Here is a 144,128-nt window from a genome sequence, read left to right as displayed (position 1 = left end):
AGGCAGGGATGCCCCCTTTCTCCTTTATTATTTGCCCTTGCAATTGAACCCCTGGCAATAAAGACCAGATCAATGACCGAGATACAAGGATTTCGGAGACAGTTGCAGGAGGATAAAATATCGTTGTTTGCAGATGACGTCCTTTTTTTTTAGGTGATGTCCAGTCCTCACTGAAAACTGTAATACAAATGGTCGGAGAGTTTGAACGGGCTTCTGGACCTGTGTAGACATCCCTAAATTAAAAATAGTGGGAAAATTAAAGTATCTGGGCGTCTGGATTGACAGAGACCTAAACCAATACCTCAGGGATAATATAAGTCCATTGTTGCTTAAATGGAAGCAAAAAGGAGATACTTGGAGCCGCCTCCCTCTGTCAGTAACTGGGCGCTGTAACCTAATAAAGACGATTTGGTTACCTCAGATTTTATATTTCTTCCACAACTCCCCAGTTTGGATAGACCATAAATGGTTTAAACAAATATAATCTTTGTTTAGAGACCTGATATGGAAGAAGGGTCAGCCTAGGATCAGTTTACAAACCATGCAGTTACCATTAAAAGAGGGGGGAGTGGCGGTTCCACATCCTAGGACATATTTTCTTGCATCCCAGCTCCAACACTTGGGGGGTTGTGGAGATTATGAGGGTGGGAATCCCAATAGGAGTTTAATGTTGATGAGGTCAACGCATAACTCTCTACTTGAGGTTCTGGAGGCAGAGTCATTCTTCCATAAGTGCCCGACGTTTAAATTGATTAAAAAAGTCTGGCAGACAGCGAAGTTTTATCAGAATATGTTCCTTTATGGAACAATAATAAACTGCCAGAACTAAGTAATATAGAGAAATCAGCAGAATGGGAACGGCAGGGCATTAGACGCTTACGACAGATATATGACGGCAGTACCTTGAAAGCTTTTTCAGATTTAAAACAAGAATTCAACATATCAAATAGTACCTTTTATAAGTACTTACAACTTAGTCACGCGATCCAAACCCAGTTCAGGTCACAAATAATCGAAAGGACTCAACTTTCGATTTTGACCAGTATAATTAATTCAGATGTATCTAAAGGCCTAATCTCTAAAATATATACTAGTTTGGAAGCTAGAACAATAAGCAGAATAGGACTTTCTAAGAGTAGAGCTAAATGGGAAAGAGACATAGGGGCAATAACAACAGAGGATTGGGGAGAAATCCTGCAAAGAGGAAGGTTGGTCTCAATCTCTCCCTCACAGAAGGTGTCGCACCTATTTCTGCTCCATAGGGTATACTACACTCCAGCAAAAATGTTTCGTTTTGGATGGAAACAAGATGATCATTGCCCTAGATGCGGAGCATCAGGGGATTTTATCCACATGCTTTGGAAATGCCCAAAGCTATTTAAGTATTGGATTGAAGTAGTAGACAGTATAAATAAAATCTTTAACACTACCCTGGAACCAACGGCTAAGATCTGCTTACTGGGAAGTGTGGAGAGGGGCAGAGCCCCGATAGAAACTCTGGAGCCAGTTTTGAGATGCCTTTTCCAGGCAAGAAAAATTATTACACAGAAATGGCAGGCACATACCCCCCCCCCCCCCCCCCCCCCGCTGCTGCAGAGTTGGGTTGATACAGTCAATTTAGTAGTGGGAAATGAGAGAGTTTGCGCTAAAGTTATAGCATCTACAAAATAGGGGATAGACTTATAGCATTTTTATTATTATGTTTTTTACTAGTAATGGTGGAGATCTCAATTTTTTTTATCGTGACTTCGACATTATGGCGGACACATTGGACGATTCTGACACATTTTATTTTCAATGTTTTTATTAATTTTATGCAAATCGAAAGAAAAACATGACACGTCAGCCTTACATCATCAAGCAGTAATACAGTAGATGATTGATAATAAACAAAGACCAGCCAACAAGAGGCATATGGTGTCGAAAAATACAGGCAATATACAATTTAAAACAAACAAGGGTAACGGAACATTACCTGTATTAAACTTTGGCTAGGATCTGGGTAGGCACATCAGGAAACCAAATTGCCCCAAAAAGAAAAACTTTGAGGAAATCAACCAGGCATGGATCCCAGCTATCCAGGTAAGTTGGCCCGTTAGAGATCACTTGAATAACTAATCGTCACTGCTCATTAGTGTTATTGGGGGTGCATCTAACACCTACACCCTATTGCGGGCGGTCTTGGGAAGAGTGACAGAAGGTCCCCCACCACCCCGAAAAGGGCACTTGCTGTGGTAGGGGACCCCCCCACCCAGCCCAGACCTAGATAGTCCGTCGGAGTCTGGACAAACTAAAGAAAAATTGAAATCAAACCTTTAATATAAAAATAGCACGGAAGACTGAGTTCCTTAGGAAAACCCAGGAAGCCAAAGCTGCGCCGTGCTCAATATGTGCACAGCACCTATGACCAAACTAGACTATAGTTACCGTTACACCCTGTTCCGGCCATGAAAATTGTAAGGCCGTGCAAACTATAAGGTGGGTATCGAAAACAGTTAGATGTGCAGGTATCATGGAGAATACGGGAATAGTCAACTCCAAGCAGAATCTAAATCAGTCAGATAAAGAGGTGTAAGAGAGGGGGAAGGGGAGGAAGGCGAAGGGGAATCAGGGGGGGAGGGGGGTCTACCAGGGTGTTGGAGTGAAAGAACAAATCAAGTTTATAATCCCGGCAAGAGGGGGATTTTGTGGAATGTGGCCCAGGGTTCCCAGACTTTCTCAAAGAAGGAGGCTCTGTCCTGCATGCGACTGACCAACTTCTCTTGCGCCATAATCCAGGAGATCTTTCGTTTGACTGCCCTGAATGGAACCGAACGTTGTTTCCAGTGTGCAGCTATGGTGATTTTGGTGCCTAGAAGGATAAAAAATATGAGTGCCTGAGATGGTTTATTGGCTTTTTCCACTTTGAGGTTAAGCAATGCCACTTCCGGACTTTGGGGAACCGGAATTGATACCAGCTTGCGAATGAGAGCAAATACCCTGTTCCAAAGGCCCCTAATATGTGGGCAATTCCACCATGTGTGGAGTAATGAGCCTATATGACCGCAGCCACGGAAACAAAGAGGGGACGCCTCCGGAAAGATCTGGGCCAGTCGAGCGGGAACCCTGTACCACCTAGTGATAAGTTTGAGGCTAGCTTCAATCAGGGATACGTTGAGGATCCCAGTAAAGGATCTCTGGAAACAGGTGAACCAGAGGTCACTATCCCATGAAATATTAAGATCATTTTCCCAGGCTATCGCATAGGTAGGTTTGGACACTGCAGAAGCTGGAGACGTATAAATCGTAGAGATCCCTCCCCTCTGACTCGCGATGTCTGAACATGTCCGATGTTTGGACTCATATGTCGTGACAGTAGGAGGCTCTGGTCTATTGGGCCATCTGGAGTGCAGGAAATGGGCTAGTTGGGAGAATCTAAAGTGTTCAGTGTGGGGCATCTCAAGTTTCTTCAAGCAGAACGAAAGCGAAACCGGGCCTGAAGCGTTAAAAAAGTTGCCAATCCTAAGTAGTCCTTTGTTGAGCCACCAACTAAAGGCCAGAATATTCGTGCCTGGAGTGAAGTCTGGGTTATGGAAAACATGCGTTAACGGTCGTAGTTCCGAGATCAATGCAGGATTTTTGTGCAGCCAATCACATAGGGCAAGCGAATGGGAGAGGGTGGGAGACATGATAGGGGTCTGCTTCTAGGAGGAGCCCAGATGAGGTAGTCGATGGTGTAACGGGGGGCAGCCTGTCTTTCAATAGTGACCCAATCAGGTTTGGGACCCCTGGAATAAACCATAGAAATCTGGGTTAATTGTGCCGCTTGGTAATACCACCAAATGTTGGGTAACGCTAAACCTCCCTGTTTTTTGAGTCTATATAATAATTGTTTTGATCCTCTACAACCCTTGGAACCCCAGATGAATTGAAGGATTTTTGATTGAAGTGGTTGGAGTTGAGCTTTTTTTACGGGGATTGGAAGGGATCTAAACAAGTACAAGATACGGGGCAGGAGCGTCATCTTGATCGCAAAGATGCAACCTAGCCATGAGAGACCAAGATGGGACCAGGTTAGTAAATCCGCATAAAATTTTGTAAGGGCGGAGGGATAATTAGCCGAGTAGAGAGTGTTCACATTAGGCGTTAGGTAGACGCCCAGATAAGGCAACGAAGCGGGCACCATGTAAAAGGGAAGTGATTTTGTAGTGTATTTACCATAGTCAGGGGAACTGAGACATTTAGTGCTAGGGATTTCGAGGCATTCATTTTTAAGCCTGAGGCCGCGTACACACGGGCGGACTGTTCGCCCAACCTTGTCCGCTGAACAGTGTTTGGGCGGACAGTCCGCTCGTGTGTGGGCTTTCAGCGGACAGTTTCAGCGGACAGTTGGACGGACAAAGTCTTTCGGAAATTCCGAAAAACTGTCCGCTGAAACTGTGTTTGAGCGAACAGTCCGCCCGTGTGTGGGCCTGTCCGCTGTACTTTCGAAATGAGCGGACTGTTCCCGCTCGGAAAGTCCGCCCATTTCGAGCGCGTGTACAGGTAGGCGGGGCCCGCGAAGGAGACGTCGCGGGCTCCGCCGCCTGGAATGGGCTTAAAGGGGAACCCCAACGCCGAAAAAAATCGGCGTGGGGGTTCCCCCAAAGTCCACACCAGACCCTTGTCCGAGCACGCTACCCGGCCGGCCAGGAAAGGGGGGCGAGCGAGCGCGCCCCCCCTCCTGAGCCGTACCAGGCCGCGTGCCCTCAACATGGGGGGGTGCCTTGGGGAAGGGGGGGCCGCGCGGCCCCCCCACCCCAAAGCACCTTGTCCCCATGTTGATGAGGACAAGGGCCTCTTCCCGACAACCCTGGCCGTTGGTTGTCGGGGTCTGCGGGCGGGGGGCTTATCGGAATCCGGGAGCCCCCTTTAAGAAGGGGGCCCCCGGATACCGGCCCCCCACCCTATGTGAATGAGTATGGGGTACAATGTACCCCTACCCATTCACCTGTGAAATAAAGTACAAAAAAAAACACAACACAGGGAAAAAATATTTTATTGCACAGCTCCGGGGGGTCTTCCGTCTTCGGGGGTCTTCTCGCCGGACTCCTCCGCTATCTGTGTGTAGCTCTTTTACTAGCGGAGGAGTCCGGCTTTCTTCCTCCCCGCCGCCGGCCTCTTCTCCCGACTTCGGGGGTCTTGTCCCCCTCTTCGGTTCTTCTGCCGGGCCACCGCGCCTTCTTGTAGCTCTTTTACAGGCGGTGGCCCGGTCTTCTGTCGCCGCTGCCTTCCGTTCTTCTGTCGCCGCCTTCGGTTCTTCTGCCGGGCCACCGCGCCTTCTTGTAGCTCTTTTACAGGCGGTGGCCCGGTCTTCTGTCGCCGCTGTCGTCGCCGCCGCCGCCGCCGCCTTCCGTTCTTGTTCTTCTTCTTGTTCTTCTTCTTCTTCTTCTCCTGGAGATGTTGACTCGACGAGCTCTCCGGCCGGAATGCCAGAGCCGCGCTGTGCGGTCACTTATATAGTGACAATGGGGCGGTGTCACATGGTATATGTCACATGGGTTGGTCACATGGTGACCCCGCCCCCTTACGATGTCATAGTCCCCATGTGACATCAACCCATGTGACCAACCCATGTGACATATACCATGTGACACCGCCCCATTGTCACTATATAAGTGACCGCACAGCGCGGCCCTGGCATTCCGGCCGGAGAGCTCGTCGAGTCAACATCTCCAGGAGAAGAAGAAGAAGAACAAGAAGAAGAACAAGAACGGAAGGCGGCGGCGGCGGCGGCGGCGGCGGCGGCGACGACAGCGGCGACAGAAGACCGGGCCACCGCCTGTAAAAGAGCTACAAGAAGGCGCGGTGGCCCGGCAGAAGAACCGAAGGCGGCGACAGAAGAACGGAAGGCAGCGGCGACAGAAGACCGGGCCACCGCCTGTAAAAGAGCTACAAGAAGGCGCGGTGGCCCGGCAGAAGAACCGAAGAGGGGGACAAGACCCCCGAAGTCGGGAGAAGAGGCCGGCGGCGGGGAGGAAGAAAGCCGGACTCCTCCGCTAGTAAAAGAGCTACACACAGATAGCGGAGGAGTCCGGCGAGAAGACCCCCGAAGACGGAAGACCCCCCGGAGCTGTGCAATAAAATATTTTTTCCCTGTGTTGTGTTTTTTTTTGTACTTTATTTCACAGGTGAATGGGTAGGGGTACATTGTACCCCATACTCATTCACATAGGGTGGGGGGCCGGTATCCGGGGGCCCCCTTCTTAAAGGGGGCTCCCGGATTCCGATAAGCCCCCCGCCCGCAGACCCCGACAACCAACGGCCAGGGTTGTCGGGAAGAGGCCCTTGTCCTCATCAACATGGGGACAAGGTGCTTTGGGGTGGGGGGGCCGCGCGGCCCCCCCTTCCCCAAGGCACCCCCCCATGTTGAGGGCACGTGGCCTGGTACGGCTCAGGAGGGGGGGCGCGCTCGCTCGCCCCCCTTTCCTGGCCGGCCGGGTAGCGTGCTCGGACAAGGGTCTGGTGTGGACTTTGGGGGAACCCCCACGCCGATTTTTTTCGGCGTTGGGGTTCCCCTTTAAGCCCATTCCAGGCGGCGGAGCCTGCGACGTCTCCTTCGCGGGCCCCGCCTACCTGTACACGCGCTCGAAATGGGCGGATTTGCCTCCTCCTTACGTGGGCGAGTCCGTTCATTTCAAAAGTTGAGCGAACTGTTTGGCAAACAGTTTGCTGAAACAGTCCGCTCGTGTGTGGGCAAGTCCGCTCATGCAAATTTTGAGCGGACTGTTTGCCGAAACTGTTTGACGAACAAGGTTTGGCAAACAGTCCGCGCGTGTGTACGCGGCCTGAGGCTAATCCGAACGCGTCCAAGAGGGCAAATATATTAGGAGTGGAGATGAGTGGGGAAGTTATAAAGAGGAGAAGATCATCCGCGAATAGAGCACATCTATGTTCTTGTTGACCACATCGCACTCCTCTAATGTCTGGGTGGGCTCTGATGGCAATAGCTAGGGTCTCTATTGCTATGGCGAACAGCAGGGGTGAAAGTGGACACCCCTGTCTGGTGCCTTTTTCGATGCTAAATGTCTCTGAATAACAACCTTGTAAGCGGACTTGGGCACTTGGGGTAGAATACAAAGCTCGGAGGGTCCCCAAAAAGAGAGGACCGAAGCCCCATCTCTCCAGGACTTGAAACAGAAAAGGCCACGTCAGCGTATCAAAAGCCTTTTGCAAGTCAATAGACAGCAAAAAGCCTTCCTGTGAGGGACCGCCATCCCAGCGAGAGTTAAGAATAGAGCTGATGTCCACTGCTCGCCGAATTTGGTCCGGTCCTTGTCTCCCCGGGATAAAGCCCACCTGATCCTTGTGAATATATCGTGAAATAAATGTTGAGATCCTATTAGAAAGCACCTTAGTTAAGATTTTTAGGTCGTTGTTGATAAGTGAAATCGGACGATAGTTTTGTACCAAGGATGCGTCTTTGCCAGGTTTGGGGATGACAGAAACATAGACTAAGTTCAGGGCTTTATCCAGGGGAGAGCCGGACCGGATGGAGTTGAAGAAATCAACCATAAAGGGGGCAAGGATCGGGGCGAATTTCTTATAATATCCCACAGAGAACCCATCAGGCCCCGGGGCGGAATTGTTTTTGAGTCGTTTGATCACCTCCAGGACTTCAGGCACCGAAATTGGTTCCTCTAGTAGGTTAGAATGGTCTGGGGACAACTTTGGGAGGGAGATAGTGTCCAAGAATTGAGCCACTGAGGTCCGTGGAATATCCTTATCATCCTTATACAGGGAGGTGTAAAATTTGTGGAAGGAAGACATAATGCGGAGGGGATTCTGTGTTAGGACTCCATCCTGATCTCTAATTTTTGGGAACGCATAAGAACGTAGCCTCGGGGATAATTTGGCTGCGAGTTTAGCTCCTATCTTGTCTTTCTGATAGTAAAACCGTGCCCCTGACCATCGCAAATGTTTCTCTGCTTCAGTAGTAAGAGCCAAATTGAGGGCAGTCCTGGCTGTGTGCATGGCTTCCATGGATTCTCTAGTGGGATTACGTTTATGAGCTTTACTTAGTAAACGGAATTCCTTGGATAGAGAGTCTATGTGAGCCTTCCTCCCTCTTTTTAGTTGAGAGGCAATTTGGATGATTTTCCCCCTGATCACAGCTTTATGAGCAGCCCAGATAACTTCCGGGGCAGTATGGGGATCTTTGTTAAGGGAGAAGTATTCCTTAATGGCAGTGGAGATTTCCGCACTATGCGCAGGGTCACTAAGGAGACCCTCATTAAGTCGCCAAGTGAATCTAGTGCAGGGGTTGTGCGTGGACTGAATGCGAAGGAGCACAAGCGAATGGTCAGATAGTGACGTGTCCCTGATTTCTGATTTTATGGCCAATGGAATAGTGTGTGATTGCACAAAGATGTGATCAATCCTGGCATGTACCTGATGGGGGGCTGAGTAATGTGTAAAGTCTTTACATGTGGGTTTTTTTTCCCTCCAGATGTCCACTAAACCTCTCGAGTGTAGAGTAGCCGCAATCTTAGTGCTCTGTTTAGGAGGTTTTCGGTTTCGCGCTGACCCTTTTCCTGCTTTATCCAGGGAATGGTCAAATGGGAGGTTGGTATCTCCCCCCATTATTACCTTACCCTCCAATAGAGGGTCCAACGTGGACATCATGGAGTGAAAGAAAGCTGATTGTCCCTTGTTAGGGGCATAGTATGACACAAATGAATAGATAATTCCTTCCAGGGATCCCTTAACCAAAATAAACCTGCCTTCCTTGTCTCTAAATATTTCTGTGGAGGTAAATCTAAGGTTCTTAGATATGCATATTGCTACCCCTTTTGTTTTGTTTTTGGCATTAGACAGGAAGAACTGGGGGAATCGACTATGTAGGAAGGAGGGATTATAAGTGGATTTAAAGTGAGTTTCCTGCATGAAAATGACATCTATCTTTTGGGCTTGGTAAAAGTGAAATAGTTTTCTCCATTTGATGGGAGAGTTCATCCCCTGCACATTATTTGTAGCTATACAAAAGGAAGGGGGGGGGGGGGGGGGGGGTTGTGGTCAGGCATAGCGAGTCAGAGGGGTTAGCAAATACATTATAGAGGGATTTCTTACCATACCCCTGCGGCGAGAGGGATCATCCCAGGCTAGAAAAGCCACAGGCAAAGGCAGTGATGCTGTCAGCGGAGCGATGCCCTGGTAGACCCGGGAAAGGAGGGGAGGGAAAGAGGGGAGAGGGAGGAGTTGACTGATCCTGCGGAGATAAAACAAAAGAAATCGTAACCACCTGTGAACTATGGTTAACTTTGAGTGAACACAAACAAATAAAACACATATAACACATGAAATTAAATGCAGGGGAGGAGGACACACGTCAGTCCCCTGCATATAGGGCCCAAGAAGCCAAGTCTCGGGAAAAATTCCCAACAAAGGGGAAAGTGTGGGAGTCTCTGAGTGAGAGGAATGAACAGCCCGTCACTCGGAGACTGGTGGGGGCGCAGTGCAAACCACCCCAACCGGACCCCACCCGAGGCCCAATGCCCATGCAAAAGAAATGGGGGGCATCTAGAGCCCGCACAATGAAAAAGATGAAAAAAAAAGCATACAACATAAAACAGGAAAGGTAAAACAATCAAAAATGGGAGAGCCTTAAGCTTATGAAGGCTATCAATAGCCATGTGGAGAAGAGCCGCCGCTCATAGTGGCAAAGCCCAGCTAGGGTTATAATGTAGAAGGAGAAAAACCAAAAACAAAAAAATATATAAAATAAAAAGTCAAAAGTCATGCAGGAAGTCCGTGGTAGTGCGGATCGCACCCGTCTGAGAGGGGATATACCCTCACAACTTAAAAAAAGGGGGGAAAATTGAAAATGTGCAAATTGAGCGCTGTTACCAAGGAGTGTAAATTAAAGAGTTAGTGTCAGGGAAAATCAACACAGAAGACTTATCCATATTTTTTCTCTCAGGTTGGGCGTCCATCTTTGGACCGTTTAGCCTTCTGCTTCTGCCAGAGGGGCTTGACGGGGCTTGCTGGGGGTGGTCTCTTCGAAGAGCTTGACGACTTGGGATCCGTGGGGCCAGCAGGAGAATGGGAGATGAGGCCCAATTGAAGGAGTAGGCGCTCGCCATCGGTGAAGTTGGAAAAACCATACGGTTTGTTTGAATACGTGAAGTGTAGTCTGAACGGGAATGCCCAACGATAAGCTATAGAGTTTTGCGTTAGAACTTGTAAAAGTGGTTTTAAGGATCTCCGCAGTTGGATCGTGTATGGGGATAGATCCGAAAAGATTTGGACTGGATGACCTTGAAAGGATAGATTTTCAGTCTCCCTGGCCTTTCGCATAACCTATTACTTAGTTTTAAAGAAGTGGGGTTTGACCACAATGTCTCTAGGTAAGCCATCTTGGCGAGGGGGTTGAAGTGCTCGGTGAGCGCGATCTAGCTCTAGACGATGGTCTGGTAGATCTGGTAGTAGTGACGAAATGAAAGCTCGTACCACCGTATCTGTTTCTTTAAAAGATTCAGGTAGGCCTCGGAGCCTGAAATTATACAGTCGATTCCTGTTTTCGAGGTCATCTAGTTTAGAATAAGCAGTGTCCAGCTGCTCCTGTAAGTCAGAAATCCTATCAGTATTCTGTATGGTTCTGGCAACAGTCTGATCAGTTTTTATTTCAATTGCTTCAATCCTGGCCCCAAGTTGCTGTAGGTCAGCCTGAATAATTGAGGTAATATGGGAAGCATTCTGAGCAAGGCCTCTGGAAAGCATTTGGGAGAATGTCTCAAGCAGGGAAGGGAGATCAGTGGGATTAGTGTGGGTAGATGGGGCAGCCCCACACGCCGCTGGAGAGGAGAGATAGTCCTCCATAGGAGTGAGAGGGGATCCCCCATGAAATCTCCCCAGCAATGATTCCGTAGATGCTGGGGATGACAGGGACATCTGCGGGTAACTCACAGTTTGTAGAGGAGGATCCTTTGAGTGTGGGTCAGACGGGATCCGATCCGTGATGGATGGCATCGGATGTAGATTCAGGCCTTGTGCGGTGGAAGCAGCGTCCGCCATCATGGCGGTGGATGCGGCCTGGATCTCCGGAGTTAACTGCCGGGATAAGCTGTGTCTCGCCGTGATGATCGTTCGCAGAGCGGGTGGCACTGGTCTGCTGAGATGTGAGGGCGAGTTTGCGGTGAGGAGCTCTTCTCCGTACGGCTCAACGGCGGGGAATCACGGTCGGAGTGGACGGAGCTCTCAGGACCTGCGACCGTCCATCGAGCTGCCGCGCATGCGCCTGATTCTGACACATTTTTGGGACCACTGGCATTCATACAGCGATCAGTGCTATAAAAATGCATTATATAAAAATATAAAAAAGTCCTTACATCAAAGAATAAAACTATGTAGGTAAAGATAAGATAAGGTAATCTATTCCATTTCCTTAAAGTACCTTTTATTATTGTTTTCACGTCAGGAAATAGAAAAAACATGAGTTTGTTTCCTTTCCTTTACAGTTTTATCACAGTTCCCGCACAGACTTCAGACCTTTGGAAACCTATACTTAAAAACATGACGTGGTCCTGGTTTACAGCAGGAATATAATGCGTGTCAGACTGTACTATGACAGAAATCAGTATTGCTTCCCAAAGCTCTGAGGTCCACAGACTACATTTAAGTAAATTACAATTATAGAAGACCTTCTATACTTTCATCCTCTTTACAAAGCTAATTTATGAAATAAACACCTTTTCTGTCCCACACGGCTTTTTGGCCGACTTCTTTTACATGTAAAGAGCTCACACTCCTACAGTCACCTGCCCTATATAGAAGTTTACTCCTTCCTTTGCGTATCATTCACCAAGTCTAGAGAAAGACAAACAATGAGTGGAAACCATTACTAGGAACACTTGGGGGTTTAATTACTAAAGACAATCAGGCTGTTCACTTTGCAAGAGAAGTTATACTTTGCGAGGGGATTTGCTCCTTCAGGGAATCTGGTGATTTTTCAATTTACAAACAATACCCAATCACGTACAAGGAAAATAACAAAACACATTTTTTTCTTGCACGTGATTGAATGATGGAAGTCAACTGAGTTTCACGGCAGTCACCAAGCTCTGGGGAAAATCCCCTTACAAAACAGCCTATTTGCCTTAAATTATTTGGCATCCAGTTTGGATCACCTCTAGTGGCCAGGAGCGCCACTCATGATTAAGCGATGAAGCATGGGAAAGTATTTTCCTGTTTTATGGCATTCATGATGTCCTAAGTGGGCTGGATAAACAACACAGTGCCAGGAGTTGGTGAACCAATACTGGAGAATCTTTTAGCTAACTGCCACCAATGTATCCAATGTTTTTACGTGTTACAGCTGATGGTCACAGACCGTTGTTGGGCTGAGAATTACTAAAATACAGCACTGGATGGACACCAAACCTGATTTAAGCCAGCCAAGCCTGCAGTCTCATGCTTGTGATAGCTTGTGTAATACCTGATCAAGCTATTAGTTTGTCTGCCCTGTTCTATTAGATTGGATTACCTTGTTGACGACCTCATAATGTACAGGTCCTTCTCAAAAAATTAGCATATTGTGATAAAGTTGATTATTTTCTGTAATGTACTGATAAACCTTAGACTTTCATATATTTTAGATTCATTACACACAACTGAAGTAGTTCAAGCCTTTTCTTGTTTTAATATTGATGATTTTGGCATACAGCTCATGAAAACCCCAAATTCCTATCTAAAAAAATTAGCATATCATGAAAAGGTTCTCTAAACAAGCTATTAACCTAATCATCTGAATCAACTAATTAACTCTAAACACCTGCAAAAGATTCCTGAGGCTTTTAAAAACTCCCAGCCTGGTTCATTACTCAAAACCGCAATCATGGGTAAGACTGCCGACCTGACTGCTGTCCAGAAGGCCATCATTGACACCCTCAAGAAAGAGGGTAAGACACAGAAAGAAATTTCTGAACGAATAGGCTGTTTCCAGAGTGCTGTATCAAGGCACCTCAGTGGGAAGTCTGTGGGAAGGAAAAAGTGTGGCAGAAAACGCTGCACAACGAGAAGAGGTGACCGGACCCTGAAGAAGATTGTGGAGAAGGACCGATTCCAGACCTTGGAGGACCTGCGGAAGCAGTGGACTGAGTCTGGAGTAGAAACATCCAGAGCCACCGTGAACAGGCGTGTGCAGGAAATGGGCTACAGGTGCCGCATTCCCCAGGTCAAGCCACTTTTGAACCAGAAACAGCGGCAGAAGCGCCTGACCTGGGCTACAGAGAAGCAGCACTGGACTGTTGCTCAGTGGTCCAAAGTACTTTTTTCGGATGAAAGCAAATTTTGCATGTCATTCGGAAATCAAGGTGCCAGAGTCTGGAGGAAGACTGGGGAGAGGGAAATGCCAAAATGCCTGAGGTCCAGTGTCAAGTACCCACAGTCAGTGATGGTCTGGGGTGCCATGTCAGCTGCTGGTGTTGGTCCTCTGTGTTTTATCAAGGGCAGGGTCAATGCAGCTAGCTATCAGGAGATTTTGGAGCACTTCATGCTTCCATCTGCTGAAAAGCTTTATGGAGATGAAGATTTCATTTTTCAGCACGACCTGGCACCTGCTCACAGTGCCAAAACCACTGGTAAATGGTTTACTGACCATGGTATTACTGTGCTCAATTGGCCTGCCAACTCTCCTGACCTGAACCCCATAGAGAATCTGTGGGATATTGGGAAGAGAAAGTTGAGAGACGCAAGACCCAACACTCTGGATGAGCTTAAGGCCGCTATCGAAGCATCCTGGGCCTCCATAACACCTCAGCAGTGCCACAGGCTGGTTGCCTCCATGCCACGCCGCATTGAAGCAGTCATTTCTGCAAAAGGATTCCCGACCAAGTATTGAGTGCATAACTGAACATAATTATTTGAAGGTTGACTTTTTTTTGTATTAAAAACACTTTTCTTTTATTGGTCGGATGAAATATGCTAATTTTTTGAGATAGGATTTTTGGGTTTTCAGGAGCTGTATGCCAAAATCATCAATATTAAAACAAGAAAAGGCTTGAACTACTTCAGTTGTGTGTAATGAATCTAAAATATATGAAAGTCTAATGTTTATCCGTACATTACAGAAAATAATGAACTTTATCACAATATGCTAATTTTTTGAGAAGGACCTGTATATTGACTATTCTCTAAACTCTGTACAAAGAAAAAGCAGATCTGGCGCTATACCTTTAAGAATAGAAAAAGTTGATACAGAGTAGAGAAAAGAGAAAAATGTACTTCTGTTGGTTCACCTATAGTCACATCATATGAAAAATATACTTCTATTAGTGAAAAAATGTAATTAAATAAATAAATATATGTGAAGTGTAAATAAATACATCTTTCATAGAGACATGTTAGTAAAATTCTAGTAAAAATTGCGTACGTGAAAAATTATATACCAATACAAGAAAAATGACCAGGAACGAATAATAATAAAAATAAAAAATGTGTGTGTGTATCTGTGTGTATACAGACCCAATATAGAATCCTTACGCAAAAGTGCTTACGAGAGATTAATTCGTGACAATACAATCAAATATATGAAAAAGTGCAGATTGTGAAAACATCCCATAGGCAATCATTAAGTCCTCAGATATACAGGTGCAAGGAAACACTGAAAGTTTACACAAAGTCCCAAAAGATTATACAGATGATTTGTGCAGGAGATGTGAGGTTAAATAAAGATCTTCCCAGTGTACGTGACAAAAATTGGTAATGCCCTCACCAGATACCCTCCCCCTGCAGGAGTGGTATAGCCTCCACAGTGTGAGCCCCTGTGCCACTATGTGGATCTCTGGGGGGTTCGTTTGTCATCTGCTGGGGGTACTTAGTTTTAGTTCAGGTTCACAATGTGATGATATTCCCGTCACTCGTTCCAGTTTAGTTTCTTGCAGCCTGCGGAGCTTCAGCGTCTTCAGACGTCAAACAGAAGAGGGAGCAAGTTTCGGATACATGCATCAGTCATTAGATTGTAAGCTCACGTGGCTACAGGATGGAAGCAATCCTTTGCCAAAGAGAGAGGTTGAGAGGTTTATGATGCCGGGAGGCTGGGGCAGGGCTTAAGACCATGTGGCTGCCGTGATCAGCTGTCAATGTGACCTGAAAAATCCTGATCGCAAGGACCGACTGGGAGATTTTGGTCAGGCAATGGTAACTGTGCTGGCTGCGTGCAGCACGCACGCTCTGGGCACAGGTGTTTGGGCAGCAATTCACGCAGATATGCTGCCCCTCAGTGCTAAGCACCAGGCTCCTAGAGGCTGCGTATTTGCTTACGGCCGACGCCAAGGGGTTAATGTATATTCCAACAATGATTTATTACATGTAATTGTGGACCAGTGCAACATTTATGCTTGACGATGTAGAGCCAACAACCCAAATTCAAGTTATGCCAATCCCTATGAATGGAAACTGTTAACAGTGGAGGAATTCAAAATCTTTTTGGGCCTCATATTTATTATGGGACTTACAAAGAAAATGAGTTACACTCTTACTGGTCTACCCATCCCATTCATTGTATGCCCATTCATGTGTTATCCGTTATATGCCAAGAACACATTATTTTATAATCATGCGGTTCCTCCATTTTCAGTGATAACACCCAGTGCCCTCCCCGAAATGACCCTACATATGATAAACTTTCTAAAATGTGGCCACTACCTAATTTTTTCTCTGAGAAATTTTCCCAGTTGTTAATCCTGGACAAAAACATCTGTGTGGATGAGTCGCTTGTCCACTTCACTGGCAGACTGGGCATCAGAGCAGTTCATCCCCAGTAAAAGGACCGGATATGGCATGACACTGTTGTGTGACAGGGCCACGGGGTACACATTTACTTTCCGCATGTACGAAAGAAAGCACACCCAGCTGCATCAACTTGACCGCTCAGACTATATTGAAACAAGTGGAAAATACATTTGGTACCTTGTATTCCTACTCTTTGAAAAGTGTTATCATCTATATGTTGATAACTATTATAGCAGCATGCCACAAGTACAAGAAAGTCTCCATTAATCAGTTCAATTTGGCAATTGATGATTCTTATGTTATCTATCGTAAATCCACTGAAAGACCCAAACCCTTTCTCAGATATCAGGAGGAAATCCCCACTGCCCCTGTGTACCAGGAAGGCCCCCCACCAGAAAGCATTCATTTAGATGCAGTGAGCGGATTCTCATGCCTCTGCATTCTCCTGAACTGACCCTGGCCTGTTATTTAACCATACCTCTGCCTGCTGCCCAAACTGATCATGATTCTGCCTGCCACCTGAACAGATCCAGGCCTGTTTATCGATGATGCTTTTGCCTGCCACCTAAACTGACCATGCCCTTTGCCTGACACCTGAATGGACCCTGGCCTGTTAATTGACCATGTTTTTGCCTGCCGCCTATATTGTTTATCAACTGCATTTTTGCCTTACAACTGAACTGACCTTGGACTGTTAACTGATTCAGCCCCGGAAGATGTTTTGCAATTCGGCACTATGTCCCTTTAACTGACAATTGCGCAGCCGTGCGACATTGTACCCAAACAAAATTGACTTCCTTTGTTTCCTATAAATAGAGCTTTCTTTTGTTGGTATTTGATCATCTCTGCAGTTTTTATTTTTTGCACTATAAACAAAAAAAGAATGACAATTTTGAAAAAAACACAATATTTTGTACTTTTTGCTATAATAAATATCCCCATTTTTTCAAAAAAAAGCAATTTTTTTTCTCAGTTTAGGCCAATATGTATTCTTCTTTATATTTTCGGTAATAAAAATCACAATAAGTGTATGTTTATTGGTTTGCGCTAAAGTTATAGCATCTACAAAATAGGGGATAGATTTATAGCATTTTTATTATTATTATTTTTTTACTAGTAATGGTGGTGATCTCAATTTTTTTTTATCATGACTGCGTCATTATGGCAGACACATTGGACGATTCTGATACATTTTTGGGACCATTGGCATTTATACAGCGATCAGTGCTATAAAAATGCATTTATTACTGTAGAAATTTCAGTGGCAGTGAAGAGGTTAGCTGTGTTCCTTAGAGTGTGTTCTCACTGGGGGGTGGGGGACAGGACTGACAAGGGGAAGAGAGAGATCGCTGTTCCTACGTAGTAGGAGCACACGATCTGTCTCCTCTCCCCTGAGAGAAACAGGGATTGCTAGGAGAAAGGATGGAACTTGCTAGGGGATGAGACAGATCGAGGTTCATTCTTTGTATGAACACACGATCAGTCTCTTCTCCCCTCAGAGATTTACATACAGAGATCCCAGTTCTCGCCATGTCACACGTGATTGCGGGAGTCCGGCAGTCATCGCAACCGCCAGGCACTCGTATTGGATCTGGGGGCGAGCTGCGACCCCACGCCCCTAGTGGCCAAAAAAGGAAGTAACATAACATAACAGCAATTCGCGCAGCCAAGCCATGTTGCCGCAGTACTAATGCAGAGGCTGGTCGGAAAGTGGTTAATTCATCATGTTTTTGCCTGCCACTTGACTGATCTTTTTGCCCTGATACAGTAGTAGTCAAGATAACATGGAGGTCTCACGTATGTGAGGGGCCCCAGAGTCGATTTTCTGAGTGGAGAAAACTATGTTTTTCATATTCTCCAAGTTTTAGGTTCTGGAGACTGGAGGCTTTGAAGAGATTTGGGTGGAAAGAAGCCTCTACCCCTGTGGGCAGGTCTTAGCTGACTGAGGCCCTAACCCTGGTCTGTTAATTGATCATGCCTCTGCCTGCCCCCTGAACTTACCACACCTCTGCCTACTACCTGTACTGACTCTGGCCTGTTTATGGACCATTTTCCTGCCTACTGCCATAATCAATACTTTGGCTGTACTGTACTGAACATGTCACTGCCTGCTGCCTGGAAAATTCCTTTGGCTGTTGCTGACCACATCTCTGTCTGCTGCCTGGACTAATGCTTTGGTTGTGCTGACAATATCCCTGCCTGCTGCCTGTTCTAACCCTGGACTGTTTATGGACAGTACAGGCGGTCCCCGGGTAACAAAGTTAGGGTCTGTACATTTGTTCTTAAGTTGAATCTGCTTTTAAGTCAGAACAGGTACATTTAAAAACAAACATTTTTTTTAATGTTGTTTGCATAGGATAGGGAAGGGTTAACTCCCTTGCAGCATTTATTTTGCTGCCTGTGCCTCTGTTCAGAAGATTTCAACTCACTTTCTGTCCCAATGGCAGTTGGATTTTGAAAATTCGGGGTTGTTGTGGAAACAAGGATTGGTGATAAAGCATCAGTGGAGGTACTTTTTTTCCCCATAATAACTCTTACAGGAGTGAATTTCCCTTCCTAGGGGTAGATTTCCATTCACTTCCTGTTGTCTCCCCCCGTTTGTAAGTAGGAGCCTTTTGTAAGTTTGTAACTAGGAGTCTGCCTGTATTCCTGCCCGATGCCTGGACAATTCCTTTTGCTTACCTGACCACATCCCTACCTGTTGCCTGGACCAATGCGCACCTCTGTGAACAACTGCTCTACTAAACCCACAGGTAATCTTTTGCTTACCCTCTGCTAAGCACAATGTGTTTTGTAGTGTAATGTAATTCTTCCTACGCCCATGCTATTTGTTAGAAATTTCTTATAAATTTACAAAAAAAAAAATATATATATATATATATATATATATATATATATATATATATATATGATTTCATTTTCTTTACGCATGTTAAAAAAACTTGTGGAAAAAAAATGACATGTTCAAAAGACTCATAATGTCTCATAGAAAATACATTGGGGTGTTTGCTTTCCAAAATGTGGTCATGTTTTTGGGTAATTCCATTGTCCTGGTGCTTCAGGGCCTTCAAAAATGTGATAGGTAATCAAGATAATAAATCTGTAATTTTAGCCCTTAGAACGCCTGAAGTTCCTCTTTGCATGATGTGGCCAGAATGTGAAAAAGTCTCACACATGTGGTATCTCCTTACTCAGGAGGAGTAGCAGAATGTTATTTTGGGTATAATTGCAAGTATGCCTATGCTCCATGTGAGAAATACCTTGTTAATATTACAGTTTTGGAGGAACAAAAAGTATTTAATTTCTTCATTTTCCAATGAATTGTGGGGAAAAATCTTTAAAAAACTCACCATGACCAATACCTTGGATTACTTTCTAAAAAGGGGTAATTTGTATTGTCCTGGCATATTAGCAAGGATCTCCAGACTCACAATGATAGGAACTGAAGTCACTGTATGATGTCAGAAACAGCAAGCGATGACTATGTCGTCACTTCCACTTCCGGCTTTTTGTTTACTGGCTGCATAGAATGATCTGTGTCTCATCAGCTGCATTGGACCCCTTAAGGAGAGATGTGGGGGGGGGGGTGTCTAATAGACCTTCAATCGCTCCCTAAAAATTACCTGTCATTGCTATTTCTGTCAAAAGGGATGTTTATATTCCTTTTGACAGAAATAAAAGTGATTAGAAATGTAAAAAAAATATATATTTTAAGTGCCGGCAAGCATATGTAAACAGTGATTGCAACACACATGTGAGGTATCAGGGCGAAAGAGCGAGAGCAATAATTCCAGCACCAGATCTCCCCTGTAAATCTAAACTGGTTGCCTACAAAGGCTTTTAAAGTGTTATCTATTGATAATTTCAAGTACTGTTGTTTGTCGCCATTTCATGAGCTCATGAAATTTTAAAGCACAACATGTTAGGTTTAGGTATCCTTTTACTCAACGTAACATCATCTTTCAGTTTATAAAAAAACAATTGGGCTAACTTTACAGTTTTTTTTTTTTTTTTTGGTTCATTAAAGTGTATTTTTTCCAAAACAAATTGTGTTTGAAAAAAACTCTGCTCAAAAAACGTGTGACATAAAAAATTGCAACATGCACCATTTTATTCACTAGGGCCTTTGCTTGAAAAAAATATATAGATGTTTGTATTAGAGAAGTGTCAGAATTGGCTCGGTATTGAGGAGGTTATCTGCCTCCAAAAAATTATAAACATTTCACTTGGGTACAGTGTAGCAAAGTTCTGGCAGGGATTCTGCAAGCACCATTGGAAGTTCTGGCAGGGATTCTGGATGCTTTGATGGAGATACTTTAACATGCATGATAGAAGTATCAAAGTTTTATTTGATGTACTGTATGGGTCCCAAAAGGGACAATTTTATTATTAATATATGTATAAAAACTTGTGCATTACAGAGCCAAAAATGTTTGTGTTTATTGTGCATGGAGGAAACTGTTACTTAAATAGGATTCTAAGCTACAATGAATGCAAATAATAGAGCAACTTGCATAGCCATAAATAACCTTATTTATGAGGCTTTGTAGATAATACATATGAATTTTGAGCATCACTTCCCTGTATAAAGGGTTTATGATTCATGATATGTGCATTGAACTTTTTGACACTATAATTTAGAATAGGGATGGACCAAACACCCCCCTGTTCAGTTTGCAGCAGAACTCCCGAACAGGGGCAGTTTTCTAACTCGAACACCGAACCCCATTGAAGTCTATGGGAGCCAAACAGGAAAATCTAAAGTTCCCATTTTCCCAAGTAATTGGCGATAAAAGGGGGTATTATATAATTTGTATGGAATGATAAACGTCCCAGGCTGGCGCGTGATATTTTACACAGAGGCAAACTGGAAGGAGGAATGGGACTACCAGATGTAGCATTATATTACAGGGCGATGTCCTTGGTGCAGATCCTGAACTAAATAAAGTATGGGTTTTATTGGAACAGATAAGTGGAGATACCATCAATTGGTGTGTTTTTTCAATAAGGTGAAACCTCTGATGAGACCGTCAAATTCTCTTACTGTATTTGAATCTATGTGTGTAAAGATATCTATTGTCAGACACCTGTTATCACAGATGTATAGATTAGTTCTTGTGACACAAAACAAAACAGTTCCATATTTTATCAGAGAATGGGAAGGAGAATTAGGACAAAGTTTTAATCTAGCACGAATCAAGAAGCTTATTGAGTTGACGCACTCTACATCTATAAGTTCACGCGTCCAAGAGATGTTGTATAAATTCTTGACTAGGTGGTATCAGACCCCAGTTAGGCTGACACAGACATTCAACAACATTCAACATTCAATCAGTCAATGATCTGTTTTCTAGCATGAAAGTGTATGCTGTCTGAGTGGTGTTTTGACTTTTTTTAAATCGTAGACAACATTGTCTTTATTTTATTGAAAGGTTTACTTATTTTGTTTTCTTTGAGTGTTTTTGATATGAATTGTTGTTCATCCATAAACATAATATATATTTTTTCATTTATGACTATGTACTCCTTCATTGCTAGATCCCTGTGTCTCATCTAAGTGGCACTTTGGATCACATCAGCGATCTTTGTGTTTTTTCATTTAAAAAGCCTAGATGTTTATGTAGCGGATGACATTTTGGACAAAATGTCACTCATGTGTAAATTTAGTTTTTGCCTCAGAACCATAGGGGTTCTGAGGGTTAATTAGGTAGGTTGACCTTGGCATAAGTTTGGCTGGGCTGTGTTGGAAGTTCTGCTTGGTCATGTGTACAGTGAAGTCAGAACCAGGCCTGGTTGGACGTTTTGGGTATGAGCCTTCTCAGAACCAATCAGTGGGTGTTCCGAGCCTCGCTGATGAGTCTGGGAAGGGGTACTTAAGATGTGGAGGTCACGTGTTAGAGAGAGAGTTTGTGAGGCCCGTGTGGTCTGTTCTGGTTCCAGGACCGGGGTAGCCCCGCGAGGGGTCCTGGTCACGGGGTGTTCGGCATCCCGCAACATGCTTCTGTTGAATACCCGCCTGGTCTGGTGTAAGGATCCTTCTGTTCCTGAGTCTCGGAACTGGCTGGTCTGTGGCGCAGTAACTGAGGGAGGATTCAAGGTGTCCGGGTGTGCTCTCGGCTTGGTGGGGCACCACAGCTCATGAAAGTGACCGGGGGAAGACTCTTTGGAGGAGGGCCGACAATTGGCATCCTGAGAAGTGCGTGGTTACTGAGTTTGGAAGGATATTGAGGAATCCACATTTTTTCCAATACTGTCAAGGAGACAGAGAACATTACAGGTACTGAAGAAAAAGGTTCCTGTCCATTTCCAGTTATAGCTTTTACACGGATGATGTATCCATATACCTATGTAGACTGTCCACCGTACATTTACTGCAACCCTCTCCCACTGTGACCTCACAAATGTGCTTCTGGAAGAAGGGTAACACATTCCCATAGACACACTCCCAAACCTTGTGGACAGCCTTCCCAGAAGAGTTGAAGCTGTTATAGCTGCAAAGGGTGGACCAACGCAATATTGAACCCTACGGACTAAGACTGGAATGCCATTTAAGTCCATGTGCGTGCAAAGGCAGATGCTCCAATACTTTTGACAATATAGTGTATGTATATACTGTAGACTTGTGCTGAGCCAGAAATGTTTTGTGTTTATTATGCATGGAGGAAACAATTTTACCTTAAATAAGATTCTAAGCTACATCCAATGCAAATAATAGAGCTACTGTACGAGCATAATCGTGAATAACCTTATTTATGAGGCTTTGTAGATAATTCATATGAATTTTGAAAAACACTTCCCTATACAAAGGGTTTAGGATTCATGATATGTGCATTGAACTTTTTTGACACTATAGTTTATAAATTGAACAGAAACAAAGGGTACTTATAGTATATCCTTGTACGTTGCCCTCTGTTTAAATAGGAATCTACAGGACTATTTTCAAGACTATACTGTATACAGGAAACACATTGCTACAGAAAGTTAAACAAATCTCAAACATTTTTTAAATATTAAAGTAGTTAAAAGGTTATTAAGAAAAGAAAAAGGTCCCATAACGGATGAATATGGCAAGCTGGTCATAAATGACAGAGAAAAAAGCAGATGTGTTAAATAATTTTTTCTCTTCAGTTTTTGCAGTTGAAAAAAATGGGTTTGATAGTCAGTAGACATAGAACACCTCCCTGTCCTAAAAATAGTGGCGTGGGGTCCCCCCAAAATTGGTAGGAGACCCTTATCGGTGCATGCAGCCTGGCAGATTAGGAAAGGGGGAGCAAGCAAGTGTCCCCCCTTCTGAACCACATCAGGCCACATGCCCTCAACATCGGTGGGTGGGTGCTCTGACCCCCCCCCAATTCAGCTTGTTCCCATGTTGATGTGGAGAAGGGCCTCATCCCCATAACCCTGGGTTGTGGGGGTTTGCGGGTAGGGGGATTATCAAAATCTTAAAGCCCTCTTTAACAACCAGATTCCACCCCCTTATGTGAATGAGTATGGTGTACATAGTGCCCCTATCCCTTCACTAAAAAAGCGTCAAACAGTAATAAAAGCAAGAGACAAGTTTTTGACAAATCCTTTATTAAAAAATACCTTGATGTAAATCCATTGATGTAAATCTATCATCAATCACACCGCCCGCCTTTGGGTCTGGTATGGATTTTAAGGGTAACCCCACGCCAAAATTGAAAAGAAAAATGGTGTGGGGTCCCCCTCAAAATCTATACCAGACTCTTATCCGAGCATGCAGCCTAACAGGTCAGGAAAGGGAGGACAAATGCCCCCCTCCTGAACAATACTAGGCCACGTGCCATCAACATGGGGGGCCCACCCTCCACAACCCAAAGCACCTTGCTCTCATGGTGATGGAGACAAGGGCCTCTTCCCGACAACCCTGGGCTGTGGTTGTCGGGGTCTGTGGGCAGAGGGCTCGATGTAAATCCATCGTCAATCATGACACTCCCCACACCTGAAAAATAGAGAAAAAAAATGAATGCTTTGCCTCCTGGGAGGCCTCCTGCCATCTACCCGCTCTGTGCTTTGACAGTTCTTAAATAGGCAAGGGGCAGGGCCACCCGGCTACGTCACCCGGTGGCACCATCCCTTTGGAAGTCACATGACGCCATGTGACATCAGAAGGTGGCGGTGCCACTGGGAGATGCACCTGGGTGGCCCCGTCTCTTTCCTGTATAAGAATTGTCAAAGCGCAGAGCGGGCAGATGGTGTGTAGCCGCCAAGAAGGTGAAGCTTTTTTATTTTTTTTCTATTTTTCGGGTCTGGCGGGCGTCATGATTGATGATGGATATACATCGAGGGACACTATATTTTTTTTAAATAAATGACTTGTCAAAAACAGTTTCTTGTGGTTTTTACTTTTTGATACTTTTTTGGGGAATGAGTAGGGATACTCATTCACATGGGGGGGCAGTATACAGGGGCCTCTTGTTAAAGGGGGCTTCCAGATTCCGATAAGCCCCCTGCCTGCAGACCCCGACAATCACAGCCCAGGGTTGTTGGGAAGAGGCCCTTGTCCAAATGTTTAGCCTCCCTGCCCCAAATCACCCACCCCCCATGTTGATGGCATGTGGCCTGGTATGTTCCTGCCCTGCCAGGCTGCATGCTCAGATAACGGTCTGGTATAGATTTTTGGGGGGGACCCTATGCCATTTTTTTTATTTTGGCATGGGGTTCCCCTTAAAATCCATACCAGACCTGAAGAGCCTGGTATGGACTCTTTAAAAAAATTTCTATTGACAGGAAATGCCGGCATTCTTTATCTTTACATTCTTCTTTCAGTGGGAAGCCAGCTGACAGATGATGGTGGTTGTAAACGACGTGGGTGGTCGGCTTTTCCTTCACACAAAATTCAAAATGGTCAATCGTTTTTCAGCTGTTACGAGTTATAATTGTTCTGAAAAGTTGGAATTTATTAGAACATTAATAAGTTAAATAAATTTTAATGAAAACGGAATAAAGTTTTCCGAAAACTAAACTAAACTAATTCTGAAACCAAACCAAACTAATTCCATAATGGAATTTAATTAGTAACATAACAAATCTATCTGAAACTAAACACACTTTTCCGTTCTGCACATAGAAAATCCTTAAGAGTACTGGCCCTCTTGAAAATGCACTAGGTCTATGAGGAAGTGATGGACCCAGTCAGGGCCACCATCAGGGGGGTACAGCCCACACACTTGTAAGGGGCCCGAGAGTATAGAAGGACCCAACTGTTTGGCGGGGATGAGAGAAGGCAGGGAGGGGTGCATGAAAGCTCTGTGGCTGTGCTGGCTTTCAGAAATTGTGTGAGTCAGCAGCTGCAGTGTCACTGACATCAGGCTCTTTGCTGCCACCTCTGGTAAATGCCAGCATGCACACTCCTCGTGTTTTTTACACAAGAGCTGGGACCAGGAACAGCACCTTCCAAGTAAGGACTAGTGCACAACTGAAGAGGAACGGGGGTGAGGTGGTGTACATGTGTGTGTCTGTGTACGTGTGTGTGTGTGTACCTGTATGCATGTGGGTGTCTGTGTACATATGCATGTGCCTATGTGCATGTGTGTGTCTGTGTATATGTGAGTGTGTGTATGTGTGTGTCTGTGTACATATGTGTATTTGTGTGTATGTGTGTGTCTGTGTACATATGTGTGTGATTGTGTACATATGTGTATATGTGTGTGCCTGTGTTTGTCTGTGTACACATGTGTGTGTGCCTATGTGCATGTGTACATGTGTGTGTTTGTGTACATATGTGTGTGTGTGTGTGTGCATGTGTGTGTCTGTGTACATATGTGTGTGTGCCTATGTGAATGTGTTTTTTCTAACACCCTAGAGCAGTGATGGCGAACCTTGGCACTCCAGATGTTTTGGAACTACATTTCTCATGATGCTCAGCCACTCTGCAGTGTAGTTGAGCATCATGGGAAATGTAGTTCCAAAACATCTGGGGTGCCAAGGTTCGCCATCACTGCCCTAGAGAATAAAATGGCAGCCGTTGCAATACTTTCTGTCACACCGTATTTGTGCAGTGGTTTTACAGATACACTTTTTAGATATAAAAATTATTATTATGTGAAGAAAAAAAAGAAGAAGAGAAAAGGAAAGAAAAAGAACATTTATATATATATATATATATATATATATATATATATATATATATATATATATATATATTCCCCCTCCCCCTTACCCCCTATTCCACTTACCCTTCAAAAAATTTAAAAGGGAGGGAGTAAATAAAAATATATAAAAAATAAAAATAAGGGGAGGGGGGAGGGAGAGGCAATGAGCAATAATATTCCTAATTACCACCCATATAGTTAACCAGACTTCGCTTAAATTCTAGCCAACTCTTGTAAATGAATTACTTCCTCCATACATCTAATATTATCAATCTCCCTAAACCACTCCTTTATCGTCTGGGAATTTTTTAACTTCCGGGATTAGTACTTTTGCTGCGTTCAGCAAGAATGGTATGATTGCTTAACGATATTTCTTCCTTGTTATCACAGTTATATGAAACAGGCATTGCAAAGGCTCAAATTCATTTGTCATTCCCGCTAATCTTCTTAATCCACTCTACAGTATGGTTGAATTAGGGAACATGTGTGGTTTAAACACTGTTTTCATATGTGGGTACTACTCACTTATCATCCCTTGTAATAGAAAAAAAGCATGAAAGGGCCTCTTAAATATGAGATCTAAGGCCAAAAAGACCTCAGATCTCATATTTACACTAAAATGCAATAAAAACAAAAAAAATTGTCATTTAAAAAAATGCTAAAATAAAGTCCCTTTAGGAGCTATGGGCGGAAGTGACGTTTTGACGTCGCTTCCACCCTGCAATGGTATGGAGATGGGTGGGGACCATCTTCCCCTCACTCGTCTCCATGTCAGGCTAGGGAAAGAATCCGATCGCCTCCGCCGCTGCTGACAGCAGAGGGTACCGGAGCAGCAGAGGGTACCGGAGCAGTCGCCGCCGCTGATAAAAGTGATCTTGCGGCAAATCGGCTGCAGAGACCAATTTTATCTTGAAGCGGACCACCTGCTAAAGAAGAGGATACTGGGGTTATGGCACCCAACTGCTGCCATAACAACGATATTCCTCTTCAAAGTACTGACATATAACGACGGTGGGCGGTCCAGAAGTCGTTTTAATGATGATGAAATATGGTTCTTTGAATTCCTGGTTGCTAAGAAAAGAACAAAAGTAGCCAATCAGCTATATGGGGTGGATCTTCTGAATTGGAAGAGGGTGAACCCGAACAGAGCAGTAAAAACTTGCCCCAACTATTCCATATTTTCAATGGCGTCCTGAGCAAGGATGAAAAAAGAACACTGGCCTAGGCCGACAGCTGCCCTTTATGGGCTAAGAAAATGTTGGTCCTGGAGGGGTCAGAGAGAGTGGAGTTGACCAATAGTAGGCTGACATGGAGAGGTCCAGGAAAAGGAAATTACTTACACATACTTCAAGATGTATTAATAAAACAATGGAGGAATGCATGTCCAAGAGAGAGACCCCAGATAGGAAACAAGGGAGACAAGCCCAATAAGGGGTAATCCCCAGAGTGAGCTGATCTAACTTGGCCAGTAATAAAAATGAAGTGCTAATGAACTATGGGCCACAGCTAAAGCAGGGGGAAGCACCAATCAATGGAGCCTACCTTCATTATCACTTGCCATCACTCCAGATGCCATGCCAACATGCAGCCAAACAATCCAGGCTGCCATCCGTCCACTGCCGCTGTGCGTGTTAGCACTACAGAATAACTCTCTCTACTCTTTTTCATAACACACCAGAGAAGGGGTGTTTTGTAGTTCAACTGCTTGAACATGCTTGCACTGGGCAAGGTTGAAAACATTACATGAGTTTACACTGTAGCATGCACAGAACTCAAGAGAGTACTTGATTTCTGGCAGGATCACATTTTTTTTTTTCATCAGAGAGCAAAACCATTTCAATGATGGGTTTAATAGTTAAAACAGAAAGTTAAATATAAATTTTTCCATCTAAGGTCCAATCAGGGGAGTCTCCATTCTAAGCGATATCACATATAATTGTTTTTAGACTTTTTGTCTAGGAAAGCTGTGCTTGAATGGTGCACACATTATCAGAATTAAGAAGCCAGGTTTTTACTGATGTCTCCCTAGTATACAGAAAACTAGAAAAAATACTATACACATTGTACTGTAGCCGTTGAGGAAGTAGGTCCCACTTTTATTTTATATATTGCTCATAGTAGAAAATAGAACTGATTTGCAGACTGGTATTTGATCTGGCCATTACTGATGAGTAGAAGAAAGGAATTTACTCTGCATACTAGCCACTGGCAGTAATTGCAAGAGTTACAGTAATAGCTAATTTTGTCCAGGGGAGAGGAGAAACAGTTTTACTTACCTAATCCTTCGCTCTCCCCACACCCCCCACCCCCCCAGTAGACAACACTCCCCCACGATCCGTGGGTGGACTGCCTCTTGGTGTCCTCATGTCCAGAGCAGGGCTATGGACCCAGATGTGGTCTTAAAGAAGTCAGGGCCCTAAAACACAAGAGTGTGGGGGTCCAGGAGCTGTAGGGACAGGTCTAGCTGCTAGGAGGAGTGGAGGATCAGGTAAGTATATTTTCTTATAGTTCCCCTTGATATAACAAGCAATTAACCCTTGCGGTGCAGGCACAGCCCCACTGCAAGGAATACCTTTTTATTTCCTAGGTGTAATCCTGGACTCTGAACTATCCTTTTGGATCTACATCTATTCACTGTCCAAAGCATGCCACCTCAACCTCCACAACCTCTCCAAGATATGCCCCTTCCTAACCAATAACACCACAAAGCTTCTAATCCATTCCCTGGTCATTTCCTACCTCGACTACTGCAACTCCCTCCTCATTGACTTACCTTTATATAGGCTATACCCCCTTCAATCCATTATAAATGCTGCTGCCATCCACCTTACAAGCCACTTTGTGTCTGCTACCCCTCTCTGCCAATCCCTATCATAATAATAATAATTTGGGCTTGAAAGGGAACTATGTGCCCCCTTTGTTCATTTTTATTTAAGTTTAATCTTACCTTTTTTTCCTGAGTTCACATAGAGTACTCGCCTATCCAGAATATCAAACATTGTCTTGGTGTGATCCATCTCTTGGCTGCCACATCCCAGGTCCAGAATCGCCATCTTTTTCTCTGAAATCATCTGGGCCTGACTGTTTTATAAGGGTTCCAGAAGCCGGCTCCTTAATGACATGCACAAGGTTTGCCCTCCTCCAGAAACAGCGAATGGTAGCTGATGCCTTCTGAGATATGTGGCATTCAGATTCCAGGAGGCATCAAGTGATGGCACATCATTTTCACCTAGGCGAGAATGTAGGTGGGACAGGCTGGATTAGGTGAAGAAAAAAATAAAAATAAATACATACATTTTACCCTTTGGAGAAAAGGGTGCAATAAGGAAACTTTTTTTTTTCTTTCAATATTTTATTAAGTTTTCAGTATAAAAAAAGTAACAGTAAGGTAACACTAAAAGTAACAAAAAGGTCATGTCATCCATAGTCATCTATTAGTCATGGTAAGAAGAGAGTGTAAATGTAGCCTGATTGCTCTCTCAGGAAAGGGGGGAAGGAGGGGAATGGAAGGTAGGTAAGAACAATCCTTCTAAAATATCCTTTTGCTAGGTCATATATATATGCATCAAATTTAAAATATCCTACAAGAAAGATGAGGAAAGGAAAAAAGGAGATAGGGAGATAGAAAAGGGAAAGGAGGTCAGTGTTTTGATCCAAATAGTGGAAAACGTATATGTGGGTGAATATTAATCAAGGAAGCTAAAGCTTTAATATATAAATCATCAGGTAAAAAAAATATTAACCATAAAAAATAAAACTGATCACAAACTATTATTGATTTCTTTTAGGGCTATTTCTTATTGGCACTCTCCAACAGTGGATTTGCCTGCTCAGCGCGGGATCTCTCCGCTCCGCTGATCCCGGCAGATGACAGGTCCATGTCTGCTCCTCTGATGCAGACATGGATTCAGTCCACTTTTCTCTATGGACAGTTGGACTGCCTGTCATCCTTTCTGATCCGCTAGACAGATGGGGAACAGATCCCCCATCCATCTGTTTTTGGTAGATAGGATTCGATCAGATGTTGGTGAATGTTAAAGGATACAAGTCCGTTGACATCAGCCACTCCATAGAGGCAATTGATGGTCCAATTGGGTGCACCTATAAAAATGATTGGGTCCGTCCATGTGAAAGGGGCCTTAAGGAGTATGCATAAGCAAGACTTTTTTTCAGCTATTGGAAAGTATGGAAAGGTTTAAAATCTCTGTCAGTGTTTGTATTTTTGTCTTTGTCCAAGTTGGGGAGATTCACCTTCTTTCTACTTGTCCTGATGACCTTTTTCTCTGGAATACATTTGGAGAAATTTAAAATTGTACACAAAACAAGGGGTGGGGAGACAACTTGCAATGGAAACTTCAGTTTCAGTGACCTCTTTCTAAGAGAGCATTTTCTTTTACTTCCAGTTGTGTCTCCATGAAAGGAAATTAAGAAAAATCTCCTCAAGAGATACAGTTAGTAACAAATACTTTGAAAAGGAGTTTTAACCTTTCCAATTGTTATCCAAAATTAGAAAAGTGTTGGCTTGACATTCACATTAAAGATAATGTCACGTTTTAAGCTCCCAGGATAATAGAAGGTTGTCTATCTACAAATTCATGCCCAGAGATAGGTATTCATAAATGACCCATGAACTAGAATGCCTATATAAACCTTTAATAAATGCATAAAGTTGACCATCACCTTCTACTTATCTTTGTGTCTTCCTTAGCATGTTCCAAAAATACACCACTCTACCACTGTAATGCCCATCACTGTCTTCTTGACAGTTTCAGATTTGTTTGCATTCCATCAACCTTTTTATCTCCCAAGCAAGCAGGGGATTTCACACCTTTGTGATACATTTATCAAGTGAAAAACACTGTCTCAAGATACTATTCAGACAATATCCAACCAACCTCATAAAGTATATTAGCCACTACGTTGACGTACAGGAGCAAAGTCTATACCATGTAGAGGTATTTACTCCAAAACATCTGATGTAAAACGCAGTTAACATTTACCAAGGTAATATACTCATAGGGTCAATAGATAGCTCCATAATAACATTAAAGATAAGAACCCAATGAAAGGCAAAAAGCCATATGGACTGATTTGACTTATGACTTATCAGGGAAAAAAAATTACATTTTCATACATTGAGTATTATTAGTGTAGCGCCAGCTTCTGAAGAACATGTGCTATGTTTTTTGAAAGTTAAGGTTACACCTAAACTACAGTTTGGTTCAGGTACAATTGTTCTAAATTTGGACCTCAGCATCAGTCTGACTGGACTATAGGATGTTCAGCCTGGCCACAGGGGGCACTGTCTCTTCTGGCAGGCTCGGAACCACAGTCTAGTTGAGTGCTTTAAATTGACTCTCTTTCGGAGCCCGCCTAGTTTGCTGTGCTCTCTGTGAGAGGGTACTTAAGATGCGGATGTCACGTGGTTTGGGGTTTCCGGTCCAGAAGGATGTTCTGACTCCATGGTCCTGGTCCTCCTGACCAGCCCCCAGGAAGGCTATGGCCTGGGGTGCGGATCCACCCAACTTCTAGGGGCTGGCTAGCCTGAGGCAAGGAAACGAAAGCAAGATTCTGAGGTGGTCCGGTGCCATGTCCAGTAGTTGGAGAGGCCCAGTAACTTCATAGCTATCCAGGGGAGGACTCTTCAGAAGAAGACCACGTACGGGTTGGTTTCTTAACAAGAGCCTGAAAGGGCTGAAGTGCCTAAGTGAATCCTGTCTCGTGGGTATCGCCAAGCTGGCTGAAAGATCCAGGTATCACACAAGTGTTCCATAAGTGTTAGTTTCCTGAAGTCTACAACACCGTCTGTGGCAGAGACTTGTTCCTGTATGTTCTACAACAACGTCTGTAGCAGACTTGTTCCTGAGTAACGCACCTTGTTGGCTGCTAGGCCTTGTGAGAGAGGGACTATCCAACTTGAGTGAACATCCAGTTGTGAATGGCTATTCTCTGGATTAAGTCAAAGTAAGCAAGTCCTTCATTATTTGATTTTGACACTTAGCCCTTGTACACACGGTCGGAGAATCCGTCGGAATGTGTCCTATCGGACCGTGTTGTCGGATAATCCGACTGTGTGTGGTATGCATCGGACTGATTCCGTTGGAATATCCGTCGGACCAAATTTTCCAACATGTTGGAAATATTTTCCGACCAACTGGTCCGATAGGACATACTCCGATCATGTGTAGAGAATTTCGATCGGACAAAGTGCCATGCGTGCTCAGATCAAATTCCTACATCAAAGCTATTGGCTACTAGCCTGAACGTAGTCCCATCGTAACTAAATTACGTCATCACGTTCTGAAAGATCAGATTGTTTGACAACTTTGTCCGACCATGTGTATGCAACAGTTTCGGACAAGATCCGACGGACAAAATCCAACGGATTTGGTTGTTGAAATGTCCGACCGTGTGTACAGGGGCTAAGAGCACCTGAACTTCCTTCCTAACCCTTTGATCCTATTTTGAGAGACTGTTCGTTGTCTATGTTTGCAAATAAAAATCCCTTTATGCGGATCTGTCGTCAGTCTCTGAGTTTACTGGGCCATCTACCATGGGAACCCCTAGACACAGATCGAGGAGGAGAAGGTAACGGTAAGCCCAATCAAACCAGCAGCTCCTTCGGGGGTCAGTGCTACATTAGCTACATTAAACACTATAAAACATAGGGGGAAAAAAGGAGGGGGGGGGCGACAATACAGCTGTGAATTAGAGTACACTAAAGATATACAGTTGAAAAAGGGATGAATCTCAAATGTAAGTGTAATGATCATGGAGAAGAAAAGGGTCGGGGTTAGCACTGACACTCGAGGTAATGAGTCGCTTTGTCGTAAAGTCGTTGGAGACCTCAGAGATAGGAAAAAGACTCCTCAAAGTCATTGAGTTCCTTAATGGGCATGGTGGAGAGCATGTAGGCCTCCCATCTCCTATGAAAGTTTGCCCTTTGCAGAGGAAAGAGTAAAGTTGGTGCCTACTTTCTCTCTGTGTAGTAGTAATTTAATTGAAGTTCCCTTTTAATCAAAGAGCAGGTGAAGGTAGTCCAGTTTGTGAAAATGGTTCTCTGGGCAACTAAGAGGGATATCAGAATCCAGGATTTGTGCTTAGAGTTGGTAGTTTTTGGAGATCCTGAGAAGAGTTTTTAATTCCATTGTCCAAAGACTAGCAGGAAAGAATCCTTTGGGAGTTGCACCTAGATGATTCCACTGTTAAAGGATAGTGCCTGGTCCCGGAAGGTTGAAATGGTTTTGCATGACCACAAGTAGTGTGAGAGGGATGGCCTTGACTGAGAGCAGAGAGGACATAAAGCAGATTGAGGATTGGCCGCATTTGTTATAAATGGAATGTAAGCACGATGTAGAATTTTCATCTGTGTTTCTCTCCATTGCTTGTTAGGGATCAGGCATTATATATGGTTATAGCCTTAAAGAATTTTGTCCAGGATCTCCAGATCAGAGAAGTCTTTGCCCCAATTAGCCATTGAGGATGATGCAAGTGGGGAGACAAATTTGTGAATTAAGGGTTTGGAAATGTCCGAAATGGAGTACGTTCCTATTTTGAGTAGATGGTCCGGGATTTAAGGTTGGAATCTCCTGTCACTGTTTCTACATTAAGAGTGCACAAAACTGATACATTGACTGTAGTAGAGGGCATGATCTCTTGTAAGGAAGAGTTTTTCAGCCACTTCCGAAAAAGCATGTGGTAAGCCAGTGCTCATGTCATACAGAGAAGAAAATTTAGTAAGGCTTTGTTGATGCCATAGGAAGAAGGTCTTATGTTCCATTCCCGGTGAAAACATGGAATTACCATGAATTGGAAGATGTTTGGGAGAAAGATTTAGCTTTTTTCGGATTTCCCTCCATACTATCACAGTGTCCTGCAACAGAAGGTTGTGTTGAAGATCTGGTCAGACAGATTTCCACTTTGCATGTAGAAGGGCCTCCAGAGAATAAGGGTGTATCATGTCTGGTTCAACGTGGTAATTGAATTGGCGTATCACATGCTTTCAGTAACCTTTCTAAACCTATATGAAGCAGGCATGCTAAAGTGTAGATTCTAATATTAGGGGGACTTATGCCCCTTTTGCTTCTAGGAAGACAGAGTTTGGAAAGTGCGATACGTGGGCACTTTTTGCGCCAAAAGAATTGGGATACAGCATGGTTCAAATGTTTAATGTCTTTGTGTTTTAGGAGACTTGACATGGTCTGTAGGGGATATAGCAACCTAGTAAAGCAGACCATTTTAAGTAAGTGGCATCTCCCCAGAGGCGACAGAAGGTAAATCCATCCAATTTTCAAGCTACTGTATAATTCTCTTACTTAAACGAGGGTAGTTCAAAGTGTAAAGGAAAGATGGAATCTTGCCTATTTTGATACCTAAATAAGTTATGTGGAGTTAGGCTACTTTAAATGGAAAGCAGTATGCCCAAACAGGGTTTGGTGATGTACTCAGGGGGAGGATTTCACTCTGAGTATAATTAATGTGGAGGCCTGAACACAGTCTGAACCTGTCAAAAATGTCCTTGATCAAGGTCATATCTGAAAGGGGGTCTGCTGTAAAGGTGAGGACATCATCATCAAAGAGCGCTGTGCATAGTTCCAGGTCTCCTATGTGTATTCCGTGTAGGGGAGCCTTATTGGTTAGGAATTTGGATAAGGGTTCCAAGGCTAGGTTGAATAATATTGGTGAGAGAGGGCACCCCTGCCTGGTGCCTTTGTAGAGTCTAAATTCTCAGTGATCGCCTCCACCAGTCTGGCCGTCAAAGAAGTATACATTGATTCTATTAAGTGACTGAAGGGGACCGTAGAAGCTCATTTAAGCCAGGACAAGTGATAGCCAATCAAAGCTGATATTATTGAAGGCTTTTTTCGCATCCAGAGTGATGATGGCAAAGTCCCCTCCGGGGTTGGTTTTAGCATGTTCCGAAACCATCATTACCTTGTGAATGTTTAGGGTGGCGGTTCTTCCCTTGACAAATCCAGATTGGGCAGGGTGGATTAGAGAAGTGATGATGCTGGCTAGCCAGGTCGCAACTATTTTGGAGAGGATCTTGACATCTAGGTTTAGAAGGGAAATAGACCTATAGGAACCAGGTTCTAGGGGCTCTTTCCCTTTTTGGAGAGAAGTTTGCTAATGGCTTGATGTTCTGTAGGCCAATAGGTGCCACCTTGCAAGATTCCCTGATACACTTTAGGAAGGGGGGATGTGACTATGTGTGAGAAACCATGAATCAGACCAAGACAGAAAAACTGTTAAATCACAATTGTTTAATAATAAAGGTAAATAGAACAAACATAGTCAAAACATAGCCAAAATTCAGTAACCAGAATGGATAGTCAGACAAGCTAGAAAGTCAGGAAGCCAGGAATCAGCATAGTGGAACAGCAAGCCAAAAGGAACGTAAGCCAAGCAAGTTTTTAACAGGAACATAGGAGGGCATCTCTAGAGATGTGACCAAGGTGAAGGCAGAGATAATCTGGGCTGGATGGCTTAAGTAAACAGGACTGACAAGCAGGATATCATCAACAGGTGAGTCACTGTGGAGAGATAGGACCTGGCAATTAGCCGACAGCTTACCGGCCAGGTTAGAGAAGGAAGGGCTGAGCCCAGCCCTATGTCTTGAAAAATTCACCCGTGAAACCCATCTGGGCCTGGGACTTTGTTTGGAGCTAGATGCCGCATCATCGTATTGAGTTCCAAACAGTGAGATGGGGGCATTTAGATTCTTAAGGTGGGAGGGGGAGATAGGATGGTCAGGAGATGAATCTTATCAAGAATAGAAAACCATTTTAAAAGGTTGATCTCAGACTACAGTTAATATTTTTGGGGGCAAAAATGAAACCAATTTGTCTAGTGTAGAGGGGGTACCTCCACAACTTAGGTAATTAGTTTAAAAAAAATGAAAAAAGAAACAGGAAAGGGGCAAGTGGTTTAATGGAAGACCAAACCATGGTATTCATATGCCAAATTAACTTTATTAGTACAAAAAATAGAAAGATAGAAAAATTACCCTCTGAGCACCATTAGTGTTTAAAAATAGATTAAAGAGACAACGTCATCACTCTAAAATATTGGACAACCAAGACATGGTTGTAAGCATGTAGAATAACCGCATTATACATGAATCACATATATTTCCATATATCTGAGCCACAATGGTCTATAGGTGGATTTTATCCTGAACACCGAGCCATACTTGTCCCTTTCAAGGCTGGTTGTATGCTAAATGTGTCAATGATTTCCACAGTTGGTGACCAAACAAGGACTAATTGTCCATGGCTTCCTGATATCTGAGGAAATAGTGCACCGCTGATTTTAAACAGTAGCATAAACTATAGCTAAATGTCAATTGGTTATACATGAATTATTGCAATGAAGTCCTTGGTTATTGTGCAAATAGCTCGGAAACTGTATTGCATGAAATATTTTCCTGCCAGAATCTGCTTCTTTCTTTTGAAGTACTTCAGATATGAACCTCAAACCTCTTCCTGTCCATCTTGCCATCATCCCGGTCATTGTCCTGTTGGAAGGTGAACCTACGCCCCAGTCTCAAGTCTTTTTCAGACTCTAACAGGTTTTCTTCTAAGATTGCCCTGCATTTGGCTCTATCCATATTCCCATCAACTCTGACCAGCTTCCCTGTCCCTACTGAAGAAAAGTATTCCCAAAACATGATGTTGCCAGCCATGTTTCACAGTGGGGTTGGTGTGTTCTGGGTGATGTGCAGTGTTCGTTCTCTACCACACATAACGTTTTGCTTTTATGCCAAAAATGTTGTGGTCTTATTTGACCAGAGCACCTTCTTTCACATGTTTGCTGTGTCCCCCACGTGTCTTCTCGCAAACTGCAAACAGGACTTCTTATGGCTTTCTTACAACAATGGCTTTCTTCTTGCCACTCTTGCCACTCTTCCATAAAGGCTTTCACAGAACAGCTGTATTTATACCGAGATTCAATTACACACAGGTAGACTCTATTTACTAATTACTTCTGAAGGCAATTGGTTGCACTAGATTTTAGTTGGGGGGATCAGAGTAAAGGGGGCTGAATACAAATGCATGCCACACTTTTCACATAATTATTTGTAAAACAATTTGAAAACCTTTTATCATTTTCCTTCCACTTCACACTTTGTGTTGGTCTATCACATAAAATCCCAATAAAAATACATACGTTTTTTTCTTGTAACATGACAAAATGTGGAAAATTTCAAGGGGTATGAATATCTTTTCCTGTCGCATCATGGCAGCATACACTTTGGGTTGTGACTCCCCAGCCAGGTTCGAGCCTCTCCAGGGTGGAAGTCCTTGCCTGTACAGCCTCTAAATGAGCTAGGTTGAAGGAACCCCGCTCTGGTGATTTCAGGGGAATGTCAGCGGCTACAATATAAGCCTTAAACAGGCTTAGGTGTTTTCCAGTGGCATCCAACCTTTGTTTTTCATCCACTGGCATCTCTGAGCCTTGTAGTGCCATGGTGGGGCTCTCTGATGTGCTCCAAGCGTCTCAGCGCCTTCCGTGCATGTGCAGTACATGGTCTCAGGGCATTATCCTCATTTTTCCAGGCTCCAAAATGGCACCGGACATCATGCTGCGCTACGGCGCATGCGCAAGCGGGACGTCATCACAGTGGCAATGGCGCCAGTTTTTCTGTCTAATTATATTTCAAGATTCCTATGTGATGCAGTTATTCTGAAATTATATTTGTGTTCAGTTTAAAGGGGTCCATCATAATCACCAAAGGTTTTTCAGGAAGCAAAACTTAGGAAAAAAATGTGTTGACAAGTATAATAAAATATAATGAGGAATAATTAATTTTTTCAGAGAAGTGGGTTGATAAGCTGCACATTTTTGAAGTATAGGCTGCATAGTTTATTCCCACTTTGTACTTTCATTCATAGCTATTCATACAATGCTTCATCGCAACATAACTACAAAATGAAAAACCTTGGATTAGTTATAAAAAAACTAATTATAGATAGGTGACTGATGAATATGATTCATAAATCTCCTATTATATAGTTATATTGTAAAAATAGATTATAGGATTACTAGTTTTCCATTCTCACATCTCACAAGCCACAATCCTCATACATCATAAATCTCTAGAATCTGACCTGTGTATAGATGAGAGACAAAAAAAATACAGAAATCTAAGTTGCTGATCAATATTTTTATTCATGTAAAATGTTAATTTTAAGGTGAGAATTGCATCCCGGGAGCTAGAATTGATTTTACTCATGTGTGTGCATACATGCAAATAAGCACAAAATAAATGTAAGAAATGTCAGGTCAGGAATACAATTTTTTTGATTTAGTACTAGTGATGGACGAACTTCCGACGGGACGTTTCGCGAACGCGAAATGCGAACGGACCCAAACGTTCGCGAAACCGACCGTTCGCCGCGGGCCCCATTGACTTCAATGGGAGGCGAACTTTGCAAACCTTCATGTCGAATTTGCGGCCACGTGGTAATTATTAGGGGGTAAAACGTAGTCCCACCATCTGGACAATGACATAATACATGTATGAGGTGAATTTGGGATCGATAACTACAAGCATTTTTATTTTATTTGGGAAATTGTTCTAACAATTCAGGACTATGGAGCTAATGAAGGCAATGGAGGAGAGGGAAGGTCAGGGACCAGGGTAGGCAAAGAAGAGGGTGCAGGAGATGATCACCAGCAGCGTGACATACCGGAATGACACATGCACCGTGATAGAGGCATCTGACAGCAGCACCGTAATACAGAGCACTGACAGCAGCACCGTGACATACAGCGCTGACAGCAGCACCGTGACATACAGCGCTGACAGCAGCACCGTGACATACAGCGCTGACAGCAGCACCGTGACATACAGCGCTGACAGCAGCACCGTGACATACAGCGCTGACAGCAGCACCGTGACATACAGCGCTGACAGCAGCACCGTGACATACAGCGCTGACAGCAGCACCGTGACATACAGCGCTGACAGCAGCACCGTGACATACAGCGCTGACAGCAGCACCGTGACATACAGCGCTGACAGCAGCACCGTGACATACAGCGCTGACAGCAGCACCGTGACATACAGCGCTGACAGCAGCACCGTGACATACAGCACTGACAGCAGCACCGTAAGCAGCCCCAGGAGGAAGTCAGCACAGCACAGGGATGGTGTGATCCCCTCATAATAAGAACCCCCAGGAGGAAGTCAGCACAGCACAGGGATAGTGTGATCCCTTCATAATAAGAACCCCCAGGAGGAAGTCAGCACAGCACAGGGATATCATAAGCAGCCCCAGTAGAAATATGACACCGCTCAACCTCTTCAAAGAGGAGGGTAGGGGCATATAGTACGGTGTGCTTTTTTGGGTCAAGGAAGTGAGCCAAATGAATTAAGAAGGTCTGTGTGCTTGATTAAAAAAATAGTTTATAGACATATACATGGTCTACTGGTCACATGTGTTGAATTCCTCCGAGATCCATGCCTCATTCATTTTTAGAAATGTGAGGTAGTTAACACTGTGGTGAGCTAGGCGAGTACGCTTATCGGTCACAATCCCCCCTGCTGCGCTGAACGTCCTTTCGGACAGGACACTGGATGAGGGGCAAGCCAACAGTTCGATTGCAAATTGGGCAAGCTCTGGCCAGAGGTCAAGCCTGCCCACCCAGTAGTCTAGGGGTTCATCACTCCTCAGAGCGTCCACATCGGCCGTTAACCCAATGTAGTCGGACACCTGACGGTCTAGGCGTTCCCTGATGCTGGATCCGGATGACACCTGTCGATGGGTCGGCTGAAAGAATGACCTCATATCCGAAGTCACCAACACATCTTCAAACCGGCCTCTTCTTGCAGGCGCTGTTGGATTGGTACCCGCAAATCCTTCTCTGGGAGTGGGAATTGCTCCTCTGCCAGCGCACGCAAAAGCAGAATGCAGCATTTCTCGAAGCAAGGCCTGGAAGTGCTGCATTCTGACAGCCCTCTGCGACGGCGGTAACATTTCCGCCATTTTGTGTTTGTACCGGGGGTCTAAGTACGTTGCCACCCAGTACTGGTCCTTGACCCTCATGCTTTTTATACGGGGGTCCCTATTAAAACACTGGAGCATGAAGGCCCCCATTTGCACTAAAGTGGAAGCGGTGTGGTGGCCTGGCTCCTGCTCATCATCCAGGATAATGTCGTCCTCTTCATTCTCCTCTCCCCATCCTCGCACAACAGGGATCCCAGAAAGGTTTAAAGCATGCTCTTCTTGCTCCTGCTCATCCGCCCCGGCACCATCCTCCTCTGACTCCTCATCAGACTCCTGTTGTTGACTTGTCTCAGATAGAGTAGCCCCCCCTGGGAATTCATCCAGCATTGCGACTTCCTCATCTTCCCGCTCCTGCTCCTCCACAGCCTGATCAATGACACGACGCAATGCACGCTCCAGAAAGAAGGCATAAGGTACCATGTCACTGATGGCGCCATGGCTGCGACTGACCAGTTTGGTGATCTCCTCAAATGGCCGCAGAAGTCTGCATGTGTCGCGCATGAGCAGCCACTGGCGCGGTGAAAAAAAACCCAGCTCCCCAGAACCGTTTCTTTCGCAGAGTTCATACAGGTAGACGTTAACTGCACGTTTCTGCTGGAGCAGCCTATCAAGCATATAGAAGGTTGAGTTCCATCGCGTCGGGCAATCGCAAATAAGACGTCTGACCGGCAGATGGTGTCGCCGCTGAATGTCAGCAAGGCGAGCCATGGCCGTGTAAGATCTTCTGAAATGGGCCGAGATTTTCCTTGCCTGCCGCAAGATGTCCTGGACCCCAGGGTATTTGACAAGGAATCGCTGCACGACCAAGTTTAAGACGTGTGCCATGCACGGCACGTGCGTGATTTTGCCCTGTTTCAATGCGCTAAGCAGATTGGCACCGTTGTCACACACCACTTTACCAACTGTCAAATTGAGCGGTGTTAGCCACTCATCTGCCTGTGAACGCAAAGCTGAAAGGAGTGCCGGGCCAGTGTGGCTCTTTGCTTCCAGGCACAACAGACGCAGCACGGCATGGCAACGTCTCACCTGGCATGTGGAATAGGTTCTGGGGAGCTTGGGCGGTGCAGTGGAAGAGACGCTAGCAGCGGAAAAGGAGGAGGCAGCTGAGGAGGAGAGGGAGGAGGATGGAGTAGGAGGAGGAGAAGAAGAGTCAGGCCTGCATGCAATCCGTGGCGGTAAAACCAAATCTACACGGGTGCCACGGGTTACATGCTTGACGGCCGTCAGAAGGTTCACCCAGTGGGCAGTAAAACTGATATACCTTCCCTGCCCGTGTTTGCTAGACCACGTGTCTGTGGTCAGATGTATCTTGGCACCGACACTGTGTGCCAGAGATACATTCACTTGCCGCTGAACATGGCCATATAGCTCTGGGATGCCCTTCTCTGAGAAATACTTCCTTCCTGGGACCTTCCATTGTGGTGTTCCAATGGCCACAAATTTGCGAAAGGCCTCCGAGTCCACCAGTTTATATGGCAGTAGTTGGCGGGCTATGAGTTCTGACAAGCCAGCCGCCAACCGTTGGGCAAGAGGGTTATCCGGCATCATCATTTTTTTACGCTCAAACATTAGGCCCACGGAAGCCTGCCTTTTTGCAGAAAAATGTGAGCTTGGCGTGATGGAAGGTGGAGTGGAGGACAATTGTGAGGAGAGAGGAGAAGGAGAAGTAGAAGACGAGGCTGGACGGTGAGAGCCTGCAGTGTGGCTTTGTGTGTTCCGTTGCTCCCACTGGGCTCGGTGATGGCTGCTCATGTGCCTTCTTAAGGCGGTCGTCCCTAGGTGAGTATTGGGCTTACCGCGACTAACGCGTTGACTGCAAAGATTGCAGATGGCAACGCTATTGTCAGCAGCGGACACGTTAAAAAAAGCCCACACTGCGGAGCCATGTGCCGGTGTCCTGGGAGCGCCAGATGTGACCGTACATGGTCGATGACTCGCTCCTGATACATTTGCAGTCTGCTTTGTCCCTGCTGTGCAATGTAAGTCATTGCTGCTTCTCCTCCCTATCTGCTGGTCCATATCTCCCTCTGAACTCCCCTCCTCTTCCTCTCTTGTGGGCACCCACGTGACATCACTAGACACGTCATCATCAACGTCACCTTCCCCACCGCTATAAGTAGAGATCTCGGAGTAGGCAGCAACACCGGGGACCAACCTCCTCCTTGGGCTGATCTGGGTACTGGCGTCAGACTGCTGAGTAGCGCTTGTTGCTACCTCCTCTTCCTGATCCAATACCAAGAGTGGCTGCGCATCAGAAATGTCCTCTTGATATGGATCGGAAAATAATTCCAGTGACTCAAGCGGAAGGTATGTGGTGGTGGTGGTGGTGGTCGTGTTGTTGGTGGTAGTGTCTTTGGGGGTGCACATAGCAGAGAGTGAAGAAGAGGGTGCAGATCGAGAGGATGAGGAGGGTGCAGAAGAGTAAGGCTGAGCGAGCCACTCAACCAAGTCTGGTGCATCCTTTAAAGTAATTGAACGCACCTTCTGCAACTTCCCACTTTGGCTCAAGCCTGTTGCTCCTGCCCTACCCCTACCACCCCTGCGGAAGGGCCTGCCTCTTCCTCTGCATGTCATTTTTTAAATGACCCTGTGACAAAACTCTTAGTCCCTATACCGCTGAAGGACTGCTGCAGTATAGGTGAGCGGTCAGCAGTGGTGCACGTCAACCCTATCTATTGTGGACCGATAGCGGTCCTTACAGAACAGCAGACTGTACCGCACTCAAGCCTATGTACCGTAGCACCCTATACCAAGTTACCAGTCCTTATAAGAACTTTTGTGGAACAAGCAGGTTGTGTATTAGTGTTTAGCAGACTGTACGTCAGTCCCTATACCGCTGAAGGACTGCTGCAGTATAGGTGAGCGGTCAGCAGTGGTGCACGTCAACCCTATCTATTGTGGACCGATAGCGGTCCTTACAGAACAGCAGACTGTACCGCACTCAAGCCTATGTACCGTAGCACCCTATACCAAGTTACCAGTCCTTATAAGAACTTTTGTGGAACAAGCAGGTTGTGTGTTAGTGATTAGCAGACTGTACGTCAGTCCCTATACCGCTGAAGGACTGCTGCAGTATAGGTGAGCGGTCAGCAGTGGTGCACGTCAACCCTATCTATTGTGGACCGATAGCGGTCCTTACAGAACAGCAGACTGTACCGCACTCAAGCCTATGTACCGTAGCACCCTATACCAAGTTACCAGTCCTTATAAGAACTTTTGTGGAACAAGCAGGTTGTGTATTAGTGTTTAGCAGACTGTACGTCAGTCCCTATACCGCTGAAGGACTGCTGCAGTATAGGTGAGCGGTCAGCAGTGGTGCACGTCAACCCTATCTATTGTGGACCGATAGCGGTCCTTACAGAACAGCAGACTGTACCGCACTCAAGCCTATGTACCGTAGCACCCTATACCAAGTTACCAGTCCTTATAAGAACTTTTGTGGACCAAGCAGGTTGTGTATTAGTTTTTAGCAGACTGTACGTCAGTCCCTATACCGCTGAAGGACTGCTGCAGTATAGGTGAGCGGTCAGCAGTGGTGCACGTCAACCCTATCTATTGTGGACCGATAGCGGTCCTTACAGAACAGCAGACTGTACCGCACTCAAGCCTATGTACCGTAGCACCCTATACCAAGTTACCAGTCCTTATAAGAACTTTTGTGGAACAAGCAGGTTGTGTATTAGTGTTTAGCAGACTGTACGTCAGTCCCTATACCGCTGAAGGACTGCTGCAGTATAGGTGAGCGGTCAGCAGTGGTGCACGTCAACCCTATCTATTGTGGACCGATAGCGGTCCTTACAGAACAGCAGACTGTACCGCACTCAAGCCTATGTACCGTAGCACCCTATACCAAGTTACCAGTCCTTATAAGAACTTTTGTGGAACAAGCAGGTTGTGTGTTAGTGATTAGCAGACTGTACGTCAGTCCCTATACCGCTGAAGGACTGCTGCAGTATAGGTGAGCGGTCAGCAGTGGTGCACGTCAACCCTATCTATTGTGGACCGATAGCGGTCCTTACAGAACAGCAGACTGTACCGCACTCAAGCCTATGTACCGTAGCACCCTATACCAAGTTACCAGTCCTTATAAGAACTTTTGTGGAACAAGCAGGTTGTGTATTAGTGTTTAGCAGACTGTACGTCAGTCCCTATACCGCTGAAGGACTGCTGCAGTATAGGTGAGCGGTCAGCAGTGGTGCACGTCAACCCTATCTATTGTGGACCGATAGCGGTCCTTACAGAACAGCAGACTGTACCGCACTCAAGCCTATGTACCGTAGCACCCTATACCAAGTTACCAGTCCTTATAAGAACTTTTGTGGACCAAGCAGGTTGTGTATTAGTTTTTAGCAGACTGTACGTCAGTCCCTATACCGCTGAAGGACTGCTGCAGTATAGGGCAGCGGTCAGCAGTGGTGCACGTCAACCCTATCTATTGTGGACCGATAGCGGTCCTTACAGAACAGCAGACTGTACCGCACTCAAGCCTATGTACCGTAGCACCCTATACCAAGTTACCAGTCCTTATAAGAACTTTTGTGGAACAAGCAGGTTGTGTGTTAGTGATTAGCAGACTGTACGTCAGTCCCTATACCGCTGAAGGACTGCTGCAGTATAGGGCAGCGGTCAGCAGTGGTGCACGTCAACCCTATCTATTGTGGACCGATAGCGGTCCTTACAGAACAGCAGACTGTACCGCACTCAAGCCTATGTACCGTAGCACCCTATACCAAGTTACCAGTCCTTATAAGAACTTTTGTGGAACAAGTGAGTTGTGAATGTTTAGCAGACTGCAGCAGAAGGGCAGCAGTCAAGTATAATATCCTTTCTATATTTGGAAGAAAGAATATTATACATGTACAAGCCTATTACTGTACCACTGATACCAGTCCTGAAAAGAACCTTTGTGGAACTAATAATAACAGCAAGTCTTTAAAATTACCCTCACTGCCTGACAACACTGCTTCCTTCCTGTCCCTATACAAATTGGCAAAAAAAGAGAACGATTAGTGGTTACTGGAACAGCTCTTTTGTGGACCTTGATAGTAACAGCTAATGATGATGATGATGATGATGATGATGAAAGACTAATCTGGCTGTCCCTGTAGCATACACCGTCCTTTCCCTTTCTCTAAACTAACAAAAGACACTCAGGCTGCTGCAAGAATCAGCAGCACAGCAAACCTATCAACACCTAACACCTATACCAGTCCTGAAAAGAACTTTTGTGTACCAAATAGCTAGTGGTTTATCTCTCCCTACTCCACACAGGAACCTGTCCCTATCTTAACAGAAGAAAGAATGTAAAATGGCCACCGGATCGGGTGTATTTATAGGTTAGGGGGAATGTACAAGTGTCCATGTGCTGTCATGTCTCAATTGGCTGTCCTGTATCACATGATAAACGTGTCACCAAAGGTTAAAGTTCTTGTATACATTAAACACGTAAGTCCGCCGCGGCGAACGACGGAAAAAGGCGTTCGAACGTGCGGACCGCGAATGTCGGAAATTCGCCGCGAAACGACCGCCGGGCGAACCGTTCGGCCATCACTATTTAGTACCAAGCACATTTTTTTCTTTTTTTATAAGTAAATGTTTACTTCCACTTTAAAGGATTATTCCCAAGGCGACTCTCACTTTGACCCATAGCTATTCATACAAAGCTCCTCACAATATTTCTAAATAGCAAACACTGCATAGCAGTTATACAACAGTGTAATACATTATAGGTAGGTGATTGCTGAATATGATATATTAACCTCCAATTGTAAAGTGTCTGTTATTTCTAAATATAGAAAATAGGATTGCTGGCAGCCAATTGTTTTTCACTCTCATGATCCTCCTACCATTCTCAGTTGATATTAGATGCTTAAGTCCCATACATTTACATTGGTTATTGAGAATGATCACTTCTCAAAGGGAAACTAGAGTTTCTACCAGCTGGCTAGAAAGAATAATATGAAATATTCATAAGCAATATTTCATTTACCTGATTATAAATATGATTGGCTACTGATTGTTCAAGACTAAAAATAACTTAAAATTATGAAAATATATAACAACATTATAAATTCCCTTCACAATGGCCTAGTTATGAAGTCCTATATTGTTTTTAAAAAGAGATATCAAATCAACCTACTTTTACCTCTATGAGTTTGTCATGGACTGGATTCAGCAAACACTTACTCACACATAACTAAACCAAAGAGCAAAAATGCAGCCTACAGACCTTAGATGTGGTGGGTGCATTTGTTTTGTTTTGTTTTTTTTGAGCTAAGACCACTTTTTCCAATACCAGTTGATCTTGTCAGAAATGTGATGTCCTTCTCACTTCCTGTGAGCTTTACCCAAGAATATCCTCCCTGCAACCATCTTCTGTAAACTACCAATTTCCCTGCCCACCATGTAATGGAGGTGGAGATACAGACGTTTTTATGGTCCATTACAGGAGAACAGCCTAGGTCAGTGATTCTCAACCAGGGTTCTTTGGAACCCTAGGGTTCCTCCAGAGGTTGCTAGGGGTTCCTTCAGCATTGGGCAATTTATGCCTCTCAGGTATGTTCCCACTCACACCATTAGTCTTTTTAGCTATCTGTAAGGAGGTAATTCTTCCCAATGACCACACGTGTAAGGACCATTCTTCCCACTGACCATCACACTAATATAGCATTTTAGCAGTGGTTCCCTGAGACCAGAGAACTATTTCAAGGGTTCCTCTGTGTTGAAAAGGTTGAGAAAGGCTGGCCTAGGTTGACAACTATGGCTTCCTCCACATATACATTGGAGGGATGACATAGATACCCAGAGGCAGGAAGTGTGTTATTTATTTACAGGACAATGTATATAAGAAGCAACCTGCATCCCAGCAACAGGGTCATGAACGCTGTAATGCTGTACATTGCTCAAATGATACATGCATACAGAGAATGTTTATGCAGGATTTTGCTGCCAACTTCTGACAGCAAGATCCTTCATACTAGTTGCCATATTTTCATACAGCTTTGTGCATGAGCCTTCAAAGCCTCGGTCACCCATGTAACTTCTCTAGGTGCAACCTTGCAGCCACACAATCTCCTGGGGAGGGTAGAGTGCTGAGTTGCAGTCACCCACAAAATTAAAAGGACTTGTGTGCAGCTGCCCAATCAGGATACTGGCAAAACTTGGACCTAGGATTGGAGACTTCATCCCTACGAAGCTTCCAGGCTCCAGGACTTATTCCGAAGTTGCTTTCCCTAAAATACCCTTTTGAACCAGTAGGGAGTCTAGTCCCACTGCACTGTCTATCTGCATTCACCCTAAACTGTGGGACATATTTCCCCAAACTACCCTCTTGAAACTATGGAGGTTCTAGCCTTGCTACCATATTTATCTCTGCTTTCACTTTGAAGCATTTACCCACCTCATTTTTCAGAATTAGCAGCAATCATGTTGATGGTCACTAGGTCTACTGTTTATTTCATTCACAGCATGAAAATCATGAAATCATGAAAAATCATCAGAGCCTTGCACTTTTTATAATTGTTAAAAATGTCAACACTACAGTCAGAACCTTTTTTTTGTGTTTGGCAGGGCAGTGTTTGCATAAGAACATTTGAGTGGTCGTTTCCCACTCCAACCTTACTGTAGCCCAACTTCACTTCCACATGACATTCTGCCAGCAAATGTCCCAATCTTCACTTTCCTTTATTAAATAAATCATAATTTTTTTCATTGTCAACAAAGTTGCTGATTCATGTGAATGTGCCAATCAGATGCCTGTCTTACCTTAGAGAGGCAGGGGGAAGGAAGAGCCGGGTCTGCTCTGAGTGATTCTCCTGGCAATGCACACAATGAGAGACTTTCTCCTCCCGGCAGAACAGGAACAAGAAGTATGTCCTGAGATACGATTGGCCTAAGACTCCCTGGCCAATCGGGCTTCCTGATTGGCCCAGAGGAGAATGAGGAAGACAATAGCGAATGTTAGATCGCTATTGTCACACAAGTGGGTGGGCTTGGGGTGCAGTGCTCTGCGCCCCAAGCCCATCCTTTTTTAAAGCCAATTAGAGCCTCAGGCTCTAATCATATGCTTCAAAATGAAAAAAAAAAAAACATTGGAATCCATGTGTCCGGCGCACTGCATGTAGATTAGGGGGCCAGACGTATCATTTGTATCACTTGTATTTTTGAGTGCAGCTGTTGCACATAAACTCCTCACATTTTTTTATTTATTTATTTGCTGAGTTTACACGGGTTTAATTTTTTTGATTTAGTACCAAGCGCAGTTTTTTTTTTTCAAAGTAAATGTTTACTTCCACTTTAAAGGATTATTCCCAAGGCGACTCTCACTTTGCACTTTGACCCATAGCTATTCATACAAAGCTCCCTCACAATATTGCTAAATAGCAAACACTGCATAGCAGTTATACAACAGTGCAATAAATTATAGGTAGGTGATTGATGAATGTGATATATTAACCTCCAATTATAAAGTGTCCGTTGTTTCTAAATATAGAAGATAGGATTGTTTTTCACTCTCACGATCCTCCCACCTTTCTCAGTTGAAATCAGACGCTAAAGTCCCATACATTTACATTGGCTATTGAGAATGATCAATTCTCAAAGGGAAACTAGAGTTTCTACCAGCTGGCTAGAAAGAATAATATGAAATATGCTGTACGTTGCTCAAATGATACATGCATACAGAGAATGTTTTATGCAGGATTTTGCTGCCAACTTCTGCCAGCAAGATCCTTCATACTAGTTGCCATATTTTCATACAGTTGTGTGCATGAGCCTTCAAAGTCTCGGTCACCCATGTACCTTCTCTAGGTACAACCTTGCAGCCACACAATCTCCTGGGGAGGGTAGAGTGCTGAGTTGCAGTCACCCACAAAACTAAAAGGACTTGTGTGCAGCTGCCCAATCAGGATACTGGCAAAACTTGGACCTAGGATTGGAGACTTCATCCCTACGAAGCTTCCAGGCTCCAGGACTTATTCCTGCATGTAGATTAGGGGGCCGGACGCATGGATAGGGGGGACCTGCACCCTGCATTACGGGCCGCAACTGCGTATACTCATCACTTCCACCAATACCAATTTGTTTTCCAACATATTGTTTGAAAATATCATTTTCAACCCATTGCTCGAGCTATGGATAAGATATTTGCTGTGTGATTATTCTTAGATGGCCCTTCCATCTTGTGAGGGATATCACCTGAAGCAGCAAGCATGTCCTTGTCTATAAGTGGTTCACAAGACCCTAGATCTTGTAAAGAAATATTCTCCACCCCACTGTACCGAGACCTCTTTTAGTCCTGGTAATAAACTTTGTGCCGAACTATCCCATTTTAATTGTTCTGTGCTCCAGGCAAATGTACCCCGCAGCACCCATTTATCTGTCCAAGGATACACAGACGAACAGAGTGGCTGAACTGTAGACACATTACACACTTCATATTTAAAGTTGAAGTTTAGATATGGCTTGTTTTGCATAGTTACAGCTTGGGCCAATGTAAGTATGTACAGTATGTGCCATATTTGTGGGATCTCCATGGAAGTTGGAAATCACTGTAGTAGGCATAGCTACTATAGCGCTCTCTACAGCTGAGATGATACTGCATTGTGAACACAGGAGATTGCACCCTTGGCATTGGCACCATTCAGATAACTCTTTGAGGTTTCTTATTAAGTGCAAAACATTTCCCTGATTGGACAATGAGAAGATTGTGATATCAGTACCCGCCTCTCAATCTCATCCAATCAGAGAATGCTTTGCATTTATTGAGAAAATGCAAAACATTCTCTGACGTGCAGCCGCTTGGCTTGGAACCTGGAAGCTAGCAGCTAAACTTCAGCTTTAAAAATACCAGTTTGCAATACTTGTTAAACACTGCAGGTTTCAATATCAAAATGTAATTTCTGTGACCCTATCATTCTTCAGTAAGCAGAGGAACATTTTCAAATATGTCAGCCTGCCTTAACATTCTTGCTCTCAATTTTGGCTTACTGCTTCAATAGATTTTTATTACACCTTGCAAACATATGTTTGCGCGTGGAGGGGGAAGGGGGGGGGGGGGACATAGTTGTCCTGGCAAACAACTGGCTCTGGCACACCAAACCCCTTGGAGATTTCCAGTGACACGTCTGCTGCCTTTTTGCTAGTGGATACAACACATTTTTTTGGGTGGTCAACCCTACCACATTTAAAGCCCATCTACAGGAGACCTAAAAACTCTCTCTTGGAGTGGGCTAGACCAACATTTTGAGAGTTAACTGCTAGTTTCTGTCTAGGGGACTCAAAAGCCGCGGTCAACGGTGATATGCCACGGCGGCTCCCGTGTGCACGCACGAGAGTGACGTTATCGCGGCTTCGCCGAATGAGAGCAGCGGAGTGGCGAGACCCACCGAGAAGATGGATGCGCCGGACTACAGGGGACAGCGGTGACTTCGCTGGCTCCTGTGTCAGGTAAGTGACACATAATGGACTACTATGCAATGCATAGTAGTCCATTATGCTTTACCTTTGCAGGGAATGAAAGAGGAAGTAAACCCATCAGGGTTTACTTCCTCTTTAATCCTTGTAGTGCTGGTGCAACCCGACTGCAAGGGATCATTTTTTTTTTTCAAGTCTACCTCAAAATTCACATAGATAGTGACTCTCCAAAATGGGGTCATTCCCACTTCACAGCAAACAGTGTGACAGTCAGTGGAGTTCATTTACTAAACCTGGAAAGTGCAAAATCTGGTGCAGCTCTGTATGGTAGCCAAGCATTTTCATTTTAAACTTGAAACCAGTCACTGTAGACAACATCCATGGCTCACACCATTTTCACTGTTGGGCTGCCGCTTGCTGTCTCCTGGCACTCAGGGTGGGCTTCCCAGTTGCAGTAGCTGAGGTCACTGCTGCCAACAGACCCTTACTCTGGTTGTTCAACATCTATCTGCCATAAGCACATACCTCCTGGCTTTCACTTTGCATCAGTGCTAATCTGGCCTTCAGGCCTAGGCCCTTTTCTCTATCCTCCAGAAAGAATTCAAACTCTTGTGCACCTGTTCACCATCTCTAGCTGCTCCCTTGCAACCACACAGACTTTTAAAGTAGCAGCCATTCATACAACTAGAAATACTTGTACACAGCTGGCCAGCCAATGGGAGCTGGCTACCGGCAAACTTTGGACTCAAGAATGGAGACTCCATCCCTCCCAAGTCTCTACAAAGCTTCCGAGCTCCCATTCCAGGCTTTTCTAATTCCAGAAGACGGTTTCTTCTGTACGAAAAACACACCCTGGAAACCCCTCAGCCTGTATGGATGGGAATATGTATATACCGTATCTCAAAAAAGTGAGTACACCCCTCACATTTTTGTAAATATTTTATTATATCTTTTCATGTGACAACACTTTAGAAATTACACTTAGCTGAAATGTAAAGTAGTGAGTGTACAGCTTGTATAACAGTGTAAAATTGCTGCCCCCTCAAAATAACTCAACACACAGCCATTGATGTCTAAACCGCTGGCAACAAGTGAGTAGGCCCCTAAGTGCAAATGTCTAAATTGGCCCAAAAGTGTCAATATTTTGTGTGGCCACCATTATTTTCCAGCACTGCCTTAACCCTCTTGGGCATGGAATTCACCAAAGCTTCACAGGTTGCCACTGGAGTCCTCTTCCACTCCTCCATGATGATATCACGGAGCTGGTGGATGTTAGAGACCTTGCGCTCCTCAACCTTCCTTTTGAGGATGCCCCAGAGATGCTCAATAGGGTTTGGGTCTGGAGACATGCTTGGCCAGTCCATCCCCTTTACCCTCAGTTTCTTTATCAAGGCAGTGGTTGTCTTGGAGGTGTGCCTAGGGTTGTTATCATGTTGGAATACTGCCCTGTGGCCCAGTGTCTGAAGGGAGGGGATCATGCTCTGCTTCAGTATGTTACAGTACATGTTGGCATTCAAGGTTCCTTCAATGAACTATAGCTCTTCATCACTCATGCAGCCCCAGACCATGACACTCCCACCACCATGCTTGACTTTAGGCAAAACACACTCGTCTTTGTACTCCTGACTTGGTTGCCACCACAAACGCTTGACACCATCCGAACCAAATACATTTATCTTGGTCTCATCAGACCACAGGACACGGTTCCAGTAATCCATGTTCTAGTCTACTTGTCTTCAGAAAACTGTTTGAGGGCTTTCTTGTGCATCATCTTTAGAAGAGACTTCCTTCTGGGATGACAGCCATGCAGACCAATTTGATGCAGTGTGCGGTGTATGGTCTGAGCACTGACAGGCTGACCGACCCCCCCCCCCCCCCCCCCTTCAACCTCTGCAGCAATGCTGGCAGGACTAATACATCTATTTCCCAAAGACAGCCTCTGTATATGACGCTGAATACGTGCACACAACTTCTTTGGTCAACCATGGTGAGGATTGTTCTGAGTGGAACCTGTCCTATTAAACCGCTGTATGGTCTTGGCTACCATGTTGCAGCTCAGTTATAGGGTCTTGGCAATCTTCTTATAGCCTAGGACATCTTTATGTAGAGCAACAATTCTATTTTTCTGATCCTCAGAGAATTCTTTGTCATTAAGTGCCATGTTGAACTTCCAGTGACCAGTATAAGAGCGTGAGAGCGATAACAACAAATTTAACACAACTGCTCCCTAATCACACCTGAGACCTTGTAATACTAACAAGTCATATGAATCTCGGGAGGGAAAATCGCTAATTGGGTCCAATTTGGACATTTTCACTTGCCAGCGGTTTAGACATTAATGGCTATGTATTGAGTTATTTTGAGGGGACAGCAGATTTACACTGTTATACAAGCTGTACACTCACTACTTTACATTGTAGCAAAGTGTCATTTCTTCAGTGTTGTCACATGAAAAATATAATAAAATATTTACAAAAATGTGAGGAGTGTACTCACTTTTCTGAGATACTGTATATATGTGTTATATACTATAGTTCTGATCATAATAAAAGTCATATACATATCCTTTAAAATAGTTAAAATATATTGGAAAGAAATTCAGGATACCCCAAAATTGGAATGTTTATCTGTATATCAAACAAATAACAATTTTTAACTAGAATTTTGTGATAATATTATAATTTCTTACAAAAATATGTTTACTTTTATAAATAACATTTTTAAAAGCTATTGCATTTTATATACAACAATAAAATAGTTTACAGTATATATAATAATACATGGATACATAGATACAAAAACATCATACTTTCAATAAATGTCTATTTATATAATATAAGGATAATATATCTGAAATGTTGTTTTATTAATTAGCAAAATATCTTAAATCTGAAAGTCTCAAGGAATATAGAGGATTAGAATTTAATAAAGTATTGTTTTCAATATTAACAATTATTAAACATATTAATGAATACTACTGGTATAAAAATATATAATATACCATTTTCCAGAAAATGCATTTGTCAAACTAAGAAAGGAAATTACATTTGAAAAATTAACCTTAAAAAACCTGTACAATAAACTTAAAATATTGGTTTTAGTAGGTAAGAGTTATAATTCTTTCTAGGCTTTGATTTCTGTTCATGACTCCATTGGCTAAATTTTCCCTCCTCTCCTTGGGTAACCAGCACAAGAAATGCGAGAATGGTCTTAACCAGGACAGGTAAGCATAATCAGAACTAGAACATGGTCAGAAGCAATAACCACTCTTCACTTACTATTTTTTTTTTCCGTATGTCTCCATTGAGGAGATTCCAATCACTAACTAGCAATAACAAGTGTTTTAGACTTTGTATTTAGTCAAATTACCTCCTTGATTTTTGTTAATATCTGTGTTTATGTCAGAATTCATTAGATATTTAATGAATCCTAGATCTTAGAATTCATTAGATCTTAACACAGCGTTAAACACAACGCCACCCACGGGTTAGTGCCTAGGCCAGCAGGGTTAGGGTTGTTATTCGTCTACATGTCCACTTTTGACATTTGTGGCCAATTTTAGTAAACGACTTATAAGGTGAAGGGGGTGTAGGAAATACTACATTATTATAGTTCAGAAAACATGGAACCATCTTTTATTTATTTTAATTGTTGATATCTAAGGCTAAAATGTAACCAATGCATAGAATTAGACAGCATTCTTCCTCCATGAGTGCAATACATTTTTCTAAAATATTGACATAGAGTTTCATAGTTCTGGGAATCATGATTTCTTTATCTGTCTCATACTGATAAATCCAGCTTTATCCCTATGTTTCACCCATACTATTGTATTCATGCGTCCACTTTAGGCTTATTTTTTTGAAAGGTCTTTGTCATGGCTTTTTTTCTGGAGGTACTCCCCTCTTCCAAGTCACCCCTTGCCTCCGAGCACTGTTCCACCCCCTAATTCGTGTGGAATTTGCTAATGATAACAAGAAAAGCAGTAAAATATATCCCCTGCAGCCAGCATCAATAGCCTCCCAAGCAACAATAGACCTCCCCAGCAACAACAAATACCCCCAGTGCAAAACTACCCCCTGCAACAAACCCCCCCCCCAGCAAAAACAGATCTACCCTAGGAATAATAGACCTCTGCCAGCAACAATAGATCTCCAGAAGCCAACAATAATAGAATCTCCAGCAGCCAGCAACAATAGATCCCTCCCTCAACATTAGATCTCTCTCAGCAACAATTGACCTACCAGCAATATAAGACCTCCCCAGCAACAATATACATCTCCCTAAACAATAGATCCCCCAGCAACAATAATCTCCCTGCAGCCAGCATTAATAGATCCTGTAGAAACCAGCAACAGTAGACTCCTCCCTTAAGAGTAGATCACTCCCAGAAAAAATTGACCCCCCCCCAGCAACCAAAGACCCCCTCCCTCAACAATAGATCCCTCAGGAGCCAGCATCAATGAACCCTCCAGCACACCCCAACACCCTTTGCCATTACATATATTCAGTGTGTCGGAACTGTATTCTCCCATGTTCCCGCTGAACAAAAAACCCATTGTCTTTGTCTCCCAAAAGTACACTCATGTCCAAAATCTTGGCACTTTTACTGGAGACGGATTTGAATTGGACTTAAAGTTAACAATAGTGTTAAGATCTTCAGAAGTTCTCCTCTTCATTTGTTGATCAAGAAGACTGATTGTCCAAGGAATGGATCAAGGTAGGTCTTTGTATCTTCACCTAGATAAGAAAGGTTAAATTAAATTTGGAATTTCATAGGACAATATTTTCCAAAAACACAAGCTGTGCTTTAATCTAAGGCCACACTGATGATTTATTCTCTTTGCAACTGAGAAATCAAGCTTCTTGTTGGCGGTACATTCATTTGCAGCACATTGAAATCTACCTTCTGCTAATTTTATGATTGGCAAGAAGTAGCTACATCTCTTATGCCCCGTACACACGAGAGGGATTAAGTCTGACAGACCTCCAAAGGAGTTCCACCGGAGTTCCGACGGTGTTCCGACGGAGTTCTGGCGGACTTTTCGACCGAACGGACTTGACCACACACCATCACACCAAACTCCGACGGAGTCGAACGTGATGACGTACGACTGGATTCGACGTAGGAAGTTCATAGACAGTAGCCAATAGCTGCCCTAGCATCGGTTTTAGTCTGTCGGAGTAGCACACACACGAGCGGATTTTTCGACGGGGACCGGGTCCGGCGGATTTCCGTCGGGAAAATTTGAAGCATGCTTCATTTCTAAAGTCCGTCAGACTTTGGCGAATCAAAAGTCCGTTGCAGCCCACACACGATCGGATAGTCTGACGGACTCAGTCCGTTGGAGTTTGGATGTCGAAAAGTCCGTTCGTGTGTACGGGGCTTTAGAAGCAAAGAGATTGATTCACCCTTATAGCTCTAAATTTACATACTTCTTTTTATGTTTAAATAGTTAATATGTCTTCCAGCTTGATTAATTAAAGTGACTATATCATGTACATCAAAGTGTATAAACTAATATAATGGAGGACCTTGGATCCTAGGCCTTTACATAGGACCTAGATTTCTCTCCAAACAGAGAGTAAGCTCTTTTCGCTAGTGACTCATATCATTCAGCTTACAATGGCCACTAAAGGTTCTGAAATGTAATAGTTGGTGGCCTGGCACCATGCAGTTATAGGGCTTAAAGGATATGTATACCCAAACCAAGAACTTCACTTATTTGGTGCCTTTTCATCTATCCTTGAACAAATTATTTTTTTATTGTGTTCTCAAACGATATAGAGGTTGGAATAAATTGTTCTGTCTCAGTGTTTGCTGATGATACAAAGCTAAGTAGTGTAATAACTGCAACAGAATTTATCAAATGTACAAGAAGACCTAGTTTAAAATAGAGGGGTGAGCAGCTAGATGGCAGATGAGGTTTTCTCATTTAAAAAATGCAAAGTAATGCACTTGAACAATAAAAATGTGCATTCATGTTACTCACTAGACATGGGCGCCGTCAAAAAATGTGTTTCGTTCTGTTCCGTTTCGTACGAAAAAAAAATTGTATTTCATTATTTGTGTACGAAATTCAATTCTGATTCGTACGAAATATGAATTTTCGTTGGATTTGTAAACTTTTTGTTAAAATAACGAAAGTTCGTTATGATGAATTTATCATTATGAAGGGTTCCCTGACATCCTGGGTTTTTAACTTTTAGGTTTGTTAACTTTTCGTAACAATTACGAATGTTCGTTATGATGAATTTATCATTATGAGGGGTTCCCACCATCCCTGTGCTGTGCTGACTTCCTCTGATTGGTGATCAAAACACCAGTCACAATTCTGTTAATTAGGATCCGAAAATTCCGATATTCGTTAACAAAATTTTGTATTTCTTTTGAAATTCGTAAGCATAGAAGTCCCTTAGGGTTCCCTCCATCCCTGTGCTGACTTCCTGGGGTTGTAACTTTTAGGTTCATTAACTTTTCGTACGGAATTCGTATGCATAAAAATTCGTACGAATGAACGAATTTCTGGAAATTCTTATGAATTTTCATTTCATAGGAAACTAATCACACATGTCTATTACTCACTGGGTGGACTTCCGGGGGAATCGAGGATGGAAAAGTATCTGGGGCTCTAGTAGATCACAGACTGACTTATAGTATGCAATGCCAAACTGCAGCAATCAAGGCTAGCTGACTATTGGCATGCATTAAAATGGGTATCTACTCAAGAGATAGGACTATAATTCTACCACTTTACAAAACTTTGGTTCACCACAATTTGAGTAAGCAGTTTGGTTCCAATCCTCTGGAAGGATGTCCTTGAAATGGAGTCCAAAGAAGAGCAACAAAACAAATAGGAGGACTGGAAGACCTCAGTTAAGAGGAACAACGACAAAAATTAAACTTATTCTCCCTGGAGGAAAGGCATTTAGAGGGGGGTATGATTTCAATATACAAATCTTTCAGTGGTGACAGTAGCATTGGGAGAAAACCGTTTAATCTAAGGCATCTAAAGAAGATGTGTTGACACACAAGGAAGTTGGGTGAGAATTGATGTAATCTTAATGTACATAAGGGGTTCTTTACTGGAAGAGTGGTGAAGATGTGCAGCTCCCTTAGTAGGGAGCGTAGATAAATTCAAAATGTTTAGATGTGTTTCTCAGCAAACACAATATAAAGAGATTTTAAATTTTTTAGTAACATAAACACACATGTTTTAAACTGTAAGAACCTGTGCCTTTATTTATCCTTACCAACCATGTAACTTAATGTAAGCAATCTTATTAACCTGTTTTAATGGTCATGTTTTTGAAACCATAGTTTCAGTCTACGAATTGTACTTATTATGCACATCTGAGCAGCCATATTTTTCTTGCATGAATGCACTTCTTCTTTGCATTGCTACACAGTGGTTGTGCTTCACTTTTTCTTCTCAAAGGTGCAAGTCTATCAATTTTACTGCTCATGTGAGCAGGTCTGGGAATTATAATCAGATTATGATTCCAGTGGCTATTTTTCCTATTATGCACATAGGCCTTACTTGTATAACAATCATGTAGAAATTTACATTTTAATTTGTGGGACACGCCAAAAGAAAACAGAAATACAAAGAATTATATAAAAGAGAAGGAAAGGTAAATAAAACAAAGGAAAAAAAGACAATGAGTTGCAAATATGACAATGTTAGAAAGCGGGAAAAACATAGTCATGAACGGGAATGTACAGCTTATTGCCCAAACGTGGCCAAAATCCCAAACAGAAAAAAACAGCACAAGGGACATTATTTACGGTCCGTAGGGTGTTTCCCTTGTGATGATTCATCTTTTGTTACTGATAATCTTTCTCCATCCCAACTTCCCACTCACCGGCTGTAATTTTTGGTTTTGGGGTAAATACAACTAATGGGCTGTCACAAGGTCTTATCAAGAGCATTCGTCTATGTCCACCCTTTCTGCCCAGCTTCACCACTCATAAGCAAGTATTAGCCCCCGTACACACAGTTATTCCGATGAATTAATTCCGGAAGAGGTCCGGAAGTGATGTTGCATACACACGGTCGAACTAAGTTGTCGGAAAATCCGATTGTACATAATGTGATGTCGTTATTTCGTTACGACGGGACTATGTTCAGGCTAGTAGCCAATAGCTTTGGTCTAGGAATTTGATCTGAGCATGCATGGCACTTTGTCCGTCGGAGTAGGGTACACATGATCGGAGTATGTCCGATCGGAGCATTTTGACGGAAAATTTTTCCGGCAAGTTGGAAAAGTTGGTCTGTCGGATTTTCCAACGGAAACAGTCCGATGCAGACCACACACAGTCGGAATATCCGACAAAATGGTCCGATAGGACACATTCCGTCGGAATCTCCGACCGTGTGTACAAGGGCTTACAGCTTCCATGAATAGAACACAATCTATGGGAGGATGATTTATATCTCTGCCCCCTCCATTCAGAGATATTGTTTCATTCATAGAAGCTATAGTACGACATCTATGAACAGAGCAACTTCTTTTAGTAAACTAGTCATTTTTTTGGTGAAACAACAAACAAAATATTTACAACATATAGCTTCATTCTTAATCAGAAAAAAAAGAGATAACAGTTGCCTTCATACCTCAATTTTTGTGTTGATTTTTTCCAAGGTTGGTTTAAAGGTCTCTTTGAAAGAGTCTGTTTAATAATAAGGTATAACAAGAAATGAGTAAATCAATATTTGCCAGTTGTCTTAAAATTTGTTAAAATCTAATTGTGCTGTCACTCAGGATTCAAAGTCAAAATTCACATTAGTTTAAAGAAATATAAACATTAAAGTGATACTAAAATGTCATTTTATTTAATTTAAAAATAACAAACATGTTATAGTTACCTGCCCTGTGCAGTTGGTTTTGCACAGAGAAGCCTGAATCCTCCTCTTCTCGGGACCCTTGTCGGCTCTCCTTGCCCCTCCCTTCTGCACAGTGCCCCCACAGCAAACAGCTTGCTATAGGGGCACAGAAGCTGAGCCACCGCTCTGTGTCCATTCAGACACTGAGCTATGGTTCTGTCAGGGCTGGGCTCAGCCCTTCCTTCTCTGAGCTGGCCACTCCGGTGTTGGCTAATTAACAGCGGCACAGTGGTGTAGTGGGTAGCACTTTCACCTAGCAGTAAGAAGGGTCGCTGGTTCAAATCCCAACCACGACACTACCTGCCTGGAGTTTGCATGTTCTCCCTGTGCCTGCGTGGGTTTCCTCCAGGTACTCCGGTTTCCTCCCACATTCCAAAGACATGCTGGTAGGTTAATTGGATCATGTCTAAATTGTCCCTAGTATGTATGAATGTGAGTTAGGGACCTTAGATTGTAAGCTCCTTGAGGGTAGGGACTGATGTGAATGTACAATGTATATGTAAAGTGCTGCATAAATTGATGGCGCTATATAAGTAACTGAAATAATAATAATAATAGCTCCTATCCCACAGTTACTCAGCTGTTGATGATATCCTGCTTGCTAGTCCTGCCTACTTAAGCCATCCAGTCCAGAGGTCCTCTGCCTTCACCTTGGTAAACATCACAGAAACTCTCCTGCGATCCTGTTCAAGACTTGCTTTGCTGACATCCCTTCTGGCTCTAGATCCTGCTTGCGGCTCCACTACATTGATCCCTGACTTTTGTCTTGGCTGACTATCCATTCCGGTTACTGAACTTTGACTATATTTTGACTACATTTGTTCTTTTTACTTTTATTCAGGTTTTTTTTTCTCAAACAATAGTTGCTGGAACTCAACCATGACCTCCCAAAATGCCTCCACCCACACACACCCTCCAAATCACATCAAATAGTGGATGTGGTCAGTCAAATTTCACGAATAGTAGGAGGGTCTTAAAGGGGCATTAAATACCAGGATTGCATTAAACACAGGGTTCAGAGTTCAGGGGGGTTATACACAGAGTGCAGAGCTGTCACTTGTAAACACAGAAACCGGACTTCGGTGTTTACAAGTGATTGTGGTGAGCAGGCACCAAATGGTCTGAGCCAGAGGTTGTGGAACTGAGTTCCACCAAGTTCCCCTGAAAATAAGCCCTGCTTTTATTATTAAACAAGTGTGATTTAACTGTACTTCTGTCTCGGCCTGATTTCATGGTTTCTGACAGGTTCTGTCTCCTCATTGGCTCACTGACTTTGATTGCCAGCATCAAGAGCCAATGGGGCCGCGCTACTGTCTCAGCCAATGAAGAGGGAGAGTCTCGGGTAGCCAAGACTCTCCTGTGACATCGCTGGATCAAGATGGTGCTCAGGTAAGCATTAGAGGGGCTGAGGGGGTGCTGCACACAGAAGTTTTTTTTTTTTTTTATCTTAATGCATAGAATGACTTTACTATCACTCTAATCCTTAAAAAGTTTTCAAAACCCATGATTGTCTCTTCTTATTCAAAGATTAGAGTTAAGTATATGTAATGCCAAAACTTTTTTTATTTAGTTTTGGAGATAATGTGGAAATTAGAGCTTCTGCCTGTTTTTGATTGCTATTTGTGTCCCCGCTGTTGAGATTCGCACTCTATGTTTTCATGGTGACCATTTGTCTCTAGGATAGAAAATTATGGGAAATCCAACATTTTAGACTTTTCACATCAAGGGGAGGTGAAGGAAATTTTCCAATAGAGAAACTTGTTTTGGTGGCAACTGTTTTAAGAGGGAACAACCCTTTATTTTGGAGAGGGCTTTTATTACTTCCTGCTGTGTCTTCTGGAACAGGAATTACATTGAAATCTTCCTGACAAGGCATAGAAAGGAAAAAAAAACCTAATAAGTTTACTCTACCTAAAGCAAGAGAAACATTTGGCTTTACAGAACATGAACCCCTCCTTTTCATTTTTAAGTAAGGGCAGCACAACCTGCATACCCCACATAGGCATGCGCACAAGGTGTGCCGGATGTGCCTTGGCACACCCTAATCACCTCATCCGCATTGGTTTTATATCTCTGTGTGAGGGCAGGAAAGATCTCACACTTATCGGTTCTGCCATAAGTAAAGTGTTTATGCTTTTCTCTTTCACTGTGCTGGCAGGGAGATCAATGTGTCGGGGTGATATATACTGTATGTAGACGTGTGAGAGTTCACCGCTCCAAGGCAATTACCTCTCCTGGAAACAGCTGTCTCCACAATCAAGTTGGGTGCCAGCTCTGTTTTTACAAAATAAAGGTGAATATTTGGAGTGCGGCTATCCAGCATCAATTTTTGTTTGTATGTAGAGGTGTGTTTGATTTTTAAGATGCACACCCTAATGCAATAGGCTGTTCACACCTATGACACCCCAACAAATTTATACATACAACTCAATCACAAGTGTCCTGTGAATCAAGAATTTATAGAGAAATCAAAGACATTTATAGGGAGAATATATGGTCCCTGACTGTGTGCAGCCAAACTATTTAACTACAATTCCAGGTCTCAAATGTCTCTAATGTATAAAAGGATAAAATTGTGACCAATGTCTCTACTGTTCCTAAGTTGAGTCTATTGTACATACCTTGCTTGCCTTGATATGAATCATTTCTAGTAATGATGTTACGCCATTCATCATCTTTGTCTTCTTCAAACCAATGGTCAGTTTCATTCAGGATTGCCTCTCTAATAACAAAAAGATTATTACAAAAGGAATTACATTAATAGAACTAATTTTGTAATATACTACTTTTAATCTTAAAGAGGAAATAAACCCTGATGGGTTTACTTCCTCTTTCATTCCCTGCAAAGGCAAAGCATAATGGACTACTATGCATCGCAAATATCTCCTAAACTGTATAGGTTTAGGAGATATTTCTTAGACCTAAAGGTAAGCCTTAATCTAGGCTTACCTGTAGGTCAAAGTGGTTTGTAAGGGTTTACAACCACTTTAATGAATAATAGAATTTTTTTTATAATCTGTATAACTAATAGCAAGTTTAGCTATAAATAATAGGACCTAACATTCAAACAATCCAACTTTTAGACAAACCTTTACTTAAAGCAATAGTAAAGTTTGCTTATAATGAAGCTTACCTGTAGGTAAAATGAATATCTCCTAAACGTGCACCGTTTAGGCGATATTTGTTCTTTTGGCAGCTGGTAACGTCACTGGCAAATGCGCTCTGAAGGAAAGGCATACCTGTGCCATTCCTTCAGAGTGTTGTGCCGTGACCAAGACTCCCGTACGCATCTGTGGAAGTGACATCATTGCGACTCGGCTACTCAAGCTGTTGAAGCCGGAGCCTGGAAGGAAGATCCGGCTGATGATAGAAACGTACCACTGAAGGGCTTCATTCTATGGTAAGTATATCTCATATGTTCCAGAAGATTTTACCCCCTTCATGACTGGGCCATATTCGGCACTGTGCTACTTTAACTGGAAATTGCGCAGTCATGCAACGTTGTATACAAAGTAAATTTTGCATCATTTTTTTCACACAAATATAACTTTCTTTTGGCAATATTTGATCACCACTGAGCTTTTTTTTTTTTTTTTTATTATAAATGAATACAATTTAAAAAAAAACAATATTTTCTATTTTCTGTTCTAAAACATATCCAAACCAAATAAAAAAATCGAAATTCTTGATACAGTAAATTTAGACCAAAATGTAATCAGGCACATGTCTTTGGTAAAAAGAAATCTCAATACGTGTATTTAGTCTGTAGAGAAGTTATAGCGTTTACAAATATATATATATATATATATATATATATATATATATATATATATATATATATATATATATATATATATATATATATATATTTGAAGATTGATCAATCACGATGTACTGATGGCTGATCTAATTTCTTAACTCTTTAGCTTCGGCAGCACACAAATATGTGGCTCTTAGCGGCTGCATATTTGTATGCATTAGTGCAACAGCCCTGTGCTGAGAGAGCACGTCCTGCACGCTCCTGGCACAGGTATCGGAGGATAACAGAAAACTCTTGATCGCTACTTGCAAATGTTCGATAGAGCATACACACAGTCGGACTTTCTGACAACAAGCTCACATCCAACATTTCCCATCGGAAAATCCGACCGTGTGTACGTGGCTTGAGGCATTTAGTAAGTTTTTTGAAGTTGTAATTTTTTGTCACAATGTTTTGGAAAATGAAGATATTAAAGTGGAAGTTCACCCTAAAACTTAAATCTCTAAATCTACTTGCATCCACAACCTAAAGCCCCATACACATCAGATTTTCTGCTGATTTTTGTCTTCAGATTTACCAAAACCATATAATATGAGGTCAAACCTTAGGAGTTTCAATTTGTATGCAATCAGGCAGGCCCTTGCACTACATGGTTTTGGTAAATCTGAAGACAAAAATCAGCAAAAAATCTGATAGTGTGTATGGGGCTTAAGACCTACCTAACCGTGTAACCTAACCGGTTCGTTCTCCAGCGGCGGAAGCTCTGTGCAGGAGACAGCCAGCAATGGCTGGGAAATGCCTGGGGAGTTATGTTATCCATTGACTTTCTATGGGGCTTCCATTGTCGGCTGCCTCTTTTGCACCCACCTTCGCCGCTGACAGCTCAGCCTGGGACTGGAGCAGCTTCAGAAAAGGTATATATAACAGTTTCTTCTTTACAGGGCAAAATAGGTTAGTCTTATGCCGCGTACACACGAGCGGATTGTATGGCGTACTTAGTCCGTCATACAATCCGACGGACAATCCGGCGTACTTTCCACTGAACGGACTTGACCACACACGGATACACAAACAGTCCGTCGAAAGCTTGCACGATGACGTGTACAGCACGTACGACGGGACTAGAAATAGGAAGTCCAAGACACAGCAAAGCACCCTTCCGCCGTGTAAATCCTTTCTGGGCATGCGCCATTCTTAGTCCGTCGAACTAGCATACTGACGACCGTATTGTCCGCTGAAACCAAAGTACGACGGACAGATTTTTGGAAAAAAACGAAAATCTTAGTACTTCGGACTGCACGCTGAAAAAGTCCGCTGAAGCCCACACACGAGCGGATTGTCCGCTGAAATGTGTTTCAACGGACTAAGTACGTCAAACAGTTCGACCGTGTGTACGCGGCATTAGATTGTGTATGCCTGTAGATTTAGAGATCTTAGTTGTAGTGTGACGGGAGAGTACATTGCTTTGCCTGTACATGCTGCCCGCCTGCAGTAAACTGTGGGTGGTCTCCGGCAAGTGAATAATACGATAGTGTGCGATACATACTAGCACATTATGACATTGCCTTGCAGGAGATTTTTTTTTTTAAATGCCATGGTTTACTACCACTTTAAACTTGAAACCAGGTTTAGATGGAACAGGGTTTACTGAAGTGTGCAACACCATTAGGGAGTGTCCACTTCTGTGCTCTGTGACACAAGAACAAAACATGGAGAGAACGGGTGTCCTTATGACAAAAAGAGAGCGTCCCCAATAGAACCTTGACAAAAGTTGTAATCCTCACCAGTTCTGTGCCACCTCAAACCTAAAGGTCAGATGAACTCCAAACTTACCCTAAACAGTGAGGAAGGGTAAGAACATCTGATTATTTTTTTTTTATTGTCATCCATGCCGTCCTGTTCTGGTGACACCTGAACCCCTATTTCTGCATTGGTGTCACAGGGACTAGGAGTAATAAAAAAAAAAATCTTCCCAATGGATTCACAAATAGAAATTGGTACCATACAAAGATTTTAATTTCACTCCACTCTATCCAAATTACATTTCTATTTATGAAAACAGACTTTATTAATATATGGGGACACATGCTGTTTATACAGATATTGCTTGCAGGAAGAACCACAGAGTAGATGATGTACTATATATTGCTTATGGTCTCACCTGTCCTTCTGTAACTTTTTAGCTCTAAACAGTAGGAATAGTACAGTGCAAATCACGATGACCAAGACACCAATGGCTGCTCCCATGCCTCCATATAAAGCATTCTTAGGAATTTGGCCCCTACAGTCTGGATTTGTGTATATATACTTTTCCGTTGCTGGGCACCTGTAAAAAATAACGTAACAAGACTGTTAACCTCATTGGTGGACATATATCTTTTATTAATACCTTACAGCCAAATTCCAGATAACTTAAAAATTCCAAAAAGCAACAAAAAGAGGGAGCACCAGCCTAGTGCATGACCCTCATATACCATTTATTAAATCAAAAAAGCAAAAATTACACTCTCAAAAAAGATGATGTAACACCCTTTAGCGTGCTACTAGTATGAGTGCATGAACATTTACATTCTGACTCATGTTTAAAACCTGTGAGTCTTAATCCGAGGTCAGGGTTACTAGAGTTCAAGGCTGGATGACTTCTACAGGCAGCTTTCTGGTGCCTCCCCATGGTTCTGGAAAGTTGGAGAGCATCCTGGAAATTGGTGGGCGGAGGTTAAGAGCATTGTCCTGCAATCTTGGGGAACTTGACCAATTCCTAGGCAGTGGGCCTGGCAGGGTGGTTTGGCAGCCCTTAAGTATGAGTCATGCCAGAAGCGTCAGTCAGGTGGAAGATGGAGTGCTGAGGGGACATTCGGTGCCCCTTGAGGTAAACCCCCTAGTCTGGAGGGGGTGCACTGCCTTGGGCTGGGACTCAAGTGCTGTCCTAGAAGGATCCTACCACAGGAGAAGTTGGAAGAAGGCTTTCCTGAGAGGCAGCAGGAGTAAGGAGAGGACAGTGTGATTACTGCAGCACGGGTCAGGGACATACATGGAGAGAGACTACCACATGTAGCAAGTCTCTCTGAAAGATAGCTGTGTGCTAAATTTTCCCTAACCTTACCCTAGGAGATCTCCAGAGTCAGTTGGGTAGATTAGTGAAGAGGCAGCCAGGTGAGCTGGTATTTCCTGAAGGAGGTAGAACTGGGATCAGTGTCTACAGGGGCGTTGGAGGTACTCCAGGAGACATCTCACAACCACTTTGTGTTACTTCTAAAAGGGACTGAGCGTTCCTAGCCAGTAAGGGGCTTTTGCATCTTTTTAGACTGCTAGTACTGAGGAGTGACGAAATGGAGCTGGATTTGTACATAGGGAGGAAGTTGTCCCTAAGTTTGCTGCTACCAAGTGGGGCATTTCATTATTCCATTACCCATCCAAGTTATTACCCCTAATAAAACATAAAACCAAGCTCAAAGACTGCTCCTTTGGCACCACCCACACAGGGACGGGAACCACAAGAGAAGAACAAGTGGTTGGCAGCATTAGGATTACTAGTTAGGAATGGCTCTTGGGGCTGATGTGCCCTCTGATATGTGCATTGTGCTATGTGGCTCAGTGCATGCTTTAAGACTTGTCTTTTGAGCTTAGCTTGCATTTGCAGTTGGGGGGGGGGGGGGGGATTCATAATAGGCTGTTATTACTACGCTCACCCATGCTGCAAAGGCAGCCATACAGGTGTATACACATGCTGCGGCCACAATGCTTTACACTGTAGCTTGGCAAATATTACTCTGATGCATTTAGCAGGCAGTGAATAAGGCCACACAGCAAGCGCCTGCAATGCATGAAGTTGTAGCACAATGGCCCAGGCTTTTAATGATTAAAAAAGTTTTTGGCCACTATAACTTGTTTACAATGTGATTTTGGGCTCTCCCTTTGTCCTTCCCTCCTGTTTAGTGCTAGTCAGTGTTAGTACTTCACAGAAACAAATCTTAGGAAAGTCATTGGATGAGAGTCACTAAACACTGAATCTGGTGCAGCTGCACCAGATTCTGTGTGCACAAGTTTTAGTAACCCCCCCCCCCCCCCCCCCCATGTCTTCTTACACTTCAAAAGATTGAAAAATGTCTGTACTGCAATTAGGTGAAGTAAAATTGCATTGGATTTAACTTCTGTGTCTTATTGAAGAGTTAAGCTGCCTTTGGATGATGCCAAGTCAGCAGGTGATCATATTGTCTATACAGACTGGGTCTAATCAACAAAAAAAGTCATTGGCGCACAAATGAATAGTCCCTTTGTAGAAAACGCTTATCCATATGATAAGATACTCGTTATTTAGGAAGATGTCCTGTTGGTCTCAATGTGCAGCTGCTAAACCACTTTGGACTTGGTGGAATAAAATGCAGAAAATAAACAATGGAGAGACAGCGCATTCAAAGAAATTTGTGATGTGATACGAAAAAAACACATAAAAATCATTTATTAAATATAAAGAACAAAGACGTCTGATCCTTCTGGGATCTTAAAAGCATAAAATCCATCAACCATAATAAATGTAAACTGACAGATGCTTGGTAACTACTTGTGACTTTGAGATGATAAGAACAGGGCTACACTGCCAACAATCAACTACACAAGTGGACTTGATGATTGTAAAACAATCCTCTCCCAAAAGAAGGGGAAAACACCGGAGTTCATAAACAAGTTCAAAAGTCACTCGCTTTGTTGATGGATGGACTGTGGGATTGGGGCGCCGCCGTGCTGAGCTTCAGGGGTAACTCATTACCAAGCATCTGTCAGTTTACATTTATTATGATTGATGGATTTTATGCTTTAAAGATCCCAGAAGGATCAGACGTCTTTGTTCTTTATATTTAATAAATGATTTTTATGTGTTTTTTCGTATCACATCACGAGTTTCTTTGATGCGCTGTCTCTCGATTGTTTATAGACTGGGTCTAATGCATACACATGACCGGACTTTTTAACAGTAAAGGTCCGACGGATTTGAATCCGTCGGACAACTCGATCGTATGTGCGCTCCATCGGACTTTTGCTGTCCAAAAATCTGACGGACTTTAGAAATAGAACATGTTTAAAATTTTTCGCCAGAACGCCGCCAGACCCAGTTCCTATTGAGAAATCCGCTCATGTGTATGCTAGTCCGACGGACAAAAACCCACACTAGGGCAGCAATTGGTTACTGGCTATTAACTTTCTTATTCTAGTCCAGTTGTACGTCATCACGTTCGAATCCGTCGGACTTTGGTGTGATTGTGTGTGGCCAAGTCCGTTCATTCGGAATGTCCGTCGGCACGCCGCCGAAAGTCCGTCGGGAAGACTGTCGGACCTAGTCCGTCTAAAAGTTTGGTCGTGTGTAAGCGGCATTAGGACGATTTAAGTAGGAGGGTCAGCGTGAAAGGTTTCTTTCTCCATATGCCTTTTTACCTTATAGGTGGAGGACACACTACTTACCACATTGCTGGGGTACTTCCATGAATATCCTCACATCCTCTCACTCAAGGACACACCCTTTGCTTGATTGTTTTCTTTCCTTCTATCGCAATTTTATTTTTTTATTTATGTTTTATCAACAGGATAACTTTCACATTCTATATCCCTTACTTTTACATCTATGCACTCCCAGATTGCAGTTCATAGCACCCGCCTTCTGTCTCCATGTCCCCATCATTGAGGGCTAGGTTTGCATACTATGTAGAGTTATATATCTTTACTTACAGTTTGCCAACGTAGTATTCACTAGACTACTTAGACGTACACACGCCTATGTTGCAGTTGCAAATCATGATGATAGACATTGAGGGACACCAGTGGATACACTCCTTTCTCCATAGTTATGCTAACCCTCCACATATCTCCTGGTGGGTCTCTGCCGGCGCCACCCCTTCAGTTCCCAGGTCAGACACATCTCACCACCGTCTCCTAAGAAATCACGTTTGGGACATCAGCCTTGCCGATTTGTAAATATGGGTCTTTTTTCTCAGGCCTCCTTATATTTGCCAATAGATATCTACCATCTGATATATACCATATTGATATTTTTTGTTTAGATACACTGCATATATGCTGTATTTATCGGCATATAACACACACTTTTTTCCCCTGAAAATAGGGGGGAAATCTATGCTGCGCGTTATATGCCGACAGCTTACCTAGGAGGGGGGCGAGTGCTGCTGGAATTCACTGAGCCATCATCTCCTCTCCACTCGACTCTCACTCAGCTCTAACTCAGCTCTCGCGTCACACACAAAGTCCCTTCCTCCACCACTGGCATTGGACCAGTGTTCTGTCTATCACAGGAGCTGGTCCAGTGCCGATGGCGGAGGCCGGACTGTGTATGTGACTGTCGACTGAGAGCCAAGTAAACAGGAAATTACGGCTCTGTGATTTCCTATGAGAGATGGTGAGCTGCATTGATGGGGGAGATGGGCGCAGATCAGGCTGCAGATAGGCACAGATCAGGCTGCAGATAGGCACAGATCAGGCTGCACTGAAGCTGCAGATGGGCACAAATTAGGTTGCATTGAGGCTGCAGATGGGCACTAATCAGGCTGCATTCATGCTCACTGACCATTATTTTGCTTCAAACTGGTTTATTTTTTGGTTGGTTTATTTTTTTTTTTTTTCCTGAAACGTCCTTCTTAAATAGGGGTCCATGTTATGCGCCGATAAATATGGTACATCCAATCCTGATAAAGCAAGCAGTGGCTTTGTGAAACACGTCAAGTTTAGATGCTTGATGTTGTATTTCATATCAATTATAATAATACATGTAAATGATTTTAAGAATTTCGTACCATGTTTCCAAATCGGTTTGGCATTTATGTCTATGTACTTTTTTTTATGATGATGGTCCTATATCTTCAATAAACTGTGAAACCATGTTTACTTTTATACTCATGGGCCTCTTGTGCTCCCATGGGCTACAATTTGTTTTGTTGTATAAGGAGACATTTCAAAGCATAAAGCAGCATTTGAAACAGAACAGTATGCATTGTCTTACATGACCCATAAACAAAGAAATCCATTATTTGATCTAAGGCTGGATTCACACCTATGCATTTTTAGTGCTTTTTTGCAGATTTGCACTACAGTCCATTTAACATGGTTTCCTATGGAACACGTTCTGTAGTGCAAATCTGCAAAATGCAAAAAGCACAAAAAATGCATAGGTGTGAATCCAGCCTTAGTGTAACTACAAGTGCATATTAAAATGAATTTGACTAAAGGATACTCACAAGCAGCAGGGCCCCGTCCATTTCTCAATACGACAGGTTCCATTATGACAGTCCTTAAAGTTAGAAGATAGCTGCACACAGTGAGACACACACGAAGGATTCCGAAATACAAAAGCTGGAGTGAAAAAATCTTTAAAACCTTCTTCAACCTTTTGCCTGCATTGCTCTGGTGAGACAAGAGATAGAACGTGTCTTTGTCTTACTATCGTATCTGAAACGTCCTAGGACAAGTCACTGAAGAGTATCACATAAACATTTCATCTACCTTCATGAGATATGGGTTCTATTGCAGTTGCCACGGTGATTTCTTCAGCAATACACATCTTGGCTATAAGACAGGAAAACATAAGATCGTGGCATTAAGTTTGGCATTAAATGCCATTTTTGTGTTTGCAGAAGACACAAAGCTAAGTAACGGAGTTCATTCCCTACAAGAGGTCTATGATTTGCAAGCTGACCTGGATGGCACTGTTCTGGTTGGGCAACTATGTGACAAATGGGGTTTACCCTTATACTGCCATTGACGTATGGTAGATGACGGCAGCAGCGGGAAGGGGGGAGTTCATAGACTCCTTTTACACAGGGCATTGGATCAGATGGTAGGCAGTTTCAAATGAACACAAGTCCATAGGGATAGGGGTGAATGGACCATCCAATCAGATCCACCTGAAAAACTGACAGGTAGACCTGATTGGACCCTTTATGTGAAAGGGGCCTTAGACCTCTTTCACACGGATGATCCATTCAGGTCCGCCTGTCAGTTTTTCAGGCGGACCTGAACAGATGCTCCATAGAGTCTATGGAGCGTCGGATGTCAGCGGTGACATGTCCGCTGACATCTGGCCCTCTCCGATCCAAAAAAGTGTGACGGAGGAAAAAAGCTACTTTTCCATCTGTCATCGGATCGGGTGATGACGGACACTGCAGTCCGTCGTCATCCGATCTCCCATAGGGGAGAGCGGCGCTCTGACAGGTCCGTCTCTTGCACACTGCGGGGATTGACGGAGCGTTCCCGCTAAGCAAGCGGATATCCACGGGGCTGATCAGGACTGATCCGCCCCGTGTGGAAAGGACCCTTACACTTCCGACTGTTACAGCAGCTAGGAATGTGTGCAAATTGGATGACTGTCAGGTGGAATTTATTTACCACTGAAGGACCGGACGATTTGCCCCCCATAATGACCAGGCCACTTTTTGCGATACGGCACTGCGTCGCTTTAACTAACAATTGCGCAGTCATGCAACACTGTACCCAAACAAAATTCATGGCTTTTTTTTCCACAAACAGAGCTTTCTTTTTGTGGTATTTGATCACCTCTGCGGTTTTATTGTTTGCGATTGCGAAAAACATTTTTTTTTACTTTTTGCTATAATACATATCCAAATATATATACATTTCAAAATTGACGCTCTTTTTTTGTTTATATCGCAAACAATAAAAACAGCAGAGGTGATCAATATATATATATATATATATATATATATATATATATATATATATATATATATATATAATATATATATATATAAAAAAGTATTCATCAGTATACGCCAATACATATTCTTCTACATATTTTCGGTTACAAAAAAAAAAATATCGCAATAGGCGTATATTGATTGGTTTGTGCAACAGTTATTGTGTCTACAAACTATGGGATAGATTTAGGAACTTTTATTTTTTAAATAGTTTTTTTACTGGTAATGGCGGCGATCTGCCATATTTAGCGGGACTGCGGCATTGGGGCGGACAAATCTGACCCAAAATTACACTTTTTGGGGAGCAGTGACATTATTACATTGATCAGTGCTATAAAAATGCATTGATCAATGTATAAATGACACTGGCAGAGAAGGTGTTAACACTAGGGGCAATCAAGTGGTTAACTGTGTTCTAACTGGGGGGGGGGGGGCTTCCCAGGACATGACAGAGATCACTGTTCCCGATGACTGACCCCAAAACTATACTCTCTTCTAGAGCACCTACCTAGGAGGTTGCTACAAAGATAAAAAAAACCTTCTGTGTGCAGCAGCCCCTCTCAGTCCCCCTAATACTTACCTGGGGTCCATCTAGATTCCACGATGTTGCAGGAGTGCCTCGTCTGCCTGGGACACCCCTCCTCATTGACTGAGACAGCAGCGCAGTGCCAATGGCTCCCATTGCTGTCAATCAAAGTCAGCCAATGAGGTGCGAAAGGGGGCGGGGCCAGGCTACCGCTCCGTGCCTGAATGGACACAGAAAGCTGTGGCTCGGGTGCCCCCATAGCAAACTGCGTGCTGTGGGGGCACTCAACAGGAGGGAGGGGCCAGGAGCATCAAAGAGAGACCCAAGAAGAGGAAGATCGGGGCTGCTCTGTCCAAATACACTACACAGAACTGGTAAGTATAAGATGTTTGTTATATTTAACTAAAAATAACACTTTAAGACCTTATTATCACTTTAAGTATAATCAAGTGTGAGTGTGAAATGAAAAATCCTTAGGAGTCTGAGGTCTTTATTGTTCAACTGGTTACAACAAGCTGAGCAAAAGACAGCCAATGTGTCTTCTTTGCCACCTCTACTGTGAACACTGACACTGACTGTTGATGCTTTTTAGAACCTCTTCCTGAAGAATTAGTCTACTTGGAAGTACTTTTAAATCCATTTAACATTTTGACATTTCACCCAGCCCTTATGAAGGGAAGTGTGTGGCCTCAGAAAGCTTGAGTGTCTTTTGCCCAGCTGGTTGTAACCACTTGACCAGTAAAGACTTTGGACCCCTAAGAATTTTTCATCTTGTGATCTCTTTGACCATTTCTCATCTCCGGTGAAAGTCCTGTCCTGGGGGGTCTCGGTCTTTGTAGTAAACTGTTAAATACAGGCCAACTGGGCACAAATAATGACTTTAAATTGAAACGAAACCCATCAATTTAAGGGTCTCAAAAAACGTTAACATTCTCGTCATGCTGGGATTGTTAACAGTCACATTTGCTTGTGCTCCCAATCAAACTATCAAACCATCATATGTCTGGAGTCATAACTGATCACATGTGCAACACCATGGTAGTTGCAGATCAAATAGAGGCCAAAATGGCAGCTTCCTTAGCTGAAAGTGATAGGAGGGTTTAGTTCTCCTTTAACATGCTACAACAATCCAATTCTCCAGAGGCTGGACTAGGGATGAGCCGAACACCCCCCAGTTCGGTTCGCACCAGAACCTTCGAACGGACCGAAAATTCATACGAATTTTAGAACCCTATTAAAGTCTATGGGACTCGAACGTTCGAAATCTGTCCAGATTAGGGATGTGCTCGGTGTTCGACTCGCACACGGGCCATTCGCCTGTTCGGCGAATTCAGAACTTTGTGGACCATTTGCACCAAATGCACTATGCCATCGCAGTGCATTGCTGGCTCATGATTGCCAATCACAGCCCTGGCAGCGAGGAGAGCCATAATTATAGCTCAGGGGGTTTAGTACACGCCCCATACTATATAAGGCTGCCAGCATGGCGGCCTTTTTTAGTGTGTTCTGGCGTGTAGGGAAAGAGCTAGATAGGCAGGGACAGTGTGTTCTTTTCTCAGGCATCTGCAGGAGTTAAAGTGGGTGTTGTGTGCCTCCAGTACAGTATACACCTGTATCTACCCTTTTTTGCTGGTGTTCTCTAATACAGACATCTGCAGGAGTTAGTGGGCGTTGTGTGCCTCCAGCACAGCACAGTATATACCTGTATCTACCCTTTATTGCTGGTGTTCTCTAATACAGACATCTGCAGGAGTTAGTGGGTGTTGTGTGCCTCCAGCACAGCACAGTATACACCTGAAGATACCCCTTATTGCTGGTGTTGTCTGTTGCATATCTTGCATATTGGCCTTTAAAATTTACTAGCCCCTTACCCAGCTCTCCATCCTAAAACATCCCCTACAGCAGCCGGGGGAGAGGAGAGGAGGGAAACCAGCAGCACTGCAGGGCGAGGGGCCAACAAAGAGGGGGAGCCTGGAAAGTAGGGGGAATTGGCAAGGCACAAAGTGATTAGAGTGTGCCCAGGCACAACTCCTACGGCAAGGTCCATTAAGACATGGGTGAGCGAGTTTGGGGTGGAGGAACTTGACTGGCCTGACCTCAACCCGACAGAACACCTTTGGGATGAATTAGAGTGGAGACTGCGGGCCAGACCTTCTCGTCCAAAATCAATGCCTGACCTCACAAATGCGCTTCTGGAACAATGGTCAAACATTCTCATAGACACGCTCCTAAACCTTGTGGACAGCCTTCCAAGAAGAGTTGAAGCTGTTATAGCTACAAAGGGTGGGCCAACTCAATATTGAACCCTACGGACTAAGACTAGGATGCCATTAAAGTTCATGTGCGTGTAAAGGCAGATGTCCCAATGCTTTTGGTAATATAGTATATGCAATTTAGCTGTGATTATAATTTATCTTTAATGATAAGGAGCATTTGCCCCTTCCGTGCATTATTCTTGGTGTTCGGGATGTTCTGGTGCTGTGTATAGCCATACACATAACATGAATGGGTGAAGGCCGCTGTATGCAGCTATGAGTCGCTAGTAGCGTAAAGCAACACATGTTCACAGACATAATGGGGACCTTTATGCACCTGAGCACATGCACTAGGTTACACTTGGAGCAGCGCATTGCTGTGTACAGCTGACTTCACCCAGTCATGTTTAGGGGCCAGTGTACGCAGGACCTCCCGGGACACAGAAATATGCAGCATTGTTATGTTGCCTGGGCAAGGGCGCCCATGTGCAAGAAACCTAAAAAAAGTAACTAAAAAGTCACCAGCCTGGTCTATTGGCCCAGCACTAACAGTTGTATTGTACTTACGGTTTTCTACACAGGTTTCATTCAGTTTTTTTAGGTTATTTTTTACATCTTCAAGTGCTTGGTCTAACTGCTCTTTTATATTAACACCCGACTCATATTGGAATCCCAAAATGACCTCATGATTCACAATAACGCTTCCCTTGCTGCCGGAGACATAAAAATGTTATTGATCAGAATTGTATTTTTTTAAAACATACCCTATATATTGGTGAAATCATTGTTTAAAAGTGCCAAAAATCCTCATACATCATAAAAAGGCTTCATAATGTCTTCATACCTTAAAGACAGTATTTCTACATCTTCAAACTCAGGTACATTCTTATAGATGACGCTCATCTGTTAAAAAAATAAACAAACGTAAGATTACAATCTGCAAAATAGACAACGAAGTCTGACATCTGGGAAGGGAATATGCCCCACCGAGGAGGTAAGAACATCCCTTGTAAGTTTCAATACATAGAAAATAAAGTGCCTATTAACATCGCTGTTACCTTCCTAAATTTTGTTTTTGATAAACCCTACTGAAGGGCTATGTTGGCTCCCGGTTTGGGATATTTATTTCTCCATTGTTTTGTTATTTTGATGAAAAATTTTCAATAAAAATATTGAACAAGAAAATAAAGTGCCTAAATGCATACCTCCCAACTTTTTGAGATGGGAATGAGATGGGAATGAGAGACACCTATCAGCAAAAGTATGCAGGCATAGGACACACCCCTTAAAAGAGATTTGTACAAAAAACTAGATTTGTTAAACCCACGAGTGTTTTTTTTTTTTACCACTACTATTCATTTTTATTGGCTTTTGGCATTTACAAATGTAGCAATTTAGAAATCAATTGACAAGTTTTTGATAGATAAAAAGTGCATTTTATATTCAACAATATAGATCATACCAAAATGAGGGACAAATGATGAGGAATGAGGGATGGAGGGACATCAGGGACAGTTGGGAGCTATGCTGAATGGGACCTTTAAACGGTAAGTTTACAAAAAAATGCAGAGTGGACTAAATCCTGGCTACCCCTCTGGACCCTGCTGCCCATGTTGGCTTTGATGCCCCATGCTACCAATGTACACCACAATACATAGCCCTGGAGTGAGTAGCCATTGTAACGCCCACAATGGCAAGTGTTCGTTGGTCAGCATAGCCACGTGGCGGCGCTGACCAATGAGAAGTGCATCTGAGGCATCTTCTTCCTCTAACCCTGTAAATGTAGCAGAACAATGCTGCAACCATTTACGGGGTGGTTGTAGTGTGGCCCTATTCAATTAAATGACTCGTGTTTAGCAGCTGCACCCAGACTTTACGGAGGGGGGCGGGGGATAATTTTGGCCACAGCAGTGAAGCAAAGGATTGCTGCCGTGGTATGTGTTCAACCCCAACTAGCAGTAAAAATACAGTTCCGCTGCCTGCTTTTACTGCCCTCCGGCCCCAAGTGTAAATGAGCCTTTAGGCTGCTTTCACACTGCTTAGTTTTTATTCTGTTTTTACCTTACCAAAAGCAAAATAAAAATGCATGACCATTAAATCCTATGGAGCTCTTCACATCAGTCGGTTGCGGGTAAGTTGTGTTTTTAAAAAGCTTGCTTGCTGCATTTTTGGTGCATGTTTATTGGGGTAAAAAAAATGCACCAAAAACAAACCTCCCCCAATAAAATGAATGGGAAAAAAACTTCAAAAAGACATAAAAAATGCGTTTTTGGTGCATTTTTGGAGTCACAAGTCTTTTATTCGCAGGTGCAAAACACACTGGAAACACAGTAAAAATGCAGCAAAAATGCATATGCATTTTTACCACATTTATGCAATGGAGCAGTCTGAAAGCAGGCTCAGTAAAACAATTTTATTTTATCAGCATTACTTGAAAAGAACGTGTATATAATGTAAATATTCAGATAAGCTAAAGTCTTTAATGCGTGTTTCTATGTATAATTTGTAATTATAATAGCCATATTATAATTATATAGATATATGAAAACTTGCTCATATAATAATACTACTACTACTACTGCTACTAATACTAATAATAATAATAATAATAACAATAATAATATTACTAATAATAATAAAAATAAAAGACTTTCTGCAATCTCTAATTATTTCAGACACCCACAATGTACATGGTAGCCAGTAGGGATGGTCCCAATGTTCGAGTGAAACGTAAGTTCCACTCAAATATCAGGCATTCGTTTGTTCGTAGAAACAAACATATGGGGTGCTGGTGGGAAGTTCGCCTGCCACGGAGCGCCCCATAATGCACTGCAAGATCGCAGTGCATTGACAGCTGCTGATTGGCCAAAGCATGCACCTGACCTGTATGCTTTGGCCAATCACAGAGCAATGTGCTGTGAGAGCCATGATTGGCCTTTGGCCAATCATGACTTAGGGGCTAAATCCACACCCCACAGTATATAAGGCTGCTGCTTACACTGCAGCCATATTTAGTGAATGAATAGAGATGCGGGTAGTGTAGTGTGCAGTCAGTCAGTGTAGTATATATATATATATATATATATATATATATATATATATATATATATATATATATATATATATATATACAATTCAGAGTATATAGTGCAGTCAATGTAGTATATATAATACAATTCAGAGTATATAGTGCAGTCAGTGTAGTATATATAATACAATTCAGAGTATATAGTGCAGTCAGTGTAGTATATATAATACAATTCAGAGTATATAGTGCAGTCAGTGTAGTATATATAATACAATTCCAAGTATATAGTGCAGTCAGTGTAGTATATATAATACAATTCAGAGTATATAGTGCAGTCAGTGTAGTATATATAATACAATTCAGAGTATACAGTGCAGTCGGTGTAGTAAATACAGTATAATACAGTGGAGAGTATATAGTGCAGTCAGTGTTGTATACATTATCTCACAAAAGTGAGTACACCACTCACATTTTTTAAAATATTTTATTATATCTTTTCATGTGACAACACTGAAGAAATTACACTTTGCTACAATGTAAAGTAGTGAGTATACAGCTTGTATAACAGTGTAAATCTGCTGTTTCCTCAACACACAGCCATTAATGTCTAAACCGCTGGCAACAAAAGTGAGTACACCCCTAAGTGAAAATGAACAAATAGGGCCCAAAGTGTCAATATTTAGTGCTGGTGGATGTTAGAGACCTTGCACTCCTCCACCTTCCTTTTAAGGATGCCCCACAGATGCTCAATAGGGTTTAGGTCTGGAGACATGCTTGGCCAGTCCATCTCCTTTATCCTCAGGTTCTTTAGCAAGGCAGGGGCCGTCTTGGAGGTGTGTTTGGGGGGTTGTTATCATGTTGAAATACTGCCCTGTGGCCCAGTCTCCAAATGGAAGGGATCATGCTCAGCTTCAGTATGTCACAGTACATGCTGGCATTCACGGTTCCCTCAATTAATTTTTTTTCTTTATAAATGTCAGTTTTGCTGCAGCAGGTTCTATATATGTCGCAGATGCGCCATTTTACAGGCAGACTAAAGGGACCCCAAAGGCACTATATTTAAAGGAATTTTTAATTTTTATTGTTTCACTTTAAGCATCATTAACCACTTCCCCTCTGGAAGACTGACAATTTTGAAAAAAAAAAAAAAAAACAATAATTTTTATTTTGTGCTATAAAACACATCCAATTAAAAAAAAAAATCAAATTTCTTCATAAATTTTGGCCAATATGTATTCTGCTGCATATTTTTGGTAAAAAAAATTCCAATAAGCATATATCGAGTGGTTTGAGCAAAAGTTATAGCGTCTACAAACTATGGGATATTTGTCTTTATTTATTTTTTACTAATAATGGCAGCTAACATCGGGACTGTGATATTGCGGCAAACAAATCGGACCCTAACTGACACTTTTAAAACTAATACAGTGATCAGTGCTAAAAAAAAAAAGTGCTGTCACTGTACTAATGACACTGCCTGGAAAGGGGTTAACATCAAGGGTGATCAAAGGGTTGTGCTTAGCCTGTGCTTTCTCACTGTGTGGAGGTGCTTTTACTATGGGTGTACTTTACAATATTTATACCCGCCGCTGGGCTCCAGTTGTGTGTGATCACAGTGGGAGCGGGTTGCTGCCAGTGCGTGTGCATGCTCCAGACCCGGAAGTGTCAGATCATATGCTGGGTACGTGATCTGGAACAGAGTGGCCACCTGCTGCAGTGTATCTGTGGTGGGCAGTCGAGAAGTGGTTAAAATCATTGCTCCTTTAAAGAGGAAGTAAACCCTGATGGGTTTACTTCCTCTTTCATTCCCTGCAAAGGCAAAGCATAATGGACTACTATGCATCACATAGTAGTCCATTATGTGTCACTTACCTGACACAGGAGCCAGCGATGTCACCGCTGTCCCCTGTAGTCCGGCGCATCCATTTTCTCGGTGGGGTCTCGCAGCTCCGCCACTGTCATTCGGCGAAGCCGCGATGACGTCACTCCCGCACACGTGCACGGGAGCCGACACGCGCGGCATCTTTGTCGTTGATGCCGCGCTCAGTGCGCCTGCGCGTCCCTGTCTACGCCGCATGCGCCGTAGACAGTGGTGGCTGCCTTCGGGCAAATATCTCCTAAACCGTATAGGTTTAGGAGATATTTCTTGGACCTACAGGTAAGCCTTAATCTAGGCTTACCTGTAGGTCAAAGTGGTTTGTAAGGGTTTACAACCACTTTAAAAACAATATTTCTAAACAATTTTTTTTTAATGCCAATAACTTGCATATAAGCCTTCATAGTTTCATAGTTAGTTAGGTTGAATAAAGACACCAGTCCATCAAGTTCAACCTGAGTGTCTACAATTGTCCCTATCCCTGTACATTGCACACTCACATCGGTCCCTACCCTTAAGGAGCCCACAATCAAAGGTCCCCATTCATATACTATGGTCAATTTTTTTTGACTGAAGCCAATTAACCTACCTGCATGTCTTTGGATTGTGGGAGGAAACCGGAGTACCCGGAGGAAACCCACGCAGGCACAGGAAGAACATGCAAACTCCAGGCAGGTAGTGTCGTGGTTGGAATTCGAACCAGCGACCCTTCTTACTACTGCAAGTTCAGGTCGCATAGACCTTAATAGAGTTCTGGGTTTGGTCCAAGCTTTTTTCATGTTCGGAAGTTCTGATGTTGAACTGAACTCTTTGGCCCATCACCAGTCCTGATATAGTACGGTGAGTGAGCATTGTCACCCTAGGAGAGGAAGTGTTACTGGTGGGATCATCAGGTATAAAAAAGGAAAATAGCTTGAATAAGGAAAAGCAATGTGGCCACCACATCTAAGGACTGGAAAGCTGTAATATACTGCATTTAGATTTTTAGGCTTAAGTACACTTTAAAAGTTCAATGATTTTTAGTCATGCTTATGTGCTCTCTACCTATTCAGGTGCAATGTGATTTTTAATGATACAGTAAGTCCTCTTTAGGTGTAGGCTGTAATCCACTTACATTTCTTTTGAAGTCGTTTACAAACTCCTTATATTCATCAGTTGTAGCATTTAGCAGATTTTCAGTAAATTCCATGTTGGTGAATCTCAGGCTTACATTCAAAACAGCACGGGTTTTTTCTACAATGATATAAATGGTAGAGTTGTTAAAGATAAAGAAGAACTCCAGGCTAAAAGAACAACCACTTTTCAAGCACAAGTACAATGACTTGGGCAGGTAGGGGTTTCATTGTAATAAGGGTTCCCCTTATTATCCATACCAGACCTGAAGGGCCTGTTATGGACTGGGGGGGGGGGGGGGGGGGGGGGGACACCATTTTTTTCATTTATTTTTATCTATATTGCCAGGATCCAACAATACATTACAGCCGCAAGCAATTTTAAATCACATTTTTTCCTTTAGAAATGTAATTTTGCTGTGGCATAGTAAAATACATTACAAAGATTTGCTATTTTACAGGCAGACTAAGGGGACTCCCCCACCGGCATGATATTTAAAGGAATATTTCATTTTTATTGTTTCACTTTAAGCATTATTAAAATCACAATAACGTGCATATAAGCCTTTAAAATGAGCACTTTTGGTTTTTCATGTTAGTGTCCCATAGGCTTTAACGATCACCATGCATTATCAGGCGTTCTGCAGAACTCTAATTTGCTGTAAACGCCCCATAATGTTCGCTGTTTGGCGAACGGGCAAACCCCCGATTTTCGAGTCGAACTTACGTTGGACTTGAACATCAGGCTCATCCCTACTCATCACATTAAGAAACCAATTGTGAGGAAAAGTTGGGTTGAAATGAAGTAGCACTATCCTGTGATGCCAGGGTTGCTTGATGATGAGTCACCAGGGGAAGGGTCTTTGATATCTTGGGCTCAGAAGAGAACGCTGAAGGGAATGGCTCCATCTAGTGATCAAGAGAACTTTCTGCAAAGGACAGCACTGGAGATACAGTAAGTAATGCAGTGAGAACTGGCCTCGCAACTGGTGCTGCTGATGATGTTGAGGGGCCAATAGTGAGAAAATAGTGCGGGGGGGGGGTGATTGATGATATGAGGTATCACCAATCTCTTAAACAGAGTGAACATAGTGAGCAGGTTGGAATTTTTATGGAAGTGTCTCCTATTAAATGTTAAGAGCACTTTGCAAAATTTTAAATTGGGACTTTAGCTGCACATGTAGGCTCCATGCACACTGAAGCTGATAAACTGCAGTTTATTGGCGTTTGGGCGTTTTTTGTAAAAGCCCATAAACTCCACTCTATGTTAGCCTATGTGTCCATGCACACATGGACGTTTTTCAGCTTTAATGAGCAGTGGAGTTTATGGGCTTTTTTCTGAACGCCAGAAATTCGCGTTCAAAGTGCCGTTTTTCAGCGGCAAAAAACGACAAACGCTCATTAACGCTCATTAACGCTCATTAACGCTCGTTCATTAGTGTTCGGCATTCTATTTTTCAATGCATTGTGGGATTTTTGGAGTGTCCTCTGTGTATTTTTATAAAAAAACGCCCATTAACGCTAACGCTGTAAAACGCTCATTAACGCTCATTAACGCTAGTATAAAACGCTGTTAAAAGCAGGTTTTTCAACCAGCGTTTTCTGCCAGCAATCTGGCGTCCAGAAATAGCTTTTTTGAGCTTCAGTGTGCATGGAGCCTAAGTGTTTACATGGCTATAACTTCAAAATCACCTGTATTGTATGTTAAATAATAAACTATTTATTTCCACACTTACCAACAGTTATAATGTTTTTTATGGTTTCACACAATTGTCCTTCAAAATTGCTTGGACAGATACAGAAACCATTTTCATAGGTACCTCCGTTCTGGCATGCTAGAGGAATAAAAAAAAACCATACAGGGTTATTAAAGAGCAACCAAACAGATGTATTTGCTGTAATTTTAGTTAAATGCTGCCTATTGTGAGAAAAAGCAGCACTGTAAGAGTCGGTTCACACTGAGGCAGCAAGACTTGCAGTGCGACTGCCTCAGGCGACCGGAATCTGACTTTAGCGGCGACTTGCAAAACGATTTCTGTATAGAAGTCAATGCAAGTCGCCCCAAAAGTCGTACAGGAATCTTTTTCTAAGTCGGAGTGACTTGAGTCGCTCCTATTAGAGCGGTTCCATTGCACAGAATGGGACGCGACTTGTCAGGTGGCTAAGTCGTCTGACAAGTCGCCCCTGTGTGAACCGGCTCTAAGACAATCAGGCCTTTTTATATTGCACAGTACACATGGTGCTTCATGATAGGAGGGGAAAGCTCTTTATCCAATCACTGGCTGGAGTGGTATTTGACCAAGCTTTATTCCTTTAACCACTTAAGCCCTGGACCATTTTTCTGGACAAAGACCAGACCACTTTTTGCGATTCGGCACTGCGTCGCTTTAACTGACAATTGTGCGGTCATGCGACGTGGCTCCCAAACAAAATTGGCGTCCTTTTTTTCCCACAAATAGAGCTTTCTTTTGGTGGTATTTGATCACCCCTGCAGCTTTTATTTTTTGCGCTATAAACAAAAAAAGAGCGACAATTTTGCTATGATAAATATTCCCCAAAAATATATAAAAAAAACATTTTTTTTCCTCGGTTTAGGCTGATACGTATTCTTCTACATATTTTTGGTAAAAAAAATGCAATAAGCTTTTATTGATTGGTTTGCTCAAAAGTTATAGCTTTTACAAAAAAAGGATAGTTTTATGGCATTTTTATTAATATTTTTTTTTTTACTAGTAATGGCGGCGATCAGCAATTTTTATCATGACATTATGGTGGACACATTGGACATTTTAGACACATTTTTGGGACCATTGTCATTTATACAGCAATCAGTGCTATACAAATGCACTGATTCCTGGGTAAATGACACTGGCAGTGAAGGGGTTAAGTGTGTCCTGGGGCATGTTTCTAACTGTGGGGGGGGGGGCGTGGCTGTGTGTGACATGTCACTGATCCCTACTCCCGATGACAGGGAACAGAGATCGGTGACACCGTCACTAGGCAGAACAGGGAGATGCTTGTTTATATTAGCATCTCCCCATTTTTCCTCCCCATGAGACGATCGTGGGTATCCCCGTGGCGATTGAGTCCGCAGAACCCACGATCTGACTCACGGAGGTCCCGATCGGCTGCGCTCACGCGATGGAATGGCGTCAAATTTAAAGGGAAGTACAAGTACGCCCATTTGCCTGTCCGTGCCATTTTGCCGACTTACATAGGCGTGTGCCAGTCGGCAAGTGGTTAAATGCTGAAGAGAAAAGTGAGGTCAGATCTGCAGAGTGCTGCGTGAGCACAGTAGGCCTGGAACTGGCTAAACATAGTTAGTATTGGGATTGGTTGACATGGTTCACTCTTTTATGTTCTAAATGGCAGTTGGCCATTTTCGATTATAAGGGTCCATCATCCCTATTACACGGTGGACAACACATTAAAGTGTACCTGTATGTGTATTTTTCATTTTGGAATTAATAGTTTTGGTGTTGAAGAATTAGATTCTTTGTCAAGTTTGTATTGCTGTCAGTGTCACAGTAGATAGGCTTACCTTATCTGTTTGTCCTTGTGAGCATTATCACTAAGACAGAAAGCAATGGGAAATCTACAATTTTAGAGATGAGGAGAAATCTTACAATGGGGAAACAGGTTCATGTGACAGCTGTCTAAGTGAAGAATGTCCACCCATTCTGTAAAAGAAATCTACTAATTTCCTGTTGCATCTCTAGGACAGGAAGCCAAGAGAAATCTCCCCAATGGATACAGATGACAAAAAAAAAAAAGCTAATAAGAGCTAAACAATCTAGTTTTGGTCATCAGTCTTCAAGAAGGATGTCCTTCAACTGGATAGGATAGAGTCCACAGAAGGGCAACAAGGGGACTGGAAGACCACATCAAGACTGGGTTCAGACTGATGCAGCCGTGGGTCACAGCTGGGGGTCCAGTGCATTCCTGTTCACCAATTTAGGTGTGAATCAGGTCCGAATTTGTGCCTAAGTTTGCAGCTGAAATAGAGCTAAAGACGCATAGGACCCTTTTCCATTGACATATGGAAATTGGTAGACACACACACACATTGAACTTTATGGAAAGGTGTCTTCATGTCAACCTTACCAACTATGTAACTATGTAAGCCCTTCCCTACTTTATCCAAAAATAAAAATTAAAAATGTTGGCTACAGATACACATAAAGCTTCTACAGAACAGCCAACAGTCTAGTAACTCTATACTACATACTGTAAATCAAGATAGTCTTACTGATTGAAAACACATGGGGCCCCAGTTAGATTATTTTCAATAAATACTTCAATACTTAGGCATAACTCACATAGTGTTATTCCACTGTTAATTGTGGTGGTTGCCGGAAGAGGTTTCTCTGATATCTCTACCGTTGTGCTATTAAGTTCTATGGTGCTTGGCTCTGGAACATTATTTGAAATTGTCAATAGTGAGCTTGTACTTGAATTCACTCCATCCGCGGTTGCTCTGGAGACAAAATCTACTGTGGTTATGGCTGTATTATCAGCAGGGGTTCCTCCAGTAGTTAAAGTACTATTACTAGTTATGGGTGTTGGAGATGACTCTGCTATAGTTGTAATTGCTATATTAGAGGAAGTTATTATATTGATTGCTTCTGTTGTAGTTTGAGCTATAAATGTTGTTTCTGTAGTTGAAAGTGATGATTGAGCAGTAGTTGTAATATCTGTGTTGATTCCTGGGAAAATTTAAAACAAAATTAATGACATGTCTAGTACTCTAAATGTTTCATCATAAAATGGATAAGACAGAAAATGAATATATAAAACTACTAGCAGATGAGGCAGTCCGATGAAGTTTTTCAGGTAAGTAAAGCAAATTAGATTTTTTTCCATTTGGGATAAAAGAACAGGTTTTCTGGCTAGCCTGCCCCACTGCTGTGGATACTTACCCTTCCCAGTCACCCCGTTTACTTTCTGGAGCTTCATGAAATATTTGGTGTCTACAAAATATAGGGGCGTATGTGACTCTTCTGCCTTCCATGATGCAGTACTGGGTTCCAAAGCAGCCAGTCTCCAAGCTCATGTGCTGTCATATTGGCCACTTGTAAGTTCAAACTCGACCCTATTGGCCCAGCCCTATCACTTTCTGCTTGTGGGTTCCATTTCATTATCCTGAGGGCTGCACCAGCTCTGGGGGATACAAGATGGTAAGTGGGTGAGGAATCTTGCACCCTATATACCCACACAAATATATGTTTAGTGGAGATGGGAGGGGCAGCCAATCGGCTCTCTTCAGTGTACAAGCAGACAATTCTCTTGTACACTGAAGCTGATTGGTTGCATGGATCGGAGGCCCCTTCCCTCTCCATTGAACACACAGAGAACGCTGGGAACTGTAACTGCCGCCAGCCCTCTTCCCTGAGGTGACAGACACATGTAAGAAGGGCTTCGCTGATGGGGACAGACATGTAAGGAGTGCTCCGCTGATGGGGACAGACATGTAAGGAGGGCTCCGCTGATGGGAACAGATATGTAAAAAGGACTCCACTGATGGGGACAGACATGTAAGGAGGGCTCCGCTGATGGGGACAGACATGTAAGGAGGGCTCTGCTGATGGGGACAGACATTTAAGGAGGGCTCAGCTGATGGGGACAGACATGTAAGGAGGGCTTTGCTGATGGGGACAGACATGTAAGGAAGGCTCCGCTGATGGGGACACTGATGTAAGGAGGGCTCCACTGATGGGGACAGACGCATGTAAGGAGGGCTCCGCTGATGGGGACAGACATGTAAGGAGGGGATTCGCTGATGGGAACAGACACAATGGACATCCCCGTCTTGGAATAATTTCCTGTGTGAGGATCTTCACTACGGTTTGTGCATTTTCATTGTTGATGACAAAGATTTCTGACCAGCGTGACATCATGTCCCCTATGCCCAAAAGAGGGCTCCACAGATGGAGACACTGATGTAAGGATGGCACATCAGTGATGAGGACACTGATGTAAGGATGGAATCTGCTGGGGGCACCTGATGTAAGGAGGGACTCTGCTGGGGCACCTGATGTAAGGACGGACTCTGCTGTGGGCACCTGATGTAAGGACGGATCCTGCTGGGGGCACCTGATGTAAGGGCGGACTCTGCTGGGGGCACCTGATGTAAAGGCAAACTCTGCTGGGGTACCTCATGTAAGAGCAGACTCTGCTGGGGTACCTGATGTAAGGGCAGACTCTGCTGGGGCACCTGATGTAAGTACGGACTCTGCTGGGGGCGCCTGATAGAAGGACAGACTCTGCTAGGGCCACCTAATGTAAGGGCAGATTCTGCTGGGGCACCTGATGTAAGGATGGACTCTGATGGGGGTGCCTGATGTAAAGACGGGCTCTGCTGGGGTCCCCCGTTGTAAGGACGGACTCTGTTAGGGGCATCTGATGTAAGGACGTACTCTGCTGGGGGCACCTGATGTAAGAACAGACTCTGATGGGGGCACCTGATGTAAGGATGGACTCTGCTGTGGGCGCCTGATGTAAAGACAGACTTTGCTTGGGGCACCTGATGTAAGGACAGACTCTGCCGGGGGCACCTGATATAAGGACAGACTGCTGGGGGCACCTGATGTAAGGACGGACTCTGCTGGGTGAACTTGATGTAAGGAGGGACTCCGCTGGGGGCACCTGGTGGCAGGCAATATGGCAAGTGACACACTCAGGGCTCCCACTGATTCTGCATTATGGTCAGCTGAATGATTTCTTTTTATATAATAATCTAATAATAGAAATAATGCGCTTCAATTATCCTGACACCATAACAACCATGGTGCCAGGATGATTGAAGCGCTAACACCAGGTGTTTGGAGTATCTTTATCTGCTGTTAAACTTTATGGAATACACATATTTCTATTGTGTAGGATCTGCGCATGCTGTCCCTCCATCCCTCTTTCCTTCCTTCCTTCTCTCCCTCTCTTCCTCCCTCTTTCTCCCTCCATCCCTCATTCATCTCAGACTCTAACCACACCCCCTTTGAGCTATGCCCCCTTTAAGCCACGCCCAACATTTCACTTAAACCATGCTCATTTTTTGCCAAATGTTTCTTTATGGCTATGCATGTCCCACCCCTAATTATAATAAGACTCTGCCTACAGGCAAAGAAGTGTCCCCATAAATTTTTGTTACATTGTTGCCAACTATGTGTATGGTGTTGTATGGGTGAGCGGTATGATGATGTCAACGTTGTGGATCGAGTGGCCCATGGTGGCGGTGTGGTTATGGTATGGGCGGGCATATGCTATGGACAACAAACACAGGTGCATTTTATTGTTGGCATATTGAATGCACAGAGATACCATGATGAGATCCTGAGGCCCATTGTTGTGCCATTCATCCACGACCATCAGCTTATGTTGCAGCATGATAATGCACGGCCCAATGTTTCAAGGATCTGTACACAATTCCTGAAAGCTGAAAACATCCCAGTTCTTGCGTAGCCAGCATACTCACAGGACATGTCACCCATTGAGCATGTTTGGAATATTCTAGATTGGCATATACGTCAGCGTGTTTCAGTTCCTGCCAATATCCAGCAACTTTGCACAGCCATTGAAGAGGAATGAACCAAAATTCCACAGGTCACAATCAACAACCTGATCAACTCTATGCGAAGAAGATGTGCTGCACTGTGTGAGGCAAATGGTGGTCACACCAGATACTGACTGTTTTTCAGACCCCCCAGCCCCTCCCCCCAACACAGTAAAACTGCACATTTTAGAGTGGCCTTTTATTGTGGCCAGCCTAAGGCCCACCTGTGCAATAATCATGCTGTCTAAACACCATCTTGATATGCAGTGGCGTAACTAGAACCTTCAGGCCCACGATGCAAGAAATCATAAAGGGCCCCCTGATCCCCGGACAGCAGGGCTCTTTCCTCTGAGCCCAATGGTGGAACACCAAGCGGGTAGCTGTATATAAAGGAGCCGATTTCTCCATTCCCCCCACAGCTTCCTCTCCTCTCCTCCGGCAGGCATTCAGCGGCAGCAGGAGGAAAATGGAAAGATCAGTTTCTCTATGCCGGTGTTTCTCAATCTTTTTGCAGTCAGGGCACCCTTGAAGTATACCCCTAGCCTAGGTGAATGGGGCTGCACTGTAACCACTCTACAACTGCAGGCATGCATTTCTGGTTTTACGTACCAGTGACGCTACTTCCGGTATCCATGGAATGCACGCTGTGGTTGTCAACCCAGAACACACTGATGCCTGTTTGTTAAGCTGTCTCGTGAATGGCGTTCTTATCAATGCGCAGGTAGTCCATGCTGGCAGTACTTCACTATATGCCTTTTCTCTCTCTTTTTAATATTTGTCATCTGCCCTGGTCTGCATACCAATTATCTGTGGGAGCTACTCTGTCCTTGAATCTACCATCGGGACTCCATTAAGCGTTTTCTGACCCCTGGACTGCAAAACTGAGGGTCTATAGGCTCTGGTGAGTGGGGTCACAAGAGAGGATTTTTTGCTCTTTCATCGAATGTGGTCTTTGAACATTTCTTCTCAACCTCGACATTGGAGTTGCCGTTGGAAAAAAACACTTGGCACTCCAGAAACCTGCACAGATGTCTCTGAAATCGTGGCCGAAATCGGGACTGACATACGGGAGTGAAATCATGCAAGTTCAGCTGAACTTGCACGGCTTCATTCTCACAGCTCAGTGTGAACCTGGGCTTAGACAGATTTATGAATATGAAGAATATTGGAGAGAAATAGGCCTTTTCTGTACATAGAAAAAGTCATAGATCTTTGCGTTCAGCTCATGATAAATAGGGGCAAACACAAAAGTGTTGTGTTTATAATTTTGCTCAGTGTATATACAGTAAATAGAGAATAAATATCTTACGTGAAACAACCCACATGGACACAAATATAACAATCAACAACCTGACCAGACTCCAAAATACCCCATTTCTGAAAAGGCACACTTTTGCATGTCCTTATAATGGACTCGTCTATAAGGCTGGGTTCACACTGTGTGCAGACACAGCTCACAGCCGGGGTCTGGTGTGTCCCTGTCCTCTGTTTTAGGGTGTTAAAAAGCTTCTTTAATCTAATATCTAATATTTATCAATTAACAAATATTAACACATGAATGAATGGATTAGATCTTTATAGAATAATTGCGTTATATATGTGTGTATATATATATATATATATATATATATATATATATATATATATATATATATATATATATATATATATATATATATATATATTTATTTATTTATATCTTTTAGTTATGGAGAAAAGTGAAATTATATAGACTTTTACACTTGTGAAAATATACATATTGTTATAAGCTTCATAAGCATTTCTATGAAGGGCCAGCATGTGCCAGTAATTAATCTTGAGTTGATTTCCCTTACCTTCCCCCCATAGGGGAGAAAAAAGGTTTCACATTTCTTAAGATGAAAACGTTTATGTATATATGAGAATATAAATTCTTTATATTACAATATTTCTTAAATAGGATATTAATAAGACCATGGTGTTTTCAATGAATATAATATACATACTGATGTACTGTATGTAGTATTTGATTTAGATGTTAAAGAAGTTATATCCTATACGTAAAATTGTTTCACACATTGTTCTTGCCCACTCCTCAGGAATGTCAATGCATAGAGACTGAGCAACTCCCACCAATGCATGAGGGGGTTAAAGCCTGCAGTTTTCTGTAGAACTGCAAGACATATGAGAACCTTAAACCAGCCCTTTTAAAGATAAAGTGGGGGTTAGATTTTCAGAGCAAAAGCAAGGAACAGAAGGTCAGTTGGGCAGACTGATTTAGGCAGACATTTAAGGAAGCCGCCACAGCTTCACATACACACAAAGACAAACATCTGATTGAATCTTCATCTTACATTATTAATGTTATTTTTACATTTGAAATTTTGATATTTGTTCTTGTAATATTGCTATGTTATTATTAAATCAATTTTTGATTTTTTACATGAGAACTGAATGGACATTCTTGAAACTTTGCTCATCAATATCATTTACAGAATATCGGTAATAATACCATAAAAAATTGTATTTTAACACAGGGACAATTCAAGCACGAATTTCTGCCTGAATTTGGACATGGAACAAAGCCATAGACACACAGGACCCTTCTGCAATGCGCTCTGTGGCTGCCCCGGAGATGTGTAAAACAGTTCCATTGAGAACCGGTCACAGTCTACTGTTATGTGAATTGGATGTGTGGAAACTGCATCCAACCCAGCCTTAGGAGCACCTTTTTGGCTTTTGATATTTTCATTCTCACTGAAGAAATTACTTTCCTGATTGTTAGGTAACCTAGGCCTGTTTAATAAAGGCTTCAGCTTGAATAAGAGCAGTGTGAACAGCAAGCTTTTATGAAAAATTTCAACAAATGTTTCCAAAGCTTTTGGCAAGCTTCAATAGTCTTTCTCTAAGTCTTTAACCACTTGGCGACCAGCGCACAACGATGTACGTCGACAGAATGGCACGGGCAGGCAAATGGGCGTACCTGTACGTCCCTTTAAATTTGCCGCCCTACCATCGGGAGCGCGCCGCCTGCGGGGCGCTCCCGCGCTGGTCGGGACCCCCGTGAGTCCGGTCACGGGACCCACTGACTCGATCGCCGCGGGCATCCCCGCGATCGTCTCACGGAGCGGCCGAATGGAGAAGTGCCGTTGTAAACAACATTTCTCCATTCTGCCTAGCGACGCTGATCTCTGCTCCATGTGATTGGAGCAGAGATCAGTGTTCACTAAATGAAAGCCCAACCCCCCCACAGTTAGTAACACATCCCTAGGAACACTTAACCCCTACACTGCCACCCACTGGTTAACCCCTTCACTGCCAGTGTCATTTACACAGGAATCACTGCATTTATATAGCAGTGATTATTGTATAAATGACAATGGTCCCAAAAATGTGTCAAAAATGTCCGATGGGTCCCCCACAATGTCGCAGTCACAATAAAAATCGCTGATCGCCGCCATTACTAGTAAAAAAAATAATAATATAAAATTATTAATAAAAATGCTATAAAACTATCCCTATTTTGTAAACGCTATAACTTTTGCGCAAACCAATCAATAATCGCTTATTGTGTTTTTTTTTACCAAAAATATGTAGAAGAAGACGTTTTTTTAGATATTTTTGGGGGATATTTATTATAACAAAAAGTAAAAAATAATGCTTTTTTTTCAAAATTGTCGCTCTATTTTTGTTTATAGCGCAAAAAAAAAAAATCGCAGGGGTGATCAAATACCACCAAAAGAAAGCTCTATTTGTGGGAAAAAAAGGACGCCAATTTTGTTTGGGAGCCACGTCGCATGACCGCGCAATTGTCAGTTAAAGTGACGCAGTGCCAAATCGCAAAAAGTGTTCTGGTCTTTGACCAGCAAAATGGTCCGGTCTGAAAGTGGTTAAAGGGCCAGCCAGCTCCTGTTTTAATAATAATAATAATATACACAGCTCCTATTGGGGGTGCTGATTGTCACTTTAAGTAAGCTGCTTCCAGGCTTTTGCAGGCTGGGTTCACACATGCAAATTGGATGTTGGTTTCCCCTCATCCAATTTGCATGACAGGAGATTGTGACTGGCTCTCCATAGAGTCGATTCACGCATCTCTGAGGTGGCCGTGCAGCACATTTCACAGGGGTTCTGTGTGTCTTTGGCTCAGTTTCAGGTCCAAATTCAGACAAAGATTCAGGCCTGTTTTGTCCCTGAAACAGAGTACAGAGATGCACCGGACAGCTGCTGTGAGCCGCAGCCGTATTAGGTGTGAACCCAGCATCAGCAAGCTTCAAGCAGTGCTGAAGCATTCTAGCAGCATATTTAAAGTGGCAATCAGCACTCCCATTAAAACATGTTCAATATTTAAAAAAATTGAGCTGAAGGGTGCTCTAAAAGCTTTACCAAACTTGCTGAAAACTCTGCTATGCTTTGTAAAAGTTTGCCGTTGACACGTCTCTTATCCAAGCTGAAGCATGTGTGAAACTGGCTATACCATGCTGCAGCATAATTAGGATAACCATGTGAGATGTCTTCTACCTACCTGTAGGTGCAGTTATTTCTTCTGTAGCTGTGTTAGATTTATCTGTAGAGGTGATGGGATCTCCTGTTGTAGCAGTGTTTTCTATAGTTGTAGTAGATTCTTTTGTAAATGTGTTCAAATCATCTGTAGAGGTGATGAGATCTTCTGTTGTAGCAGTGTTTTCTATAGTTGTAGTAGATTCTTCTGTAAATGTGTTGAACTCACCTGTAGCGATGATAGGATCTCCTGTTGTAGCAGTGTTTTCTATAGATGTAGTAGATTCTTCTGTAAGTGTGGTGAACTCATCTGTAGAGGTGATGGGATCTTCTGTTGTAGCAGTGTTTTCTATAGATGTAGTAGATTCTTCTGTAAGTGTGGTGAACTCATCTGTAGGGGTGATGGGATCTTCTGTTGTAGCAGTGTTTTCTATAGATGTAGTAGATTCTTCTGTAAGTGTGGTGAACTCATCTGTGGGAGTGATGGGATCTTCTGTTGTAGCAGTGTTTTCTATAGATGTAGTAGAGTCTTCTGTAAGTGTGGTGAACTCATCTGTAGAGGTGATGGGATCTTCTGTTGTAGCAGTGTTTTCTATAGATGTAGTAGATTCTTCTGTAAGTGTGGTGAACTCATCTGTAGAGGTGATGGGATCTTCTGTTGTAGCAGTGTTTTCTATAGATGTAGTAGAGTCTTCTGTAAGTGTGGTGAACTCATCTGTAGAGGTGATGGGATCTTCTGTTGTAGCAGTGATTTCTATAGATGTAGTAGATTCTTCTATAAGTGTGGTGAACTCATCTGTAGAGGTGATGGGATCTTCTGTTGTAGCAGTGATTTCTATAGATGTAATAGATTCTTCTATAAGTGTGGTGAACTCATCTGTAGGGGTGATGGGATCTTCTGTTGTAGCAGTGTTTTCTATAGATGTAGTAGAGTCTTCTGTAAGTGTGGTGAACTCATCTGTAGAGGTGATGGGATCTTCTGTTGTAGCAGTGTTTTCTATAGATGTAGTAGAGTCTTCTGTAAGTGTGGTGAACTCATCTGTAGAGGTGATGGGATCTTCTGTTGTAGCAGTGTTTTCTATAGATGTAGTAGATTCTTCTGTAAGTGTGGTGAACTCATCTGTAGAGGTGATGGGATCTTCTGTTGTATCAGTGTTTTCTATAGATGTAGTAGAGTCTTCTGTAAGTGTGGTGAACTCATCTGTGGGAGTGATGGGATCTTCTGTTGTAGCAGTGTTTTCTATAGATGTAGTAGAGTCTTCTGTAAGTGTGGTGAACTCATCTGTAGAGGTGATGGGATCTTCTGTTGTAGCAGTGATTTCTATAGATGTAGTAGATTCTTCTATAAGTGTGGTGAACTCATCTGTAGAGGTGATGGGATCTTCTGTTGTAGCAGTGATTTCTATAGATGTAATAGATTCTTCTATAAGTGTGGTGAACTCATCTGTAGGGGTGATGGGATCTTCTGTTGTAGCAGTGTTTTCTATAGATGTAGTAGATTCTTCTGTAAGTGTGGTGAACTCATCTGTAGAGGTGATGGGATCTTCTGTTGTATCAGTGTTTTCTATAGATGTAGTAGAGTCTTCTGTAAGTGTGGTGAACTCATCTGTGGGAGTGATGGGATCTTCTGTTGTAGCAGTGTTTTCTATAGATGTAGTAGAGTCTTCTGTAAGTGTGGTGAACTCATCTGTAGAGGTGATGGGATCTTCTGTTGTAGCAGTGATTTCTATAGATGTAGTAGATTCTTCTATAAGTGTGGTGAACTCATCTGTAGAGGCGATGAGATCTTCTGTTGTAGCAGTGTTTTCTATAGATGTAGTAGATTCTTCTGTAAGTGTGGTGAACTCATCTGTAGGGGTGATGGAATCTTCTGTTGTAGCAGTGTTTTCTATAGTTGTAATAGATTCTTCTATTGGTGGGGTAACATTTTCTGTAGAGGTGATGGGATCTTCTGTTGTAGCAGTGATTTCTATAGATGTAATAGATTCTTCTATAAGTGTGGTGAACTCATCTATAGGGGTGATGGGATCTTCTGTTGTAGCAGTGTTTTCTATAGATGTAGTAGAGTCTTCTGTAAGTGTGGTGAACTCATCTGTAGAGGTGATGGGATCTTCTGTTGTAGCAGTGATTTCTATAGATGTAGTAGATTCTTCTGTAAGTGTGGTGAACTCATCTGTAGAGATGATGGGATCTTCTGTTGTAGCAGTGTTTTCTATAGATGTAGTAGATTCTTCTGTAAGTGTGGTGAACTCATCTGTAGGGGTGATGGGATCTTCTGTTGTAGCAGTGTCTTCTATAGATGTAGTAGAGTCTTCTGTAAGTGTGGTGAACTCATCTGTAGAGGTGATGGGATCTTCTGTTGTAGCAGTGATTTCTATAGATGTAGTAGATTCTTCTGTAAGTGTGGTGAACTCATCTATAGGGGTGATGGGATCTTCTGTTGTAGCAGTGTTTTCTATAGATGTAGTAGAGTCTTCTGTAAGTGTGGTGAACTCATCTGTAGAGGTGATGGGATCTTCTGTTGTAGCAGTGATTTCTATAGATGTAGTAGATTCTTCTGTAAGTGTGGTGAACTCATCTGTAGAGGTGATGGGATCTTCTGTTGTAGCAGTGTTTTCTATAGATGTAGTAGATTCTCCTGTAAGTGTGGTGAACTCATCTGTAGGGGTGATGGGATCTTCTGTTGTAGCAGTGTTTTCTATAGATGTAGTAGAGTCTTCTGTAAGTGTGGTGAACTCATCTGTGTGAGTGATGGTATCTTCTGTTGTAGCAGTGTTTTCTATAGTTGTAATAGATTCTTCTATTGGTGGGGTAACATTTTCTGTAGAGGTGATGGGATCTTCTGTTGTAGCAGATAAATCTGTAGCTGTGTTGGAAGTTTCTGTTATAGAAGATGTGGGCTCTGTAGTTGTCCCAAAAGCCACTCCTGTAAAATTAAGGCATTTTAAAAGATGTTCAAAGGATATGTAAGCCCAAAAAATGGGAGAATAGAAATATAATTATTCATAATAAGTAATACATTTACAAATATCTTGTAAAACTCTGTTTAGAATTGTATGTTTTTATAACTTTACTTTTATATCCTGGAGCAGAGTTGACCTAGACTACAGGCAGAGATGAGTTATTCCTATGTGTTATTTTATGTGAAGGTTCTAATTAAGGGCACTTTCACCCTGACAGCACAGGGGCGTCGGCGGTAAAGCGCCACTAGTTTTAGCAGCAATTTACTATCGCTCTAGAGGCGATTTTTGGCCACCGGATGCTTTTAACCCCCTATAGCGCCCCAATAATCGGTTCCAAGCACCGCTGCCGGACGCTTTGCAGGTGCTTTGGCGGTGCTACCCATTGATTTCAATGGGCAGGGGAGCTTTAGGAGCGGTGTATACATGACTCCTAAAGTACCCCAAAGATCCTGCGTACAGGACTTTTTTTAACGTCCTACCAGCGCAGCATCCCAGTGTGGGACTGCAGATGAGACATTTTTCAGGCGCTTTGCAGGTGCTAAAGCGCCTGCAAAACGCCCTCTAGTGTGAAAGAGGTCTTATGGTGAAGTAGCTTCCTCATCTCTAATATGTGTTAGGAATAAACCCCAGTATTTATTGTCACATGGGTAGCAAACACTCTAATCCAATCATCGTGAAATTTGTCAACATTTAAGAACACGATGGAAGGGGTGAACATTTGTGAAACCATTATGTTCTATATACATATTCCAAACAGCATGGTGCCTAGTCCGAGACTGGTGTTCGTTGACTGAATTACATGGCTTAAGGCATGAATTGTTCAATCACTGGGATAGAGATGTTAGTACATCATGTGACAGATGTTGTCAAAGGCCCCCAGCCTTCATTAGGCATAGTTGTTCAAGTTTTAAGTAGATGGTTTTTATCATGTCTCTTGTGAACAGTCGGAGTGTTCTGCAAAAGCACGATAAGCTGCACAGTGTGCATTCAGTAGAAGACCACAAGTGGGCAGGGAAGTATTTATTATTGCAAAAGAGACACAGCATATTTCTTCTGCATAAAGAGGTGCCTACTCACAATTTTTTATTAGTTAAAGTAGCATTCCAGTCAAATCATTACAATGGCTAAACCTGCTCCTACCCCCATTCTAAACCTATTCTTACTACACTGTAAAGGAACAATATCTATACTTACCTATGCTGAGGGCACTATGGTCCAGTCACATGATCCTCCCACTGGCCGGCTTCAGTGAAGAAGAGAGATTGCTGGCAACAGTCTTACTATGGGCATTTATTGCAGGAAAGGTGGAGAATTAGCATGCTCCCCCACCTTTTAAACTATACCTGGTCATATGTCTTTAAGATGTCAAATGTTAAAAAAATGCCTTTAAGATCAGGAGGTACCTTATGACCTTGCTAGGTGGGCTGATAACCCACCCTGCAAAGTCCCTTGTCCCCATGTTGATAAGGACAATTATTATTATTATTATTATTATTATTGTTATTATTATTATTATTATTATTATACAGGATTTATATAGCACCAACAGTGTACACATCACTTTACAATATAAAAGGGAGACAATAAAGTTATAATACAATAAAATGCAAGAGGATTAAGAGGGCCCTGCTCAGAAGAGCTTACAATCTAATAGGGTGGGCAAGTGGTACAAAAGGTTATAACTGCGGGGAATGAGCTGATGGAAGTGGTAAAAGATTAGTTGGAGATGTGATAGGCTTCCCTGAAGAGATGAGTTTTCAGGGATCGCCTGAAGGTAGCAAGAGTAGGGGATAGCCGGACAGGTTGAGGTAGCGAGTTCCAGAGAACGGGAGAGGCTCTGGAGAAAACCTGGAAACTAGCATGGGAGGAGGAGACGAGAGAGCTTGAGAGTAGGAGGTCTTGAGAAGAGCAGAGAGGATGATTTGGGTGATATTTGGAGACAAGATTGGTGATGTAGCTCGGGGCAGAGTTGTGAATGGCTTTGTATGTTGTGGTTAGTATTTTGAATTTAATTCGCTGGGCGATTGGGAGCCAGTGTAGGGATTGGAGGAAAGGGTTGGCAGACACTGAGCAGTTGGTAAGGTAGTTAAGTCTGGCAGCAGCATTCATGATAGACTGAAGAGGGGATAGTCTATGGAGAGGCAGGCCAATAAGAAGGGAGTTGCAATAGTCAAGGCGAGAGATAACAAGGGAGTGAATGATTAGCTTGGTGGTTTCATTTGTTAAAAAGAGGGCGAATTTTACAGATGTTACAGAGGTGAATTCTACAAACTGTTGACAACGATTGAATTTGAGGCTGAAAGGACAAGTTATAGTTTAGGATTACACCTAGTTCCCTGGAGTGAGGGGAGGGCCTGATAGTTGCATTGATGATTTTGATGAAGAAGTCATGGAGTGCGGCACGGGTGGGGGGAATATTAAGACCTCGATTTTAGAGAGATTTAGTTTAAGGAAATGGTGCAACATCCATGCTGATATGTCAGTTAGTAATGCAAGAGGAGACTGAAGGAGTGAGGTGAGGAGTAGACAGATAGATCTGGGTGTCATTGGCGTATAAGTGCCATTGGAAGCCGTGGGCAGTTATCAAGTGACCAAGGGAGGAGGTGTAGATGGAGCAGAGAAGGGGTCCAAGAACAGAGCCTTGGGGGACCCCCACAGAAAGGGGCAATAGTGAGAGGAGGAGACAGAGTTGTAGGTGACCCTGAAAGAGCGCTGTGATAGGTAGGCAGAGAACCAGGATAGAGCAGAATCTTGGAGGCTAAGGGAATGTAGTTTATTGAGAAGGAGCGGGTGGTCAACAGTATTAACGGCCACAGAGAGGTCAAGTAGTAGTAGTATGGAGTAGTGGCTGTTGGTTTTAGCAGTTAGTAAATCGTTAGTGAGTTTTAGTAAGGCAGTTCCAGTGGAGTGCTGTGAGCGAAAGCCAGGGACTGTAAGGGGTAAAGAAGGTTTTTTTCACTGAGGTAGGAGCTAATACGGTTGTAGACTAAGCGTTCTAGAAGTTTAGAGGTGAATGGGAGCAATGAGATAGGTCTTAAGTTGATCAGGTTGAGGGTTTTTTAAGTATGGGAGTGTTCTGTGTGTGTTTCAGAGGGAAGGGGAAGATATCACTAGAGAGGGAGAGATTGAAGATGTGAGTGAGGGAGCATAGGATAGAAGAAGAGGGTGACCGTAGCAGTAGACAATGAGGACATTATTTAAAATTTTTAGCATTTAAAGCAAGCTTTGAATAGGCGTACTATTATATCCTATTCTAACCCCCGAACCTCAAGATAATCTAACACCAAAAATGTGCAACTAAGATTTAACCTAACTTATACCCTAAGCTTAAAGTGGTTGTAAACCCTGTTACACCACTTTTACCTACAGGTAAGTCTATAATAAGGCTTACCTGTAGGTACCATGAATATCTCCTAAACTTGCACAGTTTAGGATATATTCACTGAAACCACATGTGCTGACGTCATCAGCACATGCCTGCTGGTGCTGTATCTTCAGGGCCTGTGTCGTGATTGACGGCTCCCACGCGCATGCATGGGAATGACGTCATCATGGCTCCGGGAGACATGTCGCTGGTCACAGCAGTGTGGCCGCTGCAACAGCTTTGATCTAAAGTAAGCATTTCATTATGAGCTAGTATGTGATGCAAAGTAGCTCATTATGCCTTTATCTTGCAGGTTTTTTTTTTTAAGTTTACAACCTCTTTAACTTACAAAATTAATGTACAACTAACCACTAAACTTAACCTCAACCTTCTAGGCCCCATGCACACTGGATGTTTTTACATCGGCTGTTTTTGGCCTCAGGCATTTTTTTTGCAGCTAGTAAACTCCCTAGCATGTTATGCTAGGTCTCCATGCACACGTAGGCTGTTATCAATGTTTTGTGGCAGGAACATTTTCTGGCTGTAAAAAAAAACAGAACTATTTGGTTTTAACCATTTCACGCCCATGTAATAGCTGAAAGGCGACTACAGAGCGGGAGTGCCTAAATGGACGTCCTCTGGTGCTTGCACTGCCTGTGCCCCCTGCGTAGCGCAGACGGATGCTCTGTGACAACCCAGTCTTTTACAAGCTGCCAATGACAGCTGATCACATGATGTAAACAGAAGCCGGTAATCAGCTTTTTTTTCCCCTTACGCTGACAGCTTGATGAGAAAAAAAATAAAGCCGATTGTTGGCTTCTGTGGAGGAACATCAGTCCCACTTGGTAAACACAAGTGCTGCTAACCAGTGCCCACCAGTGCCATCTATCAGTGGCCATCAGTACTGCTAACCAGTGCCCACCAGTGCCATCTACCAGTACCACCTATCAGTGCTGCCAATCAGTGCCCATCAGCGTCCCATCATCAGGGCCACCTATTAGTGCTGCCTATAAGTGCAACCTACCAGTGCCCATCGGTGCCACCTCTCAGTGCCCTTCAGTGCTACCTATCTGTGCAGCCTCATCAGTGCCTCCTGATCAGTGCCCACCAGTGCCACCTATCAGTGCCCATCGGTGCCGCCTTATCAGCGCTCATCAATGAAGCAATGAAGGAGAAAAATTACCTGTTTTCAAAATTTTATAGCAAAGCTACAGTTTTCTACAGCTAACTCTACTGGCATTTTTATAATGTCCAGTGTGCATGAGGCCTTAAAGTGGTTGTAAACCCTTACAAACCACTTTGACCTACAGGTAAGCCTAGATTAAGGCTTACCTGTAGGTCCAAGAAATATCTCCTAAACCTACATGGTTTGGGAGATATTTACAAAAAGACAGCTACCGCTGTCTACAGCGCATGTGCCGTAGACAGCGGCGCGCAGGTGCCGTTAGTGGCGGGTCCTGTGCGCATGCGCGGGAGTGACGTCATACCCGGAAGAAGATGGATGCTCCAAACTACAGGGGACAGCGCTGACTTCGCTGGCTCCTGTGTCAGGTAAGTGACTCATAATGGGCTATTATGCGATGCATAGTAGCCCATTATGCTTCACCTTTGCAGGGAGACAAAGTAAACCCATCAGAGGAGGTTTTCAGCTGTAAAAACACTCTAACTCTAATAAAAGCTTTAAAACGCTGAAAAATGCACAGAGAAGCTCTTCGGAATTATCAGCATTTTTGAGCCATAAACTTTTGTGGGACTATAGTTTTGCAAAAAAAAAATAAAAAAAAAAAGCTCAAAAACGCTACAGCTCCAAAATGGCAAAAAACACTAAAAATGCACTACGGAGATTTACATTGCAAAGTATATTTCCACACTGCAAGAGCAGGTGCTCCAGAGCTTAGTAAATGAGCAGAAGCTCTGCTGACTTCCATTATCTAATCATGTGCAAGGAAAAAATGCTGTATTTTTTTTATTTTCCTTGTTTCCTTGTTTACTTATTTACTAACATCTGGAGCAACTGCTCTTGTAGCGTGCAGCTGCACTTTGCAAAGAGCATAGTCTATTTGGGTTTATTAAATCAACCTCCCACATGTCTCTTCTTTTTGCCATTTTTTTGTCTGATTGTACAATATGCAGCTTTATGTGTGCAGTTTTGGCATGACTTGGTTCAGGGACAAGGTACCTCCTTGCCCAGCCAATCGAGACTAGGGATGAACCCGATGTTCGAGTCAAACATAAGTTCGACTCGAACATTGGGTGTTCCCCTGTTTGCTAAATAGCGAATGATTTGGGGTGTTCGCGGAACACCCTTAAAAAGTCTATGGTAGAAATCAAAAGTGCTCATTTTACAGGCTTATATGCATGGTATTGTCATAAAAAGTGTTTGGGGACCTGGGTTCTGCCCCGGGGGACATGTATCAATGCAAAACGTTTTAAAAACTGACGTTTTTTCTGGAGCAGGGATTTTAATAATGCTTAACGTGAAATAATAAAAGTGAAATATTCCTTTAAATTTCGTACCTGGGGGTGTCTATAGTATGCCGGTAAAGTGGTGCATATTTCCCATGTTTAGAACAGTCCCTGCACAAAATTACATTTCTAAAGGAAAAAAGTCATTTAAAACTGCTCGTGGCTATAATGAATTGTCGGTCCCAGCATACAGTTAAAAGTCATTGAAAAAAACAGCAAACAGCATGGGATCCCCCCAGTCCATTACCAGGCCCTTTGGGTCTGGTATGAATATTAACCAAAATGTAAAAAAAAAATTGGGTAGGGGTCCCCCCAAATTCCATACCAGGCCGTTCAGGTCTAGTATGGATTTTAAGGGGAACGCTGCACCAGGGTCCCCCCATAAATCCATACCAAACCCTTATCCAAGCACACAACCTGGCAGGCCACAGGAAAAGAAATGTCATCAGTGCTGAAGTGTCATACGGCGGGTGCCTCCCATAGAGGCGGATCTTTTTTTATTATTTTTTTGGTCCATCGGCGGAGCGAGAGAAAATGAATGAACTTCGTGGGACATTTTTATTGTTTTATTTTTTAATAAAGGAGTTGTCCCAAGGTGTGTCTTGTTTTTGTTAACATATTGACACTTTTTTTGTGAAATGGTAGGGGTACAATCTACCTGTTACCATTTCAAATGGGGGGGGCCAGAATCTGGGGGTCCTCTTATTAAAGGGGCTTCCAGATTCTAATAAGCCCCCGTCTGCAGACCCCCACAACCACCGGGCAAGGGTTGTGGAGATGAGGCCCTTGTCCCCCCAAAGCACCCCCCATGTTGAGGGCATGTGGCCTGGTACGGTTCAGGAGGGAGGCACTCTCTCATCCCCCCTCTTTTCCTGTGGCCTGCCAAGTTGCGTGTTTGGATAAGGGTCTGGTATGGATTTTTGGGGGGACCCCCACACCATTTTTTACATTTTGGTACGGGGTTCCCCCTAAAATCCATACCAGACCTTAAGGGTCTGGTATGGATTTTAAGGGGGGCCCCTACGCCATTTTTGTTTTAATTTGGTGCAGGTTCCCCTTAATATTCATACCAGACCCAAAGGGCCTGGTAATGGACTGTGGGGGAATCCCATGCCATTTTTTTCAATGACTTTTTTGTGTATTGCTGGGACCGACAATTCATTATAGCCAAGAGTACTTTTAAATTACTTGTTTTCCTTTAGAAATGTCATTTTGCTCTTGGACTGCTCTAAACACGGGAAAAATGCGCCACTTTACAGGCATACTATAGACACCCCCAGGTAAGAATTTTAAAGATATATTTCACTTTTATTGTTTCACTTTAAGCATTATTAAAATCACTGCTCCCGAAAAAAAATGGCTTTTTTTAAACTTTTTTTTGCATTGATACATGTCCCCTGGGGCAGGACCCAAGTCCCCAAACACTTTTTATGACAATAACTTGCATATAAGCCTTTAAAATTATCACTTTTGATTATTTGTGTCCCATAGACTTTAGTGGTGTTTGCGTGTTCAAACAAATTTTTTGCCTGTTCGCATGTTCTGCTGCGAACCTAACCGGGGGTGCTTAGCTCATCCACAAGAAACCTCCAGAAACCTGCGAAGCCACTGCCCATTGCACCCTTAAAAACCACAAAAAAACACATTCATTTCACCTTCAACTCTAAATTTTAGTCATCATCAGTATTAGTGTATTTATACCACTACCAACCTAAAATGTAATGATAACCCTCATCAAACAGCAATAAAAATATGCATAAAGCTTAAATATTTTTTTCCTCTGCTCGGGACATTGCTAGTTTCCATACGAGAGCAGAACATTACATAATTACATATTATCCTCTTTCTTTTCTCTTTCCTCCTTTCCCACTGCACTTACTTACACTCACCGGACACTTTATTAGGTACACCTTGCTAGTACTGGGTTGGACCCCCTTTTGCCTTCAGAACTGCCTTAATTCTTCCAGGGCCCTGGCATAGATCCAACAAGGTGTTGAAAACATTCCTCAGAGATTTTGGTCCATAGTGACACGGCAGCATCACACAGATTTGTTGGCTGCACATCCATGTTTCAAATCTTCCGTTCCACCACATCCCAAAGGTGCTCTAATGGATTGAGATTTGGTGACTGTGCAGGCAATTGGAGTACAGGGACCTCACTGACCAGTGGTGAGATGATTAGAGCTTTGTGACATGGTGCATTATCCTGCTGGAAGGAGCCATCAGAAGATGGGGACACTGTAGTCATAAAGGGATGGACATGGTCAGCAACAATACTCAGGTAGGCTGTGGTGTTTAAACGATGCTCAATTTACACTAAGGAGCCCAAAGTATGCCAAGAAAATATCCCCCACAACATTACATCACCATCAGCCTGAACCATTGATACAAGGCAGGATGGATCCATGTTTTCATGTTTACACCAAATTCTGACCCTACCATCTGAATGTCGCAGCTAAAATTGAGACTCATCAGACCAGGCGACATTTTTCCAATCTTCTATTGTCCAATTTTGGTGAGCCTGTGCAAATCGTAGTCTCAGTTTCCTGTTCTTAACTGACAGGAGTGGCACCTGATGTAGTCTTCTGCTGTAGCCCATCTGCTTCAAGGTTCAATGGGTTTTATGCATTCAGAGATGGTATTCTGCATAGTGGTTATTTGAGTTTCTGTTGCCTTTCTATCATCTCAAAACAGTCTATCCATTCTCCTTGGACCTCTGACATCAAGGCATTTTCCTCCACACAACTGCCGCTCACTGGATATTTTCTCTTTTTCGAACCATTCTCTGTAAACCCGAGAGATGGTTGTGTGTGAAACTCCTAGTAGATCAGCAGTTTTTGAAATACTCAGACCAGCCCGACCAACAACCATGCCACGTTCAAAGTCACTAAAAATCCCCTTTCTTCTCCATTCTGATGCTCAGTCTGAACTTCAGCAAGTGATCTTCACCACATATTAGTGCCTAAATGCATTGAGTTGCTGCTATGTGATTGGCTAATTAGCAATTTGTGTTGCCAAGAAATTGAACCTAATAAAGTGGCTGGTAAAACATTTATATGGCCCTTTGCTGATAGAGAACGTAAACCAAAGACCAGGGAATTGCAAAAAGCCACCCATGGCCTCTGTTTTCACTGCACCTTGTATTGGGTGCCCTAATTAAGCTTCCAACTAACAAGATGACAATAAAAAATGTGTTTATTTGTAATAAAAAAAGAATTTTTGAATCAGAACTGGGTCTAATGTAATCTGAAACAATCCTAACTGTCATTTTACATATGTACAACATAACTGACAAAAAAAAATGCGTCATCATCATAAAAAAATAAATGGAATGCACCAAACAAATGGAAACACTAACTAACCAATAAACAAAAGTTCAGTGAAGATTGACTTGTTTGTCTATAGAACTGTTTATGGTTTGCCAGGATAGATTGCTGCAAGAAAGACCCAGGGCACTCAGTAAAAGACCAGGGTTATGTACCCAGGGTGCCAGGGTCTACCAACACCCCTATCCTGCCTGCTTATGTTATTGTCCATACTATGGTTATTAAAGTGACACTATAAAAATGCCCAGACTACTGATATTAAAGTAAATAATATCCTTATTCTCCAAAAATGATCCAAATACTGTACATCCACTGCTTAACCACTTCCGGACCATCCACCGTCGTTATATGTCGGCTATTTGAAGGAGGATATTGTTGTTATGGCAGTAGCTAGCTGCCATAACCCCGATATCCTCTTCTTCAGTGAGCGGTCCGGTTTAAGATAAATGTGGTCTCTGTGGAGGATTTTATCAGCGGTGGGAGAGGGGTCCCCCTCCCGCCGTGCTCAGGTGCCCTCCTCCGCTTACCGGAGCCGTCGGCAGGGGCGGAGGCACTTGGGTACTTCTTGTGACATGGAGACGAGTGAAGGGAAGATGGCCCCCACCTGTCTCCATATCATTGCAGGGTGGAAGCAAAGTCAAAATGTCGCTTCTGCCCATAGCTCTTAAAGGGCTTTTTTATTTCTTTTTTTTAACCACTTGCAGACCGGACCATTTTGCTGGTCAAAGACCAGACCACTTTTTGCGATTCGGCACTGCGTCGCTTTAACTGACAATTGCGCGGTCGTGCGACGTGGCTCCCAAACAAAATTGACGTCCTTTTTTACCCACAAATAGAGCTTTGTTTTGGTGGTATTTGATCACCCCTGCGGTTTTTATTTTTTGCGCTATAAACAAAAATAGAGCGACAATTTTGAAAAAAACGCATGATTTTTTACTTTTTGTTATAATAAATATCCCCCAAAAATATATAAAAAAACATTTTTTTCCCTCAGTTTAGGCCGATATGTATTCTTCTACATATTTTTGGTAAAAAAATCGCAATAAGCGATTCTTGATTGGTTTGCGCAAAAGTTATAGCGTTTACAAAATAGGGATAGTTTTATAGCATTTTTATAGCATTTTTATTAATAATTTTTTATTATTTTTTTTTTTTACTAGTAATGGCGGCGATCAGCGATTTTTATTGTGACTGCGACATTGTGGGGGACCCATCGGACATTTTTGACACATTTTTGCGACCATTGTCATTTATACAGTAATCACTGCTATATAAATGCAGTGATTCCTGTGTAAATGACACTGGCAGTGAAGGGGTTAACCAGTGGGTGGCAGTGTAGGGGTTAAGTGTTCCTAGGGGTGTGTTACTAACTGTGGGGGGGGTTGGGCTTTCATTTAGTGAACACTGATCTCTGCTCCAATCACATGGAGCAGAGATTAGCGTCACTAGTTGCTAGGCAGAATGGAGAAATGCTGTTTACACGGCATTTCCTCCATTCAGCCGTCCCGTGAGACGATCGTGGGGATGCTCGCGGAGATCGAGTCCGTGGGTCCAGCAACCGGACTCACGGGGGTCCCGACCAGCGATCCCGATGGCAGGGCGGCATTGAATATTGGACGTACCTGTACGCCAATATGCCTGCCCGTGCCATTCTGTCGACGTACATCATCGTGCGCTGGTCAGGAAGTGGCTAAATTACAACATTTAGAAAAAAAAAATGTAATAAATTAAAGTGTAAATATGAGATCTGGGGTCTTTTTGACCCCAGATCTCATATTTAAGAGGTCCTGTCATGCTTTTTTTCTATTACAAGGGATGTTTACATTCCTTGTAATAGGAATAAAAGTGACACAATTTTTTTTTTAAAACAGTGTAAAAAAAAAAAAAAAAAAAAAAAAAAGAAAAAAAGGTAAAATAAATAAGAACATTTTTTTTTTTTAAAAGTACCCCATCCCCACAAACTCGCGTGCAGAAACGAGCACATATGTGAGTAGTGTCCGCATATGAAAACGGTATTCAAACCACACATGTGAGATATCACCGCGATCGGCAGAGCTAGAGCAATAATTCTAAGCCCTAGATCTCCTCTGTAACTCAAAAAATGCAATGTGTAGAATTTTTTAAATGTTGCCTATGTAGATTTTTAAGGGTAAAAGTTTGTCGCCATTCCACTAGCGCCGCAATTTTGAAGCGTGACATGTTGGGTATCAATTTACTCAGCATAACGTTATCTTTCACAATATAAAAAAATTGGGCTAGCTTTACTGTTGCTTTATTTTTTAATAAAAAAAAAGTATTTTTTCCAAAAAAAGTTTGCTTGTAAGACCGCTACGCAAATACAGTGTGACTGAAAGTATTGCTACAACCGCCATTTTATTCTCTAGGGTGTTAGAAAAAGAAAATGTATAATGTTTGGGGGTTCTAAGTAATTTTTCTAGCATTAAAAAAAACAGTTTTTAACTTGTAAACAACACATCTCAGAAAACAGGCTCGGTCCTTAAGTAGTTAATGGTCCTGTGGTCTATTTTTTCATGAAATTGTTTCTTCTTGTGTTATTCTGACTCCTTGTAATGTCCTCAGTGAGCTCCAGCACATCTCCTTTTCACCCTTGTTTGGAAGAAGAGGTGAACATTGGCTGCGGTCATGTGCACTGCTCTATGCACACTACATATCCCAAAGTCCATACTTCCTAGACCAGAGATGGAATGAGCATGAGAGGGTGGCTATGTTCCTACTACATACAGTGGGACCATGAGGAATGAGCGTAGCCACCCTCTAACCGGAGGTCAGATCACAGCAGAAACTTTTGGGGGAAGCTGAGAGAAGTAGAAGGCCCTTAAGTGAAGAATACATGTTCCATTAGATTTATTTTTTTTAATCAGTGTTTAGTGTCACTTTAAACTATTTACAAACTCTTCACATGCGGTAAAATCTGTAGTGGCTTGTAAAGTGATTAATTCTCAAAGAATCTTAAAGATCACAGCAAAGTCTCGGAATTCAGGTTTGTAACGGCTTATGCCACGTACACACGACCGGACTTTCCGGCAGACTAGGTCCGACGGTCTTCCCGACTGACTTTTCGGCAGAGTTCCGACGGACTTCCGAACGGACTTGGCCACACACAAACAGACTAAGTCTGTTGGAAAGTCCATTAGTTTTGAGCGTGATGACGTAAGACAGGACTAAAAAAGGAAGTTCAACAGCCAGTAGCCAATAGCTGCCCTTGCGTCGTATTTGATTCGTCTTACCAGCATACAGATGAACGGTTTTCCCAATAGGAATTGAGTCCGTCAGACAGATTTGAAACATGTTCTATTTCTAGGTCTGTCTGATTTTTTTAATGAAAAACATTCAGATTAGCCCACACACGATCGGATTGTCTGACGGACTGATTCCGTCAGACCTAGTCTGCCAGAAAGACCAGTCATGTGTACACGGCATCAGAAACAAATACTGTCTGCCAGGCTGTCAAGATCTGCTCTCATAGGTAAAAATCTGAGATTTCTGTGCCTCTGTTGCAAATTTAAAAAATGTATTTCTCCACAATACTTATAGCTACAGAGGGCTCTTTTAGCTGCAGAGGGCTGTTCAGAATTTGTAAGTACTTTAGTGTGCATAGTTTGGGCACAGATCACTTACTTACTGGGCACTTAAGCCCCCCTCCTACCCAGACCAATTTTCAGGTTTTTTAGCTCTGTCACTCTTTGAACAACAATTGCGCGGTCATACAACACTGTACCCAAATTACTTTTTTATATTTTTTTTCCCCACAAATAGAGCTTTCTTTTGGTGGTATTTGATCACCTCTGGGTTTTTTTATTTTTTGTTAAAACAAATGAAAAAAGACCAAGTTTAAAAAAAGTCCAAAACTATTTAATATTTTGTTATTACATTTTGCAAACTGGTAATTTTTCTCCTTCATTGATGTACACTGATGAGGCTGCACTGATGGGCACTGATAGGCTGCACTGATGGGCACTGATAGGCTGCATTGATGGGCACTGATAAGGCTGCACTGATAGGCACTGATAGGCAGCACTGGTGGGCACTGATGAGGTGGTACTGGTGGGCACCGATAAGTGGCATTGGTGGGTACTGAGAGGTGGCACTGATGGGAGGCACTGATGGTTGGCACTGAAGGGCACTAATAGGCGACACTGATAGCTGGCACTGATAGCTGGCACTAATGGACACTGATAGGTGGCAGTGATTGGCACTGATGGGTGGCAGTGATGGGCATTGATCTGCACTGGTAGGTGACACTGATAGGCAGCACTGCTAGGTGGCACTGATGAGGCACTGATTGGCACCACTGGTGGACATTGATAGGTGGCACTGATTGCTGGCACTGTTATACACTGGTGGGCACTGATTCGTGGCACTGTGGGCACTGGTGGGTGGCACTGGCAGGCGGCACTAGTGGGCACAGATGAAATGGCTGTGCATCTTCTTCTTTGGGGCCGATGTCCCTTGCACAGAAGCCCTTGGTGATCAGATATTGTTTCTCCTCAGCGTGAGGAGAAAAAAAAAACGATTACCAATCTTCTGTTTAAAGTGCGTGATCAGCTGTCATTGGTTGACAGCTGATCAGCTCACAGCTGATCACGTAGTAAGGGGCCGGGATCGACCCCTTACTCCCATCTGTTATCACCCGAGTCTCATTGCAGAGCGTGCAAAGGGGAGGACGTCTATTGACGACCTCCCGACAAAGTAGGTCCACGCTGTAGCTGTCATTCAGCTATAGCGTGGATCTGAATGGGTTAAAGGAGACCAATTTTTTTTTTATATATATATATTTTTATGTAAGGACTATATATATATATATATATATATATATATATATATATATATATATATATATATATATATATCACAAAAGTGAGTACACCCCTCACATTTTTGTAAATATTTTCTTCTATCTTTTCATGTGACAACACTGAAGAAATGACACTTTGCTACAATGTAAAGTAGTGAGTGTACAGCTTGTATAACAGTGTCAATTTGCTGTCCCCTCAAAATAACACAACACACAGCCATTATTATCTAAACTGCTGGCAACAAAAGTGTCAATATTTTATGTGGCCACCATTATTTTCCAGCACTGCCTTAACCCTCTTGGGCATGGAGTTCACCAGAGCTTCACAGGTTACCACTGGAGTCCGCTTCCACTCCTCCATGACGACATCACGGAGCTGGTGGATGTTAAATACCTTGCGCTCCTCCACCTTCTGTTTGAGGATTTTCATTTAGGGGTGTACTCACTTTTCTTGCCAGTGGATTAGACATTAATGGCTGTGTGTTGAGTTATTTTGAGGAAATTTACACTGTTATACAAGCTGTATACTCACTACTTTACATTGTAGCAATGTGTCATTTCTTCAGTGTTGTTACATGAAAAGATAGAATAAAATATTTACAAAAATGTGAGGGGTGTACTCACTTTTGTGAGATACTGTGATATAGAGAGATAGAGATAGAGATATAGAGAGATAGATAGATAGATAGATAGATAGATAGATAGATAGATAGATAGATAGATAGATAGATAGATAGATAGATAGATAAATAGATAGATAGATAGATAGATAGATAGATAGATAGATAGATAGATAGATAGATAGATAGATAGATAGATAGATAGATAGATAGATAGATAGATAGATAGATAGATAGATAGAGATATAGATAGATAGAGAGATATAGATAGAGACATAGATAGATAGATAGACAGATAGACAGATAGATATATAGATAGATAGATAGATAGATAGATAGATAGATAGATAGATAGATAGATAGATAGATAGATAGAGATATAAATAGATAGAGATATAGAGAGATAGATAGATAGATAGATCGATAGATAGATAGATAGATAGATAGATAGATAGATAGATAGATAGATAGATAGATAGATAGATAGATAGATAGATAGATAGAGAGATAGAGAGATAGAGATATATATAGAGATATAGATATATATTATACACTGTCATGTCATTCTTTATTTTTTTTTATTAAAAAGAAGACAGTTAAAAATAAGCCAGTACATACCCCCCAGCAATATAAGAGTGTCAAAATACTGTAATTAAAAGAGCTCTACTTACCTATCATTGCAACAAGTAGCATCACAGTCATCATTGAAAGATTCATGGTTGTGTCTGCTCAGTAATCAAATCCAATGATAAGATTACTTCTTGGAAATGAGATTGCAGAAGGTTCTGTCTTAACAGAAATATAGAGACTGATACTAGAAATCCCTCCTTATATACCTTTATCTTACGTCACCATTGCACACTTTGCATAGACACATATGTTTATCGGATCAATTGCAAAAATAAATTAAATGACAGTTCATAATGCAGAGAAAAAAAACTTCCTGATTGGGGGACAATAAAGGAAAGGTTGGTACATCAAACCTAAAGGTACAAAGGTGTTCAGAAGAGACAAAAGTCCCTGTCATGTGCTTTGTAAAGGGAGTCCCGGCGTAAAAGAAGAGAAAAGAATGGGCGGAGGGACGTCATGACATAGGTGGACAGTAGGACAGGAAGGGATACTTTTGGAATTGTTGCCCCCTTTAAAGAAAGGGGGGTGGTTAAGAGCTGGGAGAGGTCCTGGGGAAGTTTTGTGGGAAGGAGGAAGTAGTTGGAGTCAGTTGTGAGCGGTGAGGAGAGAAGCTTCCCACCCACCCTCCCGATGTTTGGTCAGTATTACAGTGAGGCTGTCATGACAGCCTGGCAGTGATGGGTCTTTGGAGGAAGAGAAGAAGGCTGGAATATAACATGGTTGGGACCCATCTGTGGTATGGGTTTCTTAAGTACCTTCTGGTTAACGAGGGGTTTATCCAGGACGGGGTAAAAATGTAGGTCACTGCGGATGTCAAGTACCGTCTCAGAGTCGTTGTGTGTCATTGCCCTCAAAGACCACCAAGGTATAGAGAAGTTTGGTTGATGGCTATTTTAAATGTTATTTATTTACATTATGTTATTTGATCAATAAAAGGCCGTAAGGCCATTTTACTCCAATACCTTGTCACGTCATTTATCCGGTAATTAGGGCTTAAGTGGTTAATATACATACCAGACCTGAAGGGTCTGGTATGGATATTTAGGGGGACCCCCACGTCAATTTTTTTTTTTATTTGACATGGAGTTCCCCTTAATATCCATACCAGACCTGAAGGGCCTGGTAATTGAATTTAGGGGAACCCCCACGCTTTTTTTAAAAATTTTATTTTATTTTTTATCAATGAATGAATTGTCGGCTAATACAGAGAACACTCACTGAGTGTTCTCTGTATTACGGGAGCCGACAATGGAAAGTGATTTTAAAATCCTTTTTTTCCTTGCGAAATGACACTTTGTGCAGGGACAGTTCTAAGCACGGGAAACATGCACCCCTTCACAGGCATACTATAGACACCCCCCAGCTACGAAATTTAAAGGAATATTACACTTTTATTGTTTCACTTTAATCATTATTAAAATCACTGCTCCTGAAAAAATGACTGTTTTTGAAACTTTTTTTTGCATTGATCCATGTCCCCTGGGGCAGGACCCAGGTCCCCAAACACTTTTTAGGACAGTAACCTGCATATTACCCTTTAAAATGAGCACTTTAGATTGTGAATGTTCGAGTCCCATAGACTTTAATAGGTTTCTAAAGTTCACACGAAGTTTAGGTCTGTTCGCAGGTTCTGGTGTGAACCGAACAGGGGGGTGTTCGGCTCATCCTTAATGCTAATATACTGTCTAGGGGTTTCAAAACAGTATCCCAACAAGCCCCTTTTTTGAGTATTAGCTTACCACCTTTAAAAGAATATGGCTTGACTTTGTTGGTAATTTTGAATGTGGGGCCAATATATGCCCGTGTTGTACACGTATCATCAAAGGGGGTCATTTTCAGTCTAACATCAGTGGCAGGTCCTATAATGTCAGGTTGTTTATGAATTGCAACACCAGAAATTTGATCTATTTGATCACCTATCCAAGAAGCCAAATGAGAGGACAACACATGTATAGGATTGAGGAGCCGAGCCCATGACGTCACACAGCCACCGCGAATGAGTGGGAGTGGTGAGCGAGTGGACATAAGAGAGATTTTATGTAAATGCGAATTTTAAAGAATAACTCATGTAAGTGTTTCTTTATTGGGGCTATTTTAATAAATATGTATACAGAGAGTATGTATTTGTGATTGCATGTGACAACGGAGTTGAGAGATGTGTAGCTGAGCGGAATCCCGGGAGTGGAGGAAGGAGATTGTTGCAGGGTTTTACACAGGAGAGATCATTATATAGATATCTATTGGAGTCATCCTTGAGGTTGAGAGAGCTGACGCTGAGCAGTTGTCTGGGTGTGGAGGAGGGAGATCTTTGTAGAACGAAAGAGAGATCATTATCTGAGCTCACTGAACTCATCTTTGAGGTGAGAAGGCATTACAGCGGTGGATTTGACACTAATTGTTTATATATATATATATATATATATATATATATATATATATATATATATATATATGGACTGGTGTTTCACAATATTCAATATAATATATTTATTTAGCAGCGCTGCATTCAAAGAGATATATATATATATATATATATATATATATATATATAAAAAAGAAGGCCAGTATGGCAGCCTGAATTTATGGGAGGAGCCGGGGGGGTATTTAACCAGCCCGTTTGCCTGTGGTCTTTGTCGGTTTCCTGTGCGCGATATACATCACTAGGCCGACTATTCGAGACTAAGCTTTCGTGAGATCCCACATTTGTCAGTCCCGTCTTCGTGAGTTTTGTGTTTCCGAGTTCTGTCATCGTGAGTTCTGTGTCCATGAGTTCCGCGTTCGTAAGTCGCCATCTTACGAGGTTTCCGAAGCATTCGTCGAGTCGCAGTTGTCGTACAACATATCTGGTTCGGCTATCGCAGGTAGGGCTTCGGCTCACGTTTTTTTCGTTTCACGCTTGCAAATTACCATGTCACTAAAACTGTGATATCTAAACTCACAACATTTCACGTAATCCGTACATATACTTTCATTTTGCACCGTCGTGTTTGCATATCCAAACAACGTTCATACCATGTGTCACTAGACGATTCGCTATCGCTCACTTGTGACACACCGGTTGATTCCACATTAGGCATTCATTTGTAAACATTTCAGTCATTTCAATCATTTCAGTTGTTTCAAATAATTTCTAACCATTTCAAAGCATTTCTAATAATTTATAAACATTTTGAATCATTTCTGATAATTTCAAAGTATTTTGAATCATTTCTAATCATTTCAAAACATTTCAAATCATTTTCTTCATTTCTGTCACATACCGCGCTCCGATTTGAATCCAGTCGCATCTTCGATGCACCGATTCAATCCGGGGTGCCCCAGTTGATCTTGGCCTCATTTCAGTACAAGCTCCAGAGACGGATTCATTTGTCAGTCGTGGGTTCGGTCACTGATTCTTGTCTCTGTCAAGGCATATCATTTTTTGTCAAGTATTATGCTCCGATGTGAATCCAGTCACATCTAAAGATGCACCGATTCGCTGTGGTGTGCCCAGATCTTTTTTCGGCCTCATTTCAGTACATGCTCCAGAGACGGATTCACTTGTCAGTTCTGGGTCATTGATTCTTGTCTCTGTCATGGCATATCATTTCTTGTCACGTATTACACTCCAATACAAATCCAGTCGCATCTAAATATGCTCCGGTGTGCCCAGATGTTTTCAGCCTCATTTCACTAGATGTTCCAGAGACGGATTCACTTGTCAGTTGTGGGTTCGGTCACTGATTCTTGTCTCTGTCATGGCATATGATTTCTTGTCACATATCACGCTCCGATACAAATCTAGTCGCATCTAAGATGCACCGATTTGCTCCGGTGTGCCCAGCTGTTTTTAACCTCATTTCAGTACATGCTCCATAGATGGATTCACTTGTCAGTTGTGGGTTCGGTCATTGATTGTTGTCTCTGTCATGGCATAATTTCTTTGTCACGTATCACGCTCTGACACAAATCTAGTCACATCTATGCACTAATTTGTCTCGGCGTGCCCCAGGTTGTTTGGCTTCATTTCAGTACATGCTCCAGAGTCTGGTTCGTTGTCAGTCGCAGTTTGCGGCTCATCAATTCGTGCCTCTGTCATGGCAATCATTTCATTCATTTCATCATTTCACTAATTTCACTGTCTCATACCGCATCCCGATTAGAATCCAGTAGCATCCATGATGCACCGATTCGTCCCGGCATGCCCCAGTTGTCTTGGCCTCATTTCTTTCTGTGCTCCACAGTCTAACTCGTTGTTTGTCGCAGTCGCAGCGTACCAATTCTTGCCTATATCACGACAAAACATTTCACTCATTTCATTTCACACACTTATCGCTTTATCGAGATGAATATATTCAAACCAACAACGCATTGATCCGCACCCATCATTTCAGCCTTACTGGTATAGTTCAACCGATTCATATCGGATTAATTTCATACACTCTACAATCTCTTCGTATCAGATTTATTTCATACAACCAATTCGTATAGGATTCATTTCATACTTACATCCGATTCATATCGGATTAATTTCAGACACATCCAAGTACAACTTCTTGCAATCGTTGCAAGCACGCATCCAATCACAAACTTCTTGCAATCGCTGCAAGCACGCACCCAAGCATAACTTCTTGCAATCATTTCAAGCACGCATCCAAGCATAAGCTTCTTGCAATTATCGCAAGCAACACCCCAGGCACAAACTTATTGCAATCATTGCTGACACACAGTTCTGGCTAGCTCAGTACAGTGCTTTAAGTAAGGCCTGGATACTTTCCTAAATGTACATAATATAACGGGGTACTAATATTATAGGTAAGTTGATCCAGGGAAAAATCTGATTGCCTCTTGGGGGATCAGGAAAGAATTTTTCCCCTGCTGTAGCAAATTGGAGCATACTCTGCTGGGGTTTTATCCCTTCCTCTTGATCGGCTGTGGATGTGGAATTGGGTGTGTTGGATTGTGCGATATTTTGTTTGTTTATTTTTTGATTTTATTGTGGCTGGACTGGGTGGACTTTTGTCTTTTTCGACCTAGCTAACTATGCATCCTAGCATGACTTCTTGCAATCGTTGCAAGCATGCATCCCAGCATAACTTTTTCAGTCTTCGCAAGCACATGCAGTAATACAAACTTCTCACAGCCACTACGAACACATCGCCAGTGACATAAACTCCCTTGCAATCGTTGCTAGCACACATTTAAGCACAACACTTGCATTCGCAACTTAGCATAACTTCTTGCAATCGTTGCAAGCACATTCTCAGTGGCACACAAACAGCCACACATCAATTTCAGCGGTACTTAATTGGCTACTTGTCTCCAGTGGCATTTTCATATGAGCCACTCGCCGTTTCCTGGCTGTCATTTCTCCCTTAGGACAGTCGAGTTCAGCTTCCGTCCTGCACCAGATATCGAGTTGCCACACACAGCATCCAGCATTTCTATCCTTACAGGACCCTGGAGAGCCGTCTCTGTTTATGGCCCATAGACTAAGATCCCCTCTACCTGGCATCCAGAAATATCAGCCCATCAGCCCATTGCTTGCCCATCACAACTGCCATCTTTAGGGTCATGTAAAATATCCTCGCACTTTCCCCAGTCTAGTCATCCAAGCGGCCATCTACCTGGCCCTTTAAGGTTTTCTACGGCCTAGCGAATTCATCATTAGTGGCACTGGCAGCCAGGTACTATACAGACACCACCTGACTCGTTTTTATAAAAACTCAACAATCCGGACCCGAGCTCTACATTAACCTCTTTTGTATTAACCACTCCATGCAGACCAGCCTCCCCCTTGACAAGTTTACCCCATCAGGTCAGTTCTCCAACACTTCACCCATACACAGAGGTGTACCAAGAAGCAGCTTCAGTCTCTTTTGAGAATGCTCAATTCTACAATACGGGGCATTCCCCAGGGTTGCTCTTTATGTCACACTTCCTGGTCGTCCTCTCCCAGACACAGGACCCCTGTCAGATCCTTAATTTAGTCACCGCGGACCTATCAATGTCAGAAGGTTCCGTACTACGCGGATCGGTATATCAATATTTATACCATCTATGTAGACCCATCACCCCAGGTAATGACAGATGCCGCAGCCTCCACAGGCTTTGCTGCAATTTTTGACCACCATTGGTTTACAGGACCATGGCCTCCAGAAATACTCCTAAACCCCGGGTTTACCTGGACTTCCTCCCTCTTTGAGCTATACACCATCATGGCAGCTCTATCCCATAGTGGCAGCCACACAGCTCTGGGGTTATTGCTGGACAGGGCAATCTGTGGCATTCACCACCGACAACCAAGCCACAGCAGAGATCATTAATAAAGGCAAGTCCAAATCCCTCGCAGTCATGTCCTTCCTGCGTAGGCTGGTAAAACTGTCATTAGAAATTCAGTTCAACGTTTACTGTACATTTGTTCCCGGGCAAGTACAACCTCGCAGCAGATGCTCTGTCATGTTTTAACTACACCTCCTTTTGAACAGGTGCCCGGAGCCAATCCAGTATCAGCGACTGTCCTTGCTTGGTCTCAGCTGGCCCTCGATTAGATACTGGCCTTTATCTCATACTGTCATACCCAGCTGGCCCTATCTCACAACACTAATTGGCTATACCTAGCCGGCATCCAACATTTCTTGTCCTCACGGGACCCCGCAAACCTTCCTTATTCACATCCCACGCAATTCGAGCCGTACTACGTGACGTCCAGAAACTCCAACTGGTGGTCAGCGCCAAACGCTTACCCAAACGTGTGACATCCTTAGGAGTATGTCGACCATCCTGACTACCTCTCCATTTGGTCTCCCCCCAGTATGGTCCTACAAGCAGCCAGGTATTTGGCCTACTACGGGTTCTTGGGCCCTGGAAAGTTCACCTGCAGCAATCCAGCAGGCCAAGTGCTACGTAGACACCACTTAGTCCGCTACAAAGATCACTTCGTCCTTCGCCTAGGCATTTCTAAAAAAACTGAAAATAGGCTCCGGGATAGACATCCACCTTTACAGAACCAATAATAACGGGTGTCCAATTGCCACACTCAACCAACTGTTGACACTACTGCCCGAACAGCTGGACTCCAGTCCCCTTATTCCTTTCCCGTCAAGCCCTTGTGTTTCATGAACCTCAGTTCATGAAACACATGAGGGTACTTCTCCGCAACTTTCACCTGAACCCTAGCCAGTACTTCGGCCACTCCTTCCGCATTGGGGCAGCCTCAGCGGCATCCCATCACGGGGTCCCAGACCATGTCATTAAAAGACTAGGCAGGTGGAAGTCTGCCTGCTTCGCCCGGTACATCCCCAATCCACAAGTGGAAATAGCTCAGGCATTTACTAAAATCACTCAATGATCAAACTCAAATTAATAAAGAACTATCCCCTACCTGAATGTTTTTGCCCCCTTATTTTGGTATACCGTACATTTGACCAAGGCACACTTTCAGGTCCATTTCATGTGGTAAGTTTTATGTTAACTCTGAATGTTATCCATATCAGTATCGGCCATAGGGCTCCAATGAGATAGAGATAGAATTACTTTTGTAAGCCTCCCTGGCAGTGTTATAGTGTGGTCTATTCCCTCACTTTAGCTAGTATGCATGTAAATGTGATGGACTGGCCAAGCATGTCTCTAGACCTAAACCCTATTGAGCATCTGTAGGGCATCCTCAAACGGAAGGTGGAGGAGCGCAAGGTCTCTAACATCCACCAGCTCCGTTATATCATCATGAAGTAGTGGAAGAGGACTCCAGTGGCCACCTGTGAAGCTCTGGTGAACTCCATGCCCAAGAGGGTTAAGGCAGTGCTGGTAAATAATGGTGGTCACACAAAATATTGACACTTTGGGCCCAATGTGGACATTTAAACTTAGGGGTGTACTCACTTTTGTTGCTAGCGGTTTAGACATTAATGGCGGTGTGTTGGGTTATTTTGAGGGGACAGCAAATTTACTTTACATTGTAGCAAAGTGTAATTTCTTCAGTGTTGTCACATGAAAAGATATAATAAAATACTTACAAAAATGTGAGAAGTGTACTCACTTTTGTGAGATACTGTATCTCTCTTTTGTATATCTATCTATATATATATATATATATATATATATACAAATTATCTCTCTCATATATTTTATGTATGTGTGTATGTGTGTATGTATGTGTGTGTGTAGATAGATAGATAACGTTCCATTTATTAAATTATGTTGTGAATCTTTTGTGAGATACTGTATCTCTCTATATACATACATATATATATATATATGTATGGCTGCACAGTATCATCAGACTGAGAGACCCATCCTGTGGGCTGAGAAGGACGAAAGCTTGAAAAAAGGTACAGTGACTCTGTTATAGAGCCAAGAGGACTGAAGCATAAACCTGAGCAGCGGTGCTACTAGAGAGCCAGGTGGCTTGGCATTTTTCATTTATATTGTTGCTGTGGAAAGCTGAACCCCCTATGTGGGCAACTGTTCTTTATTGGACTTATTTTTCTTTTCCTTAAAAAAAAAGTGGGTTAACAAGCCCTTAAACGGCACAACTGGCATGGACTCAGCTCACTGGTAAGCTCTACACTTGAGCTAAACACCCCCATATCACTAAATATATATATATATATATATATATATATATATATATATATATATATATAGACACACACACACACACACACACACAGTGTATATACCACAGCGTAGAATCCCCTATGTGTACACCCCCCCCCCACCAATGTGTCCTAGGGTTGGTTATCTGTATAACCACCCCTACCACGAATACCTGTAAAATAATTCTTAATGGACAAAGCTCATTAATCTACAGTAGAAGACAAGGAAAAAAATGGCCTTAATCTTGGTTCATCTGATAAGACCATTTTAAATATAAATAAATCTATCTATTCAGGAAGCTCTGTTAAACAAAAGCAGAATATATTTTTATACTACCAAATATGTTTTATGATTATTGTAAATCAACCTAATTATGGAGCCATGTTTAGAATTAATATAAGCTCTTGTGGGAAACCTTTGCCTACAGTCACATAGGCTCTAAGATTTAAAATGCAACTCCAGCAATTTATAATCTAATATAGGTATGTGAAGTCACTGAGTTCATCCAAGTTTTTTTTTTTTTTTTTTTTTTTACATAAGGGTTTATTTGGCGTTTCAAGGCAGTACAATAACATCATGAGCAGAAAGTAACATAATGTAGATTTTCACAGTAAGTATGAACAATGCTTTAAGACAAAAAATTCCAGTATTATGCCAGATTTGGGCAGTCCTACCATTATTGAAAGGTGCCAAATTGTCCACAGTTTCTCCAGCAAGTAGGGGAAATAGAAGGGTAGATGTGCGGGGGAGTCCATCCAAGTTTTATCCTGTTTTAAGCCATAATGAAGGAGGAGTGGTTTTGCCTTGAAACATGTTGGATGTTTTACCAACAATAAAAAGAATCTTGGACTCTTTCATCTGGGTTTGGTTTCTGTGTTTCTATGGTTTGAACTACTGTTGGGTGCCTATCAAGGTAAGCCCTCCACAGCCTCTTCCCCAGAACAGTTAAGCTCATTTGAAGTTTTCCATCATTTATCTGCACATGCTAAATCCCAGTGGCTCTTTGAGTATGGTTTTCTGGAGTTTATTTTTCATGTCTATGTTTTGTTGGAGAAATTTCATGTGCTTAGGATACCACAGACAGTGAAAAGAAAGTTCAGGTCTGCCCATACAGAAATCGCCCCATATCGCGCTACTCAATTTCCCTGTCCTAGACACACCCAAACTGGTAAGTTGCCTCGTTATGTTTATTCTCATTGGAACTAAATTAACCATTGCTCAAGCTTGGAAAAGAAAAAAACAAGTTTCCTTCACCTTAGTAGAAAGGAAAATCTCCTGGATTATGACCCAGTAGAAGATTGTGAGCACTCCGTTAGATACTACAGAGAAATGAAAGGCCATCTGGGAACCCTGGGCCCAATATATGCAGATAAAGCTCACATGTTAATCCGGTACATTATACTCGAGATAATGCAAGGCTATTCCGGTCACTACTTCTTCTTCTCTGTCTGCTCTCACCTTCTATCTTTTCTGTTCTTGCACCTATTTATTTTATACCTGATACTGTGTCTTTGGGATTTTGTTTACAGTTCATAGCTACATTGAGTTCTTGACCAAATGTATGTTAGTATTCACTTTCGATATGCTTCTACCACAACATGGGATCGCTCTTAGGTTTTTTTTTCCATGATCCATGGCTATGAACACATGCATTTAGCTTTGGGAGGCCATAGACAGTAGCCGAACAACCCTTCACCCCACTGCAAAGTTTGTTTCCAGGAGGGGTGTCTTAAGGGGGAGGGTGGTTCACATACCTCTTTACCCATTGATATTAAATAACCACGGACCTAAGGTCCATGTTACATCAATGTACCTATATATAACCCTTTGTTTCGGATTATATGTTGCCATGTATAAAGCCCCATACACACTATCAAATTTTCTTTTGATTTTTGTCTTCAGATTTACCAAAACCATGTAGTGCAAGGGCCTGCCTTATTTCGTACAAATTGAAACTCCTAAGATTTGACCTCATACTATATGGTTTTGGTAAATCTGAAGGAAAAATCAGCAGAAAATCTGATAGTGTGTTTGGGGTTTTACTGTTTGCACAATCTTTTCTGTTTCCTTATGTGAAATACTCAATAAAAATTTATTGAAAGGAAAGAAACGAAAAAAAAAAATTCTCTTCCTACATAGTTGTGACCAGAACAGGTGTCCCAGTTGGAAGACCTACACTTTAAGGAAAGATGATTTTCCCCACTATTCTTGTTGCACTGGCAACAGTTACATTTCCCATTACTTTCAGTTTAAATCTACCCAGATGTGGCACAGACAGCAATTCAATTTCTGACCAGGATTCTAATCCTTCAACATCCTATCCTAAAGTAAAGAAAAATCTTTTGCTATACTTACTGTTCACTTTAATGCTAAACTAAAGCATCATCACCACTTTAGCCACAGATCGTCATGAGATGGTTCCTACGTTCTGCCTATATCTAATAATCTAAATAATTGTGGACTAGTCTTAACATAAACATTTCTGTATATATTTCACTGGCTTTTAAATTCTATGAAGCATTTATATTCTAGAGAACGTATGTATAAATTCCTTCAGGATCATGGGTCTCCAAACTACAGCCCGTGGGTCACTAGGAGATTTTTTTTTTTTTTCCAATATAATTTTTATTAGTTAATTTCAATAAAACAGTTACATTAAACAAATTGTGGTAGTCCATTGTTTACATACATTGAACATGTCATGACAGTACTCTGTATATAGCCATCTTACCATCATACACAGTTCATAAGCGTGAGGCGAGGAGATAAACAAGCTTGTATCATGTTACAACCATATAATTAACTACAGTACAACCAATAATGGCAATCTAGCAGTAGCAAAGGTGAGAGGATGTATTCTCCTATCAAGGATGAAATGTATACTGTATTGTTAATATGCAAAATAACCTATGTAAATGTGCACAGCTAGGTATTCCCGGCTCAACCTCTGCACCCCTTATGGGAGCTTGCTGTACAGAGGGAGCTAGGAGATATCCTTCCGAGTAGCATGCTACAATCAGATATGCAATATTAACACCTATGAGCCCCCATTTTTTAGGTCGAACTGGCTTTTTTCTCAGATCAAGTGTCCGACATAAATGTTTCCCATAAAGCTGGGGTAAGTAGCATCTTACCCGTGTAAATATAGGCTTTGATGGAAAACCTGGAGTGAATTCCCCTGTGTTCTAACGTGAGACTTCCAGCTGATAGCTTGCTATCCCTTTGTGCAGGGACAAGAAATGTTACAGACCATGGAAAAGGAAGGGGTACTCAGGGACATTCTTCCCCTTTACTTAATAGTTTGTCTAGTATTTCCTTATGCTAGAGTATACAACCTCTACATGGGGTTGATGATGGTAAGTATTCAGGTTATTCGACTGTGGTTACGAAATTGCGGGGAAACTCTATAGTGTATCTAACACATCCATAATGTAGTGTATTTGGAAGGGGTGTCGTTAGCTTGATGGATTAATTGTTCCATCTCTGAGATTTTATCCACCCACTTGGCCCATTCTGTCACTGTTGGAGGGGTTGTGGACCTCCAAAAGAGTGGGACACATTGTTTAACTGCATTGATCAGATGTGGTATGATCGAGTTCTTATAACTTGTTTGTGGTATGGAAGGATAATGTAGTAAGAATTGCTTCGGTGAGTTGCTGGGGTAAGTAGCATCTTACCCGTGTAAATATAGGCTTTGACGGAAAACCTGGAGTGAATTCCCCTGTGTTCTAACGTGAGACTTCCAGCTGATAGCTTGCTATCCCTTTGTGCAGGGACAAGAAATGTTACAGACCATGGAAAAGGAAGGGGTACTCAGGGACATTGTTCCCCTTTACTTAATAGTTTGTCTAGTATTTCCTTATGCTAGAGTATACAACCTCTACATGGGGTTGATGATGGTAAGTATTCAGGTTATTCGACTGTGGTTACGAAATTGCGGGGAAACTCTATAGTGTATCTAACACATCCATAATGTAGTGTATTTGGAAGGGGTGTCGTTAGCTTGATGGATTAATTGTTCCATCTCTGAGATTTTATCCACCCACTTGGCCCATTCTGTCACTGTTGGAGGGGTTGTGGACCTCCAAAAGAGTGGGACACATTGTTTAACTGCATTGATCAGATGTGGTATGATCGAGTTCTTATAACTTGTTTGTGGTATGGAAGGATAATGTAGTAAGAATTGCTTCGGTGAGTTGCTGGGGTAAGTAGCATCTTACCCGTGTAAATATAGGCTTTGACGGAAAACCTGGAGTGAATTCCCCTGTGTTCTAACGTGAGACTTCCAGCTGATAGCTTGCTATCCCTTTGTGCAGGGACAAGAAATGTTACAGACCATGGAAAAGGAAGGGGTACTCAGGGACATTGTTCCCCTTTACTTAATAGTTTGTCTAGTATTTCCTTATGCTAGAGTATACAACCTCTACATGGGGTTGATGATGGTAAGTATTCAGGTTATTCGACTGTGGTTACGAAATTGCGGGGAAACTCTATAGTGTATCTAACACATCCATAATGTAGTGTATTTGGAAGGGGTGTCGTTAGCTTGATGGATTAATTGTTCCATCTCTGAGATTTTATCCACCCACTTGGCCCATTCTTTCACTGTTGGAGGGGTTGTGGACCTCCAAAAGAGTGGGACACATTGTTTAGCTGCATTGATCAGATGTGGTATGATCGAGTTCTTATAACTTGTTTGTGGTATGGAAGGATAATGTAGTAAGAATTGTTTCGGTGAGAAGTCAATCGTTTGCGAGGAAATTTCTGCTATGATTTTGTGAATTATTTCCCAAAAAGGTTTAATTAGCGTACATTCCCACCAAATGTGCAGTGGACTTTCCACTTCTTGGCCACATCACCAGCACATCGGCGAGACTGAGGGGTAGAACTTATGTAAAATGTCCGGTGTTCAGTACCATCTCGCAAAAAGTTTTCCTGGGCTGATATATTGACCGTGCTTTTGTGGATGTTACGAAAAATCAATTCCCAATGCCTATCAGTGAGATCCAGGTTTAGGTCTCTCTCCCATTTACGAACCGCTAATATGTCTTTAGAGTTATGGTCACTAAATAATAATGAATATACTTCTGAAATGAGGTGCCTGAGAGGTGGTGCGCTCGTGCAAAGGGTTTCGAAGGCGGTCAGTTTTCTTTTTTTTTTTTTTTTCTCAATCAAAGGTTTTTATTTAGTAAAAAATGCAATAAACAAGGAAAACATAAGATAAACCAGCGGTGTGCATACACATGGCATAGAACATGGCATGTAAATGAAATTATTACAGCAAATTCAATAAAAGATTGTAATACGATCTTTAAGGGATAGTAGACAGGGGGTGGTGATGGTAGGTGGAAGGTAGGGGTATAGAGGGGGAAAAAATAAAAAGGGGGGGAAGGGGGGAGGGATGGAAGGGAATATAAAAAGGGATAATATGATAGAAATAAATGACAGTATTCGCATCATCAATGGCATACCAGGCATCGGGGTAGGGAGCTGGGTTGGACTCGGAGGAGTCCTTGTTCTTGTTGTTTACCTCATATCTATACTAGGTCTATACAGGACAGAGATTCTCAGAAGACAGTTACATAGTGCGATACTTCATTTTTTATAACTGAAAAGACAGATATTCCCTCGAGAGCTTAAATAGCAGCCAGGGTTGCCAGGTTTCATGAAAATAGTTACAGTTTTCCTTTTTCATGGCTACCACTTCTTCCATTTTGTACATATAGTGGACTCTGTCCAGCCAATCCCTGACCCCTGGAACATGCTTAGATTTCCAATGAAGTGGAATTAAACTCTTAGCTGCTGTCAGTAAATGCCTTGATAACGCCTTCTTATATTTGCCTAAAGAGAGTGCGTTCATGTGTAGCAAACAAGCAGCCGCGTCAAATTTTATCTTGGAATTCGTAATATGTTTAATCCAGTAAATTATTTTGTTCCAGTAGTCTTGGATCAGGGGACACCCCCACCACACGTGCACAAATGTGCATATTTCTTTTTCACAGCGCCAACATATGGCAGAGGATGTGTGTAACCATTTATTAGTTTTGACCGGTGTTATATACCACTGCGTGAGTATTTTGTAAGATATTTCTTGATACCTTGAACTAAGAGAGCACTTGGGTGTTAAGATACATGCTTTTTCCCATTGGGCATCGTTAATCTGGATGCCTAGATCTATTTCCCATTTTTCTTTATGTTTGTTGTTACTATTTGGCGGTGGGGAGGCTAGCCACTTGTACACTATGGACGTGGTTCCAGAGATTTGGGTGCCCTTGTAGCAAATATCTTCGAGCTGGGTGAGCCTTTGAAAAAATGACAGCTTGTGTTTATTGTTAAGTAAAAAGTTTTGTATCTGTGGGTTCGGGGCAGCGTTGCCTAGTTCTGATTTTAGGGTGTTCAGTGATTTGACCCTAGTACCCTGTATACAATGCATAGCCAAGAAGCTGGAATTCGGGCCAGGGGTTGGTAGTATCCTCTGATTAAGACCGGGTAAGAAGTCAGGATTATTTGCCAGCGGGGTCAGTGGGCCTGGTACGGTGGCAAGCCTATGTCGGGAGGCAATTTTATGCCATATATGTAAAGTATTGGCCACCAGTGGGTGTGTGATTCGTTTGGTGTTTTTGGAGTGTGCAGACCAAGGGTAATATAATAACTGTGGTTCGCCGTGTTGATATTCCAAGTGGACCCAATCTTTTGTTTTGGCGTGGCAATGCCAGTCAATCAGTCTGGCAATATTTGTGGCGTAGTAATATTTTTTGAAGTCGGGTAGACCCAATCCTCCTTTGTGTTTGGGCCATGATAGAAGGTAGAAGTTTATTCTGGGATTCCTATTAGCCCATAGGAACTTTCTTTGCATTGCTAATAATTTGAAGAAAAAGGAGTTAGGTATTGGGATGGGCAATGCGCTAAAAAAATACAGCAGTCTCGGGAGTATCGTCATTTTTAATATAGCGGCTCTACCAAACCAGGAGAATCCTTTTGAAGTCCAATTCTGGAGATCTTTATTTATTGATCTCAACAGGGGGATGAAATTGGCTGAAAAGAGGGATTCTATAGTGGGCGTTAGTTTTATTCCTAAATATTTAAGTGTATCCTGTTCCCATTTAAATTTGTAGTTACCTATAATTGTGCTAAGTTTCTCATTAGGGAGGTTTAGATTGAGTGCTTCGGACTTGGTTTGATTCACTTTAAAATTAGATATATGTCCAAAGATGGAGAAGATTTTCATAAGATTGGGCAGTGATAGGTGTGGCTGGGTAATAAAAAATAGTAAGTCATCCGCATAAGCGGCCAATTTGTAATCTCTTTGGGTAGTGTGAAGCCTTTGATGTCAGGGGATAGGTTTATTGTTCTTATGAGCGGCTCTAGCGTCAATATAAAAAGGAGTGTTGACAGGGGGCACCCTTGTCTAGTACCGTTGCGGATTTGTATCGGATCTGACAATGTGTTATTTACTTTTATTTTGGCCTGTGGGTTTCGGTAAAGGGCTTTTATCCAATTTAGCATGTTACCTTCAAGACCAATGTGGGTACATGTGGCGAACATATAGTCCCAAGAGACCCTATCGAAGGCCTTCTCGGCGTCCGTAGAAACCAGAAGGCCCTCCAGTTTGGAATTGCGTGCATAGTGAATCAGGTTTAGGGATTTAATAATGTTATCCCTGGCCTCCCTGCCGGGCATGAAGCCAACTTGCTCAGGTCCTATGATTTTCGGGAGTAGGGGTTTTAGTCTGTTGGCCAGGATTTTCGCTAGTAATTTGATGTCAATGTTTAATAGGGATATAGGCCGAAAATTCGCACAGTCTGTGTGGTCTTTATCTGGTTTAGGTATAATCGCTATGTGTGCCGATAAAAGGGTGTTAGAGTCGTGTTCGCTTTTAGCTAGATGATTAAACGCTTTAAGTAGGGGTTTGGCTAGAAGTTGTGTAAAGGTTTTGTAATATTGTGTCGTGAAGCCGTCTGGGCCGGGACTTTTGCCCGTTTTTAACTGTTTAATCGCGTCCATTAGTTCGGTTGTGGTGATTGGTTCATTCAAAATATCTTTGTCTGAGGTTTGTAGTGAGGGTAATTTGCTGTCTGAAAGGAAGTGTGCGATAACATCTGCTCTTGGCTGCGATATGTGTGTCGGTTTGTGCTGAGGGGGTAAGTTATAAAGTTTTGTGTAGAAATCATGGAAGAGCGTTGCTATTTTTTCTGGGTTGTGCTCCAAGGTGCCTCTTTTATTCCTTATCGCATGTATGTGAGTCTGTGTCTTTGCATCCCTTAGGGCTCTAGCTAACTGTTTCCCACTCTTATCACCAAACTCGTAAAATATACCTTTACGGAAGAAAAGAGATTTCTGGGATTGGAAATGTAGTATTTGTAACAGGGATTGCCTGTGTTGGGTTAGATCTTCCGCAGCTTTAGCCATAAGGGATCGTTTATGTAGCGTCTCTAGTCTGGCAATTTTAAGGGACAAGTCCTCTATTTCTTTGTTTCTTTCTTTTTTCTTGCGCGCTCCCCATTTTATAAAATCTCCCCTTATCACGCTCTTATGGGCTTCCCAGTTAGTGAGAGGGTTGGTGTCAGAGTCTTTGTTGTTTGTGAAGTAGTTAGTAATGGAGTTGTGTATTTCTTCTGTTATCGTCTTGTCAGTGAGAAGTGCAGCGTTAAGTCTCCAGTTGAAGGATGTCTTTTTGGGCCGGTCAAGTTTCAAGGTTATTGCCGTGGGGGCATGGTCTGAGATAGTAATAATTCCTATATCAGCTGTGGTTAAGTTAGTCAGGTCTCTTTGGGAAATAAAAATCAGGTCAATCCGTGAGTATCTTTGGTGTGGTGATGAGAAATATGTGAAATCTCTCCCGGTGGGATGTATAAACCTCCATGAGTCAACTAATGCTAGGGACTGTGATAGGATTTTGATTCTTTTCAATATTTTATAGGATATGTGGGAGTACCCTGTCGAAGTGTCTTGTAGGGGCGATAATGGTATATTGAAATCGCCTCCTAATACAATGCATCCGGTGGCGAACCATTTAAGTTCAGTTATTATCTTGTTGCAAAAAGTAATATGTGCCTTGTTTGGAAAATAGAAATTCGCAAATGTGATGGGGTTGCCTTCCCATGTGCCCTTGAGGAAGAGGTAACGGCCTTCTGGGTCCGCAAGTTGGTCAGATATTTGAAATGGGGAGTTTTTATTTACTAGGATAGACACCCCTTTGGTCTTGGCTAATGGATTTGTGGCATGGTATGCAAATGAGAAGGTGTTGTCAGTAAGTCTGGGTATGTTTTGGCCTTTAAAATGGGTTTCCTGTAAAAAAACTATAGCAGGATTCGATTTTTTAAGCTCTCTAAGTACTTTAGTTCGTTTTTCTGGTGTACTGAGTCCGTTTATGTTGTGCGATATTAATACAGGGGATTTTCCCAATGAGGAGTATGCCATTGTAGTTATAGCTTAGTGGGGGAGGTGGGGGGTGAGTGGGGAGGGAGAGTATAAAAAATTATGGACAACAAAAAGAAAAAAAAAACAAACAGAAGAGGGTTTGGGTTGCCGAGAGGGGTGGCTAATTGTGGTAAGAAAATTTATCAGGGGGGAAAGGTAGCGGAAGAGGTAGCGATCGGGTTTACCCGGGGATGGTGGGGTGAGGGTGGATTGGAGGGAGTGGGGTAGTCCTCCACGAGTCTCCGCTCAGAAGCACTATCAAGTGGTCCTGAGCCAATTACACGGTGTGGGTAGGTGCACACCAATAACGACTCTGGGGGGTTGGTGGGAGGTGCGCCCGTGAGTGTATATAGAGAGAGTAGGTTTATAAATGTGTCTCCGGGGGTTGGTCTGCCAGGGGGACCTATATGAAGGCTTGGGTAGAAAATAATATAAATCTGTAGCCTTGTTGTATGCGTTCTTCCATCGATACGTCTGGGGTTAGCAATTGGGGCCGTCGGGGGTACTAGTTGCAGCTAACGAATCGCAATTCTGAAAACTTATAGAATAGGACCTTAGGATATGGTGTATTCTGCATTAGTATGGTCACACAGCCCTGAAGACCCTTACTAGTTTTAAAGAAAAAAAAAAAAAAAAAAAGGAAGGGGAAAGAACCGAGCTAAATTCCCTGTTAACATGATAAACACTCTTCTGTGGGGTATCTACCTTCAAATTCTATTGTATAATGAAAGGCCTGAATAGAAGCATAGATTAGTTTGAGAGAAGGAGCTATCTAGAAATGTACAAAAAGGCAACAAATGTGATAAGGCATCATATACTTAAACCGTAACATCTTAACTTCGATCGCAAAAATACATTCTGCAGGTACAGTTTTTAGTAAGGCAAAGGAGCATGAAGCATTTATCACTCGTCTCGGCCCATATGATCGTCACTTCAGCAGTACTGCAGCAGTGTAGCGTAGGTAACTTTAGAGTTGAAGGCCTTCATATCCATGCTACTGCAAAGTCAGGTCAGCGTGTAGGTCAAAGGGCCAAATGCACATGTTACCTTATCTATTGCTTACCAACACATCTCAGTCCTATGAGTTATAAGCTTGTCCCGCTCTGGAGGGGAGAGAGATCATGCAAAGTAACCAACGGTACCTGATAGCTGCGCAGTGAAAAACGTCTGCTGGGTAAACTACCATCCGTTACCACAAATGTCGGTCCGTTGGTGTGATGGTCTGGATTGTTGGGCCAGTTCCAAAAGTAAGGGACAGTGGGTGAGGGTTCCTCACAGCAAAGTACTAGTAGAGAAGTTGCCCACACGCCGGCCCGTTTAAATTCAAAAAGAAAAATCAACTTCACCAGTGTAACTTTCTCTCCAAGAACGCATAGGGAGAGTAACTCAGCTTCAGCCAGTAGCATTTAGCTATAGGTGTATCAGCACATATAACCACACATGGGAGCTCTCGTTAACGGAGATGAGTGGGCATACCGAACTGTTTTAACCTGGTTAACGTAACCAACTTTGACGCCCAGATCTCTCTCTAGTGGTGTGAGGTCTGATGTATGGGCCGTTGAGCATGTAGACAACCCGTGTTCAAGACTTCAGTTAACACGGGTGGTTCAATCCATGGTTAGCCTGATGACATCGAGGTCTGAATTAAACAGGGTTGTTTTCAATTGCAGCAAGGCGTCCAGCTAAGGTTGAAGGGGACTTACTGCAGTCTGTGCGCAGTAGTCACATTCTAGGGCCCTTGGTGGAGGGTGAGGAGTAGCTTCGCCTAGAGGAACTTCCTCTGTTTCTCCCGAGGTGATAGGGAGATTTTGCTGGGGAAGGGTCTGACGTGGGAATCACATTATTGATGAGGGGCGGCAGTCTGTACTCAGAGTACCAGTCAGGTAGATACATTGGGGCGATATGTAGGTTTTCAAGGAATTTAGGTAGTTCTTCCGGAACTCTAAGTAAGTGTTGTTTGCCATTAAAGGTGGCTTGGAGAGCAAAGGGGAATTTCCACCTGTAAGCAATCCTTTTTTCCAGGAGAACTGCCAGTAACGGTCTCAGAGCTCTTCTATTTCTCAGAGTAATTGGTGATAAGTCCTGGAAGATCTGGACTGTGTCATCATTGAAAAGCACTCGGTCATTTGTCCTGGCTTTCTGCAGAATCTCCTCTTTCAGGGGAAAGTTTGGCAGGCAGCATATAATGTCTCTGGGGGGATTGTTATCCTGTGCTCTAGGCCGCAGAGCTCTGTGAGCTCTATCGTATTCTATGGGTGAATCAGCAGGCCTGCCTAGGAGACCGTTGAAGATGGAGGATAAAGCAGGTTTGATCTGCTCAGGGGTGATGGTCTCAGGGACACCTCTCACTCTAATGTTGTGTCTCCTTCCCCTATTGTCAAGGTCCTCGATCTGTCTGTTCATTTCCAGCATCTGTGAGGTGTGCGTTTCTGAAATATCATCCAGTCTCACTAGAGCTCTGTCTCTCCTCCTTCCTGCTCTTTCTGTCACCGCTATTTGCTCTGTGAGTCTGAGTAACTCAGTTTTAATGTCAGTTATAGCTGCAGAGAAAGAGCTTTTAATATCCGCTGCTATTTCGGTCATGGTAGCATATGTCAGAGGTGGGTCGGTAGCGGTATTACCTCTGCTGGAGTCTTCCGACGCTGGTAGGGATATTTCATCATCCTCCCTGTCTTCTCTCCCGGCCGCTCTGTATGTCGGCGCCATCTTGGGGCCGCTGTGTTCGCCGCTATAGCGGTATTTGTTGAGGCTGTGTGCTGACTGTTTGCCCTTGGGGGTTCCAGATGACCGCAAGGAGTGATTGTGGGGTCCCTTCTTATTGTGGTTGGGCATATTCGTCCCGCTTTAAGGCTGTTTTCAGCAAACGATCCCCTGGCACACCGGAGCTCTCCTATTCAGCGTCCATCCACGCTGCGCGCCAAGCCACGCCCCCGGGCAGGTTTTTTCCCAAGTGTGATAAATGACCGGCACTATTGAGGAAGTGTCTGAGTTTTAAAAATTTTAAAAATGGAATATTATAGTCGGAGAGGTGATAACTCATCTCTCGAAATGGGAAGATGTTGCCATTTTTAACCAATTGAGAGGCCCTAAGAACCTGCGTGTTAGATTCTCCCAAATTATCCCGTAAGGATATCCCCGTTGGGAAGTCCGGATTGCCATTGATTGGAGTCATCGGACCTGGGGATGGATTCCAATGTAAGTGTGCGGCTATGTCCCTAATAGGGATGAGCTTCGAGTTCGAGTCGAACTCATGTTCTACTCGAACATTGCCTGTTCGCCTGTTCAGCGAACAGTGAACAATTTGGGCTGTTCGCAGCAAATTCGAAAAGCCGGAACACCCTATACAAGTCTATGGGAGAAATCTAAAGTGCTCATTTTAAAGGGTAATATGCAGGTTACTGTCCTAAAAAGTGTTTGGGGACCCGGGTCCTGCCCCAGGGGACATGGATCAATGCAAAAAAAAGTTTTAAAAACGGCCGTTTTTTCAGGAGCAGTGATTTTAATAATGATTAAAGTGAAACAATAAAAGTGTAATATTCCTTTAAATTTCGTAGCTGGGGGGTATCTATAGTATGCCTGTGAAGGGGCGCATGTTTCTGGTGCTTAGAACTGTCGCTGCACAAAGTGTCATTTGTGCAGGAAAAAAAGTCTTTTAAAATCACTTGCGGCTAAATTGTCGGGTCTCCGTAATACAGAGAACACTCAATGAGTGTTCTCTGTATTAGCCGACAATTCATTCATTCATTGATTAAAAAAAAAAAAAAGCGTGGGGGTTCCCCTAAATTCAATCAAAAGGCCCTTCAGGTCTGACATGGATATTAAGGGGAACCCCGTGTCAAATGTAAAAAAAAAATTGACGTGGGGGTCCCCCTAAATATCCATACCAGACCCTTTATCCGAGCACGCAACCTGGCAGGCCGCAGGAAAAGAGGGGGGGACGAGAGAGCGGCCCCCCCTCCCTCCTGAACCGTACCAGGCCACATACCCTCAACATTGGGAGGATGCTTTGGGGGTCTGTGACCCCTCAAAGCACCTTGTCCCCATGTTGATAAGGACAAGGGCCTCATCCTCACAACCCTGGCCGTTGGTTGTGAGGGTCTGCGGGCGGGGGGCTTATCAGAATCTGGAAGCCCCCTTTAACAAGGGGACCCCCAGATCCCGGCCCCCCCCCTGTTTGAAATGGTAAGGGGGTACAAAAGTACCCCTACCATTTCACAAAGAAAGTGTCAAAATGGTTAAATAAGACAAACACACTTTTGAAAAATTCCTTTATTAAAAATAAAAAAAATAAAAAAAAAATTCCAGCGGTGCTAATCCACTCTTGCTATCCAGCGACGGGTCTCCGGGGTCCAGCGATGGATGATCATATCCAGCGACGGGGGATCTCTCAGTCCAGCGCTGTCCATACCTCCTTCTTCTGTCTCCACTGCGGAGACACTGCAGAGAGCCGAGCGCTGACATTTCTTATATTGGGAGGGCGGGGCCACCCGTCACCTGACCCCGCCCCTCTGACGCAGGAGAGGGAAGCCAGGGGTTCCCCAGTGACGTGTGGGTGACCCCGCCCCCTCTGATGTAACGGAAACCTGCGTTACATCAGAGGGGGCGGGGTCACCCACACGTCACTGGGGAAGCCCTGGCTTCCCTCTCCTGCGTCAGAGGGGCGGGGTCAGGTGACGGGTGGCCCCGCCCTCCCAATATAAGAAATGTCAGCGCTCGGCTCTCTGCAGTGTCTCCGCAGTGGAGACAGAAGAAGGAGGTATGGACAGCGCTGGACTGAGAGATCCCCCGTCGCTGGATATGATCATCCATCGCTGGACCCCGGAGACCCGTCGCTGGATAGCAAGAGTGGATTAGCACCGCTGGAATTTTTTTTTCATTTTTTTTATTTTTAATAAAGGAATTTTTCAAAAGTGTGTTTGTCTTATTTAACCATTTTGACACTTTCTTTGTGAAATGGTAGGGGTACTTTTGTACCCCCTTACCATTTCAAACAGGGGGGGGGCGGGATCTGGGGGTCCCCTTGTTAAAGGGGGCTTCCAGATTCTGATAAGCCCCCCGCCCGCAGACCCTCACAACCAACGGCCAGGGTTGTGAGGATGAGGCCCTTGTCCTTATCAACATGGGGACAAGGTGCTTTGAGGGGTCACAGACCCCCAAAGCATCCTCCCAATGTTGAGGGTATGTGGCCTGGTACGGTTCAGGAGGGAGGGGGGGCCGCTCTCTCGTCCCCCCCTCTTTTCCTGCGGCCTGCCAGGTTGCGTGCTCGGATAAAGGGTCTGGTATGGATATTTAGGGGGACCCCCACGTCAATTTTTTTTTTAAATTTGATGCGGGGTTCCCCTTAATATCCATATCAGACCTGAAGGGTCTGGTATGGATATTTGGGGGGACCCCCACGTCAATTTTTTTTTTACATTTGACACGGGGTTCCCCTTAATATCCATGTCAGACGTGAAGGGCCTTTTGATTGAATTTAGGGGAACCCCCACGCTTTTTTTTTTTTTTTTAATCAATGAATGAATGAATTGTCGGCTAATACAGAAAACACTCATTGAGTGTTCTCTGTATTACGGAGACCCGACAATTTAGCCGCAAGTGATTTTAAAAGACTTTTTTTCCTGCACAAATAACACTTTGTGCAGCGACAGTTCTAAGCACCAGAAACATGCGCCCCTTCACAGGCATACTATAGATACCCCCCAGCTACGAAATTTAAAGGAATATTACACTTTTATTGTTTCACTTTAATCATTATTAAAATCACTGCTCCTGAAAAAACTGCCGTTTTTAAAACTTTTTTTTGCATTGATCCATGTCCCCTGGGGCAGGACCCAGGTCCCCAAACACTTTTTAGGACAGTAACCTGCATATTACCCTTTAAAATGAGCACTTTAGATTGTGAACGTTCGAGTCCCATAGACTTTAATAGGGTTCTAAAGTTCACACGAAGTTTAGGTCTGTTCGCAGGTTCTGGTGCGAACCGAACAGGGGGGTGTTCGGCTCATCCCTAGTCCCTAAACACTTGTAAAGACGTTCCCATCAGTGGGTGGGTGGAGTAAGCTTTCGGTACGTTCTTCGCTGACGCCCACGGCAAGTGTGCTACAGGAATTGAGTCAAAGGAGTCCTCTAGATTGATCCAATCTTTCGTCGCTTTATGTGTGTGCCAGTCAATAATTCTCGTAAGATGACATGCTGAGTGATACCTACGAATGTCGGGTAAACTAAGGCCCCCTAAAGCTTTGGGTATTACCAACGTGTCCCATCTTATCCTCGGGGATTTTGAGGCCCAAATAAAGTTCCTGCATAATTTTTTGTATGCAATGAAAAATGAAGCAGGGAGTTTAATCGGCACAGTTTGCATAATATATAAAATGCGGGGTAGGATGTTCATTTTTATAATGGCTATACGGCCAAACCATGAGAATTTGCCATTCATCCAGTTGCGGAGATCATTTTGTAGGGACAGAAGAATCGGTTTATAATTCAAGTCATAAAGGTCATCTAATGAATTAGGTAATTGGATTCCTAAGTATGTAAGTGCTTTGGGTTCCCAACTAAAAGGAAAATTTAGTTTACATAGATCAACTGTAGACAAAGGGAGGGAAATATTAAGGGCTTTTGATTTTGTAAAATTAATTTGTAAGTTGGACAGTTTGTTGAAAAGTGCAAAGTCTTTTAGTATGTTGGGTAGTGTAGTTATCGGGTCAGTGAGGAATAGAAGAATGTCGTCGGCATATGCCGCTATTTTGTATTGTTTATGGCCTATGGTGATGCCTTTGATATCTGGATTCTCTCTAAGCTTTCGCAGGAAGGGTTCTAGGGTGAAAATGAAAATTAGCAGCGATAGCGGGCAACCCTGACGAGTTCCGTTCGACACGGAGAAGGCGTCCGACAGGTGACCATTAATCCTTACTTTGGCCGTGGGGAGGGAGTATAGTGTTGAGACCATCTGTCGAAAGTGTGCTGGATGCCCCAGCACTTGTAACGTTGTGGACAAATAGTCCCAGGCCACTCTGTCGAACGCCTTCTCCGCGTCCAACAATAGAAAAAAAACTTTTTGTTGTGTCCTATTGGCAAGCCAGTGTTGGATATGTAGGGCTTTTATAGTGTTGTCCCTGGCTTCTCTTCCAGGGACAAAACCAACTTGGTCCAGGGATATTAATTGTGGAAGAATTGTGAAGAGACGGTTGGCTAGAATTTTGGCATATAGTTTCATATATTTACGTTCAGTAGAGAGATGGGTCTATAATTCGAAACTATGGTGTCGTCTTTACCTGGTTTGGGAATCAGAGTTATGTGGGCTTCAAGTAAATCTTTATTGACTGGGTCCGAGGGTGAGAGAGAATTAAAAGTTTTAAGAAGGTGTGGGGAAAGTATCTCCTGAAAGGTCTTGTAATAACTGACCGTCAGTCCGTCAGGACCCGGGCTTTTGCCCGGTTTTAGTTTTTTCAGTGCTAAGTTAATTTCCTCGGTGCTAATCTGTCCATCTAAAGTCTGTGTGTCCTCTGTAGATATTGAGGAGATCCCGTATTGCATGAGGAAGTCAGTGATTGATTTCTGCCTGTCAGCTGCCTGTTCCGTCCAGATGTCCGGGGATAAGTTGTAGAGTTTCGAGAAATAATTTACAAACTGTTTGGCTATGCTGTCTGGCGAGACATGGGCCTTGCCCTGTGAATCTATAATTTTATGTATGGTCGAGGCTGCTTTCTTGCGTTGTATTGCTTTTGCCAGTAACTTTCCCGATTTGTTACTAAACTCATAAAATAGCTTCTGTGTGAGAACGAATTTTCGCTGTAGTCGTTTAACCAATTCCTGCCGGAGTTCGTCCCTAGCCTGTAGTAAATCCGATAATGTGCGATGGGCTAATGAAGCATACGTTCCAGTTTGTGAACCTTGTCAGAAAGTTCCTGTATGTGTTGCTTACTTAGTTTATTTCTGTGTGCCGCTATTGATATAAATTCCCCTCGTAAAACGCATTTATGTGCCGCCCAGATGCACAATGGCTTGGTGTCCCCAGTAGTATTTTCCTGGAAATATTGTGACAGGCGGGAGCCTACCTTTTGCGTAATTTCTATGTCAGTCAATGGGAGTTATCTAGTTGCCATATTGGGTTTGGGGAACGGGTGAGTGGTAAGGTTAGTGTCATAGATATAGGATTGTGATCTGATAGAATCAGCGGTTCTATGGTTGTACGGGTAACGAGCGTCAAGTCGTTTTGGGAAATGAAGAAAAAGTAATTATCGTGTGGGGTCGAATAGAAAGTGAAATCCCTGCCATTTGGGTGGAGTGTACGCCAGGTGTCATGTAACGTCAGTTCTTGTAGTTGTGTTTTAATGGCCCGTAATGCTCTGTACGGAAGAGATGAGGTCCCGTTGGAGGAATCTTGGGCTGGATTTAAGGCTACATTAAAATCTCCCCCTACGATGACCATGCCAGCTTGGAATTTGGTGAGTATATGCATTGTCTCACGGAAGAAAGCGACTTGTCGCTTGTTCGGGGCATAAAGGTTCGCTAGAGTAACCTGTCTGTTATGCAGGGTGCCTTTTATGAAAAGGTATCGACCCTGTGTGTCTTGTTTTATATCCGTCACCTTTAACGGACAATGTTTGGAAATTAATATCGCTACTCCTTTAGATTTGGAGTTATCTGTAGTAGCATGAAAGATCGTGGGGAAGTGAAGATTGTGAAGTTTGGGAATGTTGTTCGTTCGGAAGTGTGTCTCTTGTAGGAACACGATATGCTGTTTGTTTTTTTAAGGAGGTACAGTAATTGCGACCTCTTTTGAGGAATGTTAAGTCCTCTGACATTAAGCGAGGTAAAATTAACCTGTAAATCCCGATTTGGAGTCAATGCAGCCGGTTGAGCATTAGGGATCTGAGTTGAATTTGTCATGTTTCCGTCCGTACAATTGGTCAGGGGTATCACGGTTTGATAGGTAGATTTGGTGAGCAGATGTACGCTATTAGATGATATTCAAATTGTGATCAACAGAGCTGTGACAATGAATGTATGAAGGGGGGGTTATTAAACTAACCTAAACTATACCCGTATAGGTCAGAGGAGTACAGTGCTGAGACTGGGATCCGTACTCGTGTGTATATATATATATATATATATATATATATATATATATATATATATATATACACGAGTCCAATCACTACACTGTGGGGGGGTTGACCTAGGCCTTACATGTGTCTTCCTTTCGTAAAACCAGTGGAACTACTGTTGACTCTCGAACACAATGTTTTGTAGGGAGATTGTGTAGTAATGCATAGGCCATAATGGGGTGCTAATTGTAAGTAAACATTTGCCTATATGAAACAAACAGGAAGGTAAGGAAAGTTAGTAACTTGTACCGGGAACTGTGAGGTAATGTGTTGGAGAGAAGGCATAACCAAAGCAACCTGGAGAAGGAGCTGCTCCACGTCGACCGAGCAGCTCGATGAAATATAGGTCGTGTATAAGCATGCCCCTTTCCGTATTGGTAATACGTACTGATCGTCTACATCCAACACATAAACTCATCCAAAATATGTATGACCGATAAAACCAAATAGATAAACTTCTCAGTTCTCAGACATGTGTGTTCTTATGAATTTAAGTGGTACAGCCTAACCGCGCTTTGAAAGCTATATACTGTGAACAAACATTAATCTGTGAAAGTATAAACGTATAGAATATTTGAGGCTTACACCAGAGAGTTTATTTGCCCATTTTCCCCTTTTAACTCTAAAGATGGAGTTGGTTCTAAAGGTAGACAGCTAGAGCCGAAATCGGATAGCTAAACCGTCAATGAAATCAATTCGAGTTAATCCACTAGGAATTTCTCGTTGGCCAAACAAAATCTCCAGCCTAGTGGACCACCATCCTATTATTAAGAAATAAGAATCCGTTCAAGGATTGTTTAGATACAGCAGGTGGTTTCCTTCCCTCATTGTCTTTCATTATATATTCAATGCGACTTACTCCTCACATGGCTTTCTTACTCCCATGCAGCGTGAAGCCATGTCTAAAATACCTCTACACAAAGTAAACACATACCACTGTAATATCTAAAGACCTCCTGCAAAAAGTTCAGTCTTTATGTAATGTTACCTAAAACAATCGTAACTACAAACCGGGGGCATGCGGTTGTCTTCGGAAGAGCACGTCAAAAGTCTTCTCAAATAGTTCTGAATGTCAGTTCGACCTGGGAAAAAGGCTGGAGTGAGGTCTATCGAACCTGTATGTAAACCTCAGTTAGAGCCGCTTAATATAGGTAAAGTTAAGTTCGCTGTATGCTGGGTATATGCGTAGCGCATCAGTGGTCATAGTGTTGCCTGTAAGATCCATTCAGGTCATTCAGTATATCACTCAAGTATGGGGTAGAAGGGCGTCTGTGGAATGTCGAACTGGTCGTTATAGTTGTGCTCCAATCGAAGAGTGTTAGGCCGCGTACACACGGGCGGATTGTCTGCCCAACTAAGTTCGTCAGACAATCCGACAGACAGTCCGTCCAAAATTTGAATGAACGGACTTGACCACACACGATGAACAGACAGTCCGCTGAAAGCGTTCGCGATGACGTGTACAGCACGTACGACGGGACTAGAAAAACGACGTCCTATACACTGCAATGCAACCTTCGGCCGTGTAAATCCTTTTTGAGCATGCGCCATACTTAGTCCGTCCAACTTGCCTACACACGAGCGGACTATCCGCTGAAACCAAGTTTGAACGGACAAAATTACGGAAATTCCGTAAGACTTTGTTCGTCAGACAGTCCGCTGAAAAAGTCCGCTGAAGCCCACACACGAGCGGATTGTCCGCTGAAACACAGTTCAGCAGACTAAGTTGGGCAGACAATCCGCCCGTGTGTACGCGGCCTTAGACATATTTGTGCAGCCTCCTCTGAAAATCAGTTAAAACTTTAAACTGGAGAACCAACAAAAAGAAACGAAACAATCCCACCTGCAACTGAGGAGGTGGAGCAGTGCAGAGTTCCTAAAGACTCCAACCGTCAAATCAGTATGAAGTTGCTCCTTACCTATCCACTGGAGTTAATGACTTCAGTATCAATAGTCCCTGCGGGCTCTCCGAGAACGCGGGGATTCCTCTGGACTGTAACTGGGTCCATCCGCGTGGCGAGAAGAGCGTGATCTGTTGCCAGATATTGACCTTCTTCTGCGGAGTCTAGGTTCTTGTACTTCCATTTGCTCCTCTGGTGGCGGTGAGCTTCTTGTCGAATAAATGCGAAAGTCTGCGTACCAATTCGGTACCTCCACTAGTGGTATGTCGAGCGTGTGACAAAATTGATGTAGGTCTTCGGGCATTCTCAGTAATGCTGTTTTTCCCCTATTTGTGGCCGATAGACCGAAGGGAAACTTCCATCTGTATTGTATGCCCTGTGTGCGCAAAACTTCCAGCAGGGGTTTCAGGTCTCTGCGATTTTGTAATGTGATAGAGGATAAATCTTGAAAGATCTGAATGGGCATACCTCCGTGTTGTAGCTGTTGTTTGTCCCTTGCTTGCCGTAGGATCTCCTCTTTAAGCCTGTAGTCCACGATACAACAAATTGTATCCCTAGGGGGATCCGTCTCCTTGCCTTTGGGGCGTAGAGCCCTGTAGATTCTCTCCATTTCGATACGAGTTTCTCTAGGCCTGTTCAATAAGAAGTTACATAGAGCGATCACCTCCTGTTCCAAAATGTCTGAGTCAATGCTTTCTGGCAATCCTCTGATTCTGATGTTATGACGACGGCCACGGTTATCGAGGTCCTCGATGTGGCGTTGAGTTTCTCTCAGTTGAAGTGTGTGGTGATCAATTTTCCTAGTAGCTTTGCGGAGCATGTTATTATGCTGCGCGGAGATCTTCTCTACTTCCGTGACCCTGTCTGTGAGCGCATGGATGTCGACTCGCAGATCTGCTATGGCGGCCGACAACGTGTCTTTGATATCCGCCGCTATGCTCCGTAGGTCATGTATGCTGACTGGTTGTTGCGGGGATGTGTCTCGATTTACGGTGATCGTCTGCGATGTACCCCGCGAGACCAGTGTCGCGTCGGACAGCGGCGGTGTAGCAGGCCGTGAGTGGCTGTGGCGGGAAGCCGCCATGTTGCCTCTCTGAGAGTGGAACATCTCAGGGATATTCTGAGTGTTCCCACCCGTATGTTCTCTAGGCGAGTGGGATCTTGAAGCCGAGACGTTACGGGAAGCTGTCCCCATCTTTTTGGCAGGTAATCTCAGCAGAATCTCACCGATTGAGCTGATAAAGGAGAGTCAGCGGTAGGAGCAGTTCGCTCACGCGTCCATCGCGGTGCTCGGCCAGGCCACGCCCCCCCAAGGAGATTTTTTTTATCCCACCCACAGCTAATGTCAGTGGCGGATCCTCAGACTTAGGATTCAGATAGGTTAGCCTTCACCCTCTTCCCACATGCAGTCTCCCATGCTGCCACATCCTCTCCATCCCTCTTCCCGTTGCACTGTGCAGTTGATTGACTGCTAGAAGCCCGGTGGTCCTAGCAGTCAATGATGACCTTGCCCTGAGCATTAATAAGAGGACAAAATTTCTGTCCAGACTTGATCTGCCTTCCTGCTGTAGCCCTGCTGACATACAGCTAAAGCCACACTGTAAGGCACAGTGGTAAAGGGGACTATGATGGGGACACTGATGTAAGGCAGGACTCTGCTTGGGACATTCATGTTAAGGGGGGGGTGTCTGTTTAAGACACTGATGTAAAATAGGGACCCTGATGGGGGACTGATGTGATGGGGTACTGAAGGGGCACTGATTTAAGGGGGACTCTGATGAGAACACTGTTATACCTGTAGGTAGATTTCTGATGGGGACATTGATGTAGAGGGGGACCCTGATGAAGGCAATGTTGTAAGGGTAGTCTGTGATGGTGATTCTGATGTAAGACCCCTTTCACCCGGGACAGATCAGTAATGATCTGCCCCGTGATGATCAGCTTGCTCAGCGGGGATCGCTCCGTTGTCCCCGCTGAGCCGGCGGATAACAGGGCGGTCCCGGCACACTGTGCAGGGACCACCCTGTCAGCTCTCCGCTCTCCTCTACGGGGGATCGGATGAACACGGACCGTCTGTCCGTGTTCATCCGATCCGCTCTGTAGACAGATAGAAAAATAGGATTTTCCTCCGTCTGCAGAATCAGACAATAGCGGAAGTGGACGATAGCGGGTGTCTGCGGATGTTTATCCACAGACACCCGCTATCCTATAGGAATGCATGTATGTCTGTATTTCATCCGCAAACAGATGGATAAAATACGGACATAATGTCCGCATGTGTGAAAGGGGCCTAAGGGGAACTGATGGGGACACTGATATAAGGGGGCTCTGTGATAAGGACACTAATATAAATTTGTGACTATTTTAAATGTCTTTGCTTTGTTTTACTAAAGTGCTTTTTTGTTCTGAATCATATCTTACTTATTACAAAAAGGATCCAAGTCAAATATTTGTAAAACATATGATGTGGCTCATGTACTGCAAGGTTTGTTGACCCCTGTTCTAAAATTGTTTTGTTTTTTGACCGAATATCCAGAAAAGTTTAAAAAATTTAAAATAATTTTTAGAGAAGAATTATGTGACTGCAAGCATCAGTCATTGTAGAAACCAAAGCCAAAGCAGGTATGACGTCTATGATAACAGTAAAGCCTAATGTATTTATAACAACTCTGCATGTTATACTAGTTTATCTTCTTCTTACATCTACTTGGATATTTTATTGTGGTATCTTGTTTATTCCTGTAGTCGTGAGAATTTGCATATGACTATTGCTTAATAGATCCCTATTCTTTATACAATTTAATGCTTTATATGACTGTTTAGCAAGAAGTTTTATAGCCCTACTTAGCACAAAGACCTAGATTTATTATTTCATGGTTTAATAAACTGTGATATCTATACCAAGCCAGGGTTGGAAAAGATAATAACACTGAGTTTTGTCCCTACTTACTGCAGACTTTTGTAGTAAAGTATAGACTGGAAAACACTCTCAAACTGAGAAACAAATGCAACTATAAAAGAATATATAAATCTTTAGAAAGGACTTTCCAACATCACATGGCTTTGCTTATAAGAACTGAAAAAAGAGGATAGTTGGAGACATCATGCTAGGCAGGGATATAACTACATATCATGGGGCGCCATAGCAAAAGTTTGATGTGGCCCCTGTGACTCGTCTCTGTGGTACCTGGCAGTGTCAACTGTCAAAATACTGTAATTGATCTTAATTATAACTAAAAGGAGAACTTTTTTATTCGTTTTGGATAGAGTGAAGGGGGATTGTTTTTTTATGCTCTCTGTGTCTAGGGATATCTGTCCTCTCTATTTGTCCTGTGGATTATTATCACTGAAAGAGAAAAAAAAAATATTTGTGTTGTCACCAGAACAGTAATAGAGGGGAAGTCTTTCCATGGGGACACTAGTTCTGGTGACTGATCAGAACCAGGGAATCCCTCTCTTCCAGTTTGGCTATGGGACAGGAAGTGATGAAAAATCTCCCCAATGGGACACAGATGGCAAAAACAAACACTGACAAGGGTTATAACCCTCCCTTACTCTATACCAGCCCTCAAATTTTCCACTCGTCCACTCACATTTTGCGAGTGCAAAATGATTTCTGGCGAGTGAGGGCTGCCTCAGAGGGGGGGGCGAGCACAGCCGACTGGCGGGGTTGACTGGGAAATAGATAATAGAACATAGAACCTGGACTTTTTAGGCACAACAATAACACAGTTTGAGATAAAATTATTTAATGATAATATAAAATGTAAACAATTCCTCTTAAAATTCATGAATTGTAAGGGGGCACAATCTAACATCAAATTTTTACTCTACATAGAAAATAAGAATACGTTCCAGAGTGCTTGATGTGTAGTAGACTAGTGATGTAGCTCGCTCTACATGTTACGCATCAAGAACTTCTTCAGGAGCTATCATAGAAATATTAAACACAAATATATAAGTAAATATATTCCAGTTGTCTAATCCCAATGGGCCAACAGACGGAGTACCCAATCCAAATAAGAGGAACAAACCAACAGCTATGGGGGCGTACACAAGTTCAACATGATATCAATAAGATAGCAATATGTATATATAAACATCAACAAACTTAACCACTTCAGCCCGCAAGATTTCCCCCCTTAATGACCAGGCCATTTTTTGGGATACGGCAGTGCTTTGCTTTAACTGACAATTGCATGGTTGGGCAGAGTTGTACCCAAACAAAATTGAAATGTTTTTTTCCCCACAAATAGAGATTTCTTTTGGTGGTATTTTATCACCTCTGCACTTTTTATTTTTTGCGTGATAAACAAAAAAAGAACGCTCATTGTTTTAAAAAAAACATACTATTTAACTTTTTGCTATAATAAATATCCCAAAAATGTTTTTAAAAGAACAAATTTATTCATCAGTTTAGGCCAATATGTATTCTTCCACATATTTTTTGGTAAAAAGAAAAAAGAC

The 144,128-nt window shown here is 42.9% G+C and overlaps 1 protein-coding gene across 1 annotated transcript; it reads right to left on the bottom strand.

The window, feature by feature from the left end:
• Positions 1-54,387: 54,387 nt before the first annotated feature.
• On the bottom strand, positions 54,388-110,811 carry LOC143961284 (uncharacterized). The gene is made up of 13 exons (XM_077470535.1): positions 110,695-110,811; positions 92,494-95,394; positions 84,766-85,152; positions 82,183-82,281; positions 80,449-80,567; positions 75,275-75,333; positions 74,998-75,140; positions 70,439-70,501; positions 70,174-70,339; positions 65,097-65,261; positions 61,797-61,897; positions 58,906-58,961; positions 54,388-55,027 (listed from the first exon to the last, which is right to left on the bottom strand). The coding sequence occupies exons 1-13, from the start codon at positions 110,738-110,740 to the stop codon at positions 54,974-54,976; spliced, it is 4,359 nt and encodes a 1,452-aa protein (XP_077326661.1). The 5' UTR covers positions 110,741-110,811; the 3' UTR covers positions 54,388-54,973.
• Positions 110,812-144,128: the final 33,317 nt, after the last annotated feature.

The sequence above is a fragment of the Lithobates pipiens genome, unplaced genomic scaffold (genome assembly GCF_037356315.1).
Source record: "Lithobates pipiens isolate NorthernLeopardFrog02 unplaced genomic scaffold, aLitPip1_a1.2 Scaffold_8, whole genome shotgun sequence".
Lineage (NCBI taxonomy): Eukaryota > Metazoa > Chordata > Amphibia > Anura > Ranidae > Lithobates > Lithobates pipiens.
The sequence above is the reverse complement of the archived record's forward strand: the minus strand, read 5'-3'. Positions and strand labels throughout refer to the sequence as shown.

Coding starts and splice junctions, on each gene's coding strand:
- LOC143961284 (XM_077470535.1), bottom strand. CDS start 110,740: ATGAATCTTTCAATGATGACTGTGATGCTACTTGTTGCAATGATAG. Junction 82,282..84,765: donor TAACAGTGGAATAACACTAT/GTGAGTTATGCC, acceptor TTATTCCTCTAG/CATGCCAGAACGGAGGTACC. Junction 70,340..70,438: donor AGAACCCATATCTCATGAAG/GTAGATGAAATG, acceptor TTGTCTCACCAG/AGCAATGCAGGCAAAAGGTT.